General features: G+C 40.7%; 1 protein-coding gene across 2 annotated transcripts; it reads left to right on the top strand.

Moving 5' to 3' along the window:
• The first annotated feature begins 71,197 nt into the window (after positions 1-71,197).
• LOC124622591 (NAD-dependent protein deacetylase Sirt6) lies at positions 71,198-132,061 on the top strand. Of its 2 annotated transcripts, none has more exons than XM_047148340.1 (6): positions 71,198-71,514; positions 77,087-77,214; positions 96,254-96,372; positions 108,144-108,438; positions 128,825-128,948; positions 131,267-132,060. In XM_047148340.1, the coding sequence occupies exons 1-6, from the start codon at positions 71,449-71,451 to the stop codon at positions 131,627-131,629; spliced, it is 1,095 nt and encodes a 364-aa protein (XP_047004296.1). In that variant the 5' UTR covers positions 71,198-71,448; the 3' UTR covers positions 131,630-132,060. The 2 variants fall into 2 exon arrangements, with proteins under 2 accessions (XP_047004296.1, XP_047004297.1); XM_047148341.1 differs by lacking the exon at positions 71,198-71,514 and adding an exon at positions 75,445-77,019 and having other exon boundaries at positions 131,267-132,061.
• The last annotated feature ends 12,118 nt before the right edge of the window (positions 132,062-144,179 follow it).

Here is a 144,179-nt window from a genome sequence, read left to right as displayed (position 1 = left end):
ACCATAAGAACATGATGTGTGTTTTAACAGGAACATGATACTAACTTTTGTTATTCAAGATTGTTGATTTTGCCATTGCAGTTGCATATGATGTTCCTATTACGTGATGCATCGATAATATTTGTGTGTGAGTACACAAATATTATTAAGTAATTACTGAAAAGTCATTTTTAGTTTCACAGGAGTCTACTTAGTTCTAAAGATGGTGAAAATTAGTGCAATATTGCCTTTATATTCAGATTCTAGTACTGGCAAATTCAATGCACTTAAATACTTAAAGAGAGAATATTAGAAAGAAAGTAACAAGGTTTCTGCTGGCAATATAATTTCGTCTTGAGTGTAAGTTTTGACAAAGAAAGTCACTAACAATATTACAGTGTCTTTTAGTGCACTTGCACAATGTATAACTCCAGAATTTTGTATATAGTATCTTTAATATTTTGTCTTATTTAACTGATGTAAAGTGCAAGAGAGAAAATTGTAGCTTTTAAATGAGTCTTTAAGGCATGACAGTAGCATCCAACACATCACAGAAGAACTCTGGAATTGTACTTCTGAGAATATGGTATGAATATTGCAAAGATGACAGGTAATCATCAGATGTTAAATGTCGAAGTGTCACAAATCGTGTCACGCGAGCCAGATCTGCATCTGAGCGTCGTATTTTTTTTAATAGAGCTCAAATCACAGCTCTAAAAGTACTCAAAATTGGATTTTAGTATTAGAAAGTAATTCGTGAGTACAGGAGGTCTTAAATCACACATTAATTGTTTCCCTTCTTCTTCTTGAATTATTGAGTCAATTCTAATGTGGTAACCTAAATGACAACACCATTGTCTGTATGAATAATTCCAGCTGACGCCACTCAGTTTGGCAGGAAGTATGGAAACAGTGGCACGTGGTGCCACTACCGTATCAGCTGTCATGCCACTTGCTGCAGTGTCACTTTTGTTGCACATGGAAACCTGGCTCAACGGTCGTTAATCCACTATACGGATTCGATACGAGTCTGCCTCGCCTCGCTGTCTAGCATGCTGGCGCACTGTACATTATGCTGTACAGGGAGTTCAAAGGTCAGTTCCACCGATATGACAAATAATAATGGTAATAGAAATGGTGTGAGCTTATTGTACATGGGTGCTGTACCTCATAAAAGATAGCAAACAGGGTGTTCATCTAACTATGAAGCGAAATAGTGATCCACGTTGACCACTGTTTATTACGAAGTTCCTTGATGACGTACATGAGTAACAATGTATTAAAAGACTAGTTAGAGCACAAGCAATGCAGAGAATAAGAAAACTACTAAGTATTGACGTGGGTCAATGCAAATCTAACACTTGAATACTTCAGAAAAGACTGGATAATTCAGGTGCGTACGACCAGAGCGTATTGTACACGTGATGTATGAAGAAGTAAATCTGCAATTATCGCGCAGTGATGGCGTGTGTCCACAAGAAGAATGAAACAACTGCACACGCTACTCACATTTTCGATTGATTCGTGATGAGCCTGCATATGCTCGCGAAAGCATTGAATTCTGTAATGTGTCTGCTCCTAACGGCATGTCGATAAATGCACTGAAATCTCGCACAGATTCAGTTCTAAAATGCGTGAATCAAAGTGGCAGACTGCGACACATCGACTGAAGTCTATAATCCAGTGTTCTCTTCCATCTCCCGAATCGAAGTCTCCTCCTCCGTACCTCACTCGAAAGTCTCCTGCACCATGCTTCAAACAGATGTGTTCTCTATGTCGAAACTGAGTTCGTTCTCACTCTGCAAGTCTTTGCAGTCCTCGTGCGCCACTGGGAACATATCTGCAGAGCTCTAGTTAATGGTACATTTGATATCAAGTCAACGATCTCCCCTCCATGTAAAAGTTTTGCAACCATAACCAGCTCTTAAAAAAATCTGAGTTCCTCTCCTATTCTTCAGCCGTTTCAATGTTTTAGCCAACGCAGACACCTCCAGGTAAGTATTCCCCTGTCCTGCTTTTTTTTTAGTTTAGCGGTTGTGGTGACCTCTTACAACCTTTTAGGCAAGAGGTCATCCAATTCATGTAAAGTGACAACAGAGAGTCGGTCCTGTGCTCCACAAGAGAAAATAATTCCTCTTCACAAAGCAACCGGGCGAGGTGGCGCAGTGGTTAGCAAACTGGACTCGCATTCGTGAGGACGACGGTTCAATCCCGTCTCCGGCCATCCTGATTTAGGTTTTCCGTGATTTCCCTAAATCGCTTCAGGCAAATGCCGGGATGGTTCCTTTGAAAGGGCACGGCCGATTTCCTTCCCCATCCTTCCCTCACCCGAGCTTGCGCTCCGTCTCTAGTGACCTCGTTGTCGACGGGTCATTAAACACTAATCTCCTCCTCCTCCTCCTTCACAAAGCTGGTCAGCCGCCTCTCACGCCATATGAAGTTCATGTACCATCACTGACTGTCCCTCGCATAGTATTTACGGAAGGCGAGTTCTCGGTACAAAACAAAGTTCTTTTAAAGTTTGACTGGCTTAAATGACCCTGCTTGTAAAAGCTGCGACTTTCTCCCAAGTGCAAGTGTTCGTCATGCCATGTTAACTATTACTGTGAGGGCAGCTCTATAGTCCAATTTAAACAACATTTGACAATGGGTTAGTGTGGTCCCACAAACAATACACCAATGGGAGCCAGGAACTGTCTGCTACATCCACTACACAATGCATGGAGCCAGCCAGTTAAACGGGGGAAGAATGGGGACTCTTAAGAATTATACTAAAGATTGAATTTCATTTTTATTAGTAGACCAGTTAAAAGTTCACAAAATGAAAAATAAAAACGCAGTTTTCCGAGGATTATGCGCCGATGGAAAAAAATCTAAACACTTAAAAATAATTAATGTAGAGTAATGAAATTTCGGGATACATTTGTCTAGGTAATGTATTTAAGTGATTAACACTGCAAGATCACAGATTACTGTAAGTGCGGGATAAGCCGCTCCAAATATAAAACTCTGGTACAATAATAATGGGTGTAACCGCCAGAATGTTGAATACAACATGCAAACGTGCATGCATTGTGTGGTATAGGTACCATTTGTCAGTTTGTACGATGGAAGTCCATGCCTGTTGCACTTGGTCAGTCGGTACACGGACAGTTAATGCTGTTTGAAGATGTCGCTGGAGTTGTCTTCCGATGATGTCCCAAATGTGCTCGATTGGAGACAGATCTGGTGATCCAGCAAGGCAACATGCCAACGCCTTGTAGAGAATGCTGGGTTACAATAGCGGTATGTGGACGAGCGTTATCCTGCTGGAAAACATTCCCATGAATCCTGTTCATGAATGGCAACACAAATGGTCAAATCGCCAGACTCACATACAGATTTTCAGTCAGGATGCGTGGGCTAACCACAATAGTCGTCCTGCTGTAATACGAAATCGCACCCCAGACTACAACTGCAGGTGTAGGTCCAGTGTATCTCCCACAAAAACAAGTTGGTTGCACGTCCTCAACTGGCCTCCTCCTAACCAACACACGGCCATCACTGACACCGAGGCAGAAAAAGCTTTCACCAAAAAACACAACAGACCTCCACCCTGCCCTCCAGTGAGCTTTCGAGTTTGGGGTCAGTAAACTGCTGGCTACACGGCGTTTGGCTCGGCCCTACCCTTGAAGTAACCAATTTGTAATAGTTCGCTGTGTCATTGTGATGCAAACTTCTGCTCAAATTGCTGCTGCAGATGCCGTATGATGCGCCGAACACGATGGTTTTCTCTCTCGGTAGGGCCACGTGGCCGTCTGGAGTCTGGTCTTCTTGCGGCCGTACATTCCCGTGAACACTGCTGCCAGAATGTGCAGTGGCTACACTCCTTTCAAGTCTGTTGCCAGTATCGCAGAAGGAACATCCAGCTTCTCGTAGCCCTCTTACACGACCTCGTTCAAACTCAGCGAGGTGTTGATAACTGCATCTTTGTCGCCTTAAAAGCAATTTCGACTAACGTCAACTCCCTGCTTCCAGTTTCAAAGGTAAATTATGCTCACGACCATCAAAGTGTATATTTAAAGTAAACCTTATTTGCATCCTCATAGTGGCGCTACTAGTGCCACTCTTATGTGAGCCGTGCGTGGCTAATGTGTCCGCCATCATGTATTTTACACCCTGTTTTTAACGTACTTCCACCTCACTACGTTAATTTAAATTACTACTGTTTTTCTTGATCGTGAGCGGCGCTAGCAGCGCGTATCGATAGATCTCCTCTCGTAGTATCTTTGCTCGACTGCTATTACTTCCCGGTCGTTGTCTGTCGTAAGGACTCCCCCGCCCCTTTCAATCCTACCCGCACCTCTTCTCTTTGGCTGGTCCCCGGCTTGGTGCGTGAACATTGAATCTACGTGCGCCGGAGATCGTCGCCAGTGTTTGTGTGTGTCTTCGTGTCAGTGCTTTAGTGTCTCTCCGTTTGTGCTCCTTCGTTCACATGTGTAGTTTCTGTCTTCTCCGTTTGTGTACAGTGATGAACTTTTTTTAGTCGGACAGTGCGCCTGTGAATGGCTTCATGTATTTTAATGTGTCTGCCTCTCGTTTTTATCCACCGTGTTTATTTTTTCTGTCTTTCTTTTTACTGACTGTGTTATCTATGGCCGAAGAGCGGCATAGATAGGCCGCTGCCGGCCTACCTTTATTGTAAAGGTGTCGTAATGACAATAAAGAAAAAAAACCGTCGTAAGGGGTTCATGTTACGAGTTCGTGTTGCGAGTTTGGGCTGCCAGTCGGTTGGGGACGCGTCGGGAGCGCAGTCCGAACCTGCCAGTCGGGACTTGCAATGCGGCACTAGTGCAGTCGGGTTGGAGCAGTGAGGTCTGCATCGACATGGCTCGCCCGACCATTGCCGCCACGCATCACTTGAGCCGGGCCACGGTCTTGGTGGATCGTCGGTCGGTCGTCCGACCGGACGACGACTTTTGGCTCGCCGATCGTTCATGAGTCGGTTGTGTGTGTATGTGTGTGTGTATCGACACCCGATTTGTCTTCGTGTCTGCTTGGTTTCTGTTTGGTATCGTTCAGGTCTTCGTGCGAAGGTTTGTCAGGTTGTGTGTACGTGGGGTTATTTCCACTGACGACAAGTTTAGATGTTGTCGGCATTCGGCGAGTCGGTCGGTTGTTGCGGACGAGGGAAGTGTTCCGCGCGGCGCAGTCGGCTGGGGCCGCTGGCAGTCCCCGCACAGTGTCATAGCGTGTGCGGAGCTGTCCGATTGCTACGAGCTTCGTGGCTCGCCGAACGTCAAAGTTTAGTAGTGGTTTTAACCACCCAAGCCACGTCTATTCATGTTGTGGTGGTTCGCTTCGGTGGTTTGCTGTTGGGGAGGTTTTCCGGTAAGCAACACTGAGTGGTTCTACTGCTGAGGTTTAGCTGGTATGCGATGTAATTAACTATTTTGGTCGACTACAGTTTGAGTGTACCAGCGGAATTTTCCTGTCTTGTGGCCGTTAGTGTTCTGGTTACCTGCTCTTGGCACTGACGTAAATTCAGGCAGCGTTATTTTGAGCGAGTTACCTGTTACCATGTTTCAAATTCAAGTGTACCAACGGAATTTTCTGCCTAGTGGCCGTTAGTGTTCAAATTACCTGCCCTGGCCACTAACGTAACCTGTTGTTGCTGTCCAACATGGTTTGTTGTTTTAACAGCTAATACGTACTCCATTGTGGATTATCACGTTTGTAACATTGCTGGCTGGGGTTCTCATGTACTGATTGACGGGAAGCAAGTTGTTGTCAGTCAGTCCGTGGCTGCCCCCCCCACCCGGTTGGGTTCCGATGGATCAAGTATAGTTGGGCTCACCACCTGTCTCACCTAAGTGAATGAGGGCAGACTGACTGCCCTGGAGGCCTTCTAAGTGCCACCAGTGTTTAATTATCTGTTGTCAGCTATTTTAAATTTTAGGCTTATGGTTGTTGTTTGTTTCTTAAAACTTTGCAAAATTAATTTTTAAATTTATCTTTCAAGCTTAAACACTGCGGTCTTCAGCCTTAAATTTATGGTTTTGAAGTTTAATTGTGGCTCTCACCCATTGGTATTGCACCTTGCATATATTGCTTCTTTAAATTATTTTATTGCTATCTTCATTGGATTTTTGTCTTGTTGATTCTTAAGATTTCTTGTTGCTAAACATGGTGGCCTTCTGCCTTTAAAGGTCTATGGTAATATATTCTGAAGTTTTGAAAGTTAATTGTGGCTCTCAGACATTTGTGTTGCACCTTGTATATGTTGCCTATTGGGTTTTAAATTATTTTATTGCTATCTTAATTGAATTTTTTTTTATTTCTTGTTGGTCTTCCGCCTTTAGAGGTCTATTGTAATATATTCTAAAATTTTGGAAATTAATTGTGGCCCTCAGCCATTTGTCTTGCACTTTGCGTATGTTGTTTTGAATTATTTTATTGCTATCGTAATTGGATATTTATCTTGTTAAGATTTCTTGTTGGAGGCCTTCAGCCATGAAAGAGTTGCTAAATTACAATAAATGGCAATTAGAAGCAGACTTCTACCCTTGGCTCCTTTCCACAATCCTATTAAGTGTTCTGCCCAGCGGGTTTAGCGGGAGTTTCATTATGTAACTGGTATGAAATTTAAATAGACACCATCTTTCAGCTGTAGAAACAGGCCTACCAACTTTCATTTATGTCGCACAACTCCTTGATAATGCAATTTTTTCCCTCTGCGTATTTTATTGAGAGATAGGAATTAAGTTCAGATAAAAAATGGTTCAAATGGCTCTAAGCACTATGGGACTTAACATCTGAGGTCATCAGTCCCCTAGACTTAGAACTACTTAAACCTAACCTAAGGACATCACGCACATCCATGCCCGAGGCAGGATTCGAACCTGTGACCGTAGCAGCAGCGCCGTTCGGAACTGAAGCGCATAGAACCACTCGGCCACAGCGGCCGGCTAAGTTAAGATAGTAATGATTATAAATCACATTATGATTAGCACATGAGACACACCAATCCGGCAACAGACTGCTGCGTCTCGTTTGGTATGGTCAAGGATGAAAGTTCAAATAGTCAAAACTTCATGACATCTCCAAAAGAGTTAATTTAAACGAGGTCCAGACCTTAAAGTTCAAATAGTGAAAACCTCATGAGACTTCCAGAAAGGAGTTAATTTAAACGAGGTCCAGACCTTGTAAAAAGTAAATACAGTGAAACAGAAAAAGAGAAACCCAAAATATGCAAGAAGAAGGTAAGTTAAGAGTTTAATGTCTCATTGACAAAGACATTGCTTATCATGGAAAACCTACATTAGGAGGACAGATGGGGAGTTGAACACTGATCATTCCAAAAAGAAAAATCTTATTACATGATAATGAATTGTTTTCATCGCGCAACAGTTTTATTATCCGCTTCGACTTTCAATGAGCCACCGTCAGATAAAAAAAGTCACTATAAAACTGCAGTTCCTGAAAAGTGGGTGCTAGGAACGTGTGCAAAAGGAGCTAGTAGTATACAATTGGCAGTGTAAGCAGCAATCAACTTTACGGGTTCATCGAATCACGCGGAAGCATGTACACAAGGATTAACTTAGCAATGGACTGAACTTCATTCGAGGATCATTAACGGAAAAAAATTACTAATGCAGTAATAGTTACATGAAATATCACCGTTGCTAACTCTAAAAATCAAACAATGTCTTACTGCTCCATCACTTTTGGTTCAAGTCAAGTATCATAGCAAAGCAGCACTTTCCTCGTGGTAGAACGGCACTTCCCCTGGTTGAGTGTGGACGCCATCGAGCCACTGTCTAGAGTGACGAAAAACTCAGCTTCTCCCTCTTCCCACCGCCACCGACAAAAAGAGGTCACAAAAAAAGTAGCATCCGCCAATCAAGGCGCATGAATGTTGTTACCCAGTGGCATCAGAGGAGATCGTCCTCCTGATTACCTCTCCCCAGAAATTCCAAACAACCAACCAGGCGCCGCAACGAAAGAAAAAAGCGCACTCAAACTGGTAACAGCCAAGCGAGGCACCTAAGCCATCGCCACTCTACAGCGTGAGAGGAGACTGCCCTTGGCAGTCCCTGATCCCAGATAAATTGGAAAGTAACAGACCAGACGGTCCCTTCAGAAGAAAAAGCTCACCTTACTAGCAACAGTTGGGCAAGACACTGAGCTGTCACCACCTTATGAACATAAGGATACCACCTTCGTGAAACCCCCTGTCCAGAGAAAACTCGAAAGGGCTAGCCCAAATGAAAGACGAATACCTATGCGCACTACATGACGGAAGTTTTATTACTTTATTAACATCAAAATTGTTCGAAACATTACCTATGCAACGGATGCATCTAATTACCAGAAATAGATGGTATATGAGGGGACTAACTACTTGTCTTTACAATTATTTGTATTATTCTTCATATGTAATCAGAGAGGCCAAAACTAATATATGAGGAAAGGAGTCAGCCATAAAAGTGAAAGACGCGTTGTACGTGGCCACTGCCATTTCTATGCAGGCCTTCTGCAGTGATATGTTCAAGGAGATTAGGAGATGCTACGGTGATGTTTGCGGTTGTGCTACTTTCAAGATGGGTGTGTTGTTGGATGAGGATTTTGTCACCTTGTGAAGGGATTGAGGAAACTGACGTCACCGCTGGAGATCTGCTATGGATGTTGAAGTCAGTGACAATTCACAATAAAGGATGACAGCCAAAAACAGTTGCAGGATAGAATTTTTTTATTAAAATTTTTTTAAAACAGTTTTTTTAATAAAAAAATTCTATCCTGCAACTGTTTTTGGCTGTCATCCTTTATTGTGAAGAATTTTAACATTGCTGCTGCAGCCATGTTTAAAATCTTGTCAGTGACAATTGTATAGGTGGAAAAGGTGTTGTCCACGTGACTTAGGAAGTCGTAGAGGATAGGGTGCTTCGATCCATATGGTGGCGCAATTAACGGTTAAAGTTTTGATGAAGAGAGTAAGGATAAGGGATTCGTTGAGAGTACTGTATAAGGGAGTTATGACCAAACAGGGATGTTCGTTTAGTGGCCGATTGCAACTCCGCCTCTAGCCAGGATAAGGGGATTTTCTGCACAGTGTAGGACCAGGGAGAGGTTCGGTTCGTGGTTTAGAGGAACGTTGCAAAACCCCAACGTGTGAAAGTAAAATTTAACTCAATCTGAATTAATCATGAATCAGGTACACCCTCTAGACCCAGTGCTGAATTTAATGTACGCAATGGATCATTAACACGTTACATTATTTAGGCCCTAGCTGTGAATCTGAAGGTGTGGGAATTGACATAATATTTGTTATCGATGAGAATGGATGTAATAATAAACTCAAGATTTAAGTGTATACTATGGTAAAGGACAACTGGAGTTATAAAGCGCTAAAAATCAGTTATTTGAACATGGACTTTACAATGATGTACTTTGCTTTGAGAACTGCAAACAAAGCTATGAGCTGGCAAAGCTACCAAATGAGGTGGAATTGGTAAAGAAAATCTCACATGTAATTCTCAGAAATGTACTGTAACCTGACTTTGCCGATCACAGTAACTGTTTCTCTGGAACAAACACCCAAGAATCCCAAATCTGTGGAAGCACCGGCGAATATAAGGCAGTGAAACCTACCTTGAAATTTGACTGCAATAATCTCGCTTGTCGTAATATGCCAGAACTGTAAGCGATGCTTACCTTAATTAACCCAGAACCAAATCAGACTACGAAAGGTTAAGAAGAGGAAGTAAAATCAGTTCATACAATCGCTGTGGTATCGTGACTCCGGGTTAAACGAATTCAGCCGCCCTCCTGTTGTATAATTAAAGGTGAGTAAATGAAAAGAGGTCATCCGAAGGACTTGCCGCCTTTCAAGGTCTCATTTAAAGTGAAAGCATGGATTTTTTTCGTTGCGATAGGATATGCATAAACAGGGGTTTATTTGTTACAAAGGAGCAGATAGCATGGAACAAAACGTAGTAGTGTTGTCATGCCTTAAGAAAGATTTGGGAGTGGTTTGTAGAGCGAGGACTGCAGAGGGTTTAGACTAGAGTCTTAAGGTGGCTGTAAGCATTTGTAGGTTTCTCGTATACGAATTAGAACTCCTGAGTCTAATAGCTACTACAGACAAGAGATTTGTGACGTATGTCTTGCTCCTCATGCGAGGTATCCAGTGAAGGACCTCCTGATTTTAAAACTAAATAACGTGAAAATAGAAAACGATAAAAGAATTAATCAAACGGTATGTTTGTTGTGAAATCTGTAAGAATTTTGTAGATAAGTTTCAGCCACATCACAATATTTTTAAAGTGTTCACCACTCGCAGCAGAGAGATGGTGCATGTGAACAATGATATTTTCCATTACGTACTGTAGTGTCTTGAGGGACACATATTCCATTCCCACACAGAACGACGATTCAAGCCCGTCCAATGAGATGGGATAAAACTGACATGTCGTGCTTTCTAAAGTATCCTAAAAAGTTAGTCACATGAAGTCAGATCGGTCGTATGTGGAGAACAGTCTGTGCCTGCGCCAGTAAATTTGGGATAATCCAATGCAGTGAGTGACTGCAATCACGCAGTATTCATTAAGAAAGCAAAACACCCGTTCGATGTAATGTGGTTGGACTCCGTTTTGCTTGAACCACTCAGTGCCTACTTGATTACCCAATTACAGGTGTGTAGCGAATTATTGTTCAAATATTTTAGTTACAACATGGCCCACAGTCACAATTAATATATTGGAAGAAATTAGTTTTCGTCATAGGATGTTGAATGACCCTGCTGTATCCTCAGCTGTCGCCTTAGTCACAGGTTGCAAGCCACGCAGTGAGATGGCTCAGCCATGTCCTCCTAAGGTAAGAGGGATGCTACACTCTCGGCAGTCGTCTACGTCCCAGACAGCAGCCACACAGCAACGTACTGTGGCTTACCACTATTCCAGTACACCAACAACACACCTGCAGAAATCCCAGTAGCCACCACAGTACCAGGTGGCACTATGCTTGCTGCATGCAGCGCTGCTATTGCTGGTTCTAAGTTGCCGCTACACTATGTGATCGAAAGCATCCGGTTACCTGGCTGAAAATTTCTTACAATATCGTGGTTCCCTCCATCGATAATGCTGGAATTCAGTATGGTGTTGACACACGCTTAGCCTTGATGACAGCTTCCACTCTGGGAGGTGTACGTTCAGTCAGGTGCTGGAAGGTTTTTTGGGGAATGGCAGCTATTATTCACGGGGTGCTGCACTGAGAACAGGTATCGATGTAGGTCGGTGAGGCGTGGTACGAAGTCGGCGTTTCAAAACATCCCAAAGGTGTTCGATAGGATTCAGGTCAGGACTCTGTGCAGGCCAGTCTATTACAGGGACGTTATTGTCGTGTAACCACTCCGCCACAGGCCGTGCATTATGAACAGGTGCTCGATCGTGTTGAAAGATGCAGTCGCCATCCCCGAATTCCTCTTCAACAGTGGGCAGCAAGAAGGTGCTTAAAACATCAATGTAGGCTTGTGCTGTGATAGTGCCACGAAAAACAACAAGGGGTGCAAGCCCCTTCCATGAAAAACACGACCACAACTTAACATCACCGCCTCCGAGTTTTACTGTTGGCACTACAAATGCTGGCAGATGACGTTCACCGGGCATTCGCCATACCTACACCCTGCCATCTGACCGCCACACTGTGTACCGTCACACGTTACTCCACACGACGTTTCCACTGTTCAATCGTCCAATGTTTACGCTCCTTACACCAAGCGAGGCACCGTTTGGCATTTACCGGTGTGATTTGTGGCTTAGGAGCAGCCGTTCGACCATGAAATCCAAGTTTTCTCACCTCTCGCCTAACTGTCGTAGTACTTGCAGTGGATCCTGATGCAGTTTGGAATTCCTGTGTGATGGCCTGGATAGATGCCTGCCTATTACACATTACGACCCTCTTCGACTGTCGGCGGAATCTGTCAATCAACAGACGAGGTTGTCCTGTAAGCTTTTTTGCTGTAAGTGTCCCTTCACGATCCTTGTAACATGTTGATAGCAGCTTGAAGACATCGTCACTATTAAAAGACTTCGGACATTTGCCAGTCTCCACTGTCTCTCTAACTTTTCGTCTACACAGAGTTGGTGTTTTTGCTAATACATGAGCATTATCAAAGACTACTTTTTTCACTATATTCAGCTATGGCTGACTTGGGTTGCTTGAGCGCCCTGAAACCCCACCTTCTGTGACACGCTCATCGAGGAACCAAATCAGCGAGGAGTCATGCAGCTCATTTGTAAATCTTTTCTATCTGCCTTCACTTAATCCAACTGGGTCATGGTCCGAGACCGACCAATAGTACTGAAGAACTGGTTGAAAGAGAGTTATATATGCGAACACCTTATGTGCATGGTTTACACTTCCATAAGATTTTTTTTTTTCGAAACTAGCATCTGCCATCCACCAGCCTAAATTTATCTAGTTTTTTTCATGTTAAATCGCCCACCACAGGGGCTCCCAGACATTTTAACATTGTGATTGATGCTGATGACCAGTCACTGATCGTGTAGTGAAACGTTATCTATCACTTTGTCTGTTTATATGCATTAGATGACATTTATTTGTGTGTAGAGTTAGGTGCCAATCTTTGCACCATAGCTGATCATATGTAAATTTCTCTACGTTTTGTAACGAGCATCTAACGATGTCAGCTTCCTCTAGAGAGCATCGCTCCGTCGCTCTCACGAGGTATATATGTTATTTACCAGGTCATTTGCGTACAGTGCCCGCCAAAAAAAAACTGAAGCACAAAAAAAGAGGTAAAGCACCCAGAAGACGCGGTCGTATGTCAATGCAACTTCGTTCACGCACACACCATAAGCAGGTCCATAAATGATTGTAATTCTGTATGGCAGATAGAACGACCACCCTAGTGTATTAGTGTTGTTCATGTGTAATGTTGTCACCAAGCATGGTAAAATATACAGGGTGTTTCAAAAAGTACTACAAAGTATTATTTTGTCAAAACTATCGATCGCTGCGCCACAGGTCGGCTGTTGGAGAAACGAATACATAATCTAGCTTATATTAATAGCCGCTTGATGTCAGCTGTCTTCTATTTTGCTTGGTAGCCGGCATATGTTTAAAATGGCTACTCCGCAGCAGAAATCATTTTGTGTTCTCGAGTTTGCGAAGTTCAATTCCGTGATTACAGTGCAAAGACGTTTCAGGTTGAGGTAGCAAATTGATCCTCCGAATGGGTGGAACATTCGCAGATGGTATCGACAGTTTCTAGATACATGACGTGTATGTAAAGGAAAGAGTCCTCGCCGCCCTCGTGTTCTTAAAGAAAATGGTGCACGAATTCAAACTGCTTTCCAACGTAGTCCTTCAAAATCAACTTGTCTTGCCGGTTGGGAGTTACAATTGCCTACAACAACAATTTGACTCGTTTTGACGTCGGTTGGTTATGAAGCCGTACAAGTTACAGCTGTTACAAGCTCTGCGTCCTGATGAAAAAACGCAAACGTGTGGCATTTTGTAACGAGATTCTTGATGCTATTGACAATGATAACACTTTCGCACAACGGATCGTGTTCAGTGATAAAGCGACTTTCCATGTTAGTGGTCTGGTAGACATACACAATGTTCGATTTTTGGGATCTACGGAACCCACAAGCAGCCATTGAACATGTACGAGATTCGCCCAAAGTCAATGTGTTTTGTGCGATATCCCGATCATCTGTTTACGGCCCATTCTTCTATGATGGAAACACGGTTAAGGGTCAGCAGTATCCCGGTATGTTACAAAACTGGTTGTTACCGAGGCTGGGCGAAGACAACTTCGTTTTTCAACAAGCCGGGGCACCCCGTCACTGGAGTCGCCAAGTGCGTGAATATCCGAATGAAACTCCACCGAGCCGTTGGATTGGTCGTCAAGGATCTGGCGACTTAGCATGTCTCAGCTGGGCTCCACAGACACAGGATTTGGCACTCTCTGACTTCTTCCTGTGGGGTTTCGTTAAGGACAACGTTTATGTACCACGACTCCCACAGAACCTGGAAGAGTTGAAGAACCAGATCCGTACTGCCATAACATCAGTGACGAAGGACATGTTTGCCCGAGTATGGGAGGAATTTGAGTATCGAAATGATATTGTTCGTGTCGCTGATGGAGGACGTATTGAACATCTGTAATCTGAACTTGAGAGGTTCGTAAACATGTGTGTAGAATTTCATATTTGTATGTCTTAAAGTAAAAAGCGTCGGATGTTGAGTGATCGCAGTTAAGGACACGGGTATGTTGCATACTTGTGTAAGGCAGCGTTGTCAGCAACTGACAGAGTCTGAAATGGGCCTCATTGTGGATCTCCATTTGGCTGGCTGATCGAATCGTGCAATATCCAGATTTTTGAGGCATTCGGATTTGGTAGTGGCCCGACGTTGGGCCACCTGGAGGGCAGGCATAATCATTGTACAGGCTCTGGTCGACCATGTCTCAGCCGGCCGTGGTGGCCGAGCGGTTCTAGGCGCTTCAGTCTGGAACCGCGCGACTGCTACGGTCGCAGGTTCGAATCCTGCCTCGGGCATGGATGTGTGTGATGTCCTTAGGTTAGTTAGGTTTAAGTAGTTCTAAGTTCTAGGGGACTGATGACCACAGATGTTAAGTCCCATAGTGCTCAGAGCCATTTGAACCATTGACCATGTCTCACCAAATTAACAGAGGATAGCCGTACGGTGCACGAAGTACATCACAACCCCTTCAAATGTGCACCTGCAATCCGAGAACAATTAGAAATTTACTCCCTGCAACATTCTCTGTCATCTCACACCACTGTTCAGAGACGCACAACGGAATTACCGTCCCATGCGTAGACTGCTGTTAGCACCATAACACAAACAGCCTCTTTTGGAGTGATGCCGTGACAGAGAGGTATGCTGATCAATGGTATCACATTGCGTTCATCAATGAATCGCGATTCTGCAGTACCCCGAATTACCATCATCGACGAGTAGGTCGGGGGGGGGGGGGGGGGGGAGGGCGGGGGGGCGGGGGAAGAGGTCCTACTCTTCCAGTCTTTTGGAGATGTGCAGCGGTGCTGTTCCTGACGTCATGGTGTGGGGATTCATCGGGAATTACTTCAGGTCACAGCTTGTATCGACTGACAAATCTCTGGCGGCACAACGGTACGTCAAGGACATCCTGTATTATCACGTGTTACCCCTCACATGATAACAGCGTGGTGCCGTTTTTCAACAGGACAATGTTTGTCTACAAGAGTCACGTGTCTCTGTGAACTGTCCGCGTGGTACTGAGGTAGCCTCGTGACCACCGAGATCCCTTTATGTGTCCTCGATTGAACATGTGTGGCACCAGCTCGTATGCCAACACCATCCAGCAGCATCAACCGCACTTTAAACCACGCGCACCGGCATTCACGCCGCCACGTTTCCCACAGCCGCAACAGCGACATCAGGCCGCTGCCACGAACGACTACGCCGCTGCCAATGATATGCAAGCATCCCCTCTTCGGAGCTCCGGCGGCAGGTCCACTTAAGTTCTAAACATCGATGCACAGCGCCCAGTTTGTGTGTTTGCTATTTCATAACATTTACAGACATTTGTAACGGTCAGGGCTCGTCATTTATGGAACAGACATTGTATTGAAGACTGACTAAATTGTAAACCCCTGTATTTGTATATATTTCAACTTTCAAATCTACTGTTAGCAACTGACGCAGCAACTACAGCAAACAAGATTATGCATGCGAAGGAAGTTACAATACATCCCAGCGGCAGTATCTAAGACATCAAGGGCCAGTTACAACAATTGTGGGACAGACCACTTCGGGAGAGGATACAATGGCTACACGACACACCTCCTATCCAGGCCAAAAGGGGTGCAACGTTATACTGATAACTGGGTTTGTACTGCCAAATTCTTTGTAAGTTTGTCTCGATTTTACAACCACTGAAATAAGATCACATACCTTCTCAACCTGTGAAGTTTCACGTCATTTCCTCCTTCCCTTCTGGGTGTATCACTTTTGTTTTTTCAGGCATCGAGTATACAGATGATGGACAAAATTACAGAAACACCAAACACACAACACACTAGTACGCCTAATACGGTGTAGGAAACCCGTTGGCATTCAACACAGCTTCAAGTCGTCTCGTAATGGACAAATACAGATTCTCCTCATGTCCTAAAAGGGAAATCCTGTACCATTCTTCTTGCAAAATAGTGGCAAGTTCAAGTAATTCTGATGGAGGTGGATAGGATCACGCCTCTTTCATTCCAAAGCAAACCCCGAAGGCTCAGTAATAATGAGATCTGGTGCCTGGCGGCCAGGGGAAATGCGACAGTTTATCCTCGTGTTCACGAAGTCAGTCCTGTCGCCTTGAAGCACAGCATCACCATTGAGGAACGAACATTATACAGCGGGATGGACCTGAAGAGCCAAAATTACCACAAAATCCTTGGTAGTAATGCAACCTTGCAGAGTACCCATGGATCCCGTGGAATATCACGATATGGCTGCCCAAATCATGACCGATCCACCGCCATGTTTCACTCTTGGGACGTAAACTCAGAGAGAAGATGGAAACAGTATACAACAAAACTCATCAGAGGAAATTACGAAATGACTTTCTTCCATTGCTCCACAGTTCAGATTTTACGGCTTCGGCACCACGTTTACTTTTTAAGGGCATGAGTGCGTTTGGAATTCCAGCTCGCTGTGCAGTTTTCCCTTATGGAGCTCCCTTCGTGTTGTTTTGCCGTTGATAGGGTCCCCGAGTATGACATTCAGTTCTGCAGTGAATTTTGCAGCTATAGTCCTCTCATTTTTCCTCATAATCTTCTTTAACGACCGTCTGTCGCGGCTGGTCCCGGCGGAGGTTCGAGTCCTCCCTCGGGCATGGGTGTGTGTGTTTGTCCTTAGGATAATTTAGGTTAAGTAGTGTGTGAGCTTAGGGACTGATGACATTAGTAGTTAAGTCCCATAAGATTTCACACACATTTGAACTTTTTTTTTACCGTCTGTCACGATCACTCAACAAACACTTCCGTCTGCGTTGTGACTTACTGGCTGACGTTTTTCGCTTTCCCTGTACACAGCACCAATCTTCGATACGGTGCCTCCTGAAACACCAAACACTTCGACCGTATGAGCACCCACCATATGAGCCCCAACAATTTGCTCACGTGCGAATTCGCGTAGCTCCAACATATTGCACTCTCAACAACACACAATGCTGTTCTGACCACGGCTGACAATTGCAACATATTAAGGTCATTGCAAAGTTGCCGTTCGAGGCATAACAGTGCCACTTACCGTCTACGTTTATGTTTCAACATCCATTTCTCGCGTAGTTCTCATTTTTTTTGTCCAACCACTGTAGAGAGCAGCAGTGGCCCTGTAACAATGCCTTGAGGGCCACCAGACGCTAACATCGCTTCTGACGAGGCCATCCCATAAGGCGACTCGATAGTGTATATTACCATTGCTTAAGTTGAAACGTCCCCTTTGGAAAAATATGAATGACTGTACTGGAAAACCTCTTACGTTATTTGATTAGCAAACAGCTGAGCAAAACTGACGTACGCAGACATTTCTCTCTTTACTTATTCTGATCATCAATAAACTGACACACAATATTTTAGCGCAATTCAATCTGACTTTCAATAATCCCTACAAAATAATGGCCCTGATTAACAATAACCTGTACCTTTCATGAATCACTCACATCACAAAAATCTTCGTTACTCGAACTACTGCAATACAGCGAGCGCTAATACTGCCAGCTAAATAAAAGATTCTAACTACTGAAGGCACTAACTACTGATAGGCATAGTTAGCAAATGAAAGATTTTTATTGAGAACAAACAGTGTGTTTATCTTAACAATGTTCAAAAGTCATCAAATATGTATCAGTTCATGATATCCAGTCTTACAAATTTGCTCTTTCTGACGGACACACGTCCATATCGTCCGCTCAAAACTCTGGCATCACTGTCCCCACATCCACCACTGCTGGCGGCTCACCTCCAACCGCGCCACGCTACGCGCTGTTCACATCCAACTGCCCAAGACTACAATAGCGAATATTCCAACAATGCCAACCAGCCAAACACTGCACACAGCACAGTCAGTGATTTTCATACAGAGCGCTACGTGGCGTTACCAACATAAAAACCTAAATATCCTACTTACAAAGTGATAAATAACCTGTGGAGCAACACACAAAAGCGTCACTATGTATTGAAGAGTCAGCTTTTCGTACCAGTTTGGTGTGTTATGGTAAAGCAGTTGAAAGAACAAAGTTAAGAAAGTAATACACTAAGCTTAAAGTTTACAAGAGCATTAAACCAAATAAATAATGGTGCTACGCACTGAGAAACAGATGTTAGCGATATGGGGATTCGAGACGAGAGTCTCTTCCGGGGCACGTGTGTGGCTTGGCGCTCTTTCTCACGTGACGCGGCGCGCTGCTGCCTGGAGCTCCTCCAGAGACCAGAGCTGCCTGCTTCCGCGTCCGCCGCTGCTGCTGTCAAGCGATCTGCGGGAGGCAATTCGTTACTCGTGAAGAATGGCGGCTCGCGCGACGGGGTCAGCGGATCCGCCGTTTAAAGCGACAGCTCTGAGCTCCCAACTCGCGCCGCCAAACTGCACAGCGGATCGCGTGTAGGCGACACACGGCTCGGACACCGCCACTGCCCACCTCCCATTTCGTTCCACACGGGACACATTGACACGTGTTCCTTCTATTAGGTTTCGCGCCCAGACGCTTCTTCCTCTTTCCTCGAGTTATTAAACCACTGCATGGCAGGCACTTCCAGAATGACTGCAACTTGATTTTCGACGTGTAATAATTCCTGAACTGCTAAGCTGCAGACTTCTACAACTAGCTCTTCGTGAAGTTATCCGTCTTTGTTACCAATGTGACTCATTACGCGATGAAAAATGTAGAGATGGATGGATGGATGGAGAGGGTTGTATGGGCGCACGACGGCAAGGTCTTCAGTGCCCGCTCAGTAACGGATTGAGACGGGTGTCAAGAAAATACTCAGAACAGTCAAACAGAACGTAAAACACATGTAACAAGGTTGGAAAAATATGTGCCTACCCACACCGAAACGTGGGACGAAGCATGCCGTCAGCAGTAAAACATGGACAACACAAGAAGAAAGTGGTAGAGGGAGCTAAAACAATATAGCAGGTGGAAGTGGCTGGCTGACCTCAAGAAAAAGGAGAGAAGTCAGCCACTTTGCAATACACTAAAACCTCCAGCCTTAAAGATTAGGCTACAGTCCAGACACATCACAAAACTTTAAAACCCTAGACACACACGTCTCATCATCAGCTAAAACACAGGGCAGATACCCATCAACTTGTGCTTCTGCCCTTGCATCACGGTATAAAATGCAGTCTGTTAAAATGTACCGGACAGAGATGTGCACACCACAAGCATCACAAAACGGGGCATCCTCCCCCCGTAATAGAAAGCTATGTGTGAGAGGACAGTGCCCAATCCGAAGACGCGTGAGGGTCACTTCCACCCGCCTGACCAACCGGCAGGAGGAACGCCACGGCCGAGTTGTTGACTTCACCAATTGCAATTTATTGGCCGTCACCGCCAGCCATTCTTCCTCCCACAACTCCATGCACTTCTTGTGGAGTGCAGAAATGACAGACTGTAAGGGAAGAGGACACTGGACCACATCCTGCTCTCTGCAGGCCTCCTTGGCAGCCCGATCGGCCTGTTCATTGCCCCATGTTCCTACATGACCAGAGAAGGGCCAACATCATCATCACGTTTAATGGTCACAGCTTAATTTTTTTCAGGTGATAATTAAAGCTTATGACTACTTCTCATAGGCCTTTAAGTTTACTTTTACAGATTACTGGTCGGTAACTGCATTAACGAATCCACTAACCAAACTATGAGCAAGTGCAGGGAAGAAAGATTCATACGTTACCGACTGACCTCTGCCATCTTGTAGAACCCTTACATCTCTTCTTGTGCCTTCGTCCCACATCAGTTCAGGATCGACATGTTTACTAACGGATAACTCATGTTCAATTCAAGAGGTAGTAGAATACCCTTCCTGTTACCATCCCTTTACACTCAGGATGGAAAATGTGTACGTCATTGTCCGGAATATGGAGTATGTGCACCTCAATTGTATGTGTGTAGTGGTATTCATGCGGAAGTGAGAGAAAGTTTTCTAAATGTTTTTTAATAGTGCATCTGAGGCAGAACACAGACACGAGCCCAGTATTCACCAAGTGGTATATGGGAAACCGCCTAAAAACCACATCCAGGCTGGTCAGCACATCGACCCACCTCGTTAATCTGTCGGACGGATTCGATCTGGGGTTGGAACACCTCCCTGTCCTGGAAGCGAAGCTTCAACACTCCATGCTATCTAGGTGGGTTGAAAGAATCCTGACATTCTGAGACATCCTGCTTTGCTCTATTTTTATCGTTAAATGTACTGGTACAGACTACTGAAAACCTGTTCCATGTACACTAGCTGATCAAAAGTATCTGGACAGCTGTTAGTGGACATCATCACCCCTAGCCTTTACGACCACTTTAGATTTTCTGGGTAAACTTTCACTGAGGTGCCTAAATTTCTGTGGGGAATTGGCAGCCCATTCCTCCTCAAGAACTGAACCAGAGGAGGTAGTGATGTTCAGTTCTAGGGTCTAGAGCAAAGTCGACGTTCTATCTCATACCGATGGTGTTCCATTCAGTTCAAGTCGGCACTCTGGACAGGCCAGTCCAGTTCAGGAATGTTATTTGCCACATACCGTTTCCCCACAGATAACCCTTTATGACAAGGTGTACTGCCATTCTAAGAAACACAGTCATCATATCCGAACTGTGCCTCTACTGTGCGCAGCCACAGTGTTGTAAAACGCGTTCATATCCTTCCGCATTTAGAATTTCTTCAATCTCAATAAGGAGATCACACCCTGACCGTGAAAAACACACCCATATCCTAACATCACCTCCTCAAGTTCAACTGTTGACACTACACTTGCCGTCAGGGAACGTTCTCCACGCACTCGGCAGTCAAACTCCTCCATCAGTTCAGCTGAGGGTTATAGCACGTTTCATCACCCCAAATCATTCTTTTTTTAGTCATCCACTGTCCAGTGGCATCACTCTTAACACCACGTCAAGCGTTGCTTACTTGCTTACCAATGACTACAGAAACGTTTAGCTTATGAGGAGATTGAAATCTGGTTTTGCAGGACAGAGCGGATCAGGTTGTGGAAAGGGGCCAAGATCAGTTATTGTTAATTACACAAGAACAAACAACTTTATTCCTCGAAAACCAATGCACAGTTTTCTCCTTACAACACCAAGGATCAATTCATGGCTGAGGCCCCAAGTAACTTCTCAATAATAAAGTTTAAATAATTCCTTTTAAAACACAAGGATTTAGAGAAATGCCTGAAGGTCTTACCTAAATAAAATTAAAATATACTTAAATAATTCCTTTTAAGGCACAAGAATTTAGACAAATGGCTGAAGGCCTTACTTAAGTAAAATTAAAATATCTTCTCGGCTAAAGGTCCAAATAATATTTCAGATCAGCAAAGGAAATCCATTGAAAGGCAAGCGTTTACAAATCTTGGCTAAAAGCCATATTAAGGAAAATTAAAATTAATTCTTATTTTTCAACATAATAAAAGGCAACCTTCAAAGACAAGCATTTACACAGTACAAAAGAAAACCATCTTAAGAAAACTTGAAATATCTTGATGGCTGAAGGCCCAAACAATTATTCAAAATAATTAGACAAACCTTAAGATAAGCATTTACACAGTATGGCTGAAGGCCATTTTAAGAATTCAAGATAATTAAAGAGAAACCTTACAGACAGGAATTTACACATTACGGCAGATTTTAAAACAAACACGACTCAAGGCCTAAATACAGAGCAAACAAAATTTTTAAATAAAACATGGCTGAAGGCCTAATCTTAAAAATACTTCACATAAGGTTCGGCTGAAGACCATAGACTGAACATAGAATGGACAAAGTTAAAGCCTGACACAGTACCTGTGACAAAGAAAATCGCAATCACAAAGAACTGAACAGTGGTGCCCAGAAGTGTTCCAAGGGTCGACACGGGGAGGAAACTGTAACAGTTTAATTGAGACAGGCAGCAAAGCGTAACACTAAATAATTGGGATGACAGCACAACCTAGGTATGGCTGAAAAACCAACCACCAACCTAATCAATTCCCTTCCAGCCAACCAGTAGGACAACAACCAAAAATAACAGCGAGGATGAGGATCGCAGCAGGACTATGTCTTAAAAATTGGCGTCTAAACACAGTAAAAGCACAATAACCACCCAAAGAAAAAGGGAGAGCAACATCAACTGTCAAACTATATGCCGCGCCCGACAGCATAAACACAGCGAGGAAAACACACTCCCGAAAACTACGCTAACTACCAGGGCAGGAATCTGGAACGTTAACAGAGACAAGGCAGAAGATACCACTGGTGCACTTCACTAATAAATTATAATCATTTCAAAAGTTCAACACCATACAGGAAGACGGCTGAAAAATTTTGCTGACCCCAGCACACCATAAGAAACGAGGCAGCAGTTCCATGAGCACAAGATTACAAACAGTGAACGGCATGAACACGAGCCGTGCACTGCTCAGAGTTGCTATACCATTGTACCTCTTTCTTCTTAACTCATTACGCAATAATTGTGCTAGCTATTCTGTTGGTAATGCTATGGGACTCACGAGTATTTCCTTCCGCTGACGTCATGCGATTTCTTACAACCACCCTTCAGAATGCTCAACGGTCCCTGTCCATCGGTACAAGAGGTTCCCTGGTCTTGCTCTAGCTGTGGCTGTCCCTTCGCATTTCCACTACTTAGTCACATGCTCAACGCTCTGCTTGGGCAGATTTAGTAGGGATGAAACGTCCCAGATTGATTTGTCAATCAGGTGACTTACAGTGACTACTCCACGTTTGAAGACACTAAGCTCTCCCGACCGACCTGTTTTGCAGTTATTGCTCTTCTGCGGACGACACTATACTGCCTGCCTTCTTCTATACTGCCGGCTCCACCTCTCATTAAATCTAGTGGCCTATTACGCATTACATAGCATTGCCTGGATACTTGTGCTCAGATAATGTAGTCTCTGTCAGAACTCGCCTTTTCGTTATGCTACTCTGCAAGGTTTACTGTCTGCTACACAGCATAACATGGAAGGAGACACAGTGCTACCAACAAATTGTCAACACTCATGTTCCTTTTTTTGTCATTAGTCTTCTGACTGGTTTGATGCGCCCGCCACGAATTCTTCTCCTGTGCCAACCTCTTCAGCTCAGAATAGCGCTTGCAACCCACAGTCTCAATTATTTGCTGGATGTATTCCAATCGCCGCTTTCCTGTACAGTTTATGCCCTCTACAAATCCCTCTAGTACCATGGAAGTCATTCCCTCCTGTCTTAACAGATGTCCTATCATCCTGTCCCTTCTCCTTATCAGTGTTTTCCACATATTCCTTTCCTCTCCGACTCTCAGCAGAAGCCCCCCAATCGTTACCTTATCAGTCCACATAATTTTCAACATTCTTCTGTAGCATCACGTCTCTAATGCTACAATTCTCTTCTGTTCCGCTTTTCCCGCAGTCCATGTTTCACTATCATACAATGCTGATTTCCAAACGTACATCTCAGAAATTTCTTCCTCAAATTAAGGCCTATGTTTGATATTAGTGGACTTCCCTTAGCCAGGAATGCCTTTTTTTCCATTGCTAGTCTGCTTTTGATGTCCTCGTTGCTCCCTCCATCATTGGTTACTTTACTGCTTAGGCAGCAGAATTCCTTAACTTCATCTACTTCGTGTCCATCAATCCTGATGTTAAGTTTGTCGCTGTTCTCATTTCTGTTACTTCTCGTTACTTTCTTCTTTATCCTATTTGCTTTCAGTCCATATTCCATACTCATTAGATTGTTCATTCCATTCAGCAGATCATGTAACTCTTCTTCACTTTCACACAGGACAGAATGCCATCAGCGAATCGTATCATTGATACCCTTTCACCTTGAATTTTAATTCCACTCCTGAACCTTTCTTTTATTTCTATCACAGCTTCCTCGATGTACAGATTGAACAGGAGGGGCGAAAGACTACATCCCTGTCTTACATTCTTTTCAACCCTTACAGGAAGTAAATAGTGCTGCACCAACTGGACCACCGTTAGCAATCAAGAGAAAAACTAATTTTAAGCAAAAATAGTTTAACTAAAAAGTACATTTTTTTCTAGCACAACACATGGAAGGAAATTTGCTGTCGATAAGTATCACAGTCATTAAAATGAAACGGTGTTTGAATCACACAGAATTCCCTGAGTTAGATAACGGGAAGAAGTCCATCGACAGTTGCTGCTGCTGTAAATTTTCGTCACTATGATCACAACACATAGAGGATGTGGATGTTCGGTGGATCGCTGAGTTTCCAGCATCGGTATATTCAGAAAATGATGATCCGCAATCCGTAAGCATATTCCTCTATCGCTATTAAGACGATTCTGAACCTAGTTATGTATAACTTCGAACCAAGTTACGTATAACTGTCGTTCTCAAAGCTGTACATAGTTCCAGATACATTTTCCCTGTCGCTCCTAAACACTAAACGTTTAACTAAACTGCACAACAAAATTAGACGATCACTTTTTCCGAAACCCTGCATTTGCCTCCATTCTGACGCATAAGTTTGAAATTTGGCTCAAAGGTGCCTACAACTGTCAGCTGTGATGGTGCGAGAGCATAGCACCCTGCGATGTCACCCTCGGGGTCAGCGACGCTTCAAACAGAAGCCTGTGTCGACACATGCGAAAAAACAGCCAGAGCTCAGAAGTTTATGTAACGTGTAAAGTGGATTAGTCATGTCCCATTGGCACGAAATTTCACCACGATTCTGCCCAACGCCGCCGAGGACGTGTCGCACGATGGGAAGGTCGTCACAGCCCCTCTTACCCACATTTCACTCCTTCGTTTGACGACTCTGCGATGGAGGTAAAACCGCGACGCCCAATGCTAAAATCATGCTGTTTTCTTATGGATCACCGAGGGAAACTTAAGACTCACCATCGCTCAGAATCGACAAGGCCTCAGAGGTCGGCATAAAGGGCGTCAATTAAACAATCCCTTCCATTTGGGCATTGATTCCCATATACTTCGCTGTCAAAAACGACAGCTTACAGTGCGATGAGCAACAGAACGACGTCCCTGACAAAGTTCGACGTTGCTGCCACCGCCTGGGCGTTTCAACCCGGCTCTAAGGACAATGTGGGGCTATAACCACATTTAACATGACCTGACCATTTTGGAGCGTAGTGTGACCGCAATTACTGCTCTTGTGTACGGGGTGGAACCACTAGAGGCCATTATAAGAAATCTGAACGTGATCCGAAGCATCAAACGGCTTTTATACTTTTGTGTGCTACATGATAATGTGCATGAATGAAACTGCTTTTATACTTTTGTGTGCTACATTATCATGTGCATGAATGAAACGGCAAAAGGGTCCTTCTAAGACCTCTCAGTTCGACAACATCTTCGGTGGAACTCATCCATCTTTGTCGAACACTTTAAAAATGTATCTGTTGGAAACTTCGACACCAATTCAGTCTCCTGGCTGCTGTAGCGTCTGAAGGTAGGCAAACCGCACCTAAGGTGAATAGAAGGGGTTGCCTAACCCTGGTGAAACTTGGCGCCAATGCGACATCATTAATTCGCCTTAAAGCTCATAAACTTCTAAGCTGTGGCCTTTTTTCGTATTTGTCGGTATCTTGCTGTTTGAAGCGTCGCTGCACCCGAGGGTGATGTCGCAGGGAGCGATGTTTTGGCACCGTCATAGAGGAATGTTGTTGGCACGTTTGAGCCCAATTTCAAACTTATGCAGCAGGATGGGAGACAGTTACTGTGTTTCAAAAAGTGATCCTTTGATTTTGTTGCACAGTGTAAAACGAAAAAACTAACCCAAAGTTAGTGTGTATGAAGATCTTAAACCTACACAAGGGCTGGCAGGCACCTTTCATCTATTCAGTCTGTCAGACGGTCGCATTTAACCATGCGGCCACTCCATCACGTGTCCTTGGCCATGGTTCTCGGTTTTAGAAGTGTTACAGCACATACCGTTCTCAGTAGAAAATTGATATATGAATCCAACTTTTCACAAAAGTGTCAGGTAATAAATATGTATAGCACTATCAAGCTGCTGGACCCGTATTAGCAACACTTAATCGTTAGCAGAACAGACATAGGACTCCTACTTCAGGCTCTCTGTTATGAATCGTTAGAGGCCATGGAGCTAACAATTTTCTGGTCATTCCCCTCCCCACACCAGTTCTGTTAGATGCTAGAAGCATGACAACCCTTTGGCGCGTTAGGGTGCTGCTGGTTTTCTCCAAAGTAAAGATTTCATTCTAATTGTCATGTACACTAACTTCAATACTTGTAGTGGATGATTCAAATAAAATATTAATTTAAAAGTAAGACAAATATAAGGTAGCCATGTGACAGAATTCTTCCGATATGTGAACAAGTGCGTCATAAACTCCTCCAATTGGAAACCTCATGGGAGTAGGTGCATCGATGCGACTTTCCCACCTATATCGCTCTATCGTTTCAGTGTCAGGTTAGGCAGATACTCCTTCAAGACATCCCAATGCCGAACGGAGGACTAGAAGAAATCGCTCAAGTTCTTCATTATCGAAAACGTGAAAACAATGCGTGACTGCTACATAGTGCATGAAATAGTCTCTTGCTCAAATCTAAAACTCTTTTCCGGAGATCACAATGCTTACCCTTCATCTTTGCCCCATTGTAGTACCCTTGATTTCTCTTATTACAAAGCGAGATTTTTTGTCTTCCAAGAGCTTGAGTACAGCCTGTGTCAAAGTGGAGCTTGGAGGATCTGGCATTGGAAGAAATCCCAGGAAACGCTTGCGAATTCGGATATTGCATACCTCTTCGAATAGTGTGTCGTAGCCGAAGTGCACCACAACTGTCACCTCTCAAACTTTCATTTCCTCATTAATAAAATGTTGTTGGTTATAGATGACCGAATAAGATGAATTATTTTGTTCTGTGTGTCTTTTCAGAGATAAAGATGATACTTGCTCTCTCCTTGCTTTGTTCTCTGCAAGTGCTCCATCATCACAGCGTCGAACATTGCGAATAATTCAACGAGTTTCAAGAAGTTTCCGTTGTCAGGTTGAAAGAGTATATCTGTACTTCCACTAAAAGGTAGACATTGCTGACCCAGAAAATTTATTTTCGATATTAAACGCTCAACAACATTTTGCCAATGTTCAGCATCAATTTTCAGTAGCCTTTCATTATAGGCGTCGATAATTCGTGAATATTTCAGTTCTTCGGGAAACACGATCCACTCTTTTGTCAATTTCAAATTTTCGCTCGATTTTCCATGACTTTTGAGATAAGAAGCAAGACGCCGACAGTCGTTTGTACCGTTCTTTGCAAGTTTTGCTGCAGATGACGTAAAAAGTTTGCAACAAAAGCAGAAAACAGCGGCATTGCTCTTTGAGTATACCAACCAATGTCAGTCTGCTTTTTCTAGTTTCTCCAGAAAATAGTTGTAACGCACAGAGCTTAAGCACCGGTTGTCCACGTTTTTAGGACATTCTTCAGTTTCTTTAATGCACTCGGGAGGACCTAGCATGGCCCAAGTCGTTCGAACGCAGTCGTTAATAATTTTCAACCACCTTTCGGGATCTTAATCAATTGCATCTTAAATTTAGGCTCATCTTCAATCCCAACTGTGGTGATAACTACCGTAGCTGATGTCCCTCCAGTATTTTCCGTGTCGCGTTATTAATGATGTAACAAGCCAAAATTTACACAGCGAGCAAGTTGAAGTACAGTCAACAAAACAAACAATTTGCTGATACTACAATTTAAATTCAAAATTCTACTCAAATGACTAGTAAATTATACAGGGTGGTCCATCTTAAGTTTAGGATGAGATTATCTCGAAAACTACACATCGGGTAAAAATAATGGGTAAGACAAGTTCGTAAGCTCAAAGGGGGACATCAAATGACACTACAAGTGATCTCCAGCCCCCGCCCCCTTCGGTGGGGCGGGGGGGGGGGGGGGCAACTTTTAAATCTTAAATGGAAACACCCAATTTCTTATTGCAGATTCGGATTCTCCATAAAAAAGTAACCAAGTTTTGTCTGAAACATTTTTTAAACCATTGACAGATGGCGCTAAAATCGAGAAAATATTAAAATTGAGGAAGAACTCTGATTTATTTAGAATCATCCGAGAAAGACGCATCAAATCGATAAAAAATGTGCATCAATTCTTTCGTTACGCCAAATTAAGCTATTTTTGTACAAAATGTACCGTATTCCCCTTTTAGTGTTACCCAGGAACAACGACCTGGGCATAGTAGAATGATGTTCCCATCGGGTGCTTCATTAGTGTGAGTCCCCTTGCCTCTCGCCATTTGGGGTGCTTAATTAATTAAATTAGCCACGAAGAAATTGTTCAAAATGATCCCCATTTGCTGCAATGCATAAAGTCAACCGTCTGCGAAAGTTGTCCACAGTTTTGAGCAGCACATCCCGTGGTATGGCTGCACATGCTCTTCGAATGCGTTGCTCCATATCGTTTCTGGTTGTGGGCTGTCTTTCATAAACAATATTTTTTAAATAACTCCACAAGCAAAATCAGGAGATGTTAGGTCTGGTGAACGTGGAGGCCACTGAATTGGTCCGCCGCGTCCTATCCACCGACCAGGGTACCATAAATTTAAAACGTTCCGCACATTTTTAGCATAGTGGGAAGCTGCCTCGTCCTGTTGGAACCACATTCGTTGCCTAGTTTCTAAATCAACATCTTTCATTAGCTCCGACAGATCATCGCGGGGATGTTGTAAATAAGATTCTCCAGTAACGTTTCGGTCAAAAAAATACGGTCCTATCAAGTAACCGTTTAAAATTCCACACCAGACCATCAACGACCATTTGTGTTGGTTGTCAACGAGTCTGTGCCAGTGTGGATTGACAGGGGACCAATAATGACAATCATGTCGATTTAATTCGCCAATGTTTTTTAATGTGGCTTTATCAGTGAACATAATGTATCGAACAAAAATCGTTGTCACCTTTTATCATTTCCAAGGCCCATTGGCAAAAATGCACGCGTATTTGCATATCTTTCGATGTTAGTGCCTGTGTCAGTGTGCTACGATAAGCATGATATTTATGTGCCTTCAAAATCCTCAAAATAGTTGATTTCGGTGTTCCAGTTTGTCTCTGAATAGCCCGACTACTAATTTCGGGGTTCAGTTGAACACAGGTGAGAACGGTAATGGTACGAGCGTCATTTTCACTGTATTCGCGATGACGAGGTGGGCGGTGCATGTATCCATTTAGAGCTCGTTGTGTGCAATTGCGAATAATGTTTTCGCTTGGATGTCGTCTGTTTGGGAAATGATTCGCATATAATTGCGCAGCTGCAACGTAATTGTTATGGCATTCACCTAAAATTAACATCATATCAACAATCTCTGTAGGAGGATAGTGAGCCATGTTTCGCTAAAGAATAATTTACTTTCGTCAGTGATGTTTACAGTTCACAACCTGAAAGTGAAGTGACGTCTGATCGCATTGCACCGACCTTTATATGTCTGATCGCATTGCACAGACCTTTATACTGAGCCATAGTTCGCAGTTTGGTCACGGTAGCGCCACAGTCGGCTGAGTAATACAATTGCGAAGAGTTCCCTAACGAGATTTTAATACCATTCCGCCTCCCTCCATCAAAAACTGTGACGGGTGGGATACATTTTGTAAAAAAATAGCTTAATTTGGCGTAATGAAAGAACTGGTGCACATTTTGTATTGATTCGATGCGTCCTTCTCGGATCACTCTAAATAAATCGGAGTTCTTCCCCAATTTTAATTTTTCTCGATTTCAGCGCCATCTGTCAATGGTTTAAAAAATGTTTCAGACAAAACTTGATTACTTTTTTGTGGAGCATCCGAATCTGCAATAAAAAATGGGGGTTTCCATTTAGGATTTAAAAGTTGGCCCCGCAAGGGGGTGGAGATTGGGGTCAAGTGTAGTATCATTTGATGTCCCCCTATGAGTCTACGAACTTGTCTTACCCACTAATTTTACCCGATGTATAGTTTTCGAGATAATCTCATCCGAAACTTCAGATGGACCACCCTGTATAATAAATTGCAGAGAATTGTCCAAGTTGCAATAATGGTTTTCTTTATTACTTGGTGACTAGTTTCGAGCCCAAGCTCATTATCATATTGTTATAACGAGGAATAGCGCAATAAATATATCACTGTTCTATGGTTTATTGATACAAAATAATTCTGTTACCGAGCGCCATGTTGTAGATGAACACTTTATGGAAAATTACGTAACTCGATGGTGGTTCCACCAATGTTCAGAAAATGCAAGCGAAATCCAGAATTTCGGCGTAAACCATGAGTCCGTTGACATAGTGAGCCTAGTGAAGGCGAAGTCCAAGTTCCAGAATAGCATTCGGCTTCTAAGTCCAGAGCACAGCCAAAGTAGCACCGAACAGCATGTCAACCACGGCGTAGCTCTTAACTATAATCCATTCATCGTATGAATAAACCTGATGTAAACAAACACAAACGCGATGATTGGTCAGAAGCCGTAGCACACTACACTGGTGTTGTTACGCTCTTGGAAGTAGGTCAGACTCGTGTATTGGTTATCTCATTACTCAGTTACGTTAAATGAAACTTTAAGATATTCAAATGCATTAACAGCCATCAACGTTTTTTTAATCATGCTTTAGTTACGTAGGTTTTATTTGAAAAAACGTGTACAGTCACACTCTCTAGAGCGTTGTGCTCTGATTGTCGCGCTGTTAATGCGCAGTAGGAAAATGGCTGAGGTTGCTTTCTGGTCCCCAGTGAAACACGTGCATGGAACACGGTTAATATGTGCCGAGAAATAGGCTGTTCTTAATGTTTTTCATTAATTTACGGAGATAATGGGTTTGAAGTTTTTCTAGTGTTTATATTACGCAGCTGAGTGCGAAACCGTTAGTGAACGTATAGCGCAGTCGGTGGCTTGATGGAATATAAGTGAAATGCGCTTTGTGTTAGTTCAAATTTTACCAATAGCATTTTTTTTTCTCGTTCAATTTGAAATCCTAGACCTCGTGATTATAAAACTCATCGTTTCTTATTAATAATGCACGTCTTCTTGTTTCTAATTACATATTGAATACAAAATTCCTGTTTCCATTTCAAATACAAATTCTTAATTATCGATGTTTTATGAAAGACTGTTCATAACAGCTGTTTAAATTAAGAAAACATAACAATTTAAAAACCAAATCCTCTTTATTTAGACTATGTCCGTCGTTTTATACCAAAGAGATAGATAACTATCGTAGAAGTATGAAAAACAATCATTTTTATAGCATCGAGCACATAATGCAAATGCTGCATTTTTACATTTCGTACTGTGCCATTGCAATATGAACTCAACAGAACTGATCTGGAGCCAAGATGCGAGATTTGGCCCGAGAAGTAACAAGACCGTTAAGCTTCCAGATGTAATGGAACTAACGCACGCAGCTTTTTCACACGTCACTGCCGAACGGCTCGTCATAAAAGAAGAAGAGAAAATGCTGCGCCTGGTTGGCTTCGTGGATTCTGCTGTTGTTAGGCTCCTTAGCAACGCAGCGGGTGACACTTCCAGAACTCAAATGTATTTCTCAGATTCGGATAAGGAAGGAGCTAAGGGATTACCAGACGACTGACTGTAAGTAATACTTTCAGTGGCTTCAGTATTTAACTACACGGTGAAATCTTTCAATACTCTCTTACGTTACATACAGCTTATGCAGGAAGATTACCCTGTGGTTAAGTCAGTAATTTTCATCATTCTTCTTTTTAATTAGCTAAAAACGATGACATGTTGCAGTTTTCGTCTAGTCGTCTAAAGAGCGAACTGCGGGAGATTTGCAGCTTATTACTTCATTCTGCTTAAAAATGAAATGACGTTCGAAGCTGTATTGCTCCTACGCTCTTCTCTTTTTACGTGTGAACTGCAGCTGGCCACGTCACTGGCGGCTAGCTGTTCCAGCTGACCGGCCAGTGCTGTCCAAGTTAAATGCGTCAGTAAAACTGTGGTCCCGTATTATCGCTAAGTCGATGTGCGCGTAACGCACAGTACAAAAGATACCCTTATCGTACTTGACAGTACTCGAGACAACTTGGCTGGAGTCCCACGTGAAACGGAAACCCAATGAGGTTCCAGCAAACGCGGAATAATACATAGTGCAATGTTTACATCAGGCTTATTCTTATGATGAACGGATTATAGTTGTGGAGTAGAACATAGCACGATGAGAAGTTAATGGAGCCGGCGACTGAGGTCGCTGTATATTCTGGGCGGCCAATCGCTGAGTATTATGAGTAGCCAATCACTGTGGTTTGAAGTGCGCGCGAAGGCGACATGCACGTTAGACAGCGGAGAAGTGCGGCCGACGATGCTTTTCTCGGCCGCGCGTAATGGAGCGCGCCGCTGCTCTGTCATGAGATTAATAGTGGTGGATACCACACAACATCATCCACTAAGCTGTGCGACAACGTCAATTACGACAGTTGCATGCCTATACGATCCATTTAACCACACCTTGTAAATTAAGACATTTTCTAGTTGAGTAGCAGCCTTCCACATAGCATTCAGGTGCCTCCAGCATTTAAACAGAACGTTGAAAATAGACAGGAGTTTTGTCTCAACCCTGATTACCGTAATTTTTTTAATTGCACAATCATTAATTTTTGTCCTTGACATAGTGAAGAGTCACTGTAATTTACATTGATTTTTAAGGATTAATAAACTGATGTTCAATTTTAATGAATATCATCTTTTTTGGCCTACAATTATCTGATCAGACAACCCTTTTGCTCTTAATAAATATCATCAGTTGGTTCTATATGACTGAATTGTACACTAGCTGTGTTGGTGTTCTTTTGTAGCACAGATACCCTTACTGGGAACATTTTTGATTAACGAGGAAAGTTAATTGTTTCATTTCTTTTTTATAAGTTTTTTGAGTTTATTTTTTGTTAAATTTCTTGTGCAGCTGTACTGAGCAGTACGAGCGCTTATCATTGCCAATGTCATTTCGTGGCATTGTAAACCTACAAGGCGTAGATTAGCTTATAGAGTTAATCATGTTTTGAGTTCACAAGTGTGGCAGGCAGGTTGCACTCACTACTACTGAACCCCAGCCTACCCACACAAACCACAATGAACAATATGTATAAGTGACTCACTGCAAGATAATGCATCAAACGTCATTAGTAAATGCTGGAAAACATTCCTTCATGATCAAAACATAATTTAATCCTGAAGCAAGCCCCATTAAACATATATTTAGAGAGCTAAATTGTTTCATTTGCACTTACTGTGCCAATAAGCAGACTCTTCCGTTATGGCACTTGACATTTTATGAAGAAGTGTTGAACACACTGTCACGTTCATCTAAAAAACATATGCCCACAAAGTTGATGTTAAAGAAATCAGAAAGGAGTCTATGGATAGACCCACTTCATCATGTTCCCAGGGAGAGTACATCATGGGAAGACAAAGTGAAGCAAGCTCTTATCAACAATACAAGAAGGCTCAATGAAAGAAAAAGGGACTTTGATTGCAAGCTTCCTCTAACCCAAAAATTTCGCAAGGGTGAAAGGTTCTGGTAAAAAACCATACTAAATATTTAATTATAAGGAAAATGATTAATAAGAGGCAACTCAAATTTGTGGGCCATTTGAAATCATCCAGACCCCACGTCCAGGGAGCTATTTGCTGGTATATACAGGATCACGTAATATTAAGGGGTTAGGCCCATCCCAAGTTTTAAAAACATCTGTTCAATAAGATTTGTGTAAGATTATTTAGGATATTTTCTATGTTAGATGATTAAGAAATGTTGCTTCTATGTATATGCACTGGTCAGCCAAGCATTATGACCATGTGCTTAATAGCCGGTACGTCCCCCTTTAGCATGGACAACGGCGGTGACACGTCACGGCATGGAAGCAATAGGACCTTGGTAGGTTGCTGGAGGGAGCTGGCACCATATGTGCACACACAAGTCACCTAATTCCCATAAATTCCGGGGAGAGGGGGAAGGGGAGGCGATTAGCCCTGACGGTACACTCAATCACATCCCAGATGCGTTCGATTGGGTTTAGTTCTGGTGAGTTTGGGGGCCAGCACATCAACTGGCACTCGCCACTGTGTTCCTTGAACCACTCCAATACACTCCTGACCTTGTGACATGCCTCATCATCTTGGTGAAAACTGCCAGTTCTGTCAGGAAACATGATCGTCATGAAGGAGTGTCTGTAGTCTGCAACCAGTGTATGATACTCCTTTGCTGTCATGGCGCCGTGCACGAGTTCCACTGAACACATGGACGTTCCCTAGAGCAATATGGAGCTGCCACCAGCTTGTGTCCTTCCACAGTACAGATATCAAGGAGCTGTTCCACTGGTAGATGATGGATTCACTCCCTCTCATAGGCAAGATACATCAGACCACGCAATGCTCTGCCATTGCACCAACACTCTAGAGCCAATGTTCACATGCCCACTCAGTAATAGTTTCCCTGTGTTAATATTGGCACATGCATGGGTCGTCAGCTGCAGAGGACCACCATTAAATATGTTCAAACACACGTGTACTTTCCCCAGCATTAAAGTCCGATGTTACTTCTGCTACAGTTCGCCACCTGTCCTATTTTACCAGTCCGCCCAGCCTATGACATCTGTAATGAGGGGTAGCCGCCCAACCCAACGACATCTGGACATGGTCTCACATTTGTTTTGCCATGTGTGGAAAACACTCATCACAGCACTCCTCGAACATCCAACAAGTCATGCAGTTTATGAAATGCTCATGCCAAGTCTGTGTGCTCTCACAATCTGTCCTCAATCAAACTCAGATATATCGGACAACTTCCCCATTCTACAAACAGACACCATTTTCACTGATACTACATACACTGTGCCTGTATCTGACTAGAGTCATTCCTCACCAGATGAGACTGCTATCACATGGACAGGTTTATATCAATAGCAGGCTGGTGATCCTAATGTTATGCCTGATCAGTGTATGTAAATCTTGATCACCTTATTTAAATATACACTCCTGGAAATGGAAAAAAGAACACATTGACACCGGTGTGTCAGACCCACCATACTTGCTCCGGACACTGCGAGAGGGCTGTACAAGCAATGATCACACGCACGGCACAGCGGACACACCAGGAACCGCGGTGTTGGCCGTCGAATGGCGCTAGCTGCGCAGCATTTGTGCACCGCCGCCGTCAGTGTCAGCCAGTTTGCCGTGGCATACGGAGCTCCATCGCAGTCTTTAACACTGGTAGCATGCCGCGACAGCGTTGACGTGAACCGTATGTGCAATTGACGGACTTTGAGCGAGGGCGTATAGTGGGCATGCGGGAGGCCGGGTGGACGTACCGCCGAATTGCTCAACACGTGGGGCGTGAGGTCTCCACAGTACATCGATGTTGTCGCCAGTGGTCGGCGGAAGGTGCACGTGCCCTTCGACCTGGGACCGGACCGCAGCGACGCACGGATGCACGCCAAGACCGTAGGATCCTACACAATGCCGTAGGGGACCGCACCGCCACTTCCCAGCAAATTAGGGACACTGTTGCTCCTGGGGTATCGGCGAGGACCATTCGCAACCGTCTCCATGAAGCTGGGCTACGGTCCCGCACACCGTTAGGCCGTCTTCCGCTCACGCCCCAACATCGTGCAGCCCGCCTCCAGTGGTGTCGCGACAGGCGTGAATGGAGGGACGAATGGAGACGTGTCGTCTTCAGCGATGAGAGTCGCTTCTGCCTTGGTGCCAATGATGGTCGTATGCGTGTTTGGCGCCGTGCAGGTGAGCGCCACAATCAGGACTGCATACGACCGAGGCACACAGGGCCAACACCCGGCATCATGGTGTGGGGAGCGATCTCCTACACTGGCCGTACACCACTGGTGATCGTCGAGGGGACACTGTATAGTGCACGGTACATCCAAACCGTCATCGAACCCATCGTTCTACCATTCCTAGACCGGCAAGGGAACTTGCTGCTCCAACAGGACAATGCACGTCCGCATGTATCTCGTGCCACCCAACGTGCTCTAGAAGGTGTAAGTCAACTACCCTGGCCAGCAAGATCTCCGGATCTGTCCCCCATTGAGCATGTTTGGGACTGGATGAAGCGTCGTCTCACGCGGTCTGCACGTCCAGCACGAACGCTGGTCCAACTGAGGCGCCAGGTGGAAATGGCATGGCAAGCCGTTCCACAGGACTACATCCAGCATCTCTACGATCGTCTCCATGGGAGAATAGCAGCCTGCATTGCTGCGAAAGGTGGATATACACTGTACTAGTGCCGACATTGTGCATGCTCTGTTGCCTGTGTCTATGTGCCTGTGGTTCTGTCAGTGTGATCATGTGATGTATCTGACGCCAGGAATGTGTCAATAAAGTTTCCCCTTCCTGGGACAATGAATTCACGGTGTTCTTATTTCAATTTCCAGGAGTGTAGTTTAGGCTTTGAGTATGCTTAGGGAGTGCTGAATGTGCAGACAGTATAGTCTGTGTATAATATGTCCTTAGGCAATATTTTATTTCCACTGTATGTGAATGGATGGATGTTAACTACAACCAACGAATCTTGTATAAGTGCACAGAAGTTAATGTAGGTTGTATATTTCTTACAATTTTTTTTTATAAATGTCTTGTGTATCTGGGTGTAGTTGTAGATCAGTGAAAGATATATGAGCATTTTATATTCATAAATTATTACTTTAACAGGCTTAATGTATAAAATATATAACTTGTTTTCTTTTCTATACAATGCAAATAGTGTACTTCAAAAGGTGCTTATACACTGAGTTATGGATGCCTGCGCTACATTAAAAAAAGAGTCATGCCACAATAATGGTTAAAAAGGGGAGCATAGGAATCAATGACAGTTGAGCTATATCCATCTTAAATAATGAAATAAATCTCATTCGTATGGATGTTGCAGACTTCACTAGTCGGAGTGGATTTGCTAAATACGTTTACCTGTTCAGAGTCCTATAGCCAAAAACAGCATTTATGGCATCTGTGCTGTAAATGCGTAGCAACCAGGTGTGCAGCTAGCCAGTCAGCGCTCAGTCGGTTTCCTCGTTCCGTACTGTGTAGATATTCGTCATACTTGAGCGTTCTATCGTGTTTTATATGCACGAAACTATAATTGACTGATTTCTGTGGTATTCTGTGTGTACTGTGAGTTTTTTTATAATGGCTGGAACACGTAGTAGGCGACAAGTGTTTCACAAACAGACAAGGGACCTTATTTTTAAAGTCCACCCTTCCATCAAATGTGATGCAGATTCAGGCGAGCCAGTCTGCGAACTTCTCAAAGTGCAGGAACGCACCGCTGTGGCCTGTGGTGGTACTGATGTTCGAACTGTCAGACAAATTGTGCAGATCAAGCTGTCTCAGTAGGTAAAAGGAAGTGAGGAATTTCTGTCTCCAGGAAAGAAACGGCATGCCAAAGCTGTTAACAAGAATCGACGACTTAGATCAAGATGTTTTACATTGGAGGGTTGTCGAATTTTATGATAAGGTGAGTTCCCCATGGCAGCAAAATTAGTCACAGCAATGTATGAAGCTACTGACTTGGAAGGAAATGCAGAGTCAATCCAAATAGTATCCCTTAACTAACGAGGTATGGTCCCTCAGACTGTGCGAAAATTTTCGAATTATCTTGCCAAGCTCAGTCCTGGCCGAATGCATCTGTATCCTTGCCCCCCCCCCCCCCATCTCCCCCACAATCATACAATGTTATGCTGTCGTTTGCATTATTGCTTTCTTTGTTTGTTATTAGCACACGTTTCTGAGATGTGTCGGGGTCTCCTAGAGCGCACGTCGTGAACAACATACCTCTTTTTTTCAGTATAGTACAAAGTTACTTCGCAGGAATGTATCATCCTTCATGATCCTAAGTTCGATGAAAGTGTTAGTCGACGGATGGAGAAGATGTCAGTCATATAGATCACGAAACATACTAAAAAGACGACGATTTTACAATAGCCAGTGATCACAGTTCTCCAAGCGGAGTGTCATTCAAAGGAAGAATTCAGATGAACTGTGATTGAGACCTTCTAATTTCTCCAATAAAATACATAATATCTTAGTTAAAATGAAATATGCTCTGAATGGTGATAAAGAAAAATGTAGATCCCAGAACTGAATGTCAGTTTTGTAGACTTCCTTCATGTACTTATCGATAGCAATTTTTATCTGGAATTTTAATATTTTGAATTCAGTTATTGTGAAAATTTACTTGCTACAGAGATAGTACAACTTTTCAGAAATTAAATTTTAGTACCCTGACAGTTTACTTATGTGCTCTACTTAAAACACTGCACAAAGTTTGTGGTTTTATGTGATAAAAAGTAAAATACTATACGTTTTATTTAGTGAAATCAGATCATCAGGGAGTATCTAAACAACATTTCAGTAATTTCAAAACTAAACGTTACATAAGAACCTAAAAATTTCAAATGATTTGCTCCTTAAAAACTCGGTTTAACATAGGTATGACAGAGATCCCACCTCATAGTATACATTATAGGAGACTTACCTCATGAGTTAAGGGATAATGATTTAAATATGTAAAAACTAATGATGGACAGAAATTTTAATGATGTGTAATGGTATTGCTGCTGTTAGGGTGACATGTCTAAGAACAATTCGCGAAGTCAGATTAAAAGAAAATCAACTGTGTATTATTTGCAAGACACTTGGATAAAGCAAAAGCACAGTAGACGGTACAAGACAGCTTGAAAGTTCCATTGGGAATAGGACAGCATCTTATAATTTGTCAGTCCAGTTCCACTGTTAGCGGATTTGTGCTTCAAAGAACACTTGTATTCCGATCAGAATCGAAAACCAATTCTAATTACCATTTCGAAATGAGTGGGGAAACTTGGTTTGAGGATCAGCTGTTGGCCTATTTGCATCCAGATCCTTTCAATCTTGTGGAAATGCAAGCTATCACTCTGTTATTCTCAACAGGCCTCCTACTACAAACACAACAAAAAATGATATGCTTTCATGGCTGTGAATTAATAATATACAACGTTTTGAAACACAAACCAGAGCAGAGCTGTTGGAGCTCATTAAGATTTCAAAGACAGCTGTAAAAAATATGAAATTGATTACATAATTCTGCAACATGGTCACAGGGTGATACGAGTATATCCTTATTGCAATTATAACCCAACAGAAATGGTGTAGGCACATGTGAAGATATATGTGGCAGATAAAAACACTACATTTAAAATAGCCCAAATTGAAAGACTGATCCGTGAAGCAACAATCAAAATCGCAGTCGATGATTGGGAAGCGTGCATATGTTACATTTACAACTGCAAGATGAAAATTACCGCAAAGAAGTTATTAGGGATGAAATAATAGATTCGTTAATTGTCTGTCTGGTACCCACATCCAGCGATTCTAGTTCAGAAGGCAGTGACAGTAAAACATATGAATAAAAAGTTATGAATGGAATGTAAATATATTTCGTAATTTTCATGGAACATTTACCTTCTTGTCAAACAGTCTGTGCAGTAAAAAGTAGTTCAGATAGTAATGTTTCTGTAACGAAAATTTTATTTTACTTCTCTCGCTATTCTGACTGGAGTACGATGTAGTTTAAAATGCTGTTCATCCTGCTGTAGATATCTTAGAATTGATTCTTTTGCCCTTTCGTTAATAAAGCAAGAGGCAATCGAAGGCGTAGCCCGTTCTTTAAGTTGCTGTTTATTATAGAATCCATTCTGCAGTGCGAGAATCTGTATCACTGTTTTCACTTCATGTCATTGGAAATGGGATACAAATCCCATTCTGTAACGTGTATCTCATACTTACTAGGTATATATAATAAATTTATCGCAAAACAGTCTGTAGCGCATAAAGAACCAGACTGTAGCGAGGTAGATTAAACTTCCGCTATTGCTTGCAGCTGTCCATAACGTAGTTTCTGTATATACACTTTCAGTCAAGTTGACAGTGCAGCATCGCTCGTGAGCTGCACAACTAGTGGCCATTAACGCGGACACCGACAATAGTTACAAGAAAAGTATGCCTGTGTGATCTTTGACTCTCTAGGAGAGCGTGACTAAAGACTGTCTTCCCCAGTGGATCCATTTAAGGACTGTTAAAGCGTTAAATATGAAATTTGTTTCTCAATTTTTTTTATATGTCTGTTCCCATGAATTAATATTGAATATATTTCAGGTAGTCTTAGTTGTTATAAGTTACTAATATAAAAATGTTATGTTTCATGTACTCCATGTCTGATGAGACGATTGGCAGCTACTCTAGCCGCTGTTAAGCTGTCTTGAGCATTTCCATGGTGATATCACCTCACACTTTGGCCGCTAACTCTTCATCACGTTGTATAAAATGAATATATAGACACACAAACATTGTGTATCTGTCACGTAAAATGTGGTTCAATAACAGAAGCAGCTATTAATAATTGATGAACAATCTCCACAAACCAATGAACATATTTTCCTTCAGAACAAGATAAACCATTACACTGTCTGAGTATTGCAAAGGATGAAAAAATTAGAATGGTACTTGAATCGTCAGTCTCTGGCACATTGTCAATCTCTGAAGCTTTTGATGTAATTTCATGCCCATTGGTTACAGATAAAAGTAAACTTAGAAAATCATATTTCTGGACACTTGTGAAAAAAATCTTGTTGTTTAATACCATTCACATCAGTCCGCCATAATTTCGGTTCCACACCACCACACATTTACAGTAACATAACACTTGTGATACTACAAAGCTTTTCTTTATGACTACACCCATTGATCAAATATTTAGTGTCTCCAAGTGCAACCATCAGCACTCTTGCATTATACATATTTCATCTAAGAGTACACACTTTAATTCATTTACTGTACCTCCATTAGGAATTATTTTTTATTATTATCTCTCACACTCGCCCAAATCTCACATACACATTTTTATACATACCATAGTCTAGACTGTGTCAGACAATTGTCTGTTTATTACAGGGGACATCTCTGCTCGCTTTTAACGATCAGCAGATCTAATAGAATCAAACTCTAGAAAAAATCGGAAAAGTAACAATAAAGCACGATCTCAAAGAAGATCAGAATATTTCCTAATGTGAGTCATGTTCACCTAGACTGTTCAGTGACCAATCAGGTGTTGTTTTCTTATAACTAGGACCATGAATAAGTAAATATTTTTAGCATATTCACTCTTATTAGTGAAGTCTTTTAACATTCCTAGGAATGACATTTACTTTTTATCTAAGATGGAGACACCCAACTGCTGTTGATTGCAATGTTCTATTTTTTAGCCATTGCTATGGCGTGACTGCTTTTAATTTTAATGTGGCACATACAATCATAACTCAGTGCAAAAGTTACTTTAAAATTACAGTGCTTTCACTGTGTAGAAAAGAAAAAAGTTACAAGTATTACTTATTAGCTTGTGAAACTAATAATTTCTGATTATAAAAGGCTCTTACACCACTTATTGATATACAACTATACACATAAATAAGAGACATGTATCAAAAATGCATGAAATATACAACCTACCTTAATTTCTATGCAGCTCATGTAGAAGATTGGCCCTCCTTACTTGGGAGAAGGTTGTAGCCAACATCCATTCATTTGCATACAGTGGATACAAAATATTGCATAAGCACATATTACATTCAGTTTAAAATGTGTGCACATTTAGCATTCCCAATGCATACTTGGATACTAAACTATGTTTAAGTTTATACATAGCAGCAAAATTTCTTAATTATCTAATACAGAAAATATTCTAAATACATGTATGCACATCGTATTGACCACATCTTTCTAAATATTTGTCTAGGGTGTGAAGATAACACTACAGGCTGATATACATTTTTTTTCCTTTTTACTATATTTTCTTTTACTTCTTTCCTTCTTTATCTTCATCATACATTGAAAAGGTTATTTCAGAATGAGTTTGTAAATTTAATTCTTAGTAGAATTATGTTCCTGTTTACACATGTAATTTTTATGAATGTGATTGTCATTTTCAGTTATGCTGATGTTGTTATTTGTTAATATGTTATTTGAATTAATTTTATATGGACTGAGTAATATGAAATTGTGGTTTTGTATAAAGCTCTAAATCGATGTAATCAGAATCTTCGAAAGTGTTACGTGAAGTGAAGTGTATGCACAATGTAGTGTCATATCGACAGGAGGAAAGAGAAGGCATCAACAAAGTGTCGAGAATGAGAAGAACATAGGAAAGTGTCTGTCGTACCGCATACATACAGCTACACATCGTGTTCTGGCCGGTGAAAAAGTCAGTGTTTGGACAGTGGTACATTTATGGTCTCAATGTGTAGTTAACGTAGAGGAAGGTGTCAGTGACAGCATCTATGACGATGGGTCCTACAAGGAATGTTAAGAAAGGTAGGAAGATATATTTGCTCGGCAAGGGTGACAGGATACAAATTTCAGAATATCTCAGCAGTCTGCATCAAATATTCGGTGCTGAGGACGAAGAGGTGGAGAACAAATGGAAAAAATTCAAAGGCATCGTTCAATATGCCCTAGACAAGTATGTTCCGAATAAGTTTTTAAGGGATGGGAAAGATCCACCATGGTTTAATAGCCATGTTAGAAAGGCGCTACGTAAACAAAGAGCACTTTATCTGAGATTCATGAGAAGTAACTGACAAACAAAAGCTGAACTAAGCGAAAATGAGCCTAAGGAAAGCAATGAGAGAAGCGTCCAATGATTTTGAAAGTAAGACGATGTCAACTGACCTAAGCAGAAACCCTAAGAGATGTGTAAAATCAGTAAGTGGGTCAAAATCATCTATTCATTCTCTCAGCGACCACACTGGCACCGAAACAGAAGATAACAGAGAGAAAGCAGAAACACTGAATTCGGTCTTCCTAAATTGATTCATTGCGGAAGATCGTAACACTGTCCCTCCTTTAATTCGTCGTACGAACATCGAAATGGCACATATTGAGATAACCGACTGCGGAACTGAAAAGCAGCTATAATCGCTTAGTAGTGGAAAGGCTTCAGGGCCAGATGAGATACCTACAAGATTTTATAAATATTATTCGAAGAACTTGCGCCCCTTCTACCAGTAATTTATCGTAGATCACTTGAGCAACGAAAGGTACGTAACGACTGGAAAAAAGCACAGATAATTCCCCTTTTTGAGAAAGGCCATAAGATAGATCCATACAATTGTAGACCTAAATCGTTGACGTCAATCTGTTACAGAATTATGGAACATGTTTTATGCTCGAGAATTATGACGTTCTTGGAAGATGGACATCTCCTCTATAAAAATCAACATGGGTTCCGCAAACAGAGATCCTACGAAACTAAGCTCGCTCTGTTCCTCCATGAGATCCACAGCACAGTGGACAAAGGCGCTCAGTATGATGCCATAATCCTCGATTTCAGTGAGGCATTTGATATGAAAACCACGCACTGTTTGAGCCGTGCGTGGCTCTTGTTCAAGTCATCTCCCATTTAACACCCTGTTTTTACCGTATTGCCATCTCGTTATGTTAATTTTCAGTTACTGGTGTCACTGAGTTGCTGCCTTGCCTGTCCGTGAGCGGCAGCAGCAGCGCTCATCGATATAGGCCCTGCCGTATTATTTTTGCTGGGCTGCTATTACTTCCTGGTCGTCGTGTGTCGTCCAACGAGTTGGAACGCGCCAGCAGGGCAGTGAAGTCAGTTGAAACGCGCCTGCAGTGGGGTTCGGACCTGGCAGTCGGGACAGCTGGGACGTGGCAGAAGTTCAAAAATGGCTCTGAGCACTATGGGACTTAACATCTATGGTCATCAGTCCCCTAGAACTTAGAACTACTTAAACCTAACTAACCTAAGGACATCACACAACACCCAGTCATCACGAGGCAGAGAAAATCCCTGACACCGCCGGGAATCGGGCAGAACTTCGGTCGGGTTGGAGCGGCAGTGAGGTTAGGATAGCCACGACTCGCCCGAACGTTGCCGGCACACATGGCTTGAATGGGGACGGTCTTGGATGATCGTCGGTTGGTCGTCTTACCAGACGACGTGTATTTGCTCTCCGATCGCTTATGGGTTGGTGGTGTGTGTCTCAACTCGTACTACGTCCTGGTGATTGCACAGTCACTGCATTTAGATTTGGTCACGTTCTTCGTCCAAGTGTTTGTGAAATTGTGTGTAGTCTGTGATCTTCACTGCCCAGTTATTTTAGTGCTGTCTCCATGCTTATGTGTAGCAGTTAGTCGGTTGGCGCAGTCGCGTTGTAGCATGAGTGGGGCATGCAGCGCCAGGGAGGTGCGGATAGCCATCACTCGCCGATGATTGCCGACACACATGATTTGGGTGGGGACGACTTTGGTTGATCGTCGGTTGGTCGTCTTGTCGGACGACGTATATTTGGCCGGCGATCGCTTATGGGTTGGCTGTGTGTTCCGACTCGTGATTCGTCCATGTTATCGCAAGTCACTGGGATTAGCATCGTCGAGTTCTTCGTGCAAGTGTTCGTGAAACTGTGTGTAGTTTATGTGATTCTGACTGACAAGTTAATTTAAATGTTTCCGGCGTACTAGCTCTGGTCGGTTGGCGTGGGAGTAGCGAGGAAGGACAGGATAGCCATCACTCGCCCGACGATTGCCGACACACACTTTTCAGTGGCAACAACCTTGCTTGGCCATTTGGTCGGTCGTCTGATTAGACGACGTGTATGTGGGTCGTTCACCTCTTATGGATTGTCTGTTATCCGTTCTTATTGTTGTTTCACAGTCTCTGTTGTTAGCATCGTTTGAGTTTTGGTGCAAGTGTAGAGCGGAACTGATGTTGATCATTGGTCTGTTGACTGTCGGTCGATTGGGTTGACTTCGGATCGGGAATGGTTGGCCTGACTGCCTGTCTCACCTAAGCGAGCGTTAGTGTTTCAATTGCAGGCTGACCCTCGAACGTCTGAGCGCCCTTGGGTGTATTGCACTATTTTTAAATTTTTTCTTGTTGTTTGTACTTGTATTACTTCTAGCTGATTTAAAAAAAATTATAGTTGTTTTGCTCTTCAGGCCTTCAGCCTAGTTTAAAGCACTGTTTCACGTAAGCGCTTTGGAATTTTTAAAATTTTAATGTTGTTCAATTTTAAGTCTTGGCCCTTCAGCCGATTTTGAGTTTGAGTTGTTTGTTCTTAAGGCCTTCAGCCTAAATTAAAGAACTGTTTCATGTAAGGCTTTTGGTATTTAAAAAAAATTATAATGTTATAGAGTTTTAAGTGTCAGGCCTTCAACCGATTTGAATTTAACTTGTTTACTTCAGCCTAACTAAAGAACTGTTTTAAGATAAGGCTTGCCTTTTAAATTTCTGATTATGCTTGCATTTTAAGCTATTGGCCTTCAGCCGTTTTTAAATTAAAGTGACTTTCAGCCGGTAATTAAGTCCCATAGATTAAAGCTGTGTGTTTAAAAAAATAATAATTTCTTTGGGCTCTTGTAATATTTGATCAGATAATAAAGTTATATGTTCAACTGTAACTGACAGCCCCTTATTTTGGCCCCTTTCCACAATTTATACTATCTGTCCTGTCCTGAGGGATTAGGAGGGCATCTCACTGCATGTTGTACCACCATACAGCGAGACCTTCAGAGATGGTGGTCCAGATTGCTGTACATACCGGTACCTGTAATATCCGTCCTCTTGCATTGATGCATTCCTGCATTCGTCGTGGCATACTATCCGCAAGTTCATCAAGGCACTGTTGGTTCAGATTGTCCCACTCCTCAACGGTGATTCGATGTAGAGCACTCGGAGTGGTTGGTGGGTCACGTCGTCCATAAACAGCGCTTTTCAATCTACCCCAGGCATGTTCGATAGGGTTTATGTCTAGAAAACATGCTGCCCACTCTAATCGAGTGACGTCTTTATCCTGAAGGAAGTCATCCACAAGATGTGAACCATGGGGGCGCGAATTGTCGTCCATGAAGACGAATGCCTCACCAATATGGTTGCACTATCGGTCGTAGGATGGCATTCACGTATCATACAGCCGTTACTGCTCCCTCCAGGACTACCAACGGCGTACGACGGCCTCACATAATGCCACCCCAAAACAGCAGGTAACTACCACTTTGCTGCACTCGTTGGACAGTGTGCCTAAGGCGTTCAGCCTGAAAGGGTTGCCTCCAAACACGTCTCCGACGATTGTCTGGTTGAAGGCATATGTGACACTCATCAGTGAAGAAAAAGTGATGTCAATCCTGAGTGGTCCATTTGGCATGTTGTTGGGCCCATCTGTACCACACTGTGTGGTGTCATGGTTGCAAAGATGGACCTCGCCATGGATGTCGGGAGTAAAGTTGTGCATCATGTAACCTATTGCACACAGTTTGAGTCGTAACACAACGTCCTGCGGCTGCACTAAATGCATTATTCAACACGGTGGTGTTACTGCCAGGGTTCCTCCCAGCCATAATCCGTAGGTAGCGGTCATCCACTGCAGTAGTAGCCCTTGGGTGACCTGAGCGAGGCATGGCGTTGACAGTTCCCGTCTCTCTGTATCTCCTCCGTGTCCGAACAACATCGCTTTGGTTCACTCCGAGACGCCTGGACACTTTCCTTGTTGAGAGCCCTTCCTGGCACAAAGTAACAATGTGGACGCGATCGAACCGCGGTACTGATCGTGTAGGCATGTTTAGACTACAGACAACACGAGCCGTGTACCTCCTCCTTGGTGGAATGACTGGAACTGATCGGCTGTCGGAGCCCCTCCGTCTAATAGGCGCTGCTCGTGCATGGTTGTTTACATCTTTGGGCAGCTTTAGTGACATCTCTGAACAGTCAAAGGGACTGTGTCTGTGATGTGTATATATAAATGATCTAGTAGAAAGTGTCTGATGCTCTTTAAGGCTATTCGCAGATGATGCAGTTGTCTAGTAGTAGCAACGCCACAAGATGGTAATAATTTGCAGAACGACCTGCAGAGGATTGATGAATGGTGCAGGTTCTTGTAGTTGATCCTCAACGAAAATAAATGTTACATAATGTGCATACATAGGAAAAGAAATCCACTACTGTACAGCTACTCTATTGATGACAAACAGTTCGAGACAGCGTCTACCGTAAAATATCTAGGCGTAACTATCCAGAGGGACCTTAAGTGGAAGGACCACATAAAACATATAGCAGACACCAGACTCAGATTCATCAGAAAAATCTTAAGAAAATGTAACTCATACACGAAAGAAGTGGCTTATAAGCCGCTTGTTCGCCCGATTCTTGAGTGTTGTTCATCTATCTGGGATCCCCATCAAGTAGAACTGATAGAGGAGACAGAGAAATTCCAACGAAGAGGCGCGCGTTTCGTCACGGGATAATTTAGCTCGGGAGAGAGCGTTACGGAGATGCTAAACAAACTCCACCGGCAGACGCTGCAAGAGAGGCGTTGTGTATCACGGAGAGATTTACTATAGAAATTTCAGGACAGCACTTTTCAGGAGGAGTCAGACAACATATTACTTCCCCCCACATACATCTTGCGTATTGACCACGAGGAGAAAATTCGAGAAATTAGAGCCAATACAGAGGCTTACCAACAATCATTCTTCTCACGCACCATTCGCGAGTGGAACAGCGTTGGAGGGATCAGATAGTTGTACCGAAAGTACCCTCCGCCACACACCATTAGGTGGCTTGCGGAGTTATATGTAGATGTAGATGATTAACGAACTAACAACTTTATGTGTTGCATTGCCCATTTGCCGGAACTGTGTTCTGGCTCATTAAACATAAAACTTTGATATGCAGACAGGTAAACTATCTGCACACCGTAAAGATATTTTCGGTTGTAGACAGTACAAACTCTTTAGTGCATACATGGATTATACAATGAAAGAGAAAATATGGCAACACACGTGTCGTTTGTTGACATGAAGAATTTTAATAGTGAATTTTCGGTGTGCTAATCACCGCGAGATTCAAGAGGTTACGTAGGCAATTGCGCACTGTGCATATCGTTCTGTTTAAACCACGGCCTAATGATCTACAGTACAGTCGTCTTCATTTAATTTCGTAGTGCGGACAGATACAATGTGAAAAGTGCCCCGTCGTGAATGTAAACCATAAATCTGAAAACTGTGGTTAAATTGTGTGACAAACATAATGATGTCAGGTTACGTCACGCGTTAATGGAAAGAGTGAAAGCTGCATATTCTTGGTAATAAGCTAATATTGTTAACAAGAAATGCCAGTAAGTAATATATATATATTGAGAGGCCAATGTCAAAATACCCAGACTCTGGAACAGAGGTCGACAAGAGGTTCGTGAACTTACGCCACTTATTGCCCAAACCTCCCGTTTCTGAGCCAAAAATATCCTTTTAGAATGGGAAGAGTTGCCCCTGAATATAATACCATACGACATAAGTGAATGAAAATAAGCAAAGTATACTGATTTTCGTGTCGAAAGATCACTCACTTCAGATACCGTTCGAATAGTAAAAATTGTAGCATTAAGTCAATGAACAAGATCCTGAACGTGGGCTTTCCACAACAGTTTACTATCTATCTGAACACCTAGAAATCTGAACGGTTCAGTTTCACTAATCACATGCCCATTCTGTGAAATTAAAAGGTCAGGTTTTGATGAATTGCATGTTAGAGACTGTAAAAACTGAGTCTAACTGTGATTTAACGTTAGTTTCTTTTCGACATGCCATGATCACAAGTTATGAGCTGCACTATCTGAAACTGGGCCAATGTTGCACACAACATCCTTTACTACCAAGCTAGTGTCATCAGCAAACAGAAATATTTTAGAGTTACCCACAATACTAGAGGGCATATAATTTATATAAATAAGGAACAGGAGTGGCCCTAACACCGATTCCTGGGCCATCCCCCCCCCCCCCCACTTGCCTGCACCCCACTCAGACCCCATGTCACAACCATTCTCAACATTGTGAATAATGACCTTTTGCTGTCTGTTGCTAAAGTAAGAGGTGAACCAATTGTGAGCTACTCCCCGTATTCCGTAATGGTCCAAATTCTGGAGCAATATTTTTTGATCAAATCAATCAAACGCCTTAGTTAAATCAAAAAATATGCCTACTGTTCGAAACTTTTTGCTTAAGCCATCCAGTACCTCACAGAGAAAAGAGAATATAACATTTTCAGTTGTTAAACAACTTCTAAAGCCGAACTGTACATTTGATAGCAAATTATGAGATATAAAACGATCAATTATTCTTACATACACAGCCTTTTCATTAACTTTTGCAAACCCTGATGGCATAGTAATAGGTCTAAAATTGTTTACATTATCCCTTTCTACCTTTTTATAAAGCACCTTTACTACTGAGTACTTTAATTGTTCAGGAAACTGACTATTCCTAAAGGTAAAATTACAAACATTGCTAAGTACAGGGCTAACATATGCTACACAGTGTTTTAATTCTCTGCTAGACACTATATCATATCCATGAGAGTTCTTAGTCTTCAGTGAATTAATTATTGACTCAATCTCACCCTTGTCTGTATTACATAGGAGTATTTCAGACATCAATCTCAGAAAGGCATTTGCCAAGAAAGTTATATGATTCCCTGTAGAAACTAAATTTTAATTTAATTCACCAGTAATGCTCAGAAAATGATTGTTAAATACTGTACATGTATCTGATTAATCAGTAACAGAATTATTTTTACTACAAAATGATTTTATATCGTCGACCTTGTGCTGCTGACCACACACTTCGTTGACAACTGACCATTAGGTTTTAATTTTATCCTGTGAATTAGCTATTCTATTTGCATACCACATACTCTTTACCTACCTAATAACATTTAAAGCACCTTACAATAATGTTTGTATTGGGCTACTGTAGCTTGATTGTGACTACTTCTAACATTTTGGTATAATTCCCACTTTGATCTACATGATATCCTTATCTCATTAGTCAGCCACCTGGGCTGCCTATTAATGCGAGTACCCCATTTAGAATGTTCTAATGGAAAGAAGTCTCAAAGAGCATGAGAAATGTGTTAAGGAAAGCATTATATTTATCATCTATCTTATCGGCACTGTAAACATCCTGCCCTATTGTTCCTTGACAAGGTTTAAAAAACTCTCTATTTCTGCTGGATTAACTTTCGTACATAGTTTGTAATCATATGTGACATTTGCGTGAATACAAAAGCCTTTTGGTGTTAAAATTTGTGCATCATGGTCAGAAAGGCAATTCACCCTTTTACTAACAGAATGCCTGTCTAATAATGAAGAATGAATAAAAATATTGTCTATGGCTGTGCTACTGTTCCTCTGCACTCTAGTTGGAAAAACACAGTCTGGATCAGATCACATGAATTTAGAAGATCTACCAACATCCTTTTTCTTGCACCATCATATACGAAATTTATGTTGAAGTCACCACATATAACTAACTTCTGGTACTTCCTACAGAGTGAATCAAGAACCCTCTCTAGCTTGAGCAGAAATTCTCTGAATGTAGTCAGACTTAGGGGACCTATAAACAACAACAATCACAAGTTTAATTTCACTAAATTCAACTGCCCCTGCACAACATTCAAATATCTGTTCAGTGCAGTGCCACAATATATCTATGGACTCAAATGGAATATTGTTTTTTATGTGCATAGCCACTCCCCCACCCTGCAAGGAACTTCCTGAAAAACAGCCAGCTAATCTGTATCCTGGTAAGGAATGCCTCTGAATTGTCAAATTATGTGAGTGGTGCTCTGATATACCAATAATTTCAGAGTCAACTTCTATAAGCAGTTCATTCACTTTATCTCTAATACCTCTTATATTTTGATGAAATATGCTAATTCCTTCTCTACTTGGAAACATGACATCCTCTGACAGTGAGCCCTTAGTTAGAGGGACATCCTTTAAGCAGTTATACCCACCAGCTGACTTCAATCCAAAAAAGGTGCAGCTCTAACACCAGCTACTACAGGAATTTATCCTTGAGTGATCCCACCACCACCCTCTACATGGTCACCTATAAGCTTTGCCATCCTCCCCTTCCCTTACCTATTGAGGTACAGGCCATGCCAAGTGAAACCTGATCTACTGATAGACCCAACTGGCACCACTGAAATGTGATCCATGCACTCTGCCATCAGCGCCCTCTCCAGACCCATGTTAATACAACTAACAGCTTCAATAAGATGAGACCGATCATGATGCTGAAACAGTTGCACGAAATGCACATTGGTGCCACCAGTTTGAGAAGCTATCTTTACCAGGTCACCACCTACATCATATTCCACATCCCTATCACGACTGTTCCCTGCTCCACCCACTATTACTACCTGATGCTCCTTCATAAAATTCATAGATAACTCCCCTATGCTGTCAGTCACCTGAGCAAACGCTGCACCAGGCTTCACAATGCTGGTGAACTAGTACTCACTCCCCAACACTTCCTAGAACTGCTAGCCCACACCTCTACTGTGGAACTACTAGCAGCAGACTCTTGTTCTTTCTGTTAGACTTTACAACTAACCTAGGCCTCCTAACTGCTGAGGACTGCTGCATGTTCCCTACATCTACAGCTACAAGAGACTCCTCTCCACCCAACTCTGATAGTTGGTCAAATCTATTGCATACACGCAAATGCAAAGTATAACAGTCTGAATACCTTCTTGCCAACTGCCAGTTCCCATTCCCCAACTCCCTTGGCCCTCCTCGACCTATCTAGTTCCTCCTTTGCGCGCTGTAACTGCACCTGAAGGGTACAGATCTTATGCCCCTGCTCCTCTATCAACTTATTTCTACTACAGATTCTGCATTCCCAGGAGAGGATCACGCTAGAACGCCCATTGACTTCCTGACTGCATCCCCCCCAATGAAAATACTTTGAACAAGTCCCACACAGTAACCCACTACTCACAAACCTACGGCACTTCTCACTCACGGTAAACTTTTACAGTTACTGAAAAACACTATATGTCTACGTTACCTAAGTTCAGTTACACCAGTAGAACTATTTATAGAACTAACAATAGCGGTCTTGAAATTCCCTGTCTACTAAGAAAGCAACTACTTGTATTAATACTATTATACCACAGCTCATACCAGTACCAACAAAACTTCACAAAATTACTAGCTAAAACCAAAAATTCAAGCAGCCACTGGAACACTCAACGAAGTTAAAACACTGAATGAAAATTTTACTGAAATATTTCACTAGAAATAATAAGAAACGTCAGCTGAAAACTAAAGCACGAAATTTACTAAACGACTTCAACACACAGAAAACTCTAAAAAACACAACGGGCGAACGTTTTCAAAAGTTTATTAAATAGTTATTTCGCCATAAACAGCACGAAACACCGCTGAAAACTATTAAATTTAATAACTGTATAACAGTGTGTAAATAACTTTGTCAGTACTTAGCTTTATAAGCGCTACTGCCGAACTGGCAATAAAACTTCTGACTATGTAGCTCTAATTATTCAGTTATTATTGTTCCTCGTTTGGCAGCTAGTTCATTTACTCTAGCAGATAGCTGCTGAACGTTTTCACTTAGCATAGCTTGTGCCAAATGCATGGCTCTTATTTCGTCAGCCGATCTCTGTACGTTCCATAATCTGAGATTTTAGAGCATTCTGCTCATCACCTATTGTTTAGCAGCAGCTTCTTGGTTATTGGCTAGTTCATTAGCAAGTTTAGGGGCAATAACTTAATGTTTGATGACATTTGCGTCTATGTCTGTCAAATCTCGCCTAGCAGAAGACATTGTGCATTTTGAGAACCATCACCACTGGATCGACGAATTCGACGCCATCGGTAGCTGAGTCAGTATCAATATGCTCATCAGATTACATGGTTATTTTCTTTTGCAATCTTAACCATACAATCAGATAATTAAAATTTGTAAGGAAATTGTCACTTCCTACACAAGGCAACAATGACAGAAAGCTTTGACTGCATTATTGTAAAATGAAGTTCCAGCATTTAACAATGAAATATTCGTAACTAAAACAAACTCGCAATAGCTATATTGTAAGTGCCAAACAAAGAGTCAATCATCTTGAACATGATAGATCCTCTAAGTTCGTAACTGTTGCCCTCATTGATCTGTAAATAATTCCACACACTGAACTTTGAACTTGCCTAGCAGAGTGACATAGTGGGATAAAAATAGACCTTTATTTCTCTGTTCCACTGCACTGATAGGCATTATTTCCTTTGTCACTGGAGGTTTTGCATTATTGCATTACCTGTACGTGTCTATTGGAATGATTACATGAAACACAAAAACATAAAATATTGTAGTTACAATAATGTTGTAATACAAATTTTACAGTCACACTAACTTAATACAGAAACTGAAGATATTGTGTCATATACTAAGACAGAATGTGCTGTCCTATTGTGCAAATTGTGTGATTTATTTTAATTAATATTGCTTTGCAATTTGACCAGCAGAGAAATTAATTGACAGAGATAACCATTTTAACAGAAAAATTTGAACTTTTGCAATCTGATATTAGTGTTTAAATTTTCTGTAAAACTCAGACTTCATATTTCTAAAGTTACTGCCAATGCAGAAAGAAATTATTATTCCTGATCGCTATCTCAATCAAATGACCTATCTGTTGGTGAGTAATGTAAAAGTTAACTGTTCAAGCCACAGGTACAGTCTGCATTAATATGAATGATGGACAGCATTAGCAAAAAATACAGGCTCGATTTTAATACTAAGTTGGTTTGCAATAGAGCGACTTTAGTTCGATTGCTGTGTCATCAGATAAATCAACAATGGAGTCGTTATTAACATCTAAATGAATTGCAAATCGTTTTGTAAATCAAAGAACATGGTCAAAGGAACCAACTACTAGAAATAAGAAAAGCAAATTCATCAATATTGAATTATTGTTAAAATTCAGAATAATGGTACAATGAAAATTGCAAGATGGTGCCAACATGCGCAAACGAAACTTAAGTGAGTACTCCAAGAACTTTCAATGAGCAAAGACAATGCAGAGTCAGCTTCATAACTATTTGAAATTATCTGATACAGTGGAGCTTCATTCATATTTATATTTGAAATACGAATTTTGGTTTTGCCTGTAATGTTTCTGTTCCATCATAGTGGATACAATTGTATGAAGGCAGAATTTTCCTTCTTTACGCAGTTCACACCAGGAACTCTGCCTCTGTCTCCACACTACTCAAGTGCAAGAGTGAGTTGGTAGTCTCCATCTGCTGCTCCCCTACAAACAGAGGCTCTTCCAAGCACCCAGGATTTACTCTCCTTTCCTTTGTTTTAGCTTTATTTACCTTGACACGAGCAAGCTCTGCTTCTTTTCTCTGAGTTTAATTTAACTCTCAAACCTGTCAACCTTTGAGCTAATAAAACTATGTCTTCTGTGCGAAGTCCAAATCCTCTGGCAGCTAATGGATTCCCCATTGGATTCCTCTTCTCCTGTCAGCTGTGATTCTTATCATAACTGAAATAAAGATTTGTGTTGGTGACGAAATACATTCCTGCCGAACACTGGTTGTCATCTCTATTGACTCTGTGAGATTTCCATTGTTGTGTGTACAACATAGTTCTACAACACATGTCACAGTATTTGATGTTTCACAGAGTCAAAGGCCTTTGTAAGATTATGAACCTAGTTCCATATTTGCTTGTATTTTTTTCTTTGCTCTAAGATAATCCTAAAAGTGCGAACAACATCAACAAAGCTTCGTTATGCCCAAAAACTGGCCAGTTCTTTACACAGTCGATGTTAAAGTGGATCTTTGTTGAGCACCTTACTGAGCTCAGACAGCATTGTAATACCACACCAGCTGTTTGATGGGTTTCTTGTTTTATGGAACTCCACCATCAACCCATTTTTCACTCCTTTAGGGATTTCTGTTTGAGCCAGAGCTGTCTAGCCATGAAGCCTTTGTACTTTAAGATTCTCAAAGCACTCTCAATTTCGTCAGTTGTGGGACACTGCAGATTTATATTTTGATCATCTTCGACTTCCTCTGTAACATTTCTCACCTGTTCCTCTTGGTTGAAATAAAGATTTAATAGTTTCTTAAAATGCTCCTCACATATTTGGAACTGGGCCTGTTGGATTATAGCCATCACTTCACTCTTTCTCTTAACTGGTTCTTCACATCTAAAATTCTCACTTCATATCTAAAATTCTCACTTGACAGCCATTTGCTAATGTTGTACAACTCTTTTATATTCCCCTGTCTTGCTGCCTCCTCTACTAATTGTGCCTAATCATCTGTCCATTTCATTTTACCTCTCTTTGATCCTATTTTCACTTTTTTATGTGTCTCAGTGTGTTCTTTATACACTTCGATTTTCTGCACTCTTGTCTTGCAAAGATATAACTGTTCTTTTAGTTCCTTCATGTGGTTAATTTCATGCCATGTTTCATTGAATCCATTTTTCTCTTTGATGTATCTTAAATCGTAAGAAGTTCTCTTTAACATCTCAATAACTTTCTTTAAGTTTTTGTCAATCTACTTCGGTTCCTCACATCCAGCATCAATTTTTCTACATTCCTCACAATTAACATAGAGAGTCGAAACTTGCAGCTAAGAGCTAGGAGGCTATTTGATTTAGAGTAACACGATCTGGCGAGAACCATGTTATTTTGTGGCAGTTGTGCTGTGGGAATGGTATACCTCAAAAGACTAGCATGGGAACATTCTGAAGTTAGATTAGATTAGATTAGATTAGATTAGATTTACGTCCATTCCAATTGATCCATAGTGAGGAGGTCCTCCACGATGAAGAACATGTCAGAAATACAACAATACATGACAAATATTTACAACAAAAACGAGTAAGCTAGTGTACCATTCCACAGGTCCCAAGTGGAATGATGTCATTTTATAATGCACACTATATGAAAGAGTCATTTTACAAATACTAATGCACTGAATTTAAAATAAAAAAGTTTTTTATTTATTTATAAGGTAATAAACATGTAATACAACTACTACAATACTTATTTACAATGAACACATTACTGCACTGACCTGGTGCAGCAGTTAGATTATACTTACTTACTTACTTACTTACACACACACACACATAAATTTACAATGAACACATTACTGCACTGAAAATGTGCAGAAGTTATATTGATACACAAATCAGTTGCTTTTACTGAGAATCAATGGAGTAGAAGGATTTGTCCACCAATAAATCCTTTAGGCATCTCTTAAACTGAATTTAATTGATTGTTCAGCTTTTTATGGCTGCTGGCAAGTTATTGAAAATGTGTGTTCCTGAATAAATCACACCTTTTATAGAAGACTAAGTGACTTTAAATCCTTGTGAAGATTATTCTTATTTCTAGTATTAATTTCATGAATTGAGCTGTTGGTTTGAAAAAGTAATATATTTTTAATGAGAAATTTCGTTAAGGAATAAATATATTGGGAAGCAGTAGTTAGTATCCCGAGTTCCCTAAACAGGCTTCTGCAGTATGTTCTTCAGTTCACACCACATATAACTCTTACTGCACGTTTTTGTGCCCAGAAAACTTTAGCTTGGCTTGATGAATTACACTAAAAAATAATCCCATATAACATTATGGAATGAAGGTAGGCGTAGTATGCCAGCTTTTTCATTGTTATATCCCCTATGTCTGACACAATTCGCATTGCAAATAGAGATTTGTTAAGACACTTCAGGAGTTCTGTGGTGTGCTCCTCCCAATTGAATTTGTTATTCAGCTGTAAACCCAAGAATTTAACACTGTCCACTTCTTCTATCTTCTTGTCATTGTATGTTAGACATATACTCGTGGGACACCCCTTACAAGTTCTGAACTGCATGTAGTGTGTTTTTTCAAAATTTAGTGACAAAGAATTGGCTAGGAACCAGTGATTAATGTCCATAAATATTTTATTAGCTAATCTTTCTAAGACTACACTTGATTTGCTATTTATTGCAATGTTTGTATCATCGACAACAAAACTAACTTGGCATCTGGTAATGTTACTGATGAAAGGTCATTGATAAACACAAGAAAAAGTAAGGGCCCCAAAATGGAAACTTGTGGGACCCCACATGTAATTAGTTCCCAGTCAGATGATGCCTGATAGCTTGATACATTTCTCTTTCCTAATAACACCCTTTGTTTCCTGTCAGATATATAAGATTTGAACCATTTTGCAGCATTTCCTGTTACACTATAATATTCTAATTTACTTAAAAGGATATTGTGATTTACACAGTCAAATGCCCTTGACAGATCACAAAATATACCAGTTGCTTGCAATTTTTTGTCTAATGAATTAAGCACATTTTCACTGTAAGTGTAGATAGCCTTCTCAATACCAGATCCTTTTAGAAATCCAAACTGTGACTTTGACAGTATGTTATTTGAGATAAGATGGTTATAAAGCCGACTGTACATTACTTTTTCTAAAATTTTTGAGAATGCTGGCAATAGTGAAATTGGATGGAAATTTGATGCTATTTCTTTATCTATCTTCTTAAACAGTGGCTTAACTTCAGCATATTTCAACCATTCAGGAAATATTCCACTGATAAACGACTGGTTACACAGATAGCTTAAGTGTTACTTAGCTCAGAATCACATTCTTTAATTAACTTTGTTGATATTTCATCATATGCACTAAATGCTTTTAATTTTAAAGATTTTATGATGGACATTGTTTCTGCTGGGGTAGTAAGGGTCAAATTCATATAATGGAAGTTACTTGAAATGTCTGGTCTGAGGTAATCCATAGCAGCATCTACCAAACCAGACAACCCCATATTTTCAGTAACAGTTATAAAATGTTTGTTAAAAAGTCTTGCAACACTATACACATCTGTCACCAAAGTATCATTTACTCTTAATGCTAGTTGTTCCTCTTCATGTCTGGTTCTACCGGTCTCCTCCTTCACTATATCCCATATTGTCTTTATTTTGTTATCTGATATGACTATCTTTTCCTTGTAATATATTTGCTTTGACGTCCGTATTACAGTCTTTAATATTTTGCAGTATTTCTTGTAATGTGCTATAGCATCAACATCGGAATTGTTTCGGATTGACAGATACAGTTTTCTTTTTGTTTTACAAGATACTCCTATACCTAGTTAAAATATCTAAACATTCATTATTATTCTAATTATTTTACTTATATTTGTCTTATGTTTTATATTTGTATTTTACATTTATGGTCTTTTGTTTTTTAGTTCAGTGTTTCTCATGCACGTATTTTGTTACTTGAAAATAACTAGTAACTCATTAATAATTATGACAATGATAATCTGTAAGGAAATGCTTAAAACGCAACTATTTTTACATGATGCATGCAAAATGAACGAAACTTCCTCATATTATGTATCAGAGGAGAAGACACTATAAAACAAAATACAGCAGCATTTAAATTGTCATAGGTGATTCTCTAAATATCCTGATTTGTATCAGGCTTATTTCAGTGCACTGGCAAGCCTTGGTGAAGAGAATTGATGATGTACTATTGACTGCAGCTCCACTATATTTTTTCTCAACTGGAGGTTGACATGATAATTATTCAACAGAACTAGATCTGAAAATCATCTCACAAAGTTATTCAAACATTGAAAGCTGTATATGTTCCATGTCTGTACCTGTGTCATCAAGCCCTTTGGGATCACCAGATGTTTCTTGTCCACAGGTACGACACTCAAAACGGTTTTTTTCATGCTGACCATCCGCCTTTTCGTAGATTTAAAAAATACTAATGGTGACTATAGTCCAAGCTTTCGAGAAGTTCTTTTTGAAGCCACAAATGCCCTTTTGGCATCATAGAAATCTGGTAAACAAACATCAGACCAGGTCAAAAAATATTTTGAAAAGTGTTTTCTTTCCCAGTGATGAAGAAATATCTGAAATTGTTAGATTCTTACAGTGGCCTCTGTGAAAGAACCAATTATACCACCATACCTGAGGACAATTAACTTGCTCATTTGGTGATCCCAGAAGACTTGATGGCCAGGTAAAGCCGAGGACATATACAGCTTTTGATGTTTGAAGGACTTTATGAAAAGACTTTCACACCTAGTTCTATTGAATGATTATGATGTCAATCTCCACTTGAGAAGCAATATAATCAATCTGCACCCATTAGTACACAATCAGTTGTCTTAATCAAGGCTTGCGAATGTACTGAAATATGCATGATACAAATAAAGACAGTTACAGATCATCCGTGACAATCTTAAATCCTGCTCAATTGTTCATTTTATGTGCAAGGCGTAAAAAAAATTATGTTTTAAGCTTTCCATTACACGTTCCCATTATTGTAATTATTGTAATCATAACAATAAGTTACTCATTTTTTCAGTTAACAAAATATAGTGTATGTATATGAAACAGCAAACTAAGAAACAAAAATCATGAATGTAATATTACAATGTAAAACTTAAAACAAATGTAAGTAAAATAAATAATAAAAATAGTAATGAATGTTTAGATATTTTAATTATATATTTCGAAAATATTCTCACAGCACATTACGCAAAGTTAATTTTCCCGAAATGATATTTCAGAAACCAGTTTTACTACACAGGAATGTGTGAGACTTGAAAACTTCTTTACTTTAGGTTGTAACAGAAGTTTTCCTCTTTCAAAATTAATTAATGTTGGTGGGTTATTTTGCAAAATTTTAAATTATTAAAAAAGTTGATTGTTCAGTTTTCAAGAGCTTATCTACTTCCATATGAAAAATAATTTCTGTATATCATCATTTTGAAGAAATTCCCTCTAAACTTAAACTGCCAAATTACCTTTTGGTGTGTTTTTTACCTCATACAAGTGAAATGGGAAGCAAACAAGAAAAACGTATTCCATTATTTTGCCCCCTCTACACACCCACCATATTTAATCAAAATTGTTTATTGATACTTGGGGATGTTCCCTTTTGAGTAATGTTCAGAACACATATCTGTCAAGAGTTCTCCATGTACATTTCTGTTCCCAATGTCAAGGACATCCATTATGTGCTCAAGGTCTTCATTTTATGAACCTACTCTGATATTGAACTCTCCCATTCTAATTTTTATGTCTCTGCAAATAGTTTGTCTAAGGACTCAATTCACCCCTGTGCAAAATGCATCTTTTAACTCTCTTTCAGCCATCTCTGCAGGTTTATGGCTCTGAGTTACAGTGATGTTCCACACATTTGTTTCAAATTGTGCAGTTATTGTTCTAACTGAGACTGGCTCCCACTTGAGTACGCTTTCTTCTAGTAAGCTTTCATTCTTTCTTTTTTGCAGATAATATGAGTTCTACTCCTGGACATTGTATCTCCACCTGTTTGCCCTACATACATCAGCAATCCATCATTTTTTGTTTGGATTTCACTATATTCTGACCACTCAATTTCACTTAGTCCCACATATCCAATGGGTAGTTATCATCTCCTTTCCAACTTGTATTAGTCTTCCTGTGTCTCTCTTACATTCCAAAATTCACTAAGGGTTTTCCTTTTTCAAGCCAAAGGTCATATCCTTATGATCCACCCAATTATTTCTCCTTTTAGTTTCTGTGATCTTAATTTTTTGGTGGTGTGAGTCATCAATCTAAGGCCCAGGATGTCCTGGTGGAGCTGCCACCTCATGGCCTACAAACCTGCTAAGATTTTATTTCAGGACATTCATAACTTAGCTTCACCCTGACAACAAAACGTTATCCATCCCTCTGCAGTAAGGCCTAAGTGCATCATTATTGTCCTGGCTGCCAAGGATCTTCCACTGCCACATTAGGGGAGTGTGCCTGCTACCACACAGTCACAGAAGGTGGAAAGGAAAGAGCAACAAACAGGACATTGTTAGACATTGCTTGTCTAGATCTTTTGTGAAGCCCTGCCTGGGTTGGAAGGCCCTGTCAATAGCCAGTATTTACCCAACCACATCACTGGAGCACACAAAGCCCCTCATTCACATGGACGGTTAGGCTGATGTCTGCTAAGTGGTCTTACTTAGTATCCTGCACGGAAATGTGCTTACATAAAGTGTGATTACTTGATTTTAAAACAAAAACAAAGTTCTCATTAATGCACAGAATGGTTTCACAAAAGGAAATTTGGTGGAAATGGACCAGTTTCTTAAACCTTGTTTTCAGAGCTGTAGATGATAGTGAATTAAACTATGGTTTGTTTTTTAACCTTTCCAACGTTTTTGAGCTTATCATGATTTACTACTTTTAAAACTATGAAATTATAATGTGCATGGTGTTCATATTTATCTAATAGGAAAGAAAGAGTGGAAAGCTGCCAGGAATGTAAAGCGAACAATTCTGATTGTGAAAAGTTTATAGGGTGCTGACAGGTTCAGTATTGGGTCCATTATTATTTTCAGTAGCAAATACTGTTTTATTTGCAGACAATGACAGATTCTTTGTGAAAGGAATGAATGATGATGACCTGCAGCAGAAAACTGAAAAAATAGTAGTAGTAACAAAAACGTTATATAAAGATATCTGTCTAATTTTTAATGAACAGAAAATGTGAGGATCACTTTCAGCCATATAAAAAATAGAACTAGAATCAATGTAAAGGTTATTTTAGGCAACAGCCAGATCCAGCTAATTAATCATATAGAATTGTCAGGATTATGCGTGGATGAACATTAAAGGTGGGGAAAACACATAGAAAAGTTTAAGGAAAAGTTAAGCAAGTGCTATTGCATATTAATAATGCTCTAAGATCGTTTGAAATGCTGAAAAAGTGCTAACTGTTTATTATGCCTGCATCCATAGTTTACTTGGGTATTGTATGCTATGCTAGAAAACGGATGTTGGAACTTAAGAATAATGCTGTAAGATAAATTAAACATTTTGCTTACAAATAGTTGTTAGAGGTATTTTTTAAAAAGTGATTAATCATGGCCCTACCAGCTATATTTGTGTTTGTATCTGCACACGCACACACACACACACACACACACACACACACACACACACACACACACACATATATATATATATATATATATATATATATATATATATATGTTGTTGTTGTTGTGGTTTGATGCAGCTCTCCGTGCTACTCTATCCTGTGCAAGCTTCTTCATCTCTCAGTACCTACTGCAACCTAGATCCTTCTGAATCTGTTTAGTGTATTCATCTCTCGGTCTCCCTCTACGATTTTTACCCTCCACGCTGCCCTCCAATACTAAATTGGTGATCCCTTGATGCCTCAGAACATGTCCTACCAACCGATCCCTTCTTCTAGTCAAGTTGTGCCACAAACTTCTCTTCTCCCCAATCATATTCAATACCTCCTCATTAGTTATGTGATCTACCCACCTTATCTTCAGCATTTTTCTGTAGCACCACATTTCGAAAGCTTCTATTCTCTTCTTGTCCAAACCAGTTATCGTCCATGTTTCACTTCCATACATGGCTACACTCCATACAAATACTTTCAGAAACGACTTCCTGACACTTAAATCTATACTCGATGTTAACAAATTTCTCTTCTTCAGAAACGATATATATATATGGAAATGAAGTCCCATGCTTCTTTACAGATCGTAAGGGAGCGATGCGGAAGACCCACACCGCCTTACAAGGCAAGGTCCTACTGGAGGAGGTTTGCCATTGCCTTCCTCCGACCGTAATGGGGATGAATGATGATGATGAAGATGACACAACAACACCCAGTCATCTCGAGGCAGGGAAAATCCCTGACCCTGCCAGGAGTCGAACCCAGGACCCCGTACTCAGGAAGCGAGAACGCTACCGCGAGACCACGGTATATATATATATATATATATATATATATATATATATATATATATATATACATATATATATTCGACTCGGTAGTCTCCGCCACTGCCCATTTGGGTAAAAGTAGTGTTGACTCATGTAGAAAGGAGAGTGAATATGTGAGTTCACAAGTGTAACTCTCCTTTCTACATGGGTCAAGTCTACTTGTACCCAACAACATCCTCAAGTGATGAGTTTTCAGTTAAATGGACAGTGGCGGAGACTAACGAATCGAATCTCCGAGCACACAGAGATGACAACTACGAGAATTATGTCACAGAACTTGCTAGAAAGTTTAAATACAGCAAGTGCAGCTCATTTCTGATCTCGACTGTGCATAGGTCTGACACCTGTACTGGCACTACCACAGTCATTTACTTGTTTTTGTTCGAATAGTCAATTCAGTTGTAAGACACCCTGCTTAACTGGCAGTTTCTATTCCTGTAGCACCACAGGAGAGTACCTCATTCGTTTGTGAACTATTTTACAAGCTTCCATCTAGAAGTGATATAATTGCATTTATGTGTGTACTCAGTAGTTTAATTCTTAAGTGTATTGTGTGTTTTTGTATTTGCTAGATACAGTTCTGCATTTTAATAACTGTTTCATGTATAGTTCTGTTGCTTGTATTGGTAACACCACAGTCATTTGTTTCGTTTTGTTTGTACAGCAGTAAGACACCTTAGTTAGCCTGCACCTTCCATTCCTGCAGCACCAGAGGGGGGTACATCATCTGTTTGTGAGTTAATTTATGAGCTTCCGACTAGAAGCGACTTATTTGTATTTACCTACATGCTTAGCAGTTTGATACTTGAGTTTATCACACGTTTGTTTATCTGCTAGGCGTTGTGTGCTTTAATAACTATCCAGGTTATAGTTCTGCCGTATTTATTATGAATAGGGACTGTGATTGCTGTGTCTTGGCACAAAATGAGTTGCTGACACTTTGCTCATAGTTTTAGGTGTTGCTGGTTCCAGTCACATAGCTTGATACTGTTGCCAATGGCGTCACTGTGGGGAGCCAGATATGTGGATGCAAGGATCATCCAGCTCATCCCAGGTGTCCCCCAATCAGACCACTACTGTGACCAGCACAGTTGTTACCTCCACTAAGTTGACCACTCAACCATGGTCGAGTGGTACATCTTTCCAAGGTCTGGTAGGCATTGAACCACTTTCCAGAGGCCAATGAAAAGGCCTCTCCTATTCGTCTGGCAAATGGTTTTCAGATGCTGTTTGTGACTGATAAAGATCCTGGGTCAAATGCAATCGCTTGTATTGTTTCAGAGGAAGCCTCCCAACCTGCAAGATTCAGGCATTTACATATGCTGGATTACTAAGTTGGTAACTACCGTGTTAGATGTGTAATGAGGCCCCTTGGGACATGGCTCTAAAGAGGGAAAGATGTCCAGTGTGCACTCTGTGTGCATACTGGGAGAGTCCTCCCAGATATGAAACAGGTTCTTCCTGATGACATGAAGAGTACAGGATACAGTCAATGGCAGTTGGTGGCTCATGTCGCTACTAGTGATGTGTGTTACTTTAGATTGGAACAGATTCTCCCTGGTTTCTGGCGGCTATCTGAAATGGTAAAGCATGCGACTCGCACTTGCAAGATGAAGACAGAACTCACCACCTGCAGCATTATCGATAGGACCGGTTGCTGACCTTTGTCAGAGCCGAATGGAGGGTTTGAATCAGATGCTCAGTTGTTAATACAACTGTGTAGGCCACATATTCCTCGATTTGTGCAATGGGGTGGTGGGGAATTGTGTTACACTTAATAGATCAAGGGTCACACAGGAAAGAGCTACAAATACAATTGGTGATGGTGTGTTTCTTGCTACTATCTTGTAGCAGTGAAACTGAAGTAGATAGTTCATGTGAATTAGTGTGGGTAGGTTACATTAGACAGTCAATAAATTTACAAGGGTTCGTTTTACAACTGTATAATACAGGTGATACAGTTTCTCACAGATTGTAAGAAAACATGAAGATCCTTTAAAATACAGTTGTAGTTGTTAATGAATCGATATATTAGCGAAAATAGATGTTCAACGTCAATGGTATGCACAAAATTTCGTCCGAAATTGTATTAAATATTTTCTCCGAAAATTATTTCGAGCAGTTAATTCAGCAGACAACTCGATGTGTAAATGGTTGTGATAAGATGCTAGATTTCTTAGCAACAAAAAATCCTGAACATCGTGACAGATATAGGGACTAGTGACAACAAGGTCGTTGTAGTGGGACTCAGCACTGTAACATCGAAACCCACTGAAAAGAAACATAAAATATATCTATTTAAAAAAGCAGACAGTTGTGCACTTGACACCTTCCTAAGAGACAGCCTCAGCCTCCACTCCTTCTTAACTAACTATGTAAGAATAAACCAGATGTAGCTTGATTTCAGGTAAATAGCATCAACAACAATTGAGAGATTTATACTAAATAAAATAATAAGAGATGGAACTGATCCCCCAAGGTACACAAAATGGGTCACAACAATGTGGTAGAAGTAACAAAACGAGTATGTCATATTTAGAAGAATGTCAAATCACCAATATTGGCAAAGTTTTAGAGAAACAAGGACTGCAATGCTAGATGCGCTTTATAATTTCTGTAATGATACTCTATCTCAAAATCTGGCAGAAAATTCAAAGAGATTCTGGTCATATGTAAAGTTCACCTGTGGCAAGAAAAAATCAATACCTTCACTCTGTTACCAATGCAGAGCCATAAAATCAAAGTTGCTAAATGTGTTTACTCTGAATTCCTTCACCAAAGAAGATGAAGTGCAACAAACAGCATTCATAAATGTAGCCTTAGAGTTAATCTAAACATGTAATGACATTATAAAAATATAACTGGTCTATGAATACTGGAGCATTTCCTTACAGATTAAAACTTGCTACATTATGCCAATACGCAAAATTGGTGAGAGACATGTAGTATCTAACTGTTGACTATATGATCATTTGACATAAAATGGCTCACTGGCACCCTCCAATTTTGGTTTTACATAGGGCTGTCCTTGGAGAAAGCATTATTCAGCCTCACAAAAGAAATTACAGATGAACTGTACTATAGAAGGTATCCTATGGGAATTTTCTATGATCTCCCTAAAGCTTTCGATTGTGTAGGTCATAACATACCGGTATTAATAAAAACAACCTCACTATGGTATCAAAGCCCAACCACTTATTTATTTTTATTTGTTTATTACATATTCCATTAGTCAGTATTGTGATAATCACAAGGATATTAAATGAGTCATGATTACATAACACAGATGTAATATATGTCTATAAAATGACAAAACTGTACCATAAAATAATGAGTAAGATTGACAGTTAAAGTCAAATCAAAGATATAGCTCAAGTAACAAAACAATTACTGAAAAAGAAAATATATTACATTGTCTAACTTAAACAGTTAGCATGAGTTATAGCATAACACATTCAAACAAAGTTTTAATAATATAAATACCAATGGCAATACAATTTACAAAAAAAAAACATTTATTTATCTGCAGGTACTCAACAAGAGTGTAGAAGGAATTTCCCATTAGGTACTCTCTTAATTTACTTTTAAAAGTAGGTAAGACATTAATGTGAACTGTAATATCTGAAGGAAGAAAACTATCATGAAACATTTCAAACTAACATTGGACACCATTTCAGACAGCAAATAACAAGTTTCAAGCTTTTGAAATAGGTATTAGCGATCATAAAATAAATGAAACTTCATGTAGAAGATTTATAGGCATATGAAAGGGTTATAAATTAAGTTAGAATGAACATATTGATAACCTGCTCACAAAACTAAGCTCAGCATACCTTGCGCTAAGAGCTGTTTCGCCCTATGTTGACAGGGAAATAATAATGTTGTTGTATTTCACATATTTCCACGATCTGATCTGATATAATACAATATCCTGTGCGAACTGTGCAAAAGTTGAAACTACAAAAACAAGCTGTGAGGGTGATCTCTGGTGTTGCAAGTTGGACGTCCTGTAAGCAGCTATTCACGACTCTTCGGGCATTGACATTCACAAGTCAATACATCTACTGGTCATTTTATATGTCTTGGTTAGAGAACATCGCAGCTGTTTCGTAAATATTGCAACCAGCCACAAGCTCTTTTTTTTAATTATTTTATTTCACCTTTACTGGTTTTGGGCCTGAGCCCATCGTCAGACAATAGAGCTGACTTCTTTGCATGCTTTGCATTTTTGCCTTCATGAAAAGCCCTCCCTTACACATTGCAAGACAGAGTATTGATTTTCCTCTCCAATCGATGCTGATCAGTGAACTGAATTAAATACAAGTGTTTAGTTTATTTATTTATTTATTTTATTTACTTATTTATTTATTTTATTTATTTATTTATTCCTTCAAATCCTACATGTATAAAATACACTCCTGGAAATGGAAAAAAGAACACATTGACACCGGTGTGTCAGACCCACCATACTTGCTCCGGACACTGCGAGAGGGCTGTACAAGCAATGATCACACGCATGGCACAGCGGACACACCAGGAACCGCGGTGTTGGCCGTCGAATGGCGCTAGCTGCGCAGCATTTGTGCACCGCCGCCGCCAGTGTCAGCCAGTTTGCCGTGGCATACGGAGCTCCATCGCAGTCTTTAACACTGGTAGCATGCCGCGACAGCGTGGACGTGAACCGTATGTGCAGTTGACGGACTTTGAGCGAGGGCGTATAGTGGGCATGCGGGAGGCCGGGTGGACGTACCGCCGAATTGCTCAACACGTGGGGCGTGAGGTCTCCACAGTACATCGATGTTGTCGCCAGTGGTCGGCGGAAGGTGCACGTGCCCGTCGACCTGGGACCGGACCGCAGCGACGCACGGATGCACGCCAAGACCGTAGGATCCTACGCAGTGCCGTAGGGGACCGCACCGCCACTTCCCAGCAAATTAGGGACACTGTTGCTCCTGGGGTATCGGCGAGGACCATTCGCAACCGTCTCCATGAAGCTGGGCTACGGTTCCGCACACCATTAGGCCGTCTTCCGCTCACGCCCCAACATCGTGCAGCCCGCCTCCAGTGGTGTCGCGACAGGCGTGAATGGAGGGACGAATGGAGACGTGTCGTCTTCAGCGATGAGAGTCGCTTCTGCCTTGGTGCCAATGATGGTCGTATGCGTGTTTGGCGCCGTGCAGGTGAGCGCCACAATCAGGACTGCATACGACCGAGGCACACAGGGCCAACACCCGGCATCATGGTGTGGGGAGCGATCTCCTACACTGGCCGTACACCACTGGTGATCGTCGAGGGGACACTGAATAGTGCACGGTACATCCAAACCGTCATCGAACCCATCGTTCTACCATTCCTAGACCGGCAAGGGAACTTGCTGTTCCAACAGGACAATGCACGTCCGCATGTATCCCGTGCCACCCAACGTGCTCTAGAACGTGTAAGTCAACTACCCTGGCCAGCAAGATCTCCGGATCTGTCCCCCATTGAGCATGTTTGGGACTGGATGAAGCGTCGTCTCACGCGGTCTGCACGTCCAGCACGAACGCTGGTCCAACTGAGGCGCCAGGTGAAAATGGCATGGCAAGCCGTTCCACAGGAGTACATCCAGCATCTCTACGATCGTCTCCATGGGAGAATAGCAGCCTGCATTGCTGCGAAAGGTGGATATACACTGTACTAGTGCCGACATTGTGCATGCTCTGTTGCCTGTGTCTATGTGCCTGTGGTTCTGTCAGTGTGATCATGTGATGTATCTGACCCCAGGAATGTGTCAATAAAGTTTCCCCTTCCTGGGACAATGAATTCACGGTGTTCTTATTTCAATTTCCAGGAGTGTATATAAAAGGATATTGGACATGATTAGGTATTTACAAGATAAAATACAGCTTGTATTGCAATCCTAAGGACTAGATATTGAAGTAATTTAGCAAAGATTCGTAAATACAACAAACATTACAGGCAACATACAAAGTAGTATATTCATAATGCATCTCTATTTTTGTTGTTTGGCTTTGATGTACTCTGTCAGACTGTAAAAGCAATGATCAATTAAATATGCCTTTACTTAAGCCTTAAAACTACAGAGTTTACCTGCTGATTTAATATGGTTAGGTAGATTATTGTAAATCTTTATCCCAGGATGTAGTGTGCGTTTTTGGCACTATGATGTTCTCACCTCTTTCATATGAAGGTCAGATTTTTGCCTTGTATTGTGTGCATGTATATCTTTATTTTTAATAAGATATCTGGGTGTCTGTCAATATATTGTCTGATGAAAACTGATGTTTCGTAGATAAAAATGCAAGGAAAAGGAAGAACTGACAGTTTTTTGAATATGGGTCTGCATGATTTCATATTGTTTACCCCTTCAATAATTCTTAATACTCTCTTTTGCATCCTGAGAAGTTTAATATTTGTTGTTGCATTGCCCCAGAAGATTATGCCATATTTTAATTACAGAATGCACATAGGAGTAGTATACATTTAACAGGCTGGCTTTGCTGCAAGAAGTTTTTAAGATCCGTATCATGTAACGGGTTTTGCTTAGCTTTCTTTGCAAATATTCAATGTGTACCTCCTATTTTGTGTTGTTCTGGACCCAGAGTCCCAGAAATTTTGTGCTGTCAACACTTTCAAGAACTCTGTCCCCAAATTCTATTTGTATGTTTGGTTGGTGTCTTCCTTTTACATTATAGAAGTTCAATGCTACTGTCTTTTCTTTGTTTATAATTGGCTTGATATAGTTGAATCACTGTTCTACACTGTTCATTGTTTGGATAGCAGAGTCTTTTAGTTTTTCTTCTGTTTTACCACTAATAAGGAAGCTTGTATCATCTGAAAATTGGAGGTAGTTCGGCAATACTTGTTGTACATGAGATCATTGACATAGAGGAGAAACAGAATGGGTCCTAATACTGATCCTTGAGGGACGCCATATTTCACATTTTCATATCCTGAATAGTAGTAGCTGATTTTGTTATGGTCAGTATATTACACTTCAACCACCTGTTTGCGACCACAAAGGTATGTCCTGAGCCACTCATTGGATATACCTCTAATTCCTAATTGGTCAAGCTTCTGCAGCAGGGCATTATGGTCAATGACGTCAAAAGCTTTAAATAAATCAAGATATATGCCTGTCACAAACTCACTTGCATCCAGTTTAGTATAGATTTCATTAAGAAATTCAAATATTGCACTTTCAGTTGAATAGCCTTTCCTGAAGCCATGCTGTGAGGGAGAGAGAATTTTACTTTTATTTAGGAAATCAGTTGAGTTCATTAATCTGGATGAATTGGAAAAGAAAATCAAATCTGTGTCTAATAATGTGTAAAGGAGAGCTTTTCATGAAAACATAAATGAAGAACTTATAAAGAAGTCAACGCTACGATCTGTCGATGAAATCAGGCCCGAAACTAGTAACGGTACAATGAAATCATCTGAAAAAAATTGTGGCTGGTTGCAGTATCGCCTACAGTGCCACTACTTGCTGACGATACTATTTGTGATCAACAACAAAAATCTTCTCCAAACTAACTGTAATATCCTCAATCATGATGGAAGGCAGAAGTAAAGCCTTCACAAAGATTCACTAACTCTCGATATAGTACAAAGAGGAGTTATTCAGTGTGGAATAAGAATTTACAATAAGCTACCAATGAATGTGAAAAAGAACATTATCAACCCTCATAAATTCAAGAGGACACTGAAACGGTTCCTCATAAACCATAGGTACTATATACCATTTAAATGAGTTTCTAGAACTATAAATTTTGTAAAACAATACTGTATTATAAATGATTTAATATTGTACGTTAATTTATGAAACATTATACATATATTGTCCGCAGGGTTCTCTTGAAACCTTGAGTGTAATATTGTATACCTTCTATGTATATTGTTGATAGGATTGTTTGTTGCTCTCCTCTTGTTGTTCAGGAAATATTGTATCATTTGACTTGTCCTACTTTACGGTACTACCTTTGAACACTGCAGACTGTGATTAACTAACAGAACCAAATAAAAATCAGTCAAACAATCGTACCATTGTTGATAGTGCATTGTATTATTACCTTTTACTTAATTTTCTTTGTTCACTTATTCCGTTTCGCATTAAACGATCAACTTACTTAAATCGTAGCGCAGGACTTCTGTTCAATTTACATAAATGGCAGAAATTTATCAGTTTGTGGCGAAAATGTTAATGGATCAAAACAAGTCGGTTTCTATACTTTGCCAGAACGATATGTTTATGTTTGTGTCGTACTTACAGTTCTTGTTTATAGGTTATGTTCGTTTGTTTATTTCCATCCGCGCGAAAATATTTGCGTATATAAGTAATTTTGCGTGTAACAGTGGACGCCAGAATGAACATCGTCATGTTGGTATTAGACCAATGTAAGCTTTTTTCAGTATTGTTGCCTGCGGCCTCAAGGAAAAATGTCGGCTTGACAACTTGCGATTTAAACTGCATGACAACTATTTATACACATCTGATTGAAATATTTTAAAAACCATGTCGTGCAATTATGCGGATGGACTGTCTCCTTATGAAAATAAAGGAAAACTTGGATTAGCGGAGGTAAAGATATTGAATAGTGTATTTTCATGAGTACGTTTATTTTCACCGGTTGTGTAGAAAAGGCGTTTGCCCAGTTTTACTTAATGCCATGGCATAATAGTCTTAGAATTGTCGGTAAATTATTAGATTTTGCATTTTACAATACATTCCTTAAGAAATCAGTATCCTCATAAATGATTCGCCCAGTTTCCAAATTTCAGTTTTGTGTATGTTCCATTGTAACACAGTTCACACACCCAGACGAGAAAAATGTTTTAGAACGTACCCCTGTTGAGATTTGTGCCTCATATTGTTAATTAAGAATCGAGATTTTAAAAGCTCCATTTAATTTTATTTTTTTTGTACACTGCATCATACAGTAGACATAACACAGGCTTGTCAAGTTCTTCTAGGTGATGTTTTAGGTCATTCAGTAACAGCAAGAACATGAGGAACAGGGAAATATTCTCTCATCTGTGTAAATAGTATGACAACAAACATCTTAGAATGTGCAAAAATTGTGTGGTAACATAATGTTCTGTTGTTTTTAGTTCATTGATCATCCTGAAGTACTAGAACTCTAATATTTACAAGCTACATAGGATCAGATTTTATTCTCTGAGAAAGAATGCCAGTTTAGTCCTTACATTGTATTTTAAGCTGGGTTCCACCTCACTGCTGGCCCTCTTTGTTTCTAGGTTCCCCAAACAACTAACTGCTTAATGTTTTGGAATATTCAGATTCCATAGAGTATTTTAAGTTCTGCAGAGTGTAATGCAAAGTCAGAATATATCTGATTTACAGAGTCTTCAGAAGTAAAATAGAATTTGATTTTGGTAAAGTTAAAAACTGAAATAAATCTAATGGAGATAGTATTTGATTTCCTATGGATTTCTGTAAAATTTCCTTGTGTGATAATCTTTTAAATGTCATTCCTAAGCCATCACACTCAGTTTCTCCATGGCTAGTTGCAAGGAATGACCAGTTAGCACAGGCAGTAATACTGTTTTGAAGAAAATGTAAGTTCGTAAAATTAAATTTGAATTTTTTGGCCTGTGCAACCATCACTAAAATAGTGGATTATTCGTTAAGATTTGAATGTGTTTCCGTGATGAATTCAGTCACAGTTTCTTGCCTTTATTGGACCATATAGACATTTACTTATTAGTGTAATATTCCATTTATCGTTTTATGCTTATGGACCACTAGGAAATGGAATGAGTTAAAGAATATAAACATGTTAATTACATAGAATATAATTTAATAATAATGGCATGTGGCTTGAGTCTTTCAACTGCACAGCACTTTGGCAACTTGTGTCTTCCTAACCTTCCCCAGCAGTCCTACCAGGCAAAGGGAATATACAGTTTAATGTAAAGTCTGAACCTTAAGTTGTTCCTGGTGAATCTTTACGTCATTGAGATGTGAAGTCTAGGTTAAAGGCAAACTGAAAAATTTCCGTGATTTGACTGGGATTTTGTGGCCTCCAGGTGTGCTCTTTGCTGCTATATCACCAGGCCCAATAAATCGAACATGTGATAAGGGAAAATAAAATTAATGTACAAAAACAGCTACAAGCAAAATGAAACCACAAAATTGGATGCTGGTAACCTTGGCATTGAGTGCCCGTAAGCCCCAAAACACACACCCTCAAGAATGCACGAAACCACAAAATTTTCTCCCATTTTTGTGCGCTAAGTTTCATTTGTTTTATTCTTTCCCTTGTGGACTTGTTTTATAGGAACAAGGGACTGATGACCAAGCAGTTTGGTCATGTCACCCCCCCCCCCCCCCTTTAAACAACCAACCATTATAGCAAAAGCATAATTTTCAGTCAAGTCCTGATCGTCATCACAATTTTCAAAAAAAAATTCTAGGCAGCATATCATCATTTCTTTTGAAGGTATTCATTACAGCACTGTAGCATACTTGCAGAGGTTGGATTTTCACATACTATCAAGCACTACAAAGCGTATCACTGTGCTGCTCAAAGACTGTAATCAGTTTCAAGCTGGTGTACTTTTTTAGTAAACTTGATGAAGAATAGTGGCATTTGGGGACTCCATTGTGATGCATTCTATCTTTTGTGTAACTGTTGAAGAAATCTCCAAACTGATTCAGTACTTTTAAGAGAGAAGAGACTGTTTTCTGATGTATCTTAAAAAGGCATATTTTTTCTGCACATGACAATAAATATTTCACCATGTGTGGACACACACCCACCGGCTATGCTCTCCACAAACCTCCCTTTCTCAGTACTGCTGAAGTGCAGACCATGCAAGTGAGTCCTGTCTCCCAATAGGCCCCACCTGCACCAGTGCAGTGTGTGCTCATTCAGGATTCATCAGCACTATATCCAGTTTTCGATTGACTTGTTGTACAGCACTGTCAAGACGAAGCCGATCATTTCAACAAAATAGCTCAACTGTGCTCACATTGATTCTCCCACTTAAGATAGTTATCTTACTCAGGTCACCATGTATTTAGTATGCCCTGTCCCTATCCAATCAGTTTTCTGCTCCACCCACTATCACTACTTGATCATCTTTCATGAAATCTTTTAACAAAGACTGTAAACATACAAACACCTGATTCAGCCCAACACTTTTGGTTGGAAATGCAGGTCACTTAATGACTTAATATAGGGCCTACAGCTCTACCATGACTGCTGCCTAGCAGCAGTTCTCTCTTCTTCCTAATGGAAGTGTTATTCCTAGGCTTCCTACTAACAAGCAGTGTGTGCTGCACATTTCCTCTCCTCTCAACTCTGGGAACTGTTACTGGTTAGACCCAACAAAACTGTCTGACCACATCCTCCTTGTGCTAGCCTTCAGACCAACTGACAGTTCCCAACCATCCCACTTACCACTGCCTTCCTTCATCCTTGCTGGCTTTCTCCTAACTGCATCCAAATGTGCATGCATGGCACAGATCTTTCATTCCTGCTCCTCTATTAACTTATTCCTGCTCCATATTTTGTAGTTTCAAGAGAGGGTCTCAGTGACGTCCCCAGCCCCAGAGCGCCCCTCCTGCCCAATGGAACCTCTGTGCTACAGCTCCCACAATGCATCCCATTATTCACTTTCCTAATGGTGCAGGCATGTAGTGAGAAGATATCATTATCACATACTAAAACACATGATTTGGAGTGAAGTGGACCCATTGTGGAAAAACCTGATATAGTTGTTGTAGACTCATTTTTAAAATTTGTGTAGACTGTGTCAAATTAACCATTTTCTTGTGCACTGCTTTTTCCCTGCATTTTCAACATCCTTTATGCCTGGAAAAACTCTAGAATGTTCATTACTTTGGTAAAAATTTATATACATCAGCTACTTCAGGTTTCAATTTCTTCTCTCTTTCCTTGGTTGGTTTTGCTAAGAATTTCTTTTCTTTAAAAATATTCTTTGCTTGCCATACTGAGTATTCAGAAATTTTGAAAGCAATTTGAATCTTTTGCTGAGACCAATTTAGCGCTATGGGGACAATCAGCAGCTGAATTTGTTTCTTCTTTGTATGTTCTAAATTGTTTCTCATATGTGAGGGTGGGTGGGGACACACACTAAACCCTAACCTATCTTCCATTTGTAAAATCAATAAATAAAGCCACATGTTCTTTGCAGTGATATACAACACAAAATTAACAACTGGCGTAGGTATTACAACTAAAAAGTGTAATTTTTGAGATTCAGGATTAGAGCCCCCTTGGCACAACAGGTTTTTTTGTGCATTCAACCACATATTTACAAAGAGAAAGAAAGTTTACTAAGAACCTGCTTCACAACATAAAATTTTATAGAACATTTCACTGTTTTATATTTCATTTAACAAACAAGCTCTCCACAAGAGAGATGAATTCCTCATCCATTAAAATATCAGCCCTTTTGTGTGTTTTTCAACTTCAAGGAACAGGATGTAGAATCTGCACAGAATAAAGTCACCAGAAAGGCAAGGCAAGTGAGGGGAGAGGGGTAGTGGTGGGGGCTATGGGCAGGCCCTGTAAGGAAAATGCAGAACGCTGGAGGGAAGTGCCTTTCTAAACTGAAACCTGCACTCACGCTTTTTGCAAAGCCCCCCACACCCACACTTGCGTGGTGACCATTCAAAAAGATCTGCCACTTCTGCAATGGATAGTATCTAAAAAAGAATTCTGCTAAAAATGCAACAAACACACCTATTTATTTTTGCTTGGCTTGGTAACCACTTGTAACTTTCAGAGAAGCACTATGAGTGGTGAATTTTGAGTAAAACCTACACTCTTCTGTTGTTGCCGTGTTAATATTTGCTTTTTCTGCCAAAATGCAGCAGATTTTACATAATGTCACTTCACCAACGTGTTGTACAGCCGCTATTATGAGAGATTTCTGAAACAATGGTTTATTGAGTGAGGAACTGAGGAAAAGTAAGGTCAGTAGCTTATGAAAAAGTACATCCTCTGTACAAAGATAAACATGGTACGTCTTCACTTATGTTGTTCCAAAATCCATGGCATTTCTTGTTTCACCAGCTAATGATGGTCCTTAAAAATTAAATTCTTTCACTGAAAAAGTCTGTATTTAGTGGCATAACATGGGAGATAATGAAGCTTTGCATAATAACCGTTTGGTAAAATACTCTCCTCTTTCAATATGAAGAGAAGAGGTGCTGTCGGAAGTAAAGTTGTGAGGATGGTTTGTGAGTCATGCTTCAGTAGCTCAGTCAGTAGAGCCCTTGCCTGCGAAAGGCAAAGGTCCCGAGTTTGAGCCTCAGTCTGGCACACAGTTTTAAACTACCAGGAAGTTATTCTCCTATTTGCATGGTATTAGTTGACAGAATCTCATTATGATATCTCAAACCATTTATAAAACATGAGAAAGGTTGTAAATATTTCACTCTGGCTACATCACTGGTGCACACAATCGCCATTGAGTGTGCTACATCAGATCGGTTTTCTTGAGCTTGGTGACAGATAGAGACCTCCACCCAAGTCCAAAGAAAAATTCAATATGTTAGCTAAGTTCCATACGGAGAAGCATATTACACATTTTCTTGCTACATTTTCCCTTTTTTTAAAATACATTTACACTTATCACGTATCATTTCACATAATATTTCTTTCATACCAAACTCTTGATTGATTTGTTTTTATATCGCACATTTGTTCTCTTTTTGCATAAAATTTTGTAACATGAAACATCCATAGTAGCAACATTATGTTGAACTGAAATCTGTGTTTTCTGAAAATTATCTGATGAACAACATTAAAGTGTCTGCAGATTGAAAACTCTGTATTTCACTGCCATATTTAATCAATGACATCCACATTTTTCCCCAGTAAGAGCAAGGAGCACAGGACACAAGTTGCTGTCGTGTCTTGTTTCCATTTCTTTGAATCTCTATTCTTCTTTTTCTTTTTTACATACAAAAGAGAAAATATCCTGGACAAGGAGAGAAGTAATTGTTTAGACAAGTTGAGTCATTATTGAAACCCTTATGGGAGGCCGAGAACAAGTCTGCACTGACAAAGAGAGATACAGCAAATATATGGTAAGTGATTTTTTTAACAACATACATTGGCTATTACTTATCTTTTTATGTGTTTCAATTTTTGCAGAAGTTTGATAGCAAGGATGAAGTTACAGAAAAAGTAAGCAAACTTGCTACTTGGATCCAAGAAGCCAAACATGTTGTTGTCCATACTGGTGCAGGAATAAGTACAGCAGCAGGAATTCCAGATTTCAGGTGTGTAGACTGAAAAGTGTGTGAGATTGCATCTGGTCAGAAGACTACTTACTACATATTCAATTTTTGTAAATTTCCAATAAAATTTTACACTAGTTACCATAGATCTTCTCTTTTTGTAAGACCACATTGGGTACCCTTACCGGCCGAAGTGGCCGAGCGGTTCTAGGCTCTACAATCTGGAACCGCACGACCGCTACGGTCGCAGGTTCGAATTCTGTGTGTGATGTCCTTAGGTTAGTTAGGTTTAAGTAGTTCTAAGTTCTAGGGGACTCATGACCTCAGAAGTTAAGTCCCATAGTGCTCAGAGCAATTTTGGTACCCTTATTAAGTGATTGCAAGTTGATGACAGAAATTATGAGCAGTTAGAGTAGAATTTTCATATGTGTAAGTAAATAATCTACTACCACCTTTCATATTCTTTTCTCCATCAACAATACGCTTGACACTAATTTATAGGTGCCATTCATGGTTTCAAGCAGGTTTTCTTTTTGAAATTTCTGTATCTTTGGCTAATTTTCAGTATTCTAGTTGAATATTCTTAGTTTCTTCACCATACATATGGCCTTCTCAAACAGTTAGTGACCTTGTTATTTCCATTAACATTCTGGAATGAACTGACTTTTGAAAGTGTAACCACTTGTTTAAAATTGATTACTCTGAAAAGTAACATGAACTCAAATTATGGAATAAAATATTAATATGACTTGCAAATGCGGTGGGGTGAGTTTCATGCCTCAGTGATACAGATAGCCATATTATATGTGCTGCCACATGGGGGGGGGGGGGGGGAGGGGTTATGTGTGGAGAGACAAGACTAACATAATATGGCTCCTGAAGAGGAGAGCAGGCTTTTCAGTCACTTTAGGGCAACAGTCTGGCATTGTAACAGTATCCAATGTAGTGGGGTCAAGATGGCCTGGGTGTTTAATAATGTTATTTCAGGTCACAATGACAATATAGGATGGTTGGTGGGGCAGCAGTTATATAGTGCCGGGGGGACAGCCATTGTAAAGTCATAGAAACACTGAGAAAACAGTGGTATTTTTATTGTAATCATGGTCGGTAAAGCAGTTGAACAACAAGAGGGAACGGACAACGTAGATGGCGTGGCAGAATAACAAAGGCCAAACAAGTGCTAGCTGCTGACACCAGTTTATATGACCTCAGGCAGTTTTTCATAGTTGCCAGACAATTATGCTAGATCCCTCCCCCCTGAAATTGAAACACAGGGCTGAAAGCTCCCTGGACGATGCTTTGGAAAGTGAACTTGTGGCACAGTTGGTGTCATAGTACTTAAGCCAATGGGGTGAACCAGGGGGGTGTTGGCAACATACTGGGGTGAAGCAACAGTGGCTGATGTTGTGGAGGCTGCATTGAGACCTCCAAATCGATGGCTAAGTCCATAGGAACTATCGCTGGTATTCTGGTGTGAAAGTTATACCTATGCATTTGTGGGACTGGTAAAGGTAGGCTTTCCAGGTCTAATTGAGTCACTGAAAGTGGTGCATTCGGAAGGTGTGGATGGACTTGGTGGGTCTCTCCAAACCCCTTAGTGTGTCAACAATCCTAAGACACTGCCCACAGTTAGCAACCATTGTAGCCAACATCCATGCCCATATTACTGTTCCCAGTGGATAGCACCCAGTGTTCTGGGTCCAAAGTTGGGACTATGCAGCTGCCGTCCATGGAGGAGAGCTCCTGTGGACCGTGGACATGGACAGGATTGGTCCTGTAAGTCTTCAGGAAAACTGTTAACTCATCTGTGAAGGTAGTTGTTCCCACTGCTTTTAACATTTGCTGTTTAAACATTGGCACCACACTCTCTGTTTTGCCATTGTAGGGCAAGTGAAATAGCAGACTAAATAGGTGTTTGATGTCGTTTGAGGTTAAGAAGCCACAAATGTGAATTTAGGCCCATTGTCTGACACGATCATTCAGAGATACCACTAATGGTAAGAAATGGATGAACGTATAAATTACAGCACGTGTTGTGGTAGGTGCCATACTGACCACATATGGGTATTTAGTGTAGGCATCCATGATAATGAGCCACGTAGGCCACAGAAATGAGCCTGCAAAACCCAAATGAATGCTGTCCCAGGGTAACAGAATATGGGCCAGTAGGCGAAAGATTGGGATGGAAACTTGAGGCCACAAGGTAATTGGGATGATGACATGGTGAATATCTGCCTCAGCATCAAGCAGGAGAACATTGTTGATGACCAATAGACAGTGGGATAGGCAAGCCCAGGCCCGGAGCTTCAGATTGGCATTCCTCGAAAAATATGTGGGCAAACCATGGGGCACATACTGTGTGATGTCCCATAAGATAGGGTGCCTACGCATTTCTGCAACAATTTCAGCAGCCATCCATGGCTTGTAGCCATTCCACATCTACTTGGAAACATGAGATTTCCTGCTCAATAAAGGCCATGTCTGGTCCTGCTGGTAGGCAAGACAGTGCACTCACATTTGCATATTTAGTAATATGATTGTAGAAGCTGCCAAAAAATGCCCAGTGCTGTCCACTCTGGAAGAAGGGAGCATGGTCCAAATAGTGCTGTTAGTCATTTGAAGCCATAATGAGCATTAACTTATTCCCGAAGAGGTAAACATGGAACTTCTTATCTGCAAAGATGATTGCTAAAGCATCCTTTTCTACCTACTAGGAGTAGTTTTGAATGGGTTTCAGCATTTTGACGCACAAGCAATTGATAGCTCAGTACTGTCATTGTTCCTTTGTGCCAGCGCTGCACCAATGCGATATGGAGAGGCACCTGCAGCCAAAACCAATGGACCTTATGGGGGAAAAGGATGTGAGGCAATATGCTGAACATAGTATATTCTTCAGCTGTGTGAGCAAGTGCTCATAGGTAGCCATCCTCCTGTACTGAATGCCTTTCTTCCATAATTAAACAATGGAAAATCCAGGATGGAATGTCCGTCCATATCAAACCTACTAATCACCAGCAATACCTCCACTTCGACAGCTACCACCCATTCCATACCAAGAAGTCCCTTCTTTACAGTCAGCCACCCGTGGTTGTCGCATCTGCAGTGATGAACAGTCCCTCTCAAAATATACCGAGGGTCTCACTGAAGCCTTCACTGACCATAATTATCCTCCCATCCTTGTACAAAAACAAATCTCTCGTGCCTTATCTTTCCAGTCTCCCACCACCTCTCAATGTCCCACAGTCTGGCCACAGAGGAGCATTCCCCTTGTAACTCAGTACCACCCGGGACTGGAGCAACTGAAATACATTCTCCACCAGAGTTTCGATTACCTCTCGTCGTGCCCTGAAATGAAAAATGTCCTGCCCACTATCCTTCCCACCCCTCTTACAGTGGTATTCCGTCGTCCACCGAACCTTCACAATATACTCATCCATCCACACAACCCCTGCTCCCAAACCCTTACCTCATGGCTCATACCCTTGTAATAGACATAGATGCAAGACCTGTCCCATACATCCTCCTACCACCACCTACTCCAGTCTGGTCATTAACATCACCTATCCCATCAAAGGCAGGGCTACCTGTGAAACCAGTCATGTGATTTACAAGCTAAGCTGCCATTCTTTGTAGGCGTGACAACCAACAAGCTGTCTGTCCGCATGAGTGGCCACCGACAAACTGTGGCCAAAAAACAAGTGGACCACCCTGTTGCTGAACATGCTGCCAAACATGATATCCCTCATCTTAGTTACTGCTTCACAGCCTGTGCCATATGGATCCTTCCCACCAACACCAGCTTTTCTGAATTGCGCAGGTGGGAACTTTCCCTGCAATACATCCTATGTTCCCATAACCCTCCTGGCCTCAACCTTCGTTAGTCACTGTCCTCACCCACCCAGCCCCTTCCCTGTTCCCATTCCAGCACTACATGGCTGTCACTTCACCGCCACACCCAGTCTTTTAATTTCTTTTTATTTCTCTCCTTTCCACTACTTACCTCCTCCCCCCTCCGCACCTTCTCTCCTGCCCTCCGTGTAAACTGCGACATTTCACTGTTCGCCACGCCCACCATACTATCCCTCTCCCTCCCCGCCCCAGCCTCCTCCTTACCCCCACCCAGTCGCGACTCCCATCATGCACTGGTGCTGCTGCTCGCACTGTGGTTTCAGTTCCCTGAGGCTGCAGATGTGTGCGCAAGTTGCGTTTGCATGAGTGTGTGTGTGTGTGTGTGTGTGTGTGTGTGTGTGTGTGTGCGGTTGTGTATGTGTGTCTACTGCTGACAAAGGCCTTAATGGCCGAAAGCTGTAATTGTGTGAATCTTTTTGTTGTGCCTATCTTGACTCAGCATCTCCACTATATGGTGAGTAGCAACATTTTTTCCATAATTGGTTTAGTGAATACATAATGTGGGCCGCTTGCGGGATAGACATGGTTAACTGTTTCTGGTATCTCTGGAAGATTGCTTGAGCTGAAGGAAACCCAAAAGGCATGCGTTTGAGTTTACATATGGCGGCGGGTATGTTAATACCCATGATGCCTCCTGACTCCTCATTCAGAGGGATCTAGGTATGTATTTGCATGGTCTGTCTTAGTAAAATATTAACCCAGGACAAGCTTTGTGAGGAGGTCCTCTGGACGTGGTATGGGATAGTTTTCCATTTGAGGGCCATTTTTGCAAAACTCACTTTATGCAAAAAATAAAATTTTACAGGAGACACATTCAGTTAATTTACACAAATTTTGTACAGTTTTGAATCTATTTTAAGATAGTCTTTGCATGTACATAATTTTTTTTTTGTGGTTTCTCAAATGCTGGAAGCGGGAATCACCTTCTCCCTTACTCCAAAACTTGCTTTATCCTCATACTAGATCAGTGATATCTGAATATTAAGTGCTTATTTCTTGCGTTAAAGTTTTAAAATAATATTTCTTTTTTTCTTTTACACAACTTCAGAGCACTTTTCATCCTCATAAATTCTCCATGACTTTCATGACCATATTCCTTACCACTTGCAGAGAGAGTGTCATTGTAAGAATTTGCTACATCCATAGTAATGGTGAGGAAACACATTAGCTTCCTTACTTCTCTCTCCTTTTCTGCACTCGTATGGTTTATCTTCATAGTAATCGCAGCAAGTTTCATGGCTCTGATTGAAGTAATGTTCTTCTTCAAAACTTCTGATCCAGAGATATATGGCTTTTTAAAAGTGTATTGGAATCATACCATTGGTTTGTCTGTAAGTTATTGCTTGTCATCCAACATTTAGAAATCTGTTTGAAGTCATGGGAAAACCAGTCTTCTCCCAACACCAGCACCTTTCCTAACTTTGGTAGAATTTTCCTGTATTCACAAGGTGATATGATCTCTTCTTTCTTCCGGTATTCCTTCTCAGCTCTACTGAACACACAATCCGGTGGCATGAAACTGTGTCCACGAATAGGAAAATAGTGGGCAAGTTCAGATAACTTTGGACTGCATTCCATAGTGTTACAGCATACAGAGCATTATAAAATTCGTGTTCTGGCTGGTACACAAGTCTGAAAACAGCAAGATTCATCTCTACTACCAATATCTCTCGTCTTGTCTTCGAAATAACATAGAAGAAAATGTTGTAGTGTACATACAGTTTCATTTGTCCCTCTTCCAGCCTCTGTTTCAGACCAAGTATATTGAAAAATGTTAATAATACCTTCTTTTCATTCATGTACTGCCACAGCCAGGTTGTAGAGCCACACTTGTTGTTGGTAAATTACTTCTCCAATATAAAGATTTGGCAGAGGTTCTTGTGTTGCTCTTGAGCCAGCCCTTCTTCCCTGTAGTGCAGTCCTGTGTTCCAATCTGCAGCTCTTCCTACTTGTGATCATCTTGGCAATGTCCCAGTGCAGTGTTTATTACCCTTCATCAGTCTCTGAATATGCTCCAGGTGGCGATTTTTCATAGGGACCTCATCCTGCAGCTTGATGAAGAGCTCCGAGCTAATCTGGAGCAACGTGACATTCATTTTGTTCGACGTGTGCAGAAGGGTCGTAAAGACAACTGAACCAATACCAGTTCCTTCATTCTGGATTTTGAGTGAGATATCGTCCCAGAGGAGGTCGAGGTTATGTGCTACAGATGTGATGTGAAGCTGTATGTCCCACCATGCATGAAGTGCTTTCAGTCCCTGCATTTTGGCATATGGCTTCCCACTGTGCGACAGCTGTGGACACGAACTCCCCTGTGTTCTGCCAACTGTGTGTTTCAGTTGCTGTGACCTCCACTCTCCTCACTCGCCAGATTGCCCAGCTTACAAGAGAGGAAAGGAGATCCAAGAGTACAAGTCCCTGGATCACCTATTGTTGTAACCTGTTGTGATCGTGACTGGAACTGTCACGGTGTGGCCGAGAAAGCACAGCGGGACCAAACGGAGAGCAGCCTGCGAACAAACAAATGAACGGAAAGGACGGACACAAAACAACGACAGACGATGGAGAGAGACCTTACAACGACAATACGCAAGGAGCAACGGAGTGACAGAGACAACCAAACGAATCCAAGACGTCCACTAGTAATGAAAACAAAGAACGATAAACATGCTGTCTGTTGTCGAGGCGATGTGTCGAGACTCACGCAACAATTAGACCCATTGGCTGAGCGAGAGGCAGGAGCTTAAATACTCTATCGGGGGCGCCGCAACTGGCCACTGGAACCATTGCCCCACTGTGGCGCCCTCACACTAAATGTGGGCCAGGACGCGCGCGCCGCCACAGCTTACAGTGCGATGGTGCAGAGACCGCTAGGGGCCTTCGACGTCCATGACGTCTGGTGGGGATTCAAATTCCACAGTGCACGGTACCAGACCTATCATATGCTGAGTTGTGCCAAAAATACGACTGACTCAATCCAGAGTGACTTTCTTTAGCTTCTGCCTCTTGTTACGCCTTCTCACTGCTTGTTAGCAGCAGACACAGTGGCTGCGCCAAAGATTGAGACGGCGTGGCATTTTACAATTATTTATTGAATTTTCTTTACAATTTCTCCCTCGTCGTCACTGCCCAGCCCTGCGGATCCCTCCGCCTGGCTGCTGCTGTGTAGATTCTCTGACAATGTGCGCAACGCGCGCTGCTGATCGCACTTGGAGCCTCAGGCCACCAGTGCTCCGCTGAAACCAGGATGCCCTGTGGTTGAAATGAACTCGTCGCCGTGAGGTCAGCTGCCAGCGCCTGCTGCACCAGCAGCTGGGAAGCCGTCAGTCGCGATGTTTGCGAGATCCTGTCATTGACGGACCACCCACTGTGGGACCGGGTTGCTGCCGTGAAGTCCAGGCATCAGTCCCTGGCGGCACCTGTGACCAAGACCGCACTGCAGCCGGTCCTGCTGGAAGTTCTCACTATAGTTAGTCAGCCAAGGTGCCGACCGAACTTGGGGCGACCCCCAGAGCTGAAGTTGACATCTGGCAGCGAACGGATGACTCCTGCGAGCTGGGACTTATGGAATCATCACCTACGAAGATTGAACATTCGGACACGGACCACGTCCGTCCTCAGATCCAAACTGCTTCCTAATGGCTTCTGTCTGTTGCTGCCTGTGCTCCACTATTTATATCCGGCAAGAGGACGTTTTTTACCCTCGGTGGTAGCTTTTTGTTATTACTCCCACAGTGTATTGCAGCGTAACTTAGCGTGCTGGCCTCACTTCCCCTTACTCAGCACTCTCCAGGCTTCGCTCGGCACTCGGTCTGTATGCGTCCTTGCGTCAGCTTGTTGGTAGACTGCTGCTGTTGGCAAGGCTATCTGTGCCACTTACTTCGCAACGTCTCGGTCGCTGGCGTGTCTCTGTTTTGCCATTCTCCACTGCGTGAAGCAACGCTTACTACATGTGACCGCAACACTGTTACATACTTTCCCCCTCCTACCTCTTCCTTACCACAGCTCAATCCTCATTTCCCTTCTCCCACCCCTGCAGTTTCCATGCCCTCCACTCCGGCTGCTGCTCCCCCTCCCCGGACGAAGACGTGCCCCCCCTTCTTCAGCACCTGCCGGTGATGGGGCTCCCAGCCAGGACACCTCTCCCCAGCGTCTCTCAGGCCTAAAGCCTATTACCACAAATCGGCCACAAGACTCATCATCTGCATGCCCCAAGGTTACCCACTCTCTTTGGTTCCAAACTTGCAGAAGCCTACTCTTCCTCTGTGCCCTGCCCTCCTCCACCTATGAAAGAGGAGAAGAAGAAGAAGAAACACAGGTCCCAGCACAAGGCCCCTCCGGTGCCCCTGGAGGTGCCATATTTCCTCTCGCAACCTGAGTCTGATGTCTTATTTATGGATGTCACTGTGTCCTTGTTAGTGATGATCACTGACCATGTCACATGACCTCCCCAGGGCTTCTTTATGTCTAACCTGGACTCTTGCCACATGATGATCCAGTGGATGTTATTATTACCTACCAGAAATATGACACCTTGTTTCTTTTTATTTTGCGTTCTGTGTTGCTCTTCAATGTTTTGTGGTTATCGGGGTGTTCTGTTGGAACCATGCCGGCCCCGGAATAGCATCTGGAGGGGTCTGCACTTTGGCTGGCACTGATGTTATTAGTGACTTCATACCAACCTGGAAGCAATAGTAGTCAGAGTGCAAACGACCCCAACAATCACTGTTTGCAATGTCTACCTCCCTCCAGTTAGGCCTCTTCCTTACATTGAACTGTCTATCTTAATACAGCAATTCCCACTCCTGTATCCCCTTCTCCTCCTTGGGGACATCAGTGCACATCACCCCCTGCGGGGGAGTGCCACTTTGACAGGTAGGAGTCTTCTAATTGACCAACTTAACAGATTTTGATTTGTCTCCCCTCAGTGATGGTTCCCCTACCCACTTCAGTGCTGCCCATAGCACCTTCACTGCTATCGATCTCACAATCTCCTCACCTGCTACCGTGGCTTCCCTACATTGATCACCCCATGTTGATCCTTGTGACAGTGATTCTATCATTCCCCTGCTGCGACCAGGCAGATAGGCCCCCACGTTGGGTATTTCACAGGGCCCTATCTACAGGTCCCCCTCATCGTCGACCGGTACTGTGAAGGACCAAGGACATAGCAGTCACTACCCAGGACCGCCGACGGGCGCTGCAGCAACTTAAATGACACCCTTCACAGAGCAACATGACTGCTTTTAAGGATCTCCGTGCTAAGACTTTCTACCTTATTAAACAGAGTAGAAAGGAATGCCAGGAGTGCTATGTTTCCTCCCTGGGGCAGTATGCCTCTTCATCGCAGGTTAATTCCAAGCTCTGTAGCCTTGTGGGCCAGCAGCGGCAAGCAACTGTCCAGGGTTTTATCCTCCAGGGTGCTCTATGTACTGATCCATCGGTGCTTGCAGAACACCTTGCAACAGCGTCAGCATCCTCTTCCTATCCTGCTACCTTTCTCCAGCAGAAATGCCAAGTTGTACAAGCGCCCCCCCCCCCCCAAATACTGTTTCAGCCCCCACCAAGCTGAACCCTATAATAAACCCTTCACTGAAAGGGAAGTCTTGCAGACTCTTACAGCTCTTTACATGACACGGCCCCAGGCCCAGATTCCATCCACAGCCAAATACTCCAACACTTGGACGTTACCCAGATGCAACATCTACTCAGGGTCTTCAAACACATTTGGCTCACGGGTGCCTTCCCCTTGCAGTAGTGAGACAGTATAGTTATCCCCATCCATAAGAACGGAAAGAACACAATATCTCTCGACAGTGCCCGATTAGCGTGACAAACATAGTTTGTAAACTGCTCGAGAGGATGTTTAGCTTCCTGTTATGATGGGTACTCAAATCTCGGGGCTTTTGTTCCCGTATCAGCATGACTTCTGAGAAGTATGATCTCCAACTGACCATTTAATCAGACTGGAAGTAGCAATCCGGCAGGCTTCCACTCACCACCAGCACCTTATTGTGATCTTCCTTGACCTTCATAAGGCGTACGACACAGCTTGGCTCCATCCCATTTTAGTTACCCGCCATGACCAGGGCTTTTCGGCCCCCTTCCAATTTTTGCCCGCGAGTTTTTGTCCCACCAACTCTTTCGTGTTCAAGTTGGCACTTCACTCAGCACCCCTTGAATTCAGGAGAATGGTATCCCACAAGGTTCTGTGTTAAGCGTCACACTCTTCCTCATAGCCATCACTGGGCTTGTAATCTCTGTTGGGCCTCTGGTTACCCTGGCATCATGGCATCGCATGTTGACAATTTTTGCATCTGGTGCATGCCCCACTCGATAGCATCTGCTGAGTGCCAGCTCCAAGGTGCCATCTGACAGGCCTCTCTATGGGCCCTGCTCTCAGTTTTCTCCCTTCAAAACAAGGGTTATGCATTTTTGCCATGCTGGTCCAGAACTTCATTTAGGTGACCAGTGCCTAGATGTAACACAGTCCTGTTTCTTGGGCCTTATTTGTGATAAAAAGCTGATGTGGCTGCCTCATATTTGCCACCTGAAGACTACATGTGCTGGAAGCTTAATTCTCCCTGCCTCCTGGCCTTTACATCTTGGGGTGCAGACTGTGCTACTCTTCTCCATCTTTGCTGTGCTTTGGTTTTGTCCAGACTAGATTATTGTAGTCAGGTTTATAACCCAGTGGCTCCTTCCACTCTGAAAGTACTTGACCCTGTTCACCATTGCAGGGTGCATCCAACTATTGGTGCCTTTCACAGTAGTCACATTGACAGTGTCCTCACAGAAGCAGGGATTCCACTTCTATAAATGTGACAGAGCCAACTCCTGGTTTCTCAGGTAATCACCGTCCATTGATTCACTGACGATCCCGTGTACCCTGTCCTCTTTGCAAATGAGGGTGGAATTGCTGGTTGGCATGCATCTCACTTCGCTCTGTCAGGATCTCCCTCTCCACTCACTGGAATGTGCCCCGCATATTTCTTCCTACACTCCCACTTGGATGGTGCCTAGACCACAGATTAGGACTGACGTATTCCAGGGTCCTAAGGCCTCTGTCACCCCTATGGTCTTCCAGCGTCTTGTACGTCCCATCCTTGCAGATTTCCAGGCTGCTACCATCTTCTTCACTGATGGTTCTAAGACAACAGATAAGGAGGGATGTGCTTTCATGTGTCCTACTGGTTTAGAACACCATTTATTGTCAGGATCATGTCATGTGTTCACAGGAGAGCTACTGGCCATTAACAGGGTTCTCCATTTTGTTACTCAGGCCTCCCTCCACAGTGTTGTAATACAAACCGTCTCGATGAGCAACTGGCAGGCTATAGACATATGCTATTCTCATCTGCCCTTGGTCTCTGCTATCTATGACCACCTCTCTGCCCTTGGCCGTGCCGTGCCGCCTGCTCAGTTTTCTTTCTCTGGGTCCCAGATCATGTGGGCATCCCAGGGAATGAACTGGTTGACCATTTGGCTCGACAAGCAGATACTTATTCCCCCATTCCCTTTTATGGTTCCAGCTGCAGATGTGCTGTTCTACATCAAATCTCTCTTTTTTTCAAAATTGGAGTGACATCTGGTGTGCCACTGCTCTCAGTAATAAACTCTGCACAATCAAGACTACTGCCGTTTGGCACTCTTCCTTCTATTCCTCTCAGAAGGAGTCCACTGTCTTGTGCCATCTACATGTTGGCTGTACCAGACCCACCCATTATTTTCTCTTGCGTAATGAGCCACCCCCACAATGCGGATGTGGAGTCAGACTGAAGGTAGCCCATATATTGGCGGAATGTCCTCTTCTTTTGGCCCTTCGGACTAAGTATAATGTTCCAGGTTCCTTGTCTTTAACATTAGTAGATGATTCATGGGTTATTAACTGGTTCTCAGTTTCCTCCGTGAAAGTGGTTTTTATTTTCAGATATAAGGTGTTGCTTTACTCCTGGGGCAGGGGCAGGGACAGGGTATTGTGGTTGGGGCATCTCTTCATGGTTTCCCAGTCAGGGACCCGTGACCACTCCCCCGTACAAAGACCGCTCTTTTATCCCTCTGTTTTTCCAGTTTTTAGATGTGGTCTATCCTTTTATTCTTCTACTGTATGTGTTTGAACTTTTCTAGTTTGACCCCTCTGACTGGATCTGTCCACTTTTAGCAGGTCTCCTCTCTTCCACAAGTAACTTAGAAATTGTGGGACTGGTGACCTTGCTGTTTAGTTCCATAAACCCCCCCTCAATTAATCAATCAGTCAGTCACTTTGTTCAGCCTTTGATATTCAATCACCTTCAAAAAAGACTGTATAACATGATTTGCAAACTTTCCTAAAGTTTCTGTTAGCAGTGATTTCATGAAGGTCGACCGAAATCCGTTTTTGTTCCGAAAATCATTTGTGCAAAGAGTTCCAGTTTGTGGCTTATTATTATGCTCAAGACATAAAAAATTTTCAGTTCTAGGTATAGATACATTCAGATAAAAGCATGCACACTGGATATGTATTACATTTCCATTATGAGGGTAAGCATATTTTTGTGTGAAAAACTAAGCAAATGGATTAAGAAAAAAATCAAACTAAAATAGAATATTTGCTAGTGAACTTGAAATCCCTTTATTAGTTGTAAATCAGCCTTCAGTTTGCACAAAAGAAGGTAAAACACCCGCTGACAACACCAAAGAAGACGAAAAATGTAAAGTAATGTTCCAGAATGTCCAGTACATTACTAATAATATTTGAGGGGCATTCAAAAAGATTCCGTTCGAAAGCTGTACAGTCCATAATCTGTACACCAATCAGGCAGAATCGCCATGAGCATTGAGGCCATCATTCCTACCACTGGTCCAGGTTGAAGATACCTGTTTGGTAAAACACCATGTCCTGCTGCTTGAAGAACTCCGTAACTGCCTGCTGCACATTCTCATACTATAGGAATCATCAGCCCTTCAAGAACTTTTCTAAGGTACCAAAGATGTGGTAATTACATGGGGAGAGATCAGGAGTATAGAGCAGATGTAAATATGCACAATAAAAATACATTTATCTGCCGTACCTGGATTTGTTATAAATTGTTGCAAAATTCACCCCAAAATTAGGTAAAAAATATGATTTGTCATTAAAATCCAGGACCTATTCATTACCACATGTTGGGCTTATTGTCAAAAGTCTAGCTGTAGTGTGTATATGCTGCAGCAACACTCTCAAACAGAAAGTTTTTAATCATCCCTTATAGAACAAGTTAAATCCTAGGAGAAAGTAAAACACACGTATAAACTGTGTATTAAGTCAGATGCAACATCAAAGAGATTCGTAGTTTTAAGTTAAATAATTACAATATTGCGAGTGCATATTGCAGAAAAATACACAAGGTAGGCATCTATGTTAGGAGTAACATTCATTGTGAAAACATTGATTGGATTGACGAACTTGCTCTGGAGATGGCCTTTGAATCACCAGCAGTAAAAATAAAGCTAGGCAAAAAAAGCTCAATAATTTTTGGCCATCATATACCACCAAATAATGATGTAGATGAATTTTTCTGCAATTTAGAACAACTTCTGGACACACTAACACCAAACAAAAAACAGATTATAGTAATAAGAGACTGTGTACATAGACTCTTTATGATATAATATAAATAGTATTAAGTATTCTGACTTGTTACATTGCTATTACCTTATCCATATAAATTTATTACAAACCAGAATAACGCCTGATTCACAGTCTTGCATTGACTATATTGTTACAAATTTAAGAAGGGAAGAATTAATAGTAAGAACTACTGAAAACTGCCTCTCGGGCCAAAGAGCTCCATCTGTAGGGATGAATACAGACCACAAAATAGTTCCTTATAGTGACTGATCATAATAAACTTAAACTGTGCCTTGCGCCCGAAGACTAATGAAAGTTATATAAATCAGATGATATATTAATGTAAAGTGGAGCTATTTCTATGAAATATTTAACCCCAGTTTTAATCAGGCAAGTCCAACAGTAAAAAATCTATGGAATTCAGGTTAGACAAAGAACATCAAAATTCCACCAGAAATCTGCAATATGAAAGACCTGTAAGTACTCTTCAGAGATACAAAATTGTAGTGCTTCCTAACAAAGTACAAAATACCAGAAAATCATACAAGGAATCACTGAAGACTCTAAAAGCACACTGTTGTGCTGAACTGATACATGAATACAGTTATGTTAATAAACAAAGAATGGAATGTAATAAACAAAGAATGCAAAAATAAAGAAAAACCAAGTTGCAGTAATATAGCACACTAGAAGAAAATGGAATGTTGCTGAGTGAGCCAAAGACAGTGTATGAGGGCTTCATACAACATTTTAGTGAAACATGCAATGAAGATATTGAACTAAATGTACAAATAAACTCAGTTAAAATGAGTAATTCACATTTCTGATGGAGTGTAACAGAATACAAAGTAATGAAAATAATCTAAAACTCAAAGTAATGAATTAATAAAACGAATAACACATTTAATAAACAGTTCAATTGCCCAGGGAACCTTACGTGAACTTTCAAAAATTATATATGACCAATGTATAAGACGGGAGCAACCACTGACATAAACAGAGGCCAGTTTCATTGACTTCAACACTTGGACAGTTGCTTGAAAGAGTAATTCTAGACCAAATGGAATATTTCTTCTGTAAAAACATTCTATTAAAGAACCCACAGCAAGGCTTCCAAAAATGTCTATCCACAATAACAGCAGTAGCAACTATTTTCCATGAACTGCTAAACAGACTGGTTGAATCAATCCGTCATTGGGACTTTTCTAGATTTCTCTAAGGCCTTTGATTCTGTGAATGCCGCAGTACCATTATTCAAATTAGAAACTTAACGCAAGTAAGAGGAGTAGCACTAAATTTCTTAAATTTGTGTCTCGGAGACAGAGTTCAAAACTAAGATGTAGTAATGTAGGCAAAATACTAACAGTGAAATCAGCATAAAAAACTCTCAGCTGTGGAGTCCCTTTAAAAGGGTGCAGTTAGAATAACTGCTAATACAACCAAACACCAGTCCTGTAAAGACTACCTGGTGATCAAAAAGTCGGTATAAATTTGAAAACTGAATAAATCACGCTATAATGTAGATAGAGAGGTACAAATTGACACACATGCTTGGAATGACATGGGGTTTTATTAGAACCAAAAAATACAAAAGTTCAAAAAATGTCCAACAGATGGCGCTTCATCTGATCAGAATAGCAATAATTAGCATAACAAAGTAAGACAAAGCAAAGATGATGTTCTTTACAGGAAATGTTCAATATGTCCACCATCATTCCTCAACAATAGCTGTAGTCGAGGAATAATGTTGTGAACAGCACTGTAAAGCATGTCCGGAGTTATGGTGAGGCATTGGCGTCGGATGTTGTCTTTCAGCATCTCTAGAGATGTCGGTCGATCACGATACACTTGCAACTTCAGGTAGCCCCAAAGCCAATAATCGCACGGACTGAGGTCTGAGAACCTGGGAGGCCAACCATGACAAAAGTGGCGGCTAAGCACACGATCATCACCAAACGACATGTGCAAGAGATCTTTCACACATCTAGCAATATGGGGTGGAGTGCCATCCTGCATAAACATTGTACCTTCCATCAGGTTTTTATCAGCCAGGCTGGGGATGATGCGATTCTGTAACATATCGGCATACGTCTCACCCGTCACAGTAGCAGTTACAAAACCAGAATCACGCATTTCCTCGAAGAAAAAAGGCCCGATAACGGTAGATGTGGTAAATCCAACCCATACCGTGACTTTATCGTCGTGCAATGGAGTTTCCACGATTTTTGGTAGCCCAAATTCTGCAGTTGTGGTGTTGACAGGCCCTCGGAGTGTGAAATGAGCTTCGTCGGTCCACAACACGTTACTCAACCAATCGTCATCTTCCGCCATCTTTTGAAATGCCCACACCGCAAATGCCCTCCGCTTCACTAAATCGACAGGTAACAGTTCATGATGCCGATGGATTTTGTACGGATAGCATCAGAGGGTACGCCTCAGTGCCAACCAAACAGTAGTGTATGGAATGCTGGTGTGACTGCACAAGCGCTGACTTCCCTGTGCATAGACGAATCCGCTACAGTCTCCATTTCTTCCTGAACTGTCTCAGCAGCATTACGCCTTGTGCTTGGTCGGCCACTACGGGGCCTATCGTCTAAACAACCCGTGGCTTCGAACTTCGAAATCATTCTCGCCGCAGCTGCATTTTTCAATGGACCTTTACCCATTCGAATCCCCTTCCTATGGTGATAGGATTGTAATGCTGAACTAGCACATTCCCCATTCTGATAATACAGCTTCACTAAAAGCGCCTTGTCAGGTAACATCAACATGCTGCGACTGCTGGCGCATCTGATTCTCTCTGTAATTACAGCTCCTTTTATACACGATTGTCATGCGCCGTTACTGATGTTTTGCTGTCCAGTGCCATCTGTCTGACATTTTGTGAACTTTGTTTCTTTTTTTGATTCTATAAAAACCCCATGCCATTCCAAGCATGTGTGTCGATTTTTACCTCTCTATCTGCATTATTCCGTGGTTTATTAAGTTTTCAAATTTATACTGACTTTTTGATCACCCAGTACTTTAAAAATTATAATTTACTGACTGTGTATTCATTGTATGTCCATAAGACTATTAAGTTTGTAAAAGAGAATGATCAACTAGGTCTAATGAATAGTTCATAATTACAACACACAAATGAGATGTGATTATCTTAGGATACTTAGTAATAAAAGGGCTACAGATTGCAGCCTCCTTGAAGCTGGAAGACAATTCTATAACAGATTGCCACATGGTATAAAGCAACTTCGTGGAAATCTTTTTAAAGGCAAATTGAAACAGTTGTTAATTGAAGAATGCTTACACACTCTCAAAGATTTTTGAACTCCATTACTGACAGTTCTGCTTTTATATGCTGCAGTATGTTAATGGTGGTAAATGTTTACATAATAGTATATAATGTGCTACTTAATGTTTATATTCATTATGTAAATGAATATTTATATTCATTTTGTAAATGTACAAAAAATGACAATGACGAAGAGTGTCAACTTATTATGGACTATAATAATAATAATAATAATAATAATTATTATTATTATATTTATTATTATTATTATTATTATTAATTATTATTATTAATATTAATAATAATTATTATTAAAACAGCAACTGCAAGCCAGGAGGGCTTTTTTCTGTGCGCCAAGTTTCTTGCTCAGAAAGTGACATACATAATGCATTCTAGTGTGCATGTCAGTAAGTGACATCTGCGCTCTCTCTCTCTCTCTCTCTCTCTCTCTCTCTGTGTGTGTGTGTGTGTGTGTGTGTGTGTGTGTGTGTGTGTCACCCTTGACTACCAACTATTATGATGAAAACAAAAATCCTACATCAGTGACAGTATTATGGACCTCGTCAGAGCTGGATATTCAGTGTGCTGAGCCATGAATCACATAATAAACATACTGTGTCATTTGAACAAGACATGGCCAGGTCAAAAGCACCACAGTCACAAAGATGCGAGCCGATGCCAGTGCGATAGACTCACCACTTGCAAGAGTTCTAGCAGCACTGAGGATGAAGATATCGACTTCGCCTTGGCCAATTGTCAGCTAAGTACAATCCCCCAGTGACTGTATGACGGCAGAGAGAAGCCTACTCAGAAGATAGAAAAGCAGTTCGCGCCCTCTTGGTTATAGATCATCGTCCAGGGCTGACTTAGATAGGGATCATTGTTTAGTGAACTCTTAGAAGTGACAAGGCAGTCGTTATAAATTGCATTTGCTACGTACTGTGACAATGACCTATGATTATTTGCACTTAGCCATTGAGGGGCAGTGTTACAGACTTAATCATTCAGCAAGTCACAAAGATAAGTAAACCTTTTTAACTCACTTGTGTGACTTTGTTATTAATTTGTTGGAGGGTCCTAGAACCTCTGTTCTCCTATCATGTTACCTGCCCCTGGGGCACAGCTGTGTAATAGTGGCAGGGAGAAATTGTGTTAACGATGTACTGCTCCAGAAGCTATTTCACAAACTCGGACTCCACAGCAGTAGCGACGAGGCCTTTACAAAACTGGTGATGATGGTTTACAAACACAATACAGATTGTAGACAGTGGTTTCTTGCATGTTTTGATGTAGGGGAAGGTGCTTTTATGCTTGAAATCTCATGGCGGGGCCTTAGTTTAACTGTCGTGCAACTTTGTGCTCAAACTCATTTCATTATATTATTTGAAACCATTTGACTGTGGCAGAAAGCAGTTGAGTTGTTACTTCCATGGGCTGTAAAAAATATGAGCAACTTTTGTGACTGACTAATGAGGACCAGCACATGCAACATTTGATGATGAGTTGACATTATCCATGACAAAGCTGTGCTGCTCAGTGTATGGATTTAGAGCAGTTAGACCCACTTTATTTGTCTACCTCAGCATGGATGGTTGCATTTCTGCTGGTGCTCATAGCCTCAGCATCTATCCAATTAAATAATTTTAGTGATTGTCCGTATTATCAGCATGGCAGTATTAGTTCAGCTTATCATCTGCCTGGGAGCGAAGAACTGTATATATGGTGTTTCTTTAATGGAAATGAAGAAATATGTGATAAGATGAATTAAAATATCAGATGTTGGAAAGCATAAGGTTTCTCATTCCTGGAATACTGTATTTTACTTCATACATAATTTTTTATTCAAATTCAATGAAATAAACACAGATATCTTGAATCATTAAAAATATTTCTGTACTTTGTGACATTTCGCTTTTGTTCAGTTCTCTACTACTCTCAGTACAGATGCTATGATGCACAAGTTTTCCAAATGTGTGATTCATTTATTTTAAAAACATGACATGTTTTGGAAAGACATGATCCCATTATGAAGTTACTGAAAGAAAATATTATGCCATTATGCCCAGTCAGTGAAAATGTGGTCATGTCTTCCCAAAACATGTGTTTTTAAATTAAATAAATCACACATTTGGGCAACTGGTACATCATAATCCTTATGCTAATATCATGATACAGTTGTACTGTGACTTCACAACAGATAGCTCTACTACTCTTGTGCATCCATCCCATTCTCTTCCTTCATTTATTTAAGGTACATAGAACTCTTAATATAAGTTGACTATTTGCTATTATAGGGGGCCTAAGGGAGTGTGGACAATGGAAGCAAAAGGTCTGAAGCCTGAGAAAGATATCTCTTTCAAAGATGCCATACCAACTAAGACTCATATGGCACTTGTGAAGTTAGCAGAGGCAGGTGGTGTATATACCAAATACATTTAGTCCTTGCATGCAGACTACCTTCTGTTTTATAAATTTATTTATTCTAAAAATATGTTGTAAATGGAAATTTATTAATTAACTGCTGATGTACATGTTTAATAAAATTCACCAATTTAACCATTTACATGTGATTTAAAATGTGTTTCGTACTGTGTAAATACTTCTTTTTGCATTTGTAGTGGTTGTGATTTGCTCGTTAAATTCAGATAAGAACAGTATTTCTTTTCCATATCAATGTCACATTTTATTATTATTATTATTATTATTATTTGTGATGCAACCTGGGATTCTGTTATTTTACATTATTAAATAAAATGGTTTGTCAGAATACAAATAAAATAAACTGAATGGTATCAGGAGAGTCACCGAGCACCATTGAGGATAGAGAAATAAAATAAGATGGTAAATTGCTGAAGCTTTAAATCAATCCATGAGAAGGAGATGTTAGTACTTTCAACATTGGAGTCCAGTCAACAATCGTGATAATCTAATATGTAAGAAATTATCAGCCTCGATTGCGGTAACGATACCAACCTTTACCTAGGTTTCAGCCCAAGTAATTGGTCTTGGTGGTGACTTAGTACTTATGTACCGCAATTTTAAAATGTGACTGCACCTATTCAGGCTGTTTTAGTTTTATTTTTAGACCATGCCCTCGTAGACATATCATAGAATCAGGTTTATCTTATGACAAGGCTCAATTACTTGGGCTGAAACCTAGGTAAATGTCGGTATCATTACCGCAATCGAGGCTGATAATTTCTTATATATTAGAAGGAGATGTATTGAGACGGCACAATTAGACAAACACTGGTTGTAAAAAAAAAGGATACAGATTCATGTTCAAAATACAAGTATATTGAAAATGTCTAACTAATTTCATTCTTCAATAATAGATATTTCACGAATGAAACAATAAAATGAGGACAGGCAAACACTCACTTGTAACTAAGTTTAGCATATAGAAAAATATGATAGCATAGAGATATTACTAGCTTTCAAGCTACCAATTTGTTTCTACTTTAAGTGCCCCCCCCCCCCCCCCCCCCCCCCCCACACACACACACACACACACACACACACACACACACAGAGAGAGAGAGAGAGAGAGAGAGAGAGAGAGAGAGAAGGGGCTAGTGGAGGTTAGGCCAGGGAATGTATGAGAGCAAGTAATTTGTTGGCGGAACAGTTCCCATCTACTCTGAGGCTTGGGGGTGGGGGTTATTGTATGGCTACTGAAGCAACTTCTGGTGTTGTGGTATTCAGCCTGCTCAGTAACTGGGTGGTAAAGTATGCAGTTACACGAAGTTTGGCAGAGGCCATTCATGCTTGTAGTAGACAGCTTGTTATTTGTCACTCCCCTTTAATATGTTGCACAGTAACTCCAGCACACTTGGTATATAAAGTGGCTGACAGGAAATGCCTGTTGCTGGACTGGGATAGAAGGTAGTGTGTGATTGCATAGGACAGGTATTGCATCCGAGTCTTTCACGGGTGGCGCAGGTTTGACAGTGGCGTAATGATGAAGATATTTCATAGGTTGTACAAGTGATGAAATACTACTTTGGACAATGGAAGAAATGGTGCAGGAAATTAGTCAACATATTGTCTTTCTGTAAAGGCTTGGACAATGTCATCAGCATAATTTGTTAAATCCCACTTCCCACTGCAGATTTTTCTTTTCTTATCTATTAACAGAGAACAGGTGACTGATAAAAAATGGAGGTACCACTCATACTCAGTCCGTTTGATATAAACGGAGCTTTTTATGGAGGTCATCTGAGAGATGGAAATCAGCATCCAGGAAGGTTAGTTGCTGGATTGGGAGGTTGTGGAAGAAAGAACTGAGCTCTCTTTATCATAGATTGAGATCATGAAGTCGGTTAATCTACACCAGACAAGGGTTTTTGGTGCTGAGAAGATTCCTCTAGGCAGCCCAGAAACAAGTTAGTGTTGAACGGTGTCCTGTAAGCATCTGTTGCAGTGCCACAGATTTGTTTGTAGACTTGGCCTTCAAACAAAAGAAATAATAATGGGTCAAATTTACTTAATCAGAAGGATTAGACAGGTGGGTTTGGTATCAGCAGGGTTCTTAAAGAGGAAGTGCTGGCCATGGGAATGTGACATGTTGGTGTACAGGGACAAAGCAAGCACAGTGGCAAGTAACAAGTCTGGTGTTAATAGGGGTAGGAACTGAGGAGAGGCAGTGGAGAAAGTGATGAGAGTAGACAGACAATTAATTGGAAGTGCTGGTCAGTTAAGGCAGAGGATCTCTCTCGGGAAACATTGTAACCAGCTATATCTACATCTGCATCTGCATCTACACCTATACTCTGTGAACCAATGTGAAGTGCACGGCAGAGGTTATGTCCCACTATACCAGCATTTCGTTGACACACTCACATGGGTCAGACAAACCAGCTACCTTTTGTGCTGCCCTTCACTGTATATGTTCAATATCTCCTGCTAGTCCTGTGTGGTACAGGTCCCTTGCACTTGAGAAATACTCTAGGCTGGTTACATGAGTGATTTGTAAGCAGTCTCGTTTCTAGGCTGATTGCATTGCAATAAACCAAAGTCAGCTACCTGCTTTAACCATAACTGAACATATTTCATCTTTCCACTTAATGTCCCTACCAAGTGGTTCCTAAATATTTTTATGAGTTTACAGATTCCAGCTGTGACTCACTAATATTATATCATAGGACACTTTGTTTTTCATTTTGTGAAGTGCACAGTTTTACATTTTTAGTCATTTAGAGCAAGCTGCCAGTAATTGAACCACTGTGAAATCTTACCAAGGTGTAACTGAATGTTTTTATATCTTCGTTCAGACTGTACTTCACTGTAGGTAACTGCACCATCTGAGTTTACTGTTAATATTGTCCGCACGATGACTAATATACAACATGAACAGCAAGGGATCCAACACAGTTCCATGGGATGTCCAAGATAACTTGCCGCCCCTGTCTCTATGTACACCATGTGATCGTGGATTTGATAATAAGTGCAGGTGTGGTGCTGAGTCCAATGCTTTTCAGAAATCGAGAATATTGTGTCTACCTTATTGCCATGATTCATGGCTTTCAGATGTCATGTGAGAAAGGTGCGAGTTGGGTTTCACATGATCTATGTTTTCGAAATCCATGGAGGCAGTTGTTCTATTCAAGATACCTCATTGTGTTTGAGCTCAGAATGTGTTCTAAGATTCTACAACAAATCTGTGTCAAGGATATTGGATGGCAGTTTTGGGGATCACTTCTCCTACTCCTCTTATAGATAGGTGTGATCTGTGATTTCTTCCAACTAGTAAGCACAGTTTCTTTGTTTGATAGATCTATGTTAGATTATAGTTAACAGAGGGGCTAACTCAGTTGCAAATTGGGTATAGAATCTGATGGGGATTCCATCTGGGTCTGGGGCTTTGTTCAATTTTAACAATTTCAGCTGTTTCTCAATGCCACTGACACTGTAGTTAACATCATGTAGGAAGACAGCCTATTTTCAGCCACTATGTGCATCCCCCATCCATTAACTGCTAGCATCCAATAAGAATCATTCTCTTTCAGAACGGCTGACCATGAGCTACAACTAGACTGCAAGAATCCCTCTGCCACACACTGGGCTGTTGCTGTGTTTTGCAACAATGCAGCTTTAACAGACTGACTGAATTATTCATTCAGATGTCGATGTTACTTTCGTGTAACAGTATAGCTGTGATTGTGTCTCTATAAATGTTTTAGTATGATATACAAATAAATGTCTTGTGACGGTGATTAAAATGAAGTGCTTCACAAGCAGGCGGGGAAGTTTATTTACTGCGTTTATAACCTTTTCACACGTGAATCTGAAACTGGGACTCCTGTTTTATTTTGAAGAAGCAATTAGAACCTCAGGCCCATGTGTTGGCAAGAGACCTGTACAGAGAATAATAAATAAAAATGTCAGAGCTGTAGAAACTTCAGCAAAATTTGGTTTTTTGTCTTTTGGAAAACACTGAAATCACAAGAAACTTGCATCTCGAATGAATGGTTCTGACTACAATATTGTAAACTGCTCCTTGTTTGAAATGTAGGACTACGTAAGTAGTGAATAACCGACACCACACACACTTGTTACAGTTATGCGTGAATGGTAGCATTTCGTCATAGCATTTCGTCAGTGCAAAGAATCTAAAAAGACATTGGTTTCAAATATGGTAAGAAGAGTGTTTTTAATTGAAAGAAGTCACATAGGTGAGGCACGAACAACAACTCTTATAAAGATGCGCTATACAAGAGAAGGCATTAGATGAAACGTGAGCGAATCAGAATAATTCCATAAATACCTGCTGGAGAAAGAGTGCTGGTACTAGCAACTTTAAAGCTCCCATAGGAAAATGCTCTGGGATACTTATTCTTCATGCTGGCTTTTCTTCTGGTTTCGTTCTTGAGAGTGAATTTTTATTAGTTGTAAGGAAACCAGCAGTGACTACCATTCAGAAACGAAAGTTTTCAGTTTCAGAAAGTGGTTCACTGAACAGTTCGTGCCAGATCTTGTCTCGAAGTCGGTCATTGTAATTACCATGACAGTTATCATTCAGCTGTTAGCAAGAAAACACGGAGTACAAACATTAGGAAAGCTGGTATTGTAATCTGTTTTAAAAATAAAGATATTCCACGCAATATAAGCCAGACTCTTGCCTAACTGGTGCAGCTTGTTAATTTCTGCAAGTCACGCAATATAAAATACAAAGTTGACTTCCTTGCACGTGAATGTGGTCTCACAGTTTTGTATTTACATATGTTTCGTTGTCAGTATAATCCTACAGAGTTAATTTGGCTGCAAATCCTACAGAGTTAATTTGGCTGCAGGTTAAGGGCAATGTGAGGGGGAAAAACAAAACATTCGAGATAAGACACTGAATTAATTTGCATGAAGCAATAAACATCCCTCCTTCGGTGTGGGCACACTGTGTGCGGCACGCTGAGAAGCTACAGAAAGAAGACTTTGACAGTGAAGTGAAGATGAATATAAGCCTTGAACCTATCATCTTAAATTTAGAATCGGATGGTTAGAACATGGACTCAGAGAGCAGTGACAATGGTATCACTATATAGACATTGGAACAAAGTAAAGTAATAATATTTCTAGGTTTTAAAGACTCATGATTTGAAAACTGTTTGTCAACATATCAACTGTATACATAGCATATGAGAACTTCTTGGACTTAATTGATTAGGAATTTGTATCCTATGAAGTTTGCAGACTGTAATGTTCAACATATTGCCCAAGGAAGAGTTAAGCGTTTCCCAGCATGTCGTATTCTCTAATTACTCGCTAGAATGTGTCCAGATAAATTTGTCAAAAACTCCAATATTCCAACAAGTCGAGATATTGGTGGTTTTCAGTGTTATCGGTCAGCATTCCCTCTAGTTATTCACAGAAGATGGTTAATTATTTGCTTGTTCAGTTGATCATGTATGTGGCCTCTCGCTGTAATGTCGAAAGAGTTTGTTCACACTCACAGTGCCCATTGACAGCAAAACAACAACATAGTGACAGTTTTAATGATTGTCTTTTTAACTAGTCTTTGCTACCAGTAATTCTTTTTTATGTATAATGATTTACATTTAACTACAGTCAAACATACCCCATACTAGCACTATACACATCAAAAAAAATACATAGAGTAAAAGCAGTTGTCAAGCAAATGTAATGATTTTAGTTTGAATGTGAAGTTAATTTTATTGCGTATTACATTTTTACAATACAAATCAAATTGCAATAAACGACTATTATAGCAACCAGTTTTCATGATCTTGCCGTTAGATAATCATTGATTTGAGAAAAATTGCACTTGACGTCTGTACAAAGGCGTGTCAGCTGGTCTCACCTTCCAACGTCGTGTGCTGTAGCTGTGGAGCAGTAAATGCAACATAGAGACATGAAGAAAGACTTCCTCATGTAGGCAGTTGATTGAAATCGGTTTTAAAATGTATTATTCCCCTCGTAGATTTGAGCATATAATATGATGTACCATAAGAAAATGAACCTGATTGTTGTCTGTAGTAACATAGTCCGGCAAAGCGGACTTTTGTTTGAGTGCCCTCTGCCGCCACACATGCACAGACTTCATCCCCTCCACGCTTCCTTATCGCTCTGCCTCTATGTGCGGAAATGCCTTCCTAGGTGATGCAGGCTATAATATGTACCTTTTCAGTGGTATGATGATTAAGATGGAGCAGTACTCCTGGTTTCCTTTTCGTAAAAGAACATTTGTAAACAGAGTTGAGCATTTTTGCTTTTCTTAGCTACCCTCAACTACAGTTCCAGTCTTGTCTGTGAGTGACTGGACATGAACTTTGGTGCCAGTAAGGAGATGAATGAGGTTAATGTTGAAAGCAGGTAAAAGGTGGATGTATGGGGGTTGCCAGTTTGGGGGAGGGGAAGATGAATTCACATGACAAGTATTGAGAAGTATTTAGTATTTTTAAGGACTTGTTGTAGGTCATATGTGACAATTCCCCAAAGTTGTTTAATTGTGGGTCTACCAGAGGCCCCCTCTTCCCCCATGGTGTGTTGTGTTGTGGGTGGTGGTGGTGGGGCAGCTGTCATATGTGCAAGAGTTTAGTGACTAGTAGCTTGCCTTAAATTTGCAAAATGTTCAGGTTATATTAAAAAGAGGGACCAAAGGAATGCAGAGACATACTGCTAGATTTGTACCCATCATTTCAGCCAAAACAAGAATGCTACATAGATCCTCAGTGATGCTACATGGCAATTCTTTAAAGGAAGACTATGGATGTTTTCACGAAAGTCTGTTATAAACGTTTAGAGAAGCAACATTTGAGCACTTTACTCTTCTCAGCTCTCCATTTTATATTTAGCAGAAGAAACACAAGAACAACTGAAGAGAGATTATGGTGTCTATATTGGGATACAGTCATTTTTCCCAAAGTCTATTCATCAGTGGAATAAGGAAGTGAGAGATAAATAATGACTTGATGTACCCTCTGCTGCTATACAGCAATTTGCTGAGTATTTATATAACTGTAAATGTGTGTGTGTCAACCTGTTACCACGTTAAGGCATTGGAAGCATATTCAGTAGAAAAATTGTTCAGATATCCCTCAGATCATCCACATGTAGGTTTCCATGGTTGGGGTAAATGTTGGGATTGTTCCTTTGGTGGTGGGGGAGGGGGGAGCCAGTTTTCTTACCCATCCTACTCTGTATGTTACTTACATCCATTTATCATATTGGCTCATCATCAATGGGACATTAAATCATAACCTTCCTTCATCCTCAAGCACATCTGCATCTACATGTACGTACTGGGTGGTTATAATTAAAGTGCAGCTACTCGTAGAAGTCCAGCTTGGGAAGTAATTATCATATGGCAGTGAAACTTGGTAGATATTGTAGTGGATTAATGCGGAACTGACTTACATCAGAAAAAAATGGTTCCAATTTTCATCACCAGGTGCAAATCTGGCACTGTGAATGCAAAAAAAATGTATAGAAATGTTTTCAAATATCATGAATTAAGAATGGGACATGGGCAGAAAGTGTCAAATAACTGAAAAAGGCATAATGTTGATTTTATTATTACCATCCACTTACACAATTTGCTCAATTTGAGTGCCAGAGACATTGACGAAATGCTGCATCTGCAAAACAGTGTGATCAGCAGTTGCTTCCAGCAGTTCCAGTGGAATCTAAGCAATGTATTACTGAATACTGGCCTTCATATCAGGTAGAGACCAAAACATGTCCCTGGTAACCATCTTCTTTTCGATATCCCCAGAGCCAAATGTCATGTGGATTTAGTTCAAATGATCTTGCAGGCCTTGCATCTGGAAAACCTGTGGAGGTAACACGTTCATGGAAGGTTGCATTAAGTAGGTTTTTCACTGGGTGGGCAACAAGAGTAATTGCCCTATTTTGCATGAAAACAGTGGTTTCCACACAGTTGTGTTCTTAGAAAGCAGGAATCACATCTTCCCAAGGTCTCAATAACATGCAGATGTCATGGTGCACCTGGCAGGCCCCCTGGGTGTCTTCAAAGAACAGACAAGAATAAAGGTGCTTGTAAATCCACACCACACAGTCACATAAGTTGAGGGTAGTGGCTCTTCATGCTTAATACATGGTTCAACAGTACCCTAAATCCAACAGTTATGTGTATTCTCTGCACCCTGTAGTGTAAAACATGCCAGATAACTCCATAGAATATTGCCTGGCCACATGCCATCAACTTCAATCCCTGCCAGAAACCGAAGAGCAAATTCAGAATGTTGCTGTGGATCATGAGTTTTCAGTTACTGCACCGTTTGGGTCTTGTATGGCTACCATTGTAAAATAGACTGTAAAACTTTATGTCCTGTTGACAATGGTATGGACAGTTCTTGTGACACTGTGCAAACACTAGCTCTGTCTGGGGCACATGCTTCATGGTCAGCTACAGCAACCTCGTCGGTAACTTCCACCAGAATTGGATGCCTTCCTCCTCCAGGTGCCACACCAAGCTCACATATGTTTTTGAATTTCATTATCATCTTCTTTAAATCGTTGAATGACATTTAGCCCCTCCCTAGACCTTTCAATTGGTGATACTATCCCAATGCAGCACTGTAATTGCTGCCATTCACATAAATACAGTTTCATTTACAGTGCATGGTCTGTCTTGTTGATAGCTACGTTGCTCATCCACATTATGGCTTGTCAGTTGACAGCGTGGACATCATACCATCATATAAACAGTGTACAGTGCTAGATATGCAGCTGGTCGCCACAATTGAAACTAAAGTTTTTGTCCAGCGGAAATTGGTTCATATTCATGCATTAGCATATCTGCCAAGTTTTGCTGCCATACGATAATTACAGTCAAGGCTGGACCTCCATGAACAGTTGCACTTTATAACCATCCGGACATATTCTGCAAGCCACCTTATTGTGCATGGTGAGGGTACCTTGTACCACTAAGAGTCATTTCCTTTCCTGTTCCATGTGTCATTGAAATGAGGGGAAAGATTGTCTCATTTCTCTTATCTTCGTGGTTCTTCCATGAAATGTATATTGGTGGCAGTTTAATCATACTACAGTCAGCTTCAACTGCCAGTTCTCTAAATTTTCTCAATATTGTTTAATGAAAAGCCTCCAGGTATTCCCATTTTAGTTAGCGAAGCATTATCATAGTACTCACGGGTTTAACGAAACTATCAGTTACAAACCTTTGGATTGTATTGATGACTTCCTTTAATCTGATCTGCTTGGGATCTCAAACACTCTAGCAATACTCAAGAATGGGTTGCTCTAGTGCTCTATACTTAGTCTGCTTTATAGATAGCAACACTTTCTTAAAATTTTTCCAATAAACTGAAATCAATCATTCGCTTTACCTACTAACATCCTGATGTGCTCGTTCCATTTTATATCAATTTGCAACATTACAAACATGTTTAATCAACGTGGCTGTGTCAACACTAGTGATGCTGTATTTGAACATTGCGAGATTATTTTTCCTACACATCTGCATTAACCAACATCTTTCTGCATTCAGAGCAAGCTCCCATTCATCACACCAATTAGAAATTTTGTCTAAGTCACCTTGTATCTCCTACAGTCACTCAACAATGACACCTTCCCATACACTGCAACATCATCAGCAGACACAGACAAAGATTGCTCCTCACCCTGCCTGCCAGATATTTTAAGTATGTAGGGAATAAGAGCAGTTGTATCACACTTCCCTGGGGTACTCCTGACGATACCCTTGTCTCTGATGAACACTTGATGTTGAGGATAACATATCTGGGTTCATTATTTAAGAAGCCTTAGAGCCACTCATATATCTGAGAACCTAATCCACATTGTATCTTCATAAAGAGTCTGCAGTGGGGCACCATGGCAAATGCTCTCTGGAAATCTAGGAATCTGGAATATGCCTGTTGCCCTTCATCCACAGAGTGCAGGATACCGTGTGAGAAAATGGCAAGCTGAATTTCACATGAATGGCACTTTCTAAATCCGTGCTGATTTGTGGACGGAAGCTCTTCCATCCCAAGAAAATGTAAGAATATATTCAAGAATTCTGCTGGGAACCAATGTTAAGGATATTGGTCTGCAATTTTCTAGGTTCGTTCTTTTACCCTTTTTATATACAGGAACATCTGCACTTTTTTCTGTCAATTGGGACCTTGCACTGAGCACTAAATTCATGATAAATGCAAGCTACGTAAGGGGCAAACGCCATAGAGTACTCTCTGTAAAACTGAATTGGTATTTTATCCAGACCTGGTGATTTATTTGTTTTCAACACTTTCAGTTGCTTCTCTATCCCTATTACTGTGTCCTCCATATGGGAGTCTGTGCAATGGTCAAATGACAGTGTGTGTGTATGATTCTCCTGCACAAATGATTTCTTAAATGCAAAATTTAAAACTTCATCTTTCCTTTTGCTCTCTTCTACTGCCACAGCAGATTGGTTATCGAGTGAATGGATTCAAGCCTTCAACACACTTAACAATTTTATGTGGGACCAGATTTTCTCTGGTTCTCAGCTAGATCCTTTGCTAAGGTATGGTGATAGTTGTTACATGCTTCACGCATCAGTCTTGTGTTCAAAACTATTTCACAAATCGTCCATCTGTACCACCTGCAGTAAACCCATAGACAGCAATTCTATACCCAGTAGGTTAAAGTTGCTTCCAACTAATACTGCACTATCTGGGTATTTCTGTGCTACTGAGTGTAGACTTTCATTAAATGATTCTATCATTGAATGATTCTAAAACTGTAATGGCAGAGTTGGGTGGCCAGTAAAATCATCCGTTAATTGACTCCAGTTCACCTAGGCCTCTTACTCGCATCTAGTTAACTTAACAGTTTGACTTAATTTTGACTTCAATAGACGCAATATTTTTGTCAATTGCCCTCCTATGGCATCTAATCTGTCTGTTCAGGATACATTCCATGGCTTGCTAAATATATATGAGTTTTCTACCTCAGGTTTCAGCCAGCACTCAGTTCTGAGAATAATTTCAGCATGAGTACTTTCCTGGAATGCTGTAAATGTAAGACCTTTTTCACAAATTATACTGCAATTTACTGTTAAAATTTTGACAGTCAAAGTGTCTTTACTTTCTGGGTGATCTGATTTTGCTTTCTGCATCTCGACTGGCATGCTTTCATCAGTAGACCTCAAACTATTGCCTAGTGTTAAATTTTTGCTATCCTTGTGTGGTTGCAGTTTCGTTTTGGACTGTGTTGTCCTGTATACGTGCTATAGCCAGCAGTTGAGCTTGCAGTTCATGTATGTCCAGGCTATTATTTTATTCGAGATGTCACTCTGTTTTGTGTGTTGGGTTCTGTTATCATTTGTATTATAAAAGCTTTGCCGCAGCTAAGTTTTATCAGTGTTTTCCCAGGAATACAGCAATGAGCCACTAATGACAGTGTGTTTTTCCAACCAGAGGCTTCACTAGTTACATATCACCTTAGGATAAAACCATAGTTTTCTATTATTTGAGATCCTGCTTATTTTTAAGATGTTGACACCATTGTGTGTATCATCTTGTCTGCTCTTGTACAAATATTGTGTGTCCTATAGAATTACCCATCATGGTCTGAAAGGCTGCTGTGATGTAGATAAGTTCTCTGAAGATTATTTTTAGAATTTGTCTGCTTCATTTTCTTTTTTTCCTCTTTTTTCCAGCATGCATAAATGCAATGTAGTGAAAATATGCTGATCTTTCTCCACAGGGAAGATATCATATGTGGTGAGCCAGAATATTGATGGGCTACACATGCGATCGGGTTTGCCACGTTCCCACATATCTGAGCTACATGGAAATGTCTTTGTGGAACGATGTGATAGATGTGAACGTCAGGTTGTCCTTGCTGCCCCTAGTGCTACTGTAGGCCAGAAGAAGTCTGGAAGGGATTGCAAATGGGGAAGAGGTGGGCGCATTTGTCGTGGACAAATGCGTGACACAATTCTTGATTGGGAACATGGCCTGCCAGATGACGAGTTGGCACTCGCTGACTATCACTCTTGGTAAGATTGTTGTTTCATAAACACCTGAGGTTGCTTTAAATTTAGAAATTTATCAAAGTTTAATAGAAGTGCTGACAGTTTAAATTGCCTTGATAGTCATTGGCCCCTTATCTGTTTCTGGTGTTATATGTGTGATATTTTTATGTAGTATTAGTGGTGATATCTATCATTTTCAATAACTGTGAGGTGATAACGTTTGTAGTAACATAGTTAATATTTTGCAAAAGAACTGTTACAAATGGTACATCAATTTAGAAGAAATGAAATAACTGATGCACTACTTTATTCTAGTTTGAAGATTCTGTTCTCTATACAACTCTGTAGCAAATAAGTTAATCTAATCTCAGTCTCTGCTGCATACCAGTTGAAACACTGACAACAAACAAAATCTTCCTTTAAAAAATATTTATTAACTAAGCGTTGTCATAAATTGTGTGTATGGGTTTCTCAAATTAAATAAAAATCAATAGCAAGTTGTTCTTTGTTAATAAAATTTGGCCAAAAGTAAGAATTGTTATATTTTGTTGAACTTGTTAAATAAAATATAATGATGATGATGATTATTATTATTAAATCAAATATTCTCATAGTAGAAAAGTGCGGAAACCATCACAGAGTAGAAATGTTTGACAGTGACAAGAATACCAATGCTTTTTTTGTGTGGGATATTGGGAATCACTTTTTGCTTGTATGGGAAGGTTGCTGAACTGGCAGTAGTAATTGTGACTTATTTTCCAATTGCAAAGAAGGAGCAGCTGCTTTTGAAACTCAAAGATGTTGTGATTTTAACATGGGCAGAATTAGAACAGTCAAGAACCACAGTAAGGGTATGTCATTAAATTGTGGTCAGACCTGTCAAATCAGGCAAGAGATTTAAAAGATGCTGCAAATATGCTAGCTTTGACAGCAGTTACATAAGTGGACTGATTGCTTTTGCAGATACAGTAGTGTGTTTTTTTGCCGTAAGTAGTGACTCGAGGAGAATTATAGAAGACAAGTGTAGTAATGAATTCCATGAACTTGAAGGATCTTTCATGGTGTATTTACTGCTAAAATAGTACCTATCAAGAAATCTTAAAATAAAATTAAACAATGTAAAAACTAGAATAAGAATGGTAATAAGATATCTAGATGTATTCCTAGGTAAACATCATAATCTCACACGTCATATAGGCATAGAAACAAGTCTAAGATGATGCACAAAATTGTAAATTGTAAATAGACAGTTTTAATTTGAAAACAATCAGGCCATACCATCAGTATAATTTGTGTCACTTGTAGATATAGTGTGAGAATATGGGTCCATGAATTAAAGATTGTGAAGCTTAAGTCAAGAGTGTTACTGAGATTGACATGCACCTTTTGTGCAACCTTTATGATGCATTGTTGCTGATTTTGGAAATATGCTCATTAAACCTGAACATTGAGAAAAGAGGAGTCGTGTATTGATGAGAGATAAGTCTTGGGAACAGAAATACATAGGATACTTGGAACTGAGATGAGTACAAAAAATTATATAATTATATCATTTTACAATTATGGAAAAACAAAATACATTTCCAACACAGGCAGAACAACACACAATTTCCTCCTTCACGTCAGGAAGCGATTAAGATTCCTTAACCATCTGAACAGACTGATGTATTGCCTGACTGGTCGTCATCTGTATGCTACATATAGTGTGGGTGTGTGTTTTTTTTTTTTTTTTTTTTTTTTTTCACTGCACTTGAATCTGCAGCAGTGTAAGCATTGCAGAGTACAAATTGTAAGTGTGTGCACTCTATGAAGAACCAATGAGTCATGGGCAGGAAGTGAGGAATGAGTCACCCTGGTGCATCTTGCATCTTTGGTGATACTACAGCAACAGTATCCCGGAAGGCCAAGGAAGACTTCATGAGTCATGCAATCGCATGTCAGCATGGTGCCATCACTACTGTCTTCAACATATGAAGAAAAGGCAGCCGAGTTCAGTGGCCACTAGATAAAACAGTCAAGACTATCTACTGCATTAGTGTAAGTAATTACAGAAGTATGTCAGTGAATCATGAAATCGATGTCCACGTTGGAAAAGGTGCTGATATGCTGCCATATTGCCTTGGTGTCCAGCAAATAACGGCTGTTGGCGAGGATAGTTTCAGGGCAGATATGTTATCAGAAACAACCTTGGGGATTATTTACAGCCAGTCCTGGACGTCATGTTCCCAAATAACTATGAAATTTTTATGGCTGATAATGTGCCTTATTACGAAGCCACAGATGTTCACTATTGGCTTGGAGAACATTCTGTGCAGGGAATGTAGGAAGACAACATAGATTATCTTCAATCAGAAAAATTCACAACAATTAGTAATAAAATGATATTTATTTAATATGAAGAAATACTCAACTTAAATGATACCTCTCGTGAAACGTCCAGCACAATTAGATGTTTAATAATAAGTCCTCTAAAATATTAAAGTCCTTTCACTGTGACTAAGTGATGTCCATGTAGAATCCAAAGCTGGACGACTACGAGGTCTAAGACTCGAAGATGATGGATGAACACTGCAGCTTGTAGACTTGTCGGTAACTGGAGATTGTACACAACTCAGCATAGACCAATTGCTATCCACACATGTGATGCCCATGTTTTGGCAGCTCCGGCCCCTGGTGGACCTCGGTATAGTTTATACTGCCAACCCATTCAGCTGCTGCGCTACGAGTGTTTCAAGTGCAACTTATTAATTGTGGTGTGGTACTCTCTGAAGTTGTGAGTACTGTCACCATACGCCTCCCTCCCCGAATCAAAGCACTATCATAGGAGAACTATGTGGAGAATGTTGGTGGGGAGGGGTGGGGGTGGGGGGGCAGGGAACACTGCTGCCAGATGTAGATGAGGAAACTGGCAGTGGAACTGTGGTGGATGGTGACCGCCGGCCCGCACACCGACATTCGTCATGTGAACTTGAGGAAACATCCACTGGGAAACCATCAGCAGGGTGCACACCCATGGCAGGTCTTGTGGGGTGCCAGGAGGCTAGGTGTCCCTGTAGGTTATTGGAGGTAGTTGGCAACGGAGATATAGTCTACGTGTCCAGGTCCATGGGGGCTGTGTCGTCTGGAAACAGTGCGTCCACTTTCATGTGGGCCGGCAGTGGAGACGTTGGTGGTGACTGCACCCTGGAGGAGGAGGAGGAGGAGGAGGGGGGGGGGGCAGGCTGGAGGAGATGCCTTGAAGCCCTAAGGTCGACTGAGTGACCTGTTAAACGCCAGAATGGTGATCGGCTGTAATCTGTGTAAGGATATCTCACAGCAGTATCACCGTAATCTTCATAAGAGTGGGGCCTCAACTGGTTCTGGTGCCGATGACAGATGTGACCAGAAGCCGATGCGACGTTGTAATGTGCCCAACCATGAACGACGACCACAGTGCTCGGTTCCAGGCACATCGCTGATTGTATACGTGGAAGTACACCTTGTCAAACTCTGTAGACTTTGTGTGAAACTGCTGAGGATATGGCATAGTTCGGGGATGCAATAAACTCAAAATAATACCACGAGGACATCCATGTAGAAGCTCTGTGGGCTTGCCATTAGGAAACATGCTTCCCCATTGCTTTATGGTGAAAAAGGTGTCTTAGTCAATTACTTGATTCCATTGAGGGAACAAAACTGTTGAAATTCTACCAAAGTGACTTCAGGTCCATTGTCAGAAACAATCACTTTTGGTAATCCATCTAACAAAAAATAGTCTCCAGTGCACGAAGGGTGCTCATTGATCTTGCGGAGTGCATAGGGACAGAGAATGGAAATCTACTGTATGCGTCCACTATAGTCAGCCATCTCGCATTCTGGAATGGTCCACAAAATTTAACATGAATACATTCCCATGGAGCAGTAGGATGAGGTCAAAGTGCAAAGTGATGCATTTAATCTGCTTATCAACTCCAAATCAATTACGGTGTTGCGAGTGAGCTGTTTGGTCTTGACCAGACCCCAATGTCCCATGTGGAGCTGGCATAAAACAGAAGCTTGACACTCATGAGAAACTAAGACTTGAGTATGTCCATTTGGTGAGTGAACCAGAATAATGCCTTACTGTATAGACTATGCCTGACGTTGCCAAAAGTAACGGCAAACAACAGGATCTGTGATCTCCAATCTGTGGGTTGGCCATCCACGTTGGATGAATTTAGAAAGCCATTTCAGTTGCAGATCGCATGCAGTGGCTGAAGCAACGATCTGAACATCGATCAGGAAGAATTGCAATGTTTTGAGTTCAGACTAATCCAGTTGACAACAATAATTTTCCAATTAATCAAAAACTAGGTCTCCACTTACTGGCAGGTGTGAAAATGTATCTGCGTTTTCATGCTTAGTGGTAGGCCTATAGACAATATCATTATTATAATTGGAAGACTCAATGCCCAATGTTGAAGTTTCTGAGCTGTGCAGTCCAGTATATTCTTAGACAGATGAAACAAAGAAGTCAATGGCTTGTGGTCAGTGATTACAATAAACCGTCTTCCATAGAGATACTGGTGAAATTTAGACACACCAAAGATGATAGCCAGAGCCTCCTTCTGTATCTGGCTGTAATTACATTGAGTCCCAGTAAGTAACTTGGATGGGAACACAATGGGTCATTCTGAGGAGCCCACTTTGTGTGGCAACAGTGCTGCTATACCAGCATTAGGAGCGTCCATTGCAAGGGTAAGTGGCTTCACCGGATTGACAGGCGTGAGTCATGGGTCACTGAGAAGTGCATCCTTAAGTTTTTTTAAAGTGCATTGACATTCCCTTGCCCATTGAAAAGGCACTACTGAAGGCAATGGTGCGGAGCAGGGATTTGAGCTGTGTTGAGGATGAATTTAATGTAATAAGACAAATTCTGCAAAACAGTCTTAGCTTAGTCACACTCTTTGGCACTGGTAGCCAACGAATAGTGTCCAAATGCTTTTGAGCTGGGCAAATGCCTGATTTATCAATCACATGGCCTAAATATTCCAACTCAGGAACAAAAAATACACACTTGTCACAATTACATTTAAGACCAGCTGAAGCCAAAACAGTAAAGAAATTTCTGAGGTTTTCAGGTGATCCTCAGGCGATGTTCCCGAAATGAAAATATCATCCAAATATGTGGCACAACATGGAACCTTACACAATAGATGTTCTAATTACTTTTGAAATAATGCAGAAGCAGAAGAGCTGCGGTACATAAATGTTGAAAACAAAAGAGGGCAATGTGAGTAGTGATCACCATAAACTGTTGGGTTTCTTCATCCACTGGTATCTGGAGGAAGACATCCTTTTGATCAGTTTTGGAGAAATATGTGCCAGATTGAAGTTTGTCAATGAGATCTTCAGGATGAGGCAGAGGAAAAGTGTCAAATGTGGTCAGGACATTTAAAGTAGATTTGAAATCCACACAAATTATAATGTCTCCATTAGGTTTGTTTATTAAAATGAGAGGTGACGCCCACTGACTTGCAGTAATAGGCTGCAAAACACAAATGCTTTGCAAGCGACGTAGCTCTGTTGCTGCTTTGTCATGAATTGCGTGAGGGACAGAGCGTGCCCTATAAAACTTGGACATGCGTCTTGGCAAAGAGTAATATGTGCAGCATAATCTAAAATTTTAAATTCGTCACATAAGACATTAACATCAGTAAAAGATGTGTGAGAAGCCAGGTGTTGCACATTGTCCTGTATTTTCTGGCCAAAGAGATCAAAAGCATCCAAACTGAAAATGCTTTGACTTGAAGCTGCGTGGAGGACAGTAAATGCCACTGTTTTTTATTTTATTTTAAAGTAGCATTTAAGACACATGCTCCTAAAAGTCAAGTTTAGCACCATCATAAGTCATCACACATGTATTTGAAGGGAGCAGTCATGGACTGCCAAGCAGTTTGTAAGTATTTTGATTAAGTAATGTAAGAGATCCGCCTGCGCCCAGTTGAAATTATACATTGTGCTGCCCAGTATTCAGAGAAATGGGTACCAAAAACTTCTTTTAGTCAGGATGTGAGATTCCTGTGTTCTGTACCTCCTCATTAGTTATTCTCTCTACCCAACTAATATTCAGCATTCGTCTACAGCACCAGATTTCAAAAGCTTCTATTCCCTTTTTATTGTCCACACTTCATTTTTATACAGAGCAACACTCCAAATACCTTCAGAAATGACTTCCTAACATTTATATTTACATTCAGTGTTAACAGAGTTCTCTTTTACAGAAATACTTTCTTTGCCATTTTCACCTTGCATTTTATATCCTCTCATCTTTCGCCATTATTCATTATTTTGCTTCCCAAGTAGCAAAACCCACCTACTACTTTTAATGTCTCATATCCTGATCTAGTTTCCTCAAATCGACTGATTTAATTCGACCGTGTAACCTTCCCCATGTTTTACTTTTGTTGAGGTTTATCTCATAACCTCTTTTCAAGACATTATCCATTCCATTTAAGTTATAAGTACTATGCCATCTCTGACAGAATTAGTTTGTCATCAACAACCCTCCAATTTATTATTTCTTTTCCTTGAGCTTCAATTCCCTTTCCACATTTCTCCTTTGTTTCCTTCACAGCTTTTAATGATTGAATAACTAGATATCATGAGAGATAGACCTGCTAGTATAAATGGTGTTGTCACTAGAAAAGCAGAAGTAGCAAAATGCTTTGGTCAGGAGAGCTCAGTGACTTCAAACATACGCCTAGGATAGGGAACAATCGTGTCTCGATCCTTCCTCGACTGCTATTTCCCTTTCATGTATTTTGACACATAAAACTGCATTCCGGTTTTTGTCCAAGTTATAGATAATCTATTGCTTCCTATATTTTATACCCGCTACCTTCAAAGTTACAGAGGTTGTAGTCTAGTCAACTCCACCAAAATCTTTGTCTACATATGCAAATGTAATAAAAATATGTTTACCTGCCTTTAATCTATCTACTGAGACAAGTCACATGGTCATTATTGCCTTGTTTGTTCCTACATTTCTGTGAAACCCAAACAGATCTTCCCTGAAGTCATTGTGTACCAATGCTTCCATTCTTCTGGAAAAATTCATTTCAGTATTTTCCAGTCATGACTTATTAAACTGTTAATTTGATAATCACATCTGTCAGAACCTGACTCTTGTGGAATTGGAATTATTACATATTTCCTGATGTCTGAGGGTGTTTCACCTGCAACGCATAACCTGCACAACAGATGAAACAGTATTGTCATACCCGGCTCTCCCAAGGATCTCTGTTATTTTGCAGGAACACCCTCTACTCCAGGGACCTTGTTTCGACTTAGGTCTTCCAGTGCTCTGACCTTCTCTCTCTCCCCCCCCCCCCCCCTCCCAGTGTAGTGACTACTATACAGTTAAACACCCCACAATACTTATTTATGGACACCAAAGTACAAGCACTGCTTAAAAGTTGATCCGAATAGAAAAGTCCAGTCATAAATCCAAGCACAGAGAACAAGTACATGATCGTCACGGTGCAGCTACCGAAGTGAAGCATGTAGCTTGGGCCACAATCTAAGTAAGCCACTGTACTTCCAGTGGGTGCCATTTGGCGCACTGTGAGCTTCAGAACTTACACCTGTGTTGCAGACTCTCTACAGGGAAGCAGGTGCTGTTCCTAACGGACGATTCTGGAATGTACGTCATGGGCTAGCAGATGAGTCTCGATGGCATAGCGTGGTGAGATCGTGTAACATACATTCAACTTGAGCAGCTTTAGAACGATTGAAACATCCCAAGTGGATTTGTTATACAGGTGACATTCAATGACTAGGCCATGTTCGAAGTTACTGAGCTCTCGTGACCAACCCATTTTGCTGCTTCTGCTTTTTCTACTGACAGCACCGTTCTCCTCACCTCCTCTTATACTAGCAGGTCTATCTCTCATGATATATAGTTGTCAATTCCACATTACAAAGGGGTGTCAAAATACTTTTGACCAGATAGTGTGTCTAAATTTTGACGTGCCCGTATCCCTTTTCGAATCTCTAACCTATCTGCCCAGTTAACCTGTGGTGCAGTTGTCCACTTCAGTGGACAACTGTTAATGTCTCTTCTTTGGCATTTTTAATCAGTCCTGAGACAGCAAATGTATGCAGTCTACTCCAGTGGATACTCCCTACTGGAACTGTGCCATGTATGCATTTGCAGCCTCAGAACTGGTTAAAAATGCCAAAGAAGCAACATTAACAGTTGTCCACTGCAGTGAACAATAGCACCACAAGGGTAAGGCACATGACATTCCACACTCCAACTCGAAGAACACCACTTTTGTTTTCCCTGGTGGTGACCCTCCTGCATAGTCCTCACCTGGAGATCTGAGTAAGAACCATGTTATCTCCAAAATATTTTATCCAAAAGTCAAACTGTATAGCTGCATGTCCTCAGGACAAATAATTTAAAACAGATTATGCATATGATGATTGCTGAGGAGGTCAGGACCACAATGATCTCAGGACTTCTCAACATGTGCTGAATTTATGCAATCATGGCCAAGTGACTACCGACCATCTGAGTTGTGAAGTTATCTATGCTTAGGGTTGATAAAAATAAAGTCAAGGCCCCCATTCAATGCCACAAATCCAATTTGCAGATTTCATCAGTATCACAGGATGAATTTTAATAGCTGCAGTCAGTTCTAAATTTCAGCTCCCGGAGATCAAGAGTGCTATCAATTTTTCAAACTGCATGCCATGTAAATAGTGTCAATCTCTTCTAATTCATTATGTCAGTTTTCAGGGGGATTGCACACACTATTTCTCACGCACTAACGTAAGTATGTTACACACTGTCATATCACACACTGCAGTTCAGAGCCCTCATGCAGCAAAGGGCTGCAAGTTGCATCAGTGAAGTGGGACAGTTGACTGAGTAATATTCATGACATGTAATACCTCAACCAGTATTCAGAACAGAATTAAAAAATGGAGGCATTACTGTTCAGCAAGCCTCCATAAGTAACAGAAGGTTCATTTGAAAGTATGCTCTGCAGTCATCGACTATCTGTAGAATAGATTTACTGTTGAGTTAGTTGTGTGTGAGCAAACATGTTTCCCCAGGCTGAACATGTGTTCATTCTTGGCAGGTAAGAATAGAAGCCGAAGTAATGAATTAAAATTTGTGCCAAGGCTGGGACTTGAACCCGGGTCTCCTGCCTACTAGACATAAGTGCTGTCCACGCCACCATCCTGGCATTGTGTCTAACACAGCTACATGATAGGACTGTTGATATTTTTAGAAATATTGGGAGTCCGATATATCAATATTTCAAAAAATATCATTATCGGCTCTCAATGTATTGTCAAAAAGTATCGACATATCAACAGACATAAATACCTACGTACCTACGTATAAAAATAACGGCTGCGCATTGTAAATACAGGGTGTTTCAGGAAGAGTGGTAAATATTTTAGGAGATGGTAGGATAGAGAAATTGCAATAGAAATGCCATATAACATGTGTCCAATTCTCATTGAGTACATAGATACAGCTGAGTTCAGTGCATTTTCATTTTGTGTGTTGGTACACCAGTTGCTATAACTCGCTGTGGGTGTGTTTATCAAATGTCAGCAGTAGAGTGTTGATGTTCATGTTGTGAAGTTGTGCTTTAGTTTCCATTGAAGTTTTCATTGGGATTTGTTGGCCAACTCTATTGTACTGTAGCACGTAAACATGCCTCACGTATTTACACATGCTGAATATGCCAGTATGGTATTTCTGTATGGGTTTTGTAATGGAAATGCCACTACTACGTGTAGAAAATACGGCATACCACTTCCTAACTGCAGACTACCAGAGTCAAGAGTGTTTACTTGTGTGTTCAGTACACTGTGTGACACTGTTACAGTGCCCAGCACTCATATTGCATCTGAACCTGTAAATGTACAAACTGTGGATGAAGCAGAAGTCAGTAGAACATAGTCCTTCAACAAGCATACATAGAATTTCTCCACGTATCAGTGTTCCACATACAAGAGTATGGTGGACATTGCATATGCACGGGTTTCATCCATATCATTTGCAGCTCATTCAACATCTTTGATCAGAGATGAATATAGACGATTGGAATTTTGTCATTGCATACTTGAAAATCGCCAGGTAATTCCATTTTTACTTTTCACTGATGAAGCCTCAGGTGAGACATCATCCAAACCTAACATTCCCCGGAAGATGGATCGGTAAGTATGGGCATGTTTCTTGGCCACCAACGTCCCCGGACCTTACCCCTTTGGATTTTTGTGTGTGGGAATGGTTGAAAGGCGAAGTCTACAAAGAAAACTTAACCACAAGAGCTGATTTGATCATTCGGATTACAAATAGTGCAGCCCTTATAAAAGAACGCAAAGATGACCTCAGAAGAGCGACATGTGGTGTTATCAAGAGAAGTCAAAAGTGCATTGAAATTGGCGATCGAATTTTTGAAAATCCATTGATAACGTCCTCATTTGCCTTTGTTTTAAGTTAGTTTGTGTTGCATGCAAACAGCTTTATCTCTATACTCAATAAAAATTGCACACATGTTATATGGCATTTTTTTTATTGCAATTCATCTATCCTGTCACCCCCTAAAATATTTACTAATCCTCCTGAAACACTCTGTATACTGCCAGTTTTAGAGCTGTATATTTAAGTATCGATTAATTGTTAGATACTCCGTTCATCAGCAAGCACTCAGCCTACTTATCTCCCATATAGCAAGAATTGCAAGCAAAATGATGCGTGTTCCCTTGTTAAAAAGGTGTCCGATGGGTCTGTCACTTGGTTTCATCACATATCAGATTTGTCTGGAGCACTTCACGTCGACTTCCCTGTTTTTTCATTACTGCCAGTGCCAGTGACCTAGCAGTTGTGGTGTCATAATTGGTTGGTGAAGCTAAATGTTGCAGTTTCTGTTGGTAGTGCTGAGCACCAGTTACGTCAGCATTCCCCCTCATATGTCTCTGCCCACCGCGAAAGCCAATCTTGTCATTTAGATTTTAACCAATTCTTTTTTAAGAATGCCGATATTTTTTAATGCAACTAGTGTGCTCTTGCTTCACACAGTCAAAAAGAAGGTTGGACATGATGAAAGCTCAGAAAGTAGTAAGACTCCTTCACATAGTGAAAGTACAATTATATTCTACTACAATATCAAAAGAACAACTTCAAATATTCACCAAAAACTGTGAAAAAATATGATATAAAGTAAAAATATCGCCACTCAGTATTACCATTTTAGTATCAATCATTTGAAAAGTTGTTAAATTAAGATGACAGTATTTTCTGGGAAAAAATATTGATATTTTATCAACAGACCTATTGCATGGATTACCCTAGTCCATTGCTCTCCCTACCACGAACTTGAGTTCACACCTCAGCCCATCTTGATTTTCCTCTTGTTAAATCATCAGAATTGCCGAGACTCTCAAATACTGGAATTGCACCCCAGCTTTGTTCATAATGGGCAAATCTTGCATGTATCTTATATGTAGGTGATCGATGGATCTGATGGAATTATGAATGCATTTTCCTGGAGACATATCGAGTCTCAGCTTCATCTTTGATAAGGTTAGAAGCTGAAGTAATGCATTAAAATTTGTGCCAAGGCCAGGACTTGAACTTGGATCTTCTGTGTACTAGACAGATGTGCCAGGGTGGCGTATAGGATAGCACATTTGCCTATTTACACTCAAAAATCCAGGATAGAGTGTAATAAAATTATGAAAGTCCATTTCATGTAGTAAGGCGGCCCAATTTTCAGTCGTTTTGCACATCCCCCTCCACCAGCCACTGGCAGGCAATAACTATTCATTCTCTTACCAAGCAGCTAGCAGCAGGTTACAGCTAGACAGCAAGAATCTCACTCCTAACATGCTGCACGGTTGCCGTACTTCATGACAACAACAGAATTATTCATTCAACTGGAAGTTGTTTTTTGTTCTTTCTTGTAGCAGTGTAGCTATGAATGTGTATTGTAAATTTTTAAGTGCGATTTAAAAAAGTCTGGTGACGGCAATAAATGTAAAGTGGTTCACAAACAGGTGAGGGGGATTTTTTACCGCATTTATAACTTTTTCAAATGTGAATTTGAAAGCAGTTCTCCTACTGAAGAGACAAGAATGGACTCCATAACCATGTGGTGTCAGCAAGAGAACTGTAAAGATAATTGTAAACAAAAGTGTCAGAGCTGTAGGAACTGTAGAAAAAGTTGGTTTTGTGTTGCCTGGAAAGCGTCAAAATCACAAGGAACCTGTAACGCAAGTGCATGGTTTTAATAGCAATATTTTAAAGTGCTCAATGTGAATGATGAATGCCCGACATCACAAAAACTTGTTACAGTTACGCAGGAGAAAATTGGCTTCAATTGTAAGCGCTTCATCAATATAAAGAATTTTAAAAGATGTTGGTTCCAGATATGATAAGAAGAGAGATTTTAGTTCAAATAAGTGACATACTGCAGCACGAACTACATCCTATATAAAGGTTTACAATACAAGAGAAGGAGGTAGTTCAACAGTGTATGACCTTGTTGAAACATGGGTCAGTTAGAATCATTCCAGGAAGATCTGCTGGAAAATGAGTGGTGGTACTGGCGATTTTAAAGTTCTCATGGGAATAGGTTCTCTGATAATTATTCTGCATGCTGACTCTTTTTCTGGTTTTGATTCTAAGAATGAACTTGTATTTACATGTAAGAAAAACAGCAGTGACTAATGTTCAGAAATGAACGCTGTCAGTTTCGTGATGTGGTTCACAATTCTTGTCATACCTTTCTTCAAAGTCAGTCATTGCCAGGTATAAGTCAACTGTTACAGAGACAAAACCAAGTACAAATGTCAGAAAAGGGGATATCTTTCCTTGGCTGAAAAATAAAAATATTAAGCACAGTATAAACCCGACTCGTGCCAATCTCCTGCAGCTCATTAATTTATACAAGTTACGTGACAGAACGTACAAGCTTGACATCCTTGCAAGTGCATGGGTCACACATTTTTGCATTTACCCATGTGTCACTGTCAGTGCATCCCCATGAAATTAATTTGGTCAAAGAGTTAAGGTTATGTGGGAGACAAAAGCATAACATTCAAGATAACATACACTAAATCATTTGTGCGTGAGGCAATAGACAACAACCCAACCTGTAGCGTGGGCACAGTATGTACGGCATGCTGAAAAGCTTCAGAAAGAAGAATTTGACAGGGAAGTGATGATGGATATAAGTCTTGAACATATCATCGTAAATTTACAATCAGATTGGTCAGCAACAGGCTCAAATAGAAGTGACAATGGTATTACGATGTAGATTTTGAAGCAAAGTAATATTTCTTAATTTTAAAGACTCATGGTTTAAAAAATGTGTGCCGACATATCAGTTGTATACATAATAATGCGAATGAGAACTTCCTAACATTCTTGATTAGGACTTTATATTCTTGGAATTATGCAGACTATAATGTTCAACACATTGTCCAAGGAGAAGTTAAGCTACTCCCACCGTGTTGTATGCTCTAATAATATGCAAGAATGCAGCTGGATAAATTAGTCAGAAGTCTGATATTTCGACTTGTAAACCCTTGTAATTTTCAAGGCACGAACTGGATAAGGCCCTAAAATGACAGGAACTGACAGGAACTGTTACTTGTAGAGATGTTGGTGGTTTTCAGTGGTATCAGTCAGCATTCCCTGGAGTTATTCACAGATGATAGTTAATTGTGTGCTTGTTCAATGTATTATAAATGTGGTCTCTCACTGTAATGTCGGATGAGCTAGTTTACACTTATAATGCCCATTAAAAGCGAAAAATATGACACCTTACTTACCATTTTTACAATAGTTTTTTACATTAGTCTTTTCTGCCACTAATTCTTTTTTACGCACAGTGATTACACTTAACTACAGTCAAACACATTCCCAGACACACCTTACACATTTTAAAAAATTCCATTGAGTAGAAGCTGTTGTGAAGCAAATATAAACCATTTTGGTTTGTGCTTAAAGTTAATTTTGTTATGTATTAAATTTTTTTACTTATAATACAGTTCAAATCGCAATAAATGATAATTATTGCAAGCGGTTTCTATGATCTTGTCATTAGACAAATATCATTTTGAGAAAAATTGTACTTTACATCTTCACAAAGCTGTGTCAGCTGTTCTCGCCTCCCGACGTCACGCAGAGTAAATCTGTGGAGCAGTGGACGAAATGTCGTCTAGACGCGAATTAATATTTCTCTCTTGACAATTGATTGAAATTGGTTTTAATATTTACTATTGCCCTCATAGATTTGAATGTGTAGTATGACATACTGTAGGCAAATGAGCCTGACTGTTGCATGCACCAACGCAGTTCGGCAATATGGACTTTGTGTGCCTGCTCTCTACTGCCACACTGCACATTTCTTGTCCCTCCACGCTTTCTTACCACTCCACCCTTATGCGCGGAGGTGCCATCCTATATGAATCGGGCTATAGTAAGCAGGAGACCCGGATTCAAGTCCTGGCCTTCGCACAAATTTTAATTCATTACTTCAGCTTCTATCCTTATCAAAGATAAAGTTGAGACTTGGTATATCTCCAAGAAAATGTAACGCCGTCTTGAAAGTAACTTCAAATCACAGTCTTTCTAGCTTTTCTTGAAACAAGGATGCCTAACAAATCAAGGATTGCACACATAGTCACTTGTTTCAGAAAAACTGGTAATGTGAATGGATGTGAACATTCCAGCTGATCTTCGGTGTCAAGTGGTGCCTCATTGTAAAATACTTGCTCATCCTTGCTATGTACATGAAGAAAATTGATACAAAAACTGTGTCAGCAAACTGTAAATGTCTTATGGGAGTGGTTGGAGAGCCACAGAGAAGCTGAAACTCCATCTGTATCGCATTCACGTTATGCATGAAATTTGAAAATCTGTTAAAGGAAAAGTAGTATGTTACTGTTAGTAACATTTTATTCTCAACAGCATTCGTGTGTTGGATTATGTCTTTTACTCTGATGAAGCAAGGTTTCATCTAGGTGGCTATATAAACTGCCAGAATGATAAAAACTGGAGTTCAGAAAACCCTCACATATTCTCTGAGACCTCTTTACATTCACAGGAGGTTCGAATTTGGCAGCAATTTTGCCCAAAAGAATTGTAGGCCCAATTTTTTCTCAGAAGTGGTAACAGTTTAATGATACCTGGACATCATCATGCAATTTGTAGCACTATTAGAGGCTGCTGAACAGCACTGCAGGCTGCAGCAAGATGGAGCAACAGTGCACAAGCAAATAGCACAATGATAGTGTTGCCTGAATTCTTTATGAGGACACATCATGTCACGTGACGTACAGCCACCTAGAGCCCCAGATTAGCTCCCCTCGACTTTTTCCTCTGGGGACATTTGAAGGATAAAGTCTATAAGAATAACCCTAACACAATCAACCAACTGAAGCACAACATCGAAGACGAAATTCATCCTAAGTGTAGTCATAATCTGAAAAGTAGCAGCTAATTGAAGAAATGTGTTGATGCTTGTGTTGCAAGACACAGAGGATATTTCCAGTATCTGTTATGAGAAAATATATATTGTGAGTGGATACATTATAAGTACATTAATAAATTTTTGTATTTGGATAGATAAAAAACTTACTCACCAAGCAGCAGCAGCAGAACACACACATAAAAGAAGGTTATAATTTGGCAAGCTTTCAGTGCCAGTTGCTGCTTCTTCAGGCAGAAGGGCTGAAGGGGAAGGGAGAGGGGTGAAGGAAAAGGACTGGAGAGGTCTAGAAAAAGGGGTGGATTTTGGAAAAATCACCCAAAACTGCAGGTCAGGAGAGACTTACTGGGCGGGGCTTCCCTTCTCGTCCCATCCAGTAAGCCTCCCCTGACCCGCAGTTTCCAAAATCTACACCTTTTCCTAGACCTCTCCAGTCCTTTTCCTTCACCCCTCTTCCTTCCCCTACAACCCTTCCACCTGAAGAAGGAGCCACTGGTACCAAAAGCTTGCGTAAATATAACCTCCTTTAATGTTTGTGTTCTGCCCACCACTTGATGAGTAGATTTTTACATATCCAATTGCATTATATTGTCAAAAACCCATTGTTTTCATTGTTCAATGCAGATTAGAATTTTCTGAATTTAAGGTTGCATAACTTCTGGCTCACCCTGTAATAGTATTAACTTAAAAGAAATACATTTGTTTGAATGTATAGTAATGTGATAGCAACCCCATTTGAAGCCACTATTGCTTTCACAAACCTGTCTGCCATCTTATAAAAATAAAATAAATGAAATTTTTATGAAATCAGAGTGATTGAGAATTGAGTTGCACTGTCTCGTCTTTAAGGAATACTCTTGCTTATTCCAAAATTGATTTTAAGAGTCTGTAATATTTCTGAAGTTACAGTGAATTAATATGTTGTGATTTATACTTTAGTGTTACAAAAATGTATTTCTAAGCAACTATGCTCAATACAGCTAAGCGAATTATTGCAAATGGTGGTTTAACTCATAGTATTCTTTATGGAGACAGTTCCACAGGTGCTTTGTTTGTTGCGCATAGAACGTAGAGGCAGTACTCAATCTCTCTCCAAGGCTTTGTCAACATCTCTCCGTCACCACCTCTACACCAGCTCGGACCAGTTTTCCTTAATGTAACCCCCCACAAAAAAGGCAAGAGCAGTTACGTATGATGTATGCTGGGCCTGATGTTGTACCATCTCATCCAAGATCGGTGAACAAATTCCCTCCAGAGTGACAGTGCTCCATCTTATGGAAATACTACCTATGGTTGAAATGCCTGTAACTGAGGTAACTTAGCAAATGTAGAAATGTGTCTGTAAAACAATCGAGTTAAACTATAATCTGCTATAAATCACACGGCTGTATCTAGCATAATTCCTTTAAAATAATTATTTTTTGTAATCAGAGATAGACTTAATGATCACCCCATGTTAATTCACCTGATGCGTTTGTCTTACAGTTGTATGTGTAAAGCTAGGTGTTTTGTCCTTCATCATCTGCTGAATAAATACTACTTTTCAAAACAATTTTTTTAATTTAATTTTAATATTGCACTACAGCTTCATTTGTTAATACATGAAACAATTTTAGAACTAGCCAAAGATTTTATGGTGTCTACGGAATCAGCAAGCAGTCAGCAGTGTTGTGCTGTTGTTGTAATTATGCCTCATGTATGTGGCAAGGAGGAATTCACTTGATATAAATTTAGGTTTGTGTCAGAGTTTGTTGCAGGTTGTTACAATCTACTTTGCTTCAATAATCAGTTATTATATCACAAAGTTAAGTGATAGTCAGGACAGTCCAAATGTGTAATTCAGATTGGGCATATAAAGGTTTTCTAGAGAAGCTGAATAATATGGAATAGTTTTTGATGTTCATAGAGAGCTGACAAGTTGCATTATCCTGTTCTTTTGTCACATTTATCGTTAGAAGTTGTAACTTTGGTGATAATAAGTAGTTTATTTTTATTGTATCCAAGCATGGGTAATGTCACAACTTGTATGAGGAAAGTCTAAACTTTTCCCCCTTCTTATGTTTCCCCCTTTCATCAAACATTGTGTCACATAGATCCCATCAAGAATGAGAACCATCAGTGATGTGGCATGAGACAACGTATACTTTAACAAAAGAGAAGCAACTCTTTAAACTATATGCTGTATTCCCAATAACGTAATCATATCAGTATCCGACTTATGGATCGGTTATAAATGCAAAACACTGGAAGATAAATGTGATGCATCACTATCCAGTCTGCCCCAGCTTTCCATGTTTAATGTAAAGTAACTCAAAGTCATGGTCGTTAGTGTAGTTCACAGTTAATTCCTGCCTCATCCTTAGTCAATTCATCAATGAGGACACACCTGTCAGACTACTGCTCGTAATAGCAAAGACATCACAGATACAGACTACTGCCTGTTTGTGATTTCGGATAACATTTTCATACCACATGTAATAACAAAGACATCGCATATAGAGGCTACCCCTTGTTTGTGATTTAGGATAACACTTTCATTTCTCTGCTGATTAACTTCCTCCAGAGCACAGAGTTTCTGGAAACATTGAAAATTCAACAGTTATTCCTTCCACAGTATTAAGGTCTATATAGTACAGAGTAGAATGCAATCGCCAATGCCACGTCATGATACTGCATAGTTTTACTTTCAATCTGTTGTCCAGCTGAGCCACTCATTATGAAATTACTACAACTTCATACAGTAAAGAATGGAATGGGCACTTTGGCATTGGAATGCAGAAGTTCCCTATACCTAACTAAACCATTTAATTCTGTCACTATTGTTTTTATGTGTGATGGTACAGGCTTTTTACACCCACACACATTGTGTGTGGAATTAATTTTGGGGTGATACCAAGGTTTGGTAATATACACACACCAAAAAAAGTTTTGCATTACCCCAGTTCCCAGAACTCCTGAAGACAGACGTTGACTGTGGATATTGTATCACAGACACAGTCTCTTTGATGTTCAGAGATGTCACTAAACCTCCCCAAAGATGTAAAAAACCATGCATGAGTAGTGCTTATTAGATGGAGGGGTCCGACAGCCGATCAGTTCCAGTCATTCCACCAGGAAATAGGTTCACGGCTCATGTTGTCTGTAGTTCAACCATGCCTAGACAATCAGTACTGCAGTTCGATCGCGTCCACCTTGTTATTTTGTGCCAGGAAGGGCTCTCAACAATGGAAGTGTTCAGGTGTCTCAGAGTGAACCAAAGTGATGCTGTTCGGACATAGAGGAGATACAGAGAGACAGGAACTATCGATGACATGCTTCGCTCAGGCTGCCCAAATGCTACTATTGCAGTGGATGACCGCTATGGCTCGGAGGAACTCTGACAGCAACACCAAGTTGAATAATGCATTTCGTGCAGCCACAGGACGTTGTGTTACGACTCAAACTGTGCGCAATAGGCTGCATGATGCACAACTTGACTCCCAACGTCCATGGTGAGGTCCATCCTTGCAACCATGACACCATGAAGCGCAGTACAGGTGGGCCCAACAACATGCCAAATGCACCGCTTAGGATTGGCATCTCGTTCTCTTTACTGATGAGTGTCGCATATGCCTTCAACCAGACAACCTTTGGAGATGTGTTTGGAGGCAACCCAGTCAGGGTAAATGTCTTAGACACGCTGTCTAGGGAGTGCAGCAAGATGGAGGTTCCTTGTCATTTTGGGGTGACATTATGTGGGGCCGACGTATGCTGCTAGTGGTCATGGAAGGCACCGTAACGGCCATACAATACATGGATTCCAGCTGATAGTGCAACCATATCGGTAGCATATTGGCAAGGCATTCGTCTTCATGGACAACAATTCATGCCCCCTTCATGCACATCTTGTGAATGACTTCCTACAGGATAACAACATCACTCAACTAGAGTGGCCAGCATGTTCTCCAGACATGAACCCTATCGAACATGCCAGGGATAGATTGAAAGCATTGTTTATGGACGACATGAACCACCAACCACTCTGAGGTATCTATTCCGAATCGCCATTGAGAAGTGGGACAATCTGGACCAACAGTGCCTTGATGAACTTGTGGATAGTATGCTAAGACGAATACAAGGACGTGCTACTAGGTATTAGAGGTACCGGTGTGTACAGCAATCTGGACCACCACCTCTGAAGGTCTCGTTGTATGGTGGTACAACATGCAATGTGTGGTTTTCATGAGCAGTCAAAAGGGCGGAAATGATGTTTATGTTGATCTCTATTCCAATTTTCCGTACAAGTTCCGGAACCCTCAGAACCGAGGTAATGCAAAGCTTTTTTTGGTGTGTCTATTTAAGATTCACATTCTTAGTTGTCTCTGACAGATTGCTAAAACAACAGGGTAGAAAGCATTAATTTTCCATGGTGTAAACAGGGGTGACTACCATTTGTATACATAATGTTTAATTTTAATTTGTTTATCTTAAGTAAATAACAAAATTTTCTCAAAGCAGACTGGAACAACTTACCTAAACTTTTTAGATGCCATAATATCCTGTTTCTGTTATAAAGTACAAGGGTCAACATATTTAAACATAAACATTGTTTTAATAGCATTAGCAATGTGATGCCTAGTGAATATTATGGTTAACACTTGAGTTAGCAGGTACAAAAGCCTAAATGACTTGATCAGCATTAGTAAAGTTCAGAAAAATAATTATATCTCTTCATATAAATATTAAAATGACCCTGTGGAATAAAAATGTGGAGCACCATAAAGTTTATTAATAAGTTATTAGAGTAACTGTAACTCAGTGAAGTGAAGCTCTGTCATTGGTTTTTCCATGTATATGTCCTTAACAATATTTTAAAGTTGTATATACATGTATAAAAGTGTAGTACCAAATTTTACACTACTGATCTTAATATGAACTGTGAACAGCCTAGCAGATCTAAGTATTACTCTTGGAACCACACTTCAGATTGTTCCAAGTGGAAACTTACCACTCAGTACGAAGAAATTTGGTGGACGCCTTGTAATCTGCAATCTACAACCCACTAAACATGTAAGTTTTGTAGATGTTTTAGGAATTCGAAAAAATTATTTCCATTGAATTGCTGTTCCAACATTTTACAGTAGTGTCTCACCAAGTACTTTTATTTTTCTAAGAATTTACATTAATGATCTTCTATTATGGTAACAGTCAGTCTGATACAATGTCTGTCCGATTATTCTGTGACCGATTTTATTCTTGGCACGTAAACCGTGTTTGTGCAGTAACTATGATTGCAGCTTGAAGAAACAACTGTAAATAAGAGATGTGCATTTGATCAGTGTGAAGTAGTGGAAGCACTGTGTGTGAAATTTGTCATGCACACCTTGACTTGCAAACAAAAATGACAATGCATGGACATGTCCCATGACGTGATTGAAGTGCAACATGCAGACAATTCTTTCCTGGAAAAATCACCATAGGTGGCAAGACTTGGTGTTGTCAATACCAATCTACCACAAAATGACGAAAGTGCAGAAATTCATATGAAGTGTCTTCACTTTGATGACATAACTGACATCCAAGTGAATATGAAGAGTGTGTTGAACAACATCCCAAAGAAGGTCTTTTCTGACAGTTTCACATAATTGTGCAAATGTTCTGTGCATTGACTCAAGTGGGGGGAGACAATGTTGATCACCCAAAGCATTAAAGCTACCATCTTAACTTTCCTCTATTTTTTATTAATCCAGTCTTGACTGGATGGTGTATGTGCATCATAATGTACAGTGTTGCTATCTTCAAGGCAAGATAGATGATAAAGGAGTCCAGACTGAGATGGAATGGGTGGGGGGGGGGGGGGGGGGGGGGTGAGATTAAGAATTACTTGATAGAGATTTCCTATGATCAGGTGAGGGAAGTGGGCTGCCTGAATGATTTTACTGATTGTGATAATACATCTATTTTGATTGATGACTACTGATTGCTGCAGAGACAAGATTAGGTTAATTTCAGTGCACACAGTCATTTAAATGATTGCTATGCTATACACTTCACAGTGGTTTGCAGACTATAGATGTAAACCAAATTAATATGACAATGGGAGTATCTGATTAGAAAATAAAGACATCAAATGAGTAAAGACAACCACTTCACATTAATGAGAAACGTGTCAATAGCTGATAGGCACATGAAGAAGAAACTGAACATTGTATTCAGTTCTTGAACACGCATTCTGTGGAAATCATCTAAAAACTAAGATACATGTTCTGAATCTTATTGGCGTGTAGCAGCTCAGTGTATTAACTGTGTGCTTATCTTTACTTCTCCCAGTTTTTGCTTGAATTTCTACAAATTGTGAAGTTGTGGATTATTGTAGTGTATTGCAGTGCAAAAGAGAATGGGATACTCACTGAGGATTTTCCATGTGTGTTTTGTTATACAAAAAAGGGAAGTAGACCACTGATCTGAAAGCTGTGATTGATGCTGTCAAAGCAGAGTTGAAAACAAGAAATGTGAATATTACTATTTAAAATGACACTAGAAAAGATAAAACATGAAAGAGATCAAACATCGAGCCGTTAGCTGGCCAATGGATTTGGATCTTACCTGGTTAGAGCGAGAACTTCATACACAGCAGCAGTGGCCAAAATATTTACGATATCCCAGGGGAAAAAGCAGGGTAAAGGTGGAGGAAGGTGGGAGGGAAGTTTCTCCTTCTAGAGATGAGTTACATAAGAGAGACAATTCAATATATACATAAGACATTAAATGTATGTCACTTTGAACTAAGTGGATGTAAACTACTAACATTTACTCATGTAGTTACGGTAATGTTTAAAACAGTCTATTTTTTATCCACTGTTGTTGTTATGGTCTTCAGTCCAGAGACTGGTGTGATGCAGCTCTCCTTGCTACTCTATCCTGTGCAAGCTTCTTCATCTCCCAGTACCTACTGCAGCCTACATCCTTCAGAATCTGCGTAGTGCTTTCATCTCTTGGTCTCCCTGTACAATTTTTACCCTCCACGCTGCCCTCTAATACAAAATTGGTGATCCCTTGATGCCTCAGAACATGTCCACCAACCGATCCCTTCTTCTAGTCAAGTTGTGCCACAAATTTCTCTTCTCCCCATTCTATTCAATACCTCCTCATTAGTTATGTGATCTACCCATCTAATCTTCGTTAGTTATGTGATCTAGCCATCTAATCTTCAGCATTCTTCTGTAGCACTTCTATCCACTATAAAATTATTTTTTTTATTTTGCAATTGCAATTGTTGTAATTAATTTTTATTGTAATGAGAACTCTTGTTAAGTATATGTTTCTTATTGGTATCATTTGTAATGTCATTTAAATCTTATGTTAAAATGAATATGTACCCATTCCAGGATGAAAAAGCAGACCTAATAATTCACTGCTATGTTGATGAACTAATGAATATGCTAATGAAAGCGTTGAACATTCCAATACCTGAGTATGACCCAACAAAAGACCCAACACTGTCTTCAGAAAATGAGAAAAATGATTGGACTGTCGAACGTCGCAATGTAAAAAAAATGCAAAAGTTATATGAAGAAATGAAAAACAAGAAAGGAGTAGTAAAACGGAAATTAAAAAAGATAGAACATGAAGATAAGAAGATTAAGAAGGAAGATTGTGGTGAAGAAATTAAAAAGGAACTTTGTGAAGGAGAATCTCCTGCAAATATAACAATAAAAAATGAAGCAATTCCTGATTGTGGCATTCCTTGATAGTATCATGCAATTAGAATGAATGATTTTTTTTATTATTTTAACATCTCTACAAAGATTTTAATGTACATAAATAAGCTGCTAGGTTTATGTGAGGAAGTACTTCCAGCTTTTGATGATTGTTATTGTGCACAGACTAAGTATTTCTTAAACTTTGGGCTACACTGCCAGAACTGTGATGATACAGGTTCCCAGTTATTTTAAATTCCATTTATCTTACGTACAGTTTCAAGTTTTAGAAACAGTTTTTGTACAGAAACAGATGTCTTATACATAATGTCAGATTAATTATTAATCTGATCAGTACAATGAAGCACTTTTCTTTTAAAATAATGCTATGCATTAGCTTATGCATATCATGTGTTGATAGTGCTTTTGCACTAATTGTGTATGTTTGGAGAGTAGTATGCTCAGTCAATGATTTTTATCTTTGTCATTGTAATAGTTTGTGTCAATACTTAATAATAAATTATTTAAAAACCTTATAAATAATTTTTTTCAAGCATTGAATATAGAAAGCTCTTGTCCTGTTTATCAAATGAAATCATCTACCTACCTTATGTCACTATCGGTATGCTGTAGTCAAAGATAGCTATATGAAGAGTTGAAGGGATAGTCCTGTTTGTGAAAATTTTTCTTTGGCTGTATCAGAGGGGTGCAGAGAGACGAGTGCATTAACTCTACTACTTGCATGGAATAAGTGGAGTGCGCTTCAAGAGTACTATCTGACAACCTACCATAAAAAATTGCAACTCTGTTTTGTTAGGGTGGATAATAATAATTAACCATCTCACTATACTATCAATGAACTATATATTGCAGCACCTTAGTGCTTTTTTCAACAGTATTCTTTTGCTGGGACAAGTTTTTAACTTCCCAGTCAACCCAGTGGCAGTGGACAACAAGCAATTTACAACAGATGTGTGCGTGCAATGTACAGTAAGGTGTAAATGGCAAAGAAAATGACATGCATAAATATTTGGAGCCCAAAAGGAAACAAATACAGACATATGTAGATTCCAATGGATCCTGCTGTGAAGTAATTGAATATATTTTGTAATTATGTACATGTACAGCATTGTTTCCTTGATCTGTTTGTGTCAGTTTCATATACAACATTTTCAGGCAGAGGGCAAGAGCACATCAATAATAAACTGGACTTTCATTGCCACTGATGATTGAGCAAGTTAAAACTTGCCAGGGGCATTATTCAAGGCCGCAAACTCATACACCATGACGAGTAGTTCCTTAGCAATGCGAGAAACCTCGTTTCTTTTCAACAGACCTCAAATATTTATTATTTGTACTGTGCATAACACAGTTATTATTCAAATGAAAAGACCCAATTTCAGAGACTTTACTGAGTTTAAATAGACTGGAGCTTAGTGGCTAATGCACCTCCCTGGTATGTAGGAGGCCTGGGTTCGATTCCCGGCCTTGGTGCAAATTTTCACTCACCACTTCAGTCTATATCCATAACAACAATTATTATTATTTATTCAGTAATATAATTTGAGTTTTCAGGTTACATCTGCCTCAGTTTACCATTTAGGACTGAACAGAATGAAATAGCTGTTCATTTTTGTGAGAAGTATGCCTCATATTAAATTGAACATATATATTTTTGTATTGATACTTACAAATTCATCTTTATTCTGCAGTTGAATGCTTGCCGTTTGCATTAGTGAAAAGCACTACAAGCAAGCTTACAGAGAATAAACAGAAGTCAAAAATTAACTGTTGTCAGCAGCCATAGAAACAGTAGATAATTGTGACTGGAAGTGATTAGTTGTGCAAGGGTAACTAATAATTACGTTATTTTGTGGAAATTGAAGCCTGGGAATACTGAAACTCATCGTTTGCAAGTGACAGACAAATTGCAACAACTGGGTAGCAGCACATTGTGTTTTCACAAATTTAGGCAGAAACAGTAGCCCATACACTGTTTGCCAAAAGATGTCCAACTTCTGTTGATTCTGACTTCGGGAGCCCAGAGCTAAGATGAATAAATAGCAGAAAAAATGGAAAACATAGCAAGCAGCATTTGTAGACCTCCCAAGAGACAAGTCAAATTAGACAATAAAAGAAATCCCCAACAAGGCTTGGAAATGAAAATGGATGGCATCAACAGATACTTAAATTCTGCTGTGCTGATAATGAGTTGAAAGCAGTCTGTTGGCAGAATATGGCTGGTATATGACATGGTTGCTTTTACATGTAGCCCAGTGTCTGATGGAGTAGGATAAGCTTCAGAGAGGATGGGAGAAGGAAGTGCTGCACTGGGTGTCCACAGGTGTATGATCCCTGTGGCAAGGTGTTGGGATTGGGAGCAGCATAGGGATGGAATACGATGTTGCATTGTTGTTACGTGAGTTACAGAACACTACTTTAAGGGGTTGGGAAAGGTCTTGGGTATGATGTCCCTCATTTCATGGCATGATGACAGATAATCAAAGCTCTGAGAAAGGATGTGGTTCAGTGTTCCAGTCCAGGGTAGTATTGTGTGATGAAGGGGGCACTCCTTTGTAGCTGGTTCTTGGGGGTGGTGGGAGGATTGGTGGTGAGTGGGGAAATCACATGGGAAATCTGTATGCAGACTGGGTCTGGGGATAGCGCCTGTCTGTGAAGGCCTTTGTGAAACCTTCAGCATACTGGGAAAGGTAGTCCTTGTCACTACAGATACACTGTCCTTGGGTGGCCAGGTTGTGTAGGAGGGACATTTTGGTGGGGAAGGGATAGCAGCTGTCAAAATGCCTGTATTGATGGTGGCTGTTGGTATTAATGTGGACAGAGCTGAAACTTGTTGGACATGTTATCCTTCTGCTTATTCCTGCAAAGGAAACACTTCTTTGCAACCAATCCCTCCAGCCAAACACAACTAACCTCAGCATTGAAGCCTTCCTCTTCCAGTTCCTACCACCAATGAACTGTGATCCTCTCTGCATCCACCTAATTGCTCCCTTATCACCTTCCAGGAATTCCTTACGTCCAACTTGATCTCGCTGTCCTTTCACAGGTCCCTTCTTAAGGACACCAACCTTTCAACAGAAGAGAGGACAGCCGTACACAGTCTCAAAACTGATCCTGACCTAATAAAACTACCTGCAAACAAAGTTTCCACTGCTGTAATTATGAATCCCAGTGGCTATCTGGCTAAAGGCTTCTGGTAATTGTCTGACTTTTCCACCAATAAAATTCTGGCACAGTGATCCCATCTCATAAGTCCAACATAACCACCAATCCCTGCTTAAAGCCTTAGGTTCTCTCCAGAACCTATTCCTTGAATCTGTTTTCCTCCTCGCCCCTAAGACACCCTGCACACTCATCTTCTACATGCTCCCCAGAATCCACAAGTCCAACAATCCTGGAAGCCACGTTGTAGCTGGTTATTGTGCTCCTACTGAAAGAATTTCAGCCAATGTGGACCATCACCCCCAGCCAGTTGCCCAAAAGCTATCCTCTCATGTCAAAGATACTGACCACTTCCTTTATCGACTCTCCCACATCCCTACTCATTACTGTTGATGCCACTTCCCCATACATCAACATCTCCCATGTCCATGGTCTTGCTGCTGTTGAACACTACCTCTCCCAACATCCTTCAAGTCCAAACCCACTACCTCATTCCTCATACACCATATTTAAGAAAATGTGACCAAAAACAAATCTGATGGCACAGCCATGGGCACCTGCATGGCACCCTCTTATGCCAACCTGTTTATTGGCCATCTAGAGGAAATCCTATCCTCCCAAAACTGCAAATCTCTTGTCTGGTTCAGGTTCATTGCTGATATCATTATGATCTGAACTCAGACCCAAGACACCTTATCCTCATTCATTCTCAACCTCAACACCCCTCTCCCACCTGCTTTACCTGGTCCTCCTCAACCGAGTCTGCTGCCTTACTGGATGTTGACCTCCTCCTCACTGATGGCTCCATCCAGACCTCTGCCCACATTAAAACCATCAACAGTACCTGCGTTTCAACAGCTACCTTCCCGTCCATACCAAAAAGTCGCTTTCACACAGCCTGACCAACCAGGGACTGTGTATCTGCAGTGATGGCAGCTCCCTTGTCCAGTATGCTGAAGGTTGAATCATGGCCTTCACAGACAGTCCGTATCTCCAGATCTAGCGCACAAACAGATTAACTGTCCTGTATCCCTGTGCACACACGGAGGAAGAATGACATACGAAGCATACCCTACCGACTGACAATGCTTGAAAAAGGACCCCAGTACTCAGGTATCAAATTACTAAGAAGTCTGCCTAAAAAGCTGTGTAACAACATACATGACACTATGTTTTCAAAGAACCTAAAAGACTATCTGGTGGAAAAGGAATTTTGCAATGTTGATGAACACTGTTCACATTAAATTTGTAAATATTGTTAATTATAATCAATTATGTTAGTGTAGTTAGGAAGAATGTGATAATGAAGGTTTTTGTATTTTTGACATGTCCTATATTACTTGCGCATTCACTGTACACCATGTAAACCTGCTGGATCTAATAAAATTCAATTCAGTACAACCCCCAGTCCTCCCACCACCCCCAAGAACCATCTAGAAGGAAATGCCCCATCATCACCCAATACCACCCCAGACTGTAACAACTGAAACACATCCTTCATCAGGGACTGGATTATGTATCATCATGAATTGAAATGGGGAGCATCCTACCCAAGACTTTTCACAACCATTCTAAAGTAGTGTTCCATCACCCACCTACCTCCACAACATCCTAGTCCATCCGTATGCTGTTTCCAATACCAACCCCTTGCCACAGGGATCATACTCGTAAGGAAGACTCAGGTGCAATCCACCCACACAGACTTCCTTCTCCAGTCCTGCAACAGGCTTACCCCACTCCTTCAGAATCTGGGCAACATGTGAAAGCAGCCATGTCATATACCAGATCTACTGGAATCATTGCACAGCCTTTTATATTGGTGTGACTACCAACCAGCTGTCCTCCAGGATGAATGGCTACTGCCAAACTGTAGTGGGGAGCAGCCTATGGCACAACATGCAGCTGAGCATGCTTGATTTCAGTGGTTGCTTCACAACCTGTGCCATCTGGATCCTCCCTGCCATCAGCAGCTTTTCTAAACTGCGCAAATAGGAGTTATCCTTACAACACATACTCCTCTCCCGAAATCATCCCGGCCTCAACCTATGGTAACTTTCTGTCCCCACAACCTCCACGCAACAGTTTCTGTCCACTTTGCCCTATCCCCTCCTCCCAATTCATGTCCCATCATCCTCTTTGTGCACCACTCACTGCCAACGCATCTGCCAGTCTTTTCCCCTTCTGCGCTCCTCTCCTTTTCCGCTCCCCATTCCCCTACCCTCCTCTTCCTCCCACACACAGCCTCCTGATGTTGCACATGGCAGCCTTGTCCTACCACCTTGACCCTGCATACTCTTCCAGGCAGCACTGACTCCTCTACCCCCACCCATACCTTGCTATCCCTCCACCTTCCACACTCCATATTGCTGCTTCCACACTAAGTGATAAAGTTGCATTCTGCCCATAGTGGCAGGATAGCAATCGTGTGTGGTTGAGGTATGCTTGCATGTGTGAATGTGTGTGTGGCTGAAAGCTTGTTGTGTAACAGTTTTTTGTTGTGTGTGTCTGCAGCTCGTAGTGTTATCATTACCATGAGCAACAATCTATCCTCTCCAAATACAGTGGAACTTCACTTAACAAGCACCTCCCATAATGTACCACTCACATAACGAGCAAAATAAATTAAAAAAAAAAAGACTTGCTTAATGACAATGTTTTGCATAATGAGTGATGACAATTTAGTGTGACGGCACCAGCCAGTTGCCCGTAGCGAGGGAAATGTTCAACAATATGAACATCTTTCAGTGTCAGCAGGAGCATATGAAAAGTGTCTTTAGTATGTACTGCAGTTTGGGTTTAGCACTCATTCTGTTGCAATCTTAATGCAGCTTGTAATCACACATTTTTCTAAACTTGTATTCACATAGTGTTTTTTTGTGTGCAAATTTTAATAACCTTTGTAGAAATGTCTCCAAAGATAAAATACAAGAAGATAATCATAAGAGAGAGAAAATGACCTTAGAAATGAAACATAAATTCGTTGAAAAATGCGAACGTGGTGTGTGTTTTGCTGATTAACATGTACATAAAATTGGTCTACATCAACTATTTGCACTATCCTCAAGAACAAGGACAAGATTAAGGAGGTAAATGCCTCAAAGGAAGCGACAAGAGTATCTAAACAATGGTTTCGTATTCTGGACAATGTCAAAAACTTGCTCCAGCAAAGTAGCAATATTCTGGTGCAATAATAGAAATGCTGAAAGCATTGGAATCGGTTGCACAGTACATTGAAAATCATCACCCCAATAAATCGGTAGCTAAGCACACTACACATTTATTTGACGATAATGCTGTGTCACATTTTCGCCAAGTGCTGAAGTGTCGGCAGAAACAAATAATGTATCATGAATAATAAAGTGCATAATACTGTATGTATAATTTTCTTTTAATAAACAGCATGAATAAGATAAAACTTTTAGTACTTTTCTGCTTGGAATGGATTATCGTTTTTTTATTTTAATTTGTATGGAATAAATTGTTTCACTTAATGAGTGTTTTATACTACAAGTAAAATTCTGGAATGAATTATGCTCACTATGCGAGGTTCCACTGTAGTGTTCTGGTAGAGTTTCCACTGGAAGAACTGATGTAGGACATTACAGTTTTGATATGAGAACCATTAGTAAAGCGACTTGGCTGACATCACAGAAGCCCAAAAAGTTACAAGTTGGGGTGACAGACCTCTGTATAGAGAAGAGGACGCATCGGTGTTGCCTGAGGTTAGACCTATGTCAGATGGCAGTCCAACTTAGTTACAGCATAAGCTTTGTATTTGTTCATTTGATGTTGATTAAATCTCAGCATGCACAGTCGCATAGACAGTGGCTTTTAACTGGTGCTTCAAAGTGTGTTTTTGCTGATGACAATATCTACAGTCTTAGAGAGTGGTGACTGACTGAACATAGTATATATGGCAAGTCATACATCATCACTCACCCAAATTTCAGTAAGTTGGATGATGCTTTTAAATTCTGTAATGTATGTCTCAATAATATATTTGATTCTACCAGATTTGTTTGTTCCTTCTTTAACGGTGTACCACCCCCTTCTGGATTATTGTTGTGTTCATGCAAAGTTCAGTCGAGTTTCACTTATGAGAGTACAGCGTAAGAGCAATAACATCAACGGTAAGGGCAGATAGAACAGGCCAACTATGTGTGGCTGGAATTCAAGAACACATCACCAGAAGGTCTGTGTTGTAACCAAGTAACACACCCCTGTTTGTCATCGACTTACTGTGACCAATAGGTTGTTCTATATTATGCTGTAGAAGTGAGTTTTTGGCTGGTTCCTTCTCTTGGTGCGAACTGCTGTGTGCCCAATAATGGAACAAGCTGAATTCATAACAGAAGGGAAGTTAACCATGTTCAAGTTGGATGTCTTCTTCCCTTGTTATAGTAGTGTGCGCGTAAGATGGCGGTTGGTAGGTTGCTGCACAGTGGCAAGGGGGATTGTACTACACAATGCTCCAGCCAATAGCATCATTTTCCAGGTCAGTCTGTAGTGTGTGTTTTGAGGTGTTATAGAGCACATAGCATTGATTTTCATGTTAGTTTAGGTGTGGTGAAGGTACTCAGCCACTGTAGTGTTCATTATGGGTGGCATCTACATCTATACTTTGCAACCACTATGAAATAATGGCAGAGCTTACATCCCATTGTACATGTTATTAGGTTTTTGCCCTGTTCCATTCACACATGAAGGGCAGAAAGAATGATTGTTTAAATGCCCATGTGCATGCTGTTATTAATCTAATTTTGTCTCATGATCCCTTTGTGAGTCATACAAAGGGGGTTGTAGTATATTCCTAGGGTCATCAATAAAAGCCAGTTCTTGAAACATTGTAAGTAGGCTTTCTTGGGATCAGTTACATTTGTCTTGAAGAGTTTGCCAGTTGAGTTTCTTCAGCATCTCTATGACACTATTTGACTGGTCAAACAAACATGTGACTCTTCGTCCTGCTCTTCTCTGTACATGCCAAATATCCCCCGTTATTGATATTTGTTATGGGTCCCACACACTTCAGCAGTACTGTAGAATGGGTTGCATGAGAGATTTGTAGACTGATAGCATTTCTCCAGTATTCTACTAATAAACCAAGACCTACCGCATGTTGTACCCATGACTAAGCCTGTGAGATCATTCCATTTCACAAACCGCAATGTGTTACACCCATTTTTTGTATGAGTTGGCCAATTCCAACTGTGACTCATTGATATTATAGTTATACGATACTACATTTTTTTCATTTTGTGGAGTGCTCAAATTTACATTTCTGAACATTTAAAGCAAGTTGCCAATTTCTGCACCTCTTTGAAGTCTTATCAAGATCTGACTGAATATTTATGTAGATTCTTTTGGAATGTTCTTTATTACAGACAGCTGCATCATCTATAAAAAGTCTGAGGTTACTATTAGTATTGTCCATGACATCATCAATATACAACATGAACAGCAGTAGTCGCAACACACTTTCCTGGGGCACACCTGAAATTACTTCTACATCTGACAATGGCTGGCTCTCTACCCAAGGTAACCTCCATACCAAAAAGTATTCAGTCCAGTCATAAATTTTTCCTGATACAACGTATGATCTTACTTTAAACAATAATCATAGATTTGGTACTGACTCAAATGCTTTTTCGAAATCAAAATATGTTGTATCTACATGACTGAATTGATCCAAAGCATTATTTATATCATGTGAGAGACATGTAGATTGTGTTCTGCCTGATTGATGATTTTGGAATGCATGCTGATGAGCATGGAGGAGGTCATTCTGTTCAAGATACCTCGTTATGTTTGAGCTCAGAATATGTTATAAGATTCTACAACAAATTGATGTCAAGAATATTGGACAGCAGTTTTGTGGATCACTTATATTACCCTTGCTTTATTCCAACTACTGAGCAGGGTTTTCTGTTTGGCAATCTATGGTAGTTTATAGTTAGTAGAGGGGCTAACTCAGCAATTAATTCAGAATAGAATCTGATGGGGATTCCAACATACCCTGGAGCTTAGCTCAGTTTTAACAATTTCAACTGTTTCTCAATACCCTTGACACTAACACTTATTTCACTCATCTTTTCAATGGCAGAAGGATTAAATTGAGGCGATTTTCCTGGGTTTTCCTTTGTGAAGGAACTTTTGAAAATGGAGTTAAGCATTTCAGCTTTTGCTTAGCTTCCCCCAGTTTCTGTTCCTGTCTAATTCTCAAGTGACTAGACACTAACTGAAGCAAGCACAACATGTTTTACTTTAAGAAGTGAAAGAGAGAGTTCTCCAAGTGTAAAATTTTTCTAGAGAGAATCTGAAGCAGAAACAGTGGCCAAATTAGTTATTACCCCAGCATTGTCAGTTATCAGGATAGGCAATGGCTGGGTCTTGTGCAATGGGCCATCATACATCCACCTTTTTAATTACACATCAGTATATAAGTAGGGTGCTGGTTTTTGTGATGCCAGATAAAGTAGCTGGATACTTCTGAAGTACCAGAAGTTAAGAGAAAGAGCTCACAAATGTCAGAAACATCATAAAGAAGTTTGAAAACTGTAGGCAGGCAACGTTCCTTTGCCTAAAAGTGTGGCCATCCTTTACAATATCCCTTTTGGCATTTCAAATGCCATCAGTATGGGTGTGTAATGCATGCACATGACATGCTGTCAATGTGGTAAATGCACAAAGGCAATCCACAAAGCAAGAGTTACCAAGAGTTATGCCCTAGTTTCCTGAAATTTGCTTCAATAGCTCCTGCAATCTTGAAAGCCAAAACTCATCATTTTTTTGAGGAGGAAAAAGCAGGAGATTAAAGCCTTCAAGTGACTGTCTTACACTGAAGTGAATAAGTTATTTAAATAGATATAGCTATCCTGTCACCTTGTTATCTAGAAACCTGTCGCCAAAAACAATATCTTCAGTCAGGTGCAAAGCAACTGGATATACATGAATATATGCCTCAGCAACTTTTGTTGCAGGACAACAAACTGTTACTTTCACTCCAGTTGCAACTGTATGAGTACTGAAAGCACCAGATACCTGCAAGCTATATCACAACAAATAACAGCACAAAGTGCAACAAGAAAAAGATCAAAATATACATCATTGGCAATACTGTCACTGAAAGAAAAGTTGTATCTGAATATACAGAGGCATAAAAGAGTGGGTCAAAAGCTGTCAGATTATCTTCCACTAGTGAGAGTTCAAAAAGGCCATTTCCATGGAAGCAATACACTCGATAAAGTCTCTCAGAGGAAACCAACAAGTCCCTCATTGGAAATTCAGCTGCTATGTGACTACAAGCTTGGCAACAAGAAAAAAGTGGCAGGCCAACAAACTTCACAGATAAATGACACTCCTATTGCATGAGGGTTGACTGAAAAGTAATGCCTGCACCTTTGTAATTCTTCAACAGTTGGCAGCATTGGTACGCGGTAAGTACTGGCTTGTTCCGTAGCCTCTTCTCTACAGCTTCAGTTGGTGGGAAGCCTTAGCATTGAATGATTGTGTTGTTACAGTGCAAAGTATGGAACCCTGTGCAGTCAGTCAGTCAATGCGATTTAAGCAATGTGCAGTCATCAAATTCTTGACAGCAGGTGTCACCCCAAAGGAGATTCATCAGAGAATGAAAGCAGTTTATGGTGACTATGTTGATGTGAGTACTGTGCGTCATTGTGCGAGTAAGTTTAAAGATGTTGTGGCAGGAGCATCTGACCTGTGTGACAAACAAAGAGTTGGACATCCTGTGACAGCAACCACCGAGTTTCACAAGCAAAATGTTGACAGATTGATTCAGGATGATCGTCGTATCACTCAGAGAGAAACTGCAAGCACAATCAGCATTTCACAAGAATGTGTGGGTCACATTGTTGCTTTGCTTGGCTATCAGAAGATCTGTGCACGATGGGTACACATGCCACCACAGCAGAACTACAGAGACTGAATCTCACCACCGTACGGCATCCTCCATACAGTTCAGATTTAGCACCGTCTGACTTCCATCTGTTTCCGATAATAAAAGATGATCTGTGGGAACATCATTATGCTACTGCTGAAGACGTTGAGAGAACTGTGAGACTGTGGTTGTGGAAACAGTGTGTCGGCTTCTTCCGTGACGGCTACAGAAAACTTTTTCATTGTTGGCAGAAATGTATTTGGCTGGTGATCATGTGGGAAAGTGAATATTGGTAATTAAAGATCACATTCTAAGGATTATTTCTACATTTGATTTATTAAAATAATCCCATCCAGATCCAATTAATGAAGGTGGAGGCATTACTTTTCATTCAACCCTCACAGTACAACCTAAATATTTTCACAATACATATGGAGGAGAATAAACTACTAACACATGGAAGTCCATACGTATACCTCCAAGACAATTTAAGGATGCCATACCCTTGTCCACCAAAGGATTACATCAGCGAGGCAAGTTGATGTAGGCCATGAGTTGAGAGTCACATGTTTTCAGAATTTCTGTGTGTGGTGAACACTATTACAATATCTACCATAAATCATTCAATATGCTCAGCAGTCCTTGCAGACCCTATGCTGTAGTAAGTCATTGACAGTTTTCAAGCCACTGGTTACATTCTGATCCAAAGACACTTAACTGCTGAAACCACATACAGAAGGAAGTTCTCAAAGTCAAGGTTCAATACACATAACATCACAACTGTGATCCACTGACAGGATGCTATCTACAGAAATGTAATGAAGAAAGGGTGCATCCAAACAAAACCTGGAGATGTTACCCAGACAGATGTGGAGCATTTTGTCAAAGCTACCATCACTGCCCAAATTTAGAATTTCAAATCCAAAATTCTGTCTGGATCGTTAAAACAAGAAGCTTTATAACCGGACTCACTGCAGGTTCAAGAGGTATCGATCCACAGTTGACATCGGCTCTTGTTGAAGACTATTTTACAAAAGGCTTTCCTATGAAGACAAAGTTTGATTGGCATATTGTTTTCACACTGAAAAGTCATAAAACAAGGAAACAGTTGCACGAGACGGATCCGTCTATTGAGTTTCTGTGATTGTCTACCTTTATTCACATGGACTCCGCTATAACAATGATTACTGAGATACCATAGTGATGAAGTTCTTTTTGGTAGGTTTGAGGAGGAGAATGGAATCCCTCAAAAAAGTATTTTAAATGTAACCGTCTTTGCCACTGACAAACACTTGCATTAAAGAATGTAGTGCAATTCTCCTTATGTGTGGATATTTTTGCAGTTTTTTACCCTCTGCAGACCCTGCAAAAGCAACTCACTTAATTTACTTAATCTGAAGATGATGTAAGCCCTCAAAAGTTTTAAAGATTCAGTGAGGTTTCATCAGGGCTTCAAATTTATTTCAGTTGTACTGTGATTACCACACCCGATGACAAAGAATATCTTCATGTGTCTTAGTCACT

Source organism: Schistocerca americana, chromosome 7, assembly GCF_021461395.2.
Source record: "Schistocerca americana isolate TAMUIC-IGC-003095 chromosome 7, iqSchAmer2.1, whole genome shotgun sequence".
In the NCBI taxonomy this organism is placed as follows: Eukaryota; Metazoa; Arthropoda; class Insecta; order Orthoptera; family Acrididae; genus Schistocerca; species Schistocerca americana.
This window is presented reverse-complemented; position numbering and strand designations above follow the sequence as displayed.

What these genes read in the sequence shown, in the direction of transcription:
- LOC124622591 (XM_047148340.1), top strand. Translation starts at nt 71,449, where the DNA reads ATGTCGTGCAATTATGCGGATGGACTGTCTCCTTATGAAAATAAAGGA. An exon ending in TGTGAAGTTAGCAGAGGCAG is followed by an intron (nt 96,373 to 108,143) that starts GTGGTGTATATA and finishes CTTTCTCCACAG; the next exon opens with GGAAGATATCATATGTGGTG. An exon ending in CTCGCTGACTATCACTCTTG is followed by an intron (nt 108,439 to 128,824) that starts GTAAGATTGTTG and finishes AACTGTGAACAG; the next exon opens with CCTAGCAGATCTAAGTATTA.